At 47.5% G+C, this 144,179-nt stretch overlaps 1 protein-coding gene across 1 annotated transcript; it reads right to left on the minus strand.

Moving 5' to 3' along the window:
- Positions 1-2,705: 2,705 nt before the first annotated feature.
- LOC138294248 (membrane-spanning 4-domains subfamily A member 4A-like) lies at positions 2,706-82,537 on the minus strand. The gene is made up of 7 exons (XM_069233368.1): positions 82,416-82,537; positions 53,167-53,326; positions 46,198-46,308; positions 33,862-33,918; positions 7,008-7,151; positions 3,825-3,950; positions 2,706-3,423 (listed from the first exon to the last, which is right to left on the minus strand). The coding sequence occupies exons 2-7, from the start codon at positions 53,311-53,313 to the stop codon at positions 3,196-3,198; spliced, it is 813 nt and encodes a 270-aa protein (XP_069089469.1). The 5' UTR covers positions 53,314-53,326; positions 82,416-82,537; the 3' UTR covers positions 2,706-3,195.
- Between the last annotated feature and the right edge of the window lie 61,642 nt (positions 82,538-144,179).

Genomic DNA, 144,179 nt, shown 5'->3' on the forward strand with positions numbered 1-144,179 from the left:
GCCACTGGAAATGCTTTAAAGGGAACACTTGGTGCCCTTCTTGCATAAAGCAGTCTACACTGGTTCAGGGACCGCCAGTCCCTGCTCTGGTGCAAAACTGCCCAAAGGAAAGGGGAGTGGTCACTCCCCTGTCCTTCACCACCCCAGGGGTGGTGCTCAGAACTCCTCCAGAGGGTCCCTGGGTTTTGCCATCTTGGATTCAAGGTTGGCAGAGAACTCTGGGAGCATCTGAGTGGCCAGTGCCAGCAGGTGTCGTCAAAGCCCTCCCCTGATAGGTGCTTACCTGGTTAGGAGACCAAGCCCCCTTTCAGGGCTATTTAGGATCTCTCCTTTGGGTGGTTCCTCAGATTCGGAATGCAAGACTCCAGCAAGAATCCTCTGCACTCTCCACTTCTCACTGAAGAAGCTGCATCTGGACCCTCCAGTAACTCTACAAGCTGCAACAAAGAAGCAAGATGCCTTCTGTAACATTGTATCTCTGGCTTCTGCCAGCAACTGTTTCCTGGTTGTGCATCCTCTGGGGACAGCCTGTCTTCAGCCTGCATCAGAAGAGCAAAGGAATCTCCCTTGGGATGAAGGAGTCACTCCCCTGCTTCTGCAGGCAACAACTGCGTCGACGACCGGCTATGTGGATCCCTTCTCCTGCTGAGCTGCTTGGATCCTGCATCATGGGTGGTGGACTGAAGTGGTCCCAACGGTCCTCTTTTCTAGCTGTCCCACTTTGGTGGAGGTAAGAGCTTGCTTACCCATGCAAGACAGTACCCCCGTGCACCGTGTCTTTTCCAGCTGCCAAGGCTTGGTGGCATCCTTCCTTCAAGTCATTTGTGCATCTTGTAGCTAGGGCCTCTAACACTCCATCCTGCAATGCACAGCTTCCTGAGTGGTTCTCCAGCGGCATGGGAGCATCTGTCGTAGTGCTGCATGGTCCTCTTCTGCAACTTTCTTGTCCCCATCCTGTGGGACTCCTGGGTGCACTGCCTGGTCTTCTGAGGGCTCTCTGAGTTGCTGGGATCCCCCTCTGACTCCCTCTACTAGGAAGAGTCCACCTGGTCCTTCCTGGCTCCCGGCAGCGCCATTTTCTGCTAACCACGAGTTTTGCATGTGCCAAGGGTTGTTGGCAGACTCCGATGACGCAAACCCGACTGCAATCCTCCATCCGGCTTGGGACATCACTTGTATCCTCCAGGAACATGACTTCATCTTCTTGGGTGCAGTGCTGACTTTGTTTCTTCACCGGTGGTTTGCCTTTTGCACCTTCATCCGGGTTAGTAGGATCTCCTGCTCTTCCTGGACTCTTCTGTGCTTCTTGGACTTGTTCCCCTTCTTCCATAGGTCTTCTTGTCCAGGAATCCACTGTTGGTGCCTTGCAGTCTCTTCTGGGTTTTGCATAATTCTTCTTCTTCTTGTTTCTGTGTGTGTTCTGGGAAACTTACTGTGATTAACTCCTGTTTTCCTGGGTCCCGGGGTGGGCTGTGGTACTTACCGTTGGGTGTTTTTAGCACTCCCAGCTCCCTTCTACACACTACACTTGCCTAGGTGGGGGACTGACTTTCGCATTCCATTTTTAACTATTGTGATTTTCAATAATTGCACTATTTTCTAACAGTTTTTATGCCTATTTCTGCATACTAATGTATATAATGTGTGTACTACTTACCTCCTAAAGGAGTATAGTCTCTATGGTATTTTTGGTATTTGTGTCACCAAAATAAAGTACCTTTATTTTTATAACACTGAGTATTTTCTTTCATGTGTGTGAGTACTGTGTGACTACAGTGGTATTGCATGGGCGTTGCATGTCTACTAGATAAGCCTTGGCTGCTTATCAACAGCTACCTCTAGAGAGCCCGGCTTCTAGACACTGCCTACAATACACTAATAAGGGATAACTGGACCTGGTATAAGGTGCAGGTACCATAGGTACCCACCATGCACTAGGCCAGCCTCCTTCAAGCAGGCGTTGAAAGGAGGCTTTCATTGGTTACAATGGGCCTTTGGGTGCTTTGCAGGATTAGTGTCGACATTTTTCACGCTAATCCTCCAAAGCACCGGACTAGCGACAAAAGTTCTGACGCTAGTCCCCTAACTTCCGCCATAATGCGCTGTATTTTAAATATGGCGCACACATGGTGGCTTTAGGGGGGAGCCTAGGGGCTCTGTATGCAGGGCCACTTTTCTTAACTATGCCCCTAATTCTCTGAGATGAATTTACTGATTCTTCAGGGTAAACAAAATTCAATAGCATTTGTCTCCAGTCCTGAAGACATTTCAAGTCTGTGCAGACCCATAACATCATACTGTCCTCACCCGGTTCCCATTTATGAACCTCATTTTCCCCATTTCTCAAATATATGGCCATTTTGTATCAGTCACTGAATTGTCATATTGTTTTTGCTATGACCAAACCCAAGGCTTTAAATCTGTAAACTAATTTTCTCCTTTTACGTAAGGTATGTTGTCCAGTGATACACTGATCCAGAGAATTTTCTACCATGTTCCTACTACCTGCCGTAGGCTGTTAACCACGGTGTCCCAGCAGCGACAACACATTTCTACAGACTTGAAATTACTATAAGTACAAATAAACTCGTAATTTATGAAGATCAAACAAATAGTAAACGTACACAAAGGTGTACATTTACTTTTGTAAACCAAGCCCTTGGTGTCAAGAGAACAGTCATTGCGTGTATTAAGGATATGCTTTATAATGTTATTCAATATGTTAATGTTTATTCTGCTTTATTATAATTGCCTCCAGTTCTTGTTTTTCATTTCATTGACTTTATAAATTACTTTTGTCAAAGTGCTGTGCATGCAAAAAACGGGATAAAACTGTGAAAATAAACAAAACATTGGATGAAGAATCCTGATGGGAGGTAAGACTGAAAGGCACATTCAGCTGATCATCCTTTAGAAGAGAGCAGAATGAAGTAACACATTTTGGTTGAGTGATCAGAGAGAGATCAGTCAAAGGTTTAGGAGACAGGTTTTAAATGCACTAAAGACAGGAAGAGAAAGAGATCCAGCAAACACTTGAAAACATCACACACTGAGTACAACTGGAGACTGTGCATCACTAATGAGAAATTTGCATTGGATAAAAAATTAAAGGGTGTCTTTCTGTTTCATCACTTGTTTACTGTAGAAATTAAAATGTATCTTCTTCAACGGTGAGTCCTTAGGTGCCTCTTCCTCTTATGACCGAGAGGCATCACCAGGCACATCCTTGTAGTATAATGGAGGTGGTACAGTGGTGGATTCTGACGTCACACCCTGAGCAGCTTGCATGGTCGATAGTCCATATGGACTTGGCATTCCTTGCATCAGGGACATCCCTTGCCCTATGGCCACTGGTACTCCTGTTGCGTGTGTTGGAAGGACTCTTGGTTCTTGGGTGCCGGCATTCTGAACCACAAACAAAGGCTAGAAAAGGAGGTATATTGTTAAAAACAATCACTGATTTGGAACAGAATCAGCACTACTGTGTACACAATTCAAAATCAGACATCTTAAACCACAAAAGGTCTATAAAAATCATCATGAACATCAAGCCCCTCAAACCGCGTTAGTGTTCCTCGAACAACATTGCTCACGACTAATAATTTCATCCATCCATCCATCCACCATACTATTCAATGCCTCAAAATGTCAAAACCTCCCTAGCAATTTAGATTCTTTATGCTCAAATATTAATGGGATAAATATTGGGTGCCCTGACAAATAGAGAATCTACAGCAAGCATGTGAGCATCGCTAGAGAACCCACATTATCTACCTGCACCACAGTGTAGAGGGGACATAGTTGGATGTCAACATCTGACTTACCTGGGCCAAACGTGAATGGGATGAATTACACACAGATCTGCATCCAAAAGAGGAGACTGCAACAGAAACACAGAACTCCAGCAATGAGAACAGCAGAAGAACACCCACAATACCGTCTTGGAAAGTCTGAAAAAGGCAACGCAGAGCAAATAAACAGTTAGCAAAGTGGTGTGGTGTAACAGGTGTACACTCTTTGAGTAGTGTAATGATTCAAAGGTGAGTCCCTACAAGCACACTGCGCCACCGGAGAATCTTTTTTTTTTTTTTTTAAGCTCTGGTGGCGCAGTGTGCCAGCCCATATTTACAATGCCACGCAAAGCCACCTGGCAAGCTTTTTATGGCCTTGTGAATATAGGCTCCTTTCACACATAAAACTGCGTGAAAGGGGCGTTCCACGAGTGTTGCTGTGGGTGTTCCCATGCAGCACCCATGGAACGCTAAGGAATCTGAAGCATTCCTAGATCTACAAGTCTGGGAATACGTCAGACTCCTATGCCACCTCAGAGGTAGCATAGAAGTGAAGCAACGAGGAGAAATATCTGTTTTTCTCCCCGTTTTTATCTCTTTCTATATGTGCTGCATCCAGCAGCACACATAGAAAAAGGAAATCACCTCCCTTGATTGTTTGTGTGCAGGAAGGTATCCCTTCCTGCACAAAAACAATCATCCTCACAACTCAGGCATCTTTGCACCATGGTGCAAGGGTGCCTGAATTGGTACTAGGCAGCAATCTGTGCGCCAGTGCAGGAGGAGAAGACAGAAATGTGACGCATCTTGTAGATACAGCAGATTTCTGCCCTTTCACCGGTGGTGCAGAGTGGGCCAACAAGAGAGCTGCTGTGCTGCACTACACCACGAGACTGTACATAAGCCCCAAAGTCTTTATTTCTTTGCCCCTTTCCTCATTCTTTTAATCTTATCTTCACCCTATTTGTGATGAGTTCTCACATGGTTGTATACCTCTCAGCTTTCCAAAGATTGACTGACTCACCTTCTTCAGGAGTAGAGATTTTGGGCCTGATTTATTTTATGGCAGGCAGTCTGTTCCTTCATCAGGAGATGGAGTAAATTACTCAGTCACACTGACGAAAGTGCCACCCACCAAAAAGAAATGGCACCAAGCACGCTGTCATTTCTTAAAGCGTTGGCTTCACAGCGGTTCCTGTCAATACCTTTCAAAGTTTGGTGCACAGTACCAAACTGTTTTCTTTTTTGCTTTTAAAAGGAAAATCCCAACACAGGACTTCCTTTTTGAAAATAAAAAACAAACTAATTCCCTCAATTTAGGAGTCCTTTCCCATGGCAAGGGGAGCATTTAGCAGTTTTCACTGCCCCTTACCAGCAGGGTTTCCCCGGCTGTGATGGAGAGTGAAAACTGAGGTTTCATTTCACCCATGTAAATCCGGTGGGTGAAATGAGAGGTCTGCCTCCAGCGGCTGCGAGAGGGGTTTAATCGCGACAGATTCGGATTAGTCTCTGCAATGATTAAACGTGTGGTCCACTTGCTTTTAAATTTGCCAGTGGACCATTGTCTTGGCAGTAGGTACACTCTATCACTGCTGCTGTTGCAATGGGGTATACAATATGCTGCAATATGTTAAGTGCCACCAGTGCTTAGGGATGTGAGCGAACCACATCACCCTAGCTATGGCTGTCTTTTACTAATAATAGGTCGGCGGCCCCTTTTTCTTGCTTTCTCATGGCTCACTTGCTAAGCTATTACAGGTAAAAGACGTCTAGTGTTACCCCAGTCAAATGCACAAAGCAGAAAGTGCGGCTAAGAAATAACTAACAGGTGAAACATTAAAGTAGTGCAGAGTTAATGGTGCTCCAGAAATACATCAAGGCAGGGACATTGCTCCCATGCTGACTATGCAGCAATTATAAACAAATCTAAAAGCCACACTGCAACCATGTCAAGCAAAACTATCTAGGATTACCACAGACCACTCACAGCTAACCTCGCATAGGTCAAGGTGATCCTCCATAGTGTTCTACATTGAGAACATGGACAGAGTAACAGAAAAAGAGATCCCACCACAGCCCAACATTGGTGCACACCAAAGCAGCAGCATCAGCCTGTACTGTCACCAGCACCTCTCTGTGACACAACAAGATTCCTTAAGAGGATTCTTTAAGAGGATGTTCATTGACAGAGCCATAAGGACCTGTAGGTAAGCCATAGTAGCCTGCTTCAACCCGCATGACCCACAGTTAAACTGTAAGTTTATCAAGTTCTTGAAACACGCTATGCAAAAAAAGGGATGCTCAGGTTTTTAGCTCCAGTGGGTTGGGTAGCCGTGCACCTTGGAAGATTCATACATACCTATGACATACCTTAGGCCCAGGACAGTAATAAAGTGATGTGCTCCCATCTAAAACACTTTGAACCCCCTGCCTGTGTACCTTTTATTCTTCACTATAAGCGAGCGTAAAATGTTTTTTTTTAACTTTTTACATTTAATCACTCTGTATTAAAAAAAATCTTACTTCATACCGGAATGTTTTTATCATGTAAAATGGCAAAATTGTTATGGTTTTAATTAACTGAAACAATAAACTAAAATTACTTAAGTGTACACAACATTGTTGTACATTAAGTTATATTTCAATGTTTGATAGTTGCTGTATGCAATATAAAGCAATCTGGGTGTTGTATTTTACGACTTGTAAGCAGTCTCACAGGTTATTTTTTTTGTTTAAGATTTCAGCCTCTAGGTCTAATACATTTCTGTACTATTTGTGATGCAGCCTGTAACACCCTCGGAAAACAAGTATCAAAGAAACAAAATTGTCTCAATAATGTCTTGAGGTTTACACCGGTGCTAACATTAGTGTATGCTGTGTGAATGTTTAATACTTTCTTGTTAACTCTAAACCCCCATAAATCTAGGTGATGAATATTGTGGCATAATAACATACGGATATATGAAATTACTCTGTTAGATGTATAGCAGACAACAAAGTTTACTTCTCTGTTAAATTAATTCATGATTGAGGTGCATAGGCGTGTACTCCCTCGAATTTAACAAACCTGGCATTTCCATCTAGGACAGCCCTTTACAGAGTGAAGAGAATGTTTGTAAATTGTGGTCTGACAGTCTTTTGTGTGTACAACTACTGCTTCCTGATGTAACAGGGTATTAGCCAACCTGATAGTGTCTCAAGGTCCTGTATACTTACAAAGAAAGCATCCTGGTAACGAGTGCACTCGTAACTGTTATAACAGTAATCATAATATCTGAATCCAAGATCCACAGAGCAGAAACTGATGCTGATTCCTGCAGCGATGGAGCTGAAGATATTCATCACCAGGCTGCCTGTCACCTGAAGAGAAAAAAAATATGTCGAGTTGAAACAGTTTCTGATCGAGGGAGTGTGAGATCTGAGACAGATTTGCAGTTGACATTAAACAAGTTGTGTCTGGCGGTGCAAGAGATGTCATGGGATGTCTCTTGACGTGGATGATGAGCTAACATGAAAAGTCATGTCCACCCTTGACCCTGGAGATGGAAAGGAGCTGCAGTGGTGCTTCATGGTTGGGGGTCAACGACAGTGTCCTTCAGTTGAAGATGTGATTGCAATGAGATGCTTTTGGTGTCAGTTAGTCTAGAGTGCCCCTCGACAGAAGGTGTGATTGCAGTGGGATGATGCTCAGAGGTTTCATTGGAATGCAAATTATGCAGAAGCCAACAACTGTGTGCAGGTAGTACTAGTAGTGTATCTAAAATGTGGGCTGAGGTGGAACGGCAGGTGATGCAATGCATCTCAGATGCAGGCAGGGTAGGATATAGAGCCTAGGCAATGGACCTTAGACTGAGATGGAGTCCAAGTAGTAAGTAATACAATGGATCTCAGCTGAAGACAGGCTTCGAATAGTAAGCGATGTAATGGATCTCAGATGGGGACAGTTAGAATACTAAGGCCCTCATTACAACCTTTGTGGGCGGCGGAGGCCGCCCAGCAAGGTTTAACCACCGTGCGGCCGCCACTCCCTCCGGCCCCACTTTGACATCCCAGCTGGGCCAGCGGGTGGAAACAGAGTTTCCGCCCGCCGGCCCAGCAGGGTTGTCAGCCTTAACATGGGAGCCGGCTCCTAATGGAGCCGGCGGTGTTGCGGCCGTGCAACGGGTGCAGCTGCACCCGTCGCGCTTTTCACTGTCTGCTGTGCAGACAGTGAAAAGCAGGGTGGGGCTGTGTCTGGGGGTACCTGCACTGCCGATGCCAAGTGCATGGGCAGTGCAGGGGACCCCAGGGGCCCGCGACTTCCCTTCCCGCCAGCCTTTCCATGGCAGTCTCTACCGCCATGGACAGGCTGGCGGGAAGGGGACTCGTAATCCCCTGGGTAGCCCTGCAAGCAGCACTGCCCTGGAGGAGTAAATCCGCTGGGACAACCATGGCGGTAAACCGCCGGTCCCGGCGGTGCGACCGCGGTGCTTCAGCCGCGGTTGTAATGAGGCAGATTGTACCGCCAGCCTGTTGGCGGTACAATCGCCAAAACAACCCTGGCGGTCTTTGACCGCCACGGTTGTAATGAGGCCCTAAGTGATGCCACGTGTCTCAGATGGAGACAGAGTTAGAATAGTAAGTGATGGAGTTTATCTCAGATGGAGACAGAGTTAGAATAGTAAGTGATGCAGTGTGTCTCAGATGGAGACAGAGTTAGAATAGTAAGTCATGCAGGGTGTCTCAGATGGAGACAGAGTTAGAATAGTAACTGATGCTGGGTGTCTTAGATGGAGACAGAGTTAGAATAGTAAGTGATGGAGTTTGTCTCAGATGGAGACAGAGTTAGGATAGTAAGTGATGAAGGGTGTCTCAGATGGAGACAGTTAGAATAGTAAGTGATGCAGTGTGTCTCAGATGGAGAAAGAGTTAGAATAGTAAGTGTTGCAGGATGTCTCAGATGGAGACAGAGTTAGAATAGTAAGTGATGGAGTTTATCTCAGATGGAGACAGAGTTAGAATAGTAAGTGATGAAGGGTGTCTCAGATGGAGACAGAGTTAGAATAGTAAGTGATGAAGGGTGTCTCAGATGGAGACAGAGTTAGAATAGTAAGTGATGAAGGGTGTCTCAGATGGAGACAGAGTTAGAATAGTAAGTGATATAGTGTGTCTCAGATGGAGACAGAGTTAGAATAGTAAGTGATGAAGGGTGTCTCAGATGGAGACAGAGTTAGAATAGTAAGTGATGGAGTTTATCTCAGATGGAGACAGAGTTAGAATAGCACGTGATAGTGTTTCTCAGATGGAGACAGAGTTAGAATAGTAAGTGATGAAAGGTGTCTCAGATGGAGAGAGTTAGAATAGTGACATAGTGTGTCTCAGATGGAGACAGAGTTAGAATAGTAAGTGGAGTTTATCTCAGATGGAGACAGAGTTAGAATAGTAAGTGATGAAGGGTGTCTCAGATGGAGACAGAGTTAGAATAGTAAGTGATGAAGGGTGTCTCAGATGGAGACAGAGTTAGGATAGTAAGTGATGAAGGGTGTCTCAGATGGAGACAGAGTTAGAATAGTAAGTGATACAGTGTGTCTCAGATGGAGACAGAGTTAGAATAGTAAGTGATGGAGTTTGTCTCAGATGGAGACAGTTAGAATAGTAAGTGATGAAGGGTGTCTCAGATGGAGACAGAGTTAGAATAGTAAGTGATATAGTGTGTCTCAGATGGAGACAGAGCTAGAATAGTAAGTGATGCAGTGTGTCTCAGATGGAGACAGAGTTAGAATAGTTATTGATGCAGGGTGTCTCAGATGGAGACAGTTAGAATAGTAAGTGATGCAGTGTGTCTCAGATGGAGAAAGAGTTAGAATAGTAAGTGTTGCAGGATGTCTCAGATGGAGACAGATTTAGAATAGTAAGTGATGGAGTTTATCTCAGATGGAGACAGAGTTAGAATAGTAAGTGATGAAGGGTGTCTCAGATGGAGACAGAGTTAGAATAGTAAGTGATGAAGGGTGTCTCAGATGGAGACAGAGTTAGAATAGTAAGTGATATAGTGTGTCTCAGATGGAGACAGAGTTAGAATAGTAAGTGATGGAGTTTATCTCAGATGGAGACAGAGTTAGAATAGTAAGTGATGAAGGGTGTCTCAGATGGAGACAGTTAGAATAGTAAGTGATGGAGTTTATCTCAGATGGAGACAGAGTAAGAATAGCACGTGATAGTGTTTCTCAGATGGAGACAGAGTTAGAATAGTAAGTGATGAAAGGTGTCTCAGATGGAGACAGAGTTAGAATAGTGACATAGTGTGTCTCAGATGGAGACAGAGTTAGAATAGTAAGTGGAGTTTATCTCAGATGGAGACAGAGTTAGAATAGTAAGTGATGAAGGGTGTCTCAGATGGAGACAGAGTTAGAATAGTAAGTGATGAAGGGTGTCTCAGATGGAGACAGAGTTAGGATAGTAAGTGATGAAGGGTGTCTCAGATGGAGACAGAGTTAGAATAGTAAGTGATACAGTGTGTCTCAGATGGAGACAGAGTTAGAATAGTAAGTGATGGAGTTTGTCTCAGATGGAGACAGAGTTAGAATAGTAAGTGATGAAGGGTGTCTCAGATGGAGACAGAGTTAGAATAGTAAGTGATATAGTGTGTCTCAGATGGAGACAGAGCTAGAATAGTAAGTGATGCAGTGTGTCTCAGATGGAGACAGAGTTAGAATAGTTATTGATGCAGGGTGTCTCAGATGGAGACAGTTAGAATAGTAAGTGATGCAGTGTGTCTCAGATGGAGAAAGAGTTAGAATAGTAAGTGTTGCAGGATGTCTCAGATGGAGACAGATTTAGAATAGTAAGTGATGGAGTTTATCTCAGATGGAGACAGAGTTAGAATAGTAAGTGATGAAGGGTGTCTCAGATGGAGACAGAGTTAGAATAGTAAGTGATGAAGGGTGTCTCAGATGGAGACAGAGTTAGAATAGTAAGTGATATAGGTGGTCATTCTGACCTCGGCGGTAAAAGGCGCCTACCGCCGGTCAGAAATCCTCCATAATCCCGCCGCGGTCGAGGAAACCCGCCACGGTCATTCTGACCCGCAGAAGGCAAACCTCCGAAAATCCGACAGCCACAACAGACCGCCAGACCAGCGGTCGGCGGAAAAGTGGAGGTGACAAAACCTCCACCGTCACGCCAACAGAAATACGCCCATGCCATTACAACCCACGAATCCACGCGGCGGTCTTTCAAACGCGGTATTCCATTGGCGGGACACACCGCCGCGGTCAGAATACACACAAACGAACAAAACTCAGCCACATTGGCCGATTTGAATACCACACACCTGATACACATACACACACCACTCCCACACACACAATACAATATAAAACACACACCCACATCACCCACAAACCCCTACGACCAAAAATTCTGAAAGAAGGCCAGAGCGAGACACCACCATCCACAAACTAGCAGCCACAGCCACTCCACACCATCACCCACACACTATCCACACACAAAACAACACACACCACCACACTCAACACACTTAACTACACATACTCCACCCCACACATCATACACACCACCCCATGGCACCCCAAAGACACCCCCGCTTCTCAGACGAAGAACTCAGGGTCATGGTGGAGGAAATCGTTCGGGTAGAGCCCCAGCTGTTCGGCACACAGATCCAATACACCAGCATTGCCCGGAGGACGGAGCTATGGCAGAGGATTGTCGACAGGGTCAACGCTGTGGGACAGCATCCCAGAAATCGGGAAGACATCAGGAAGCGATGGAACGACCTACGGGGGAAGGTGCGTTCCATGGTATCCAGGCACAACATCGCCGTGCAGAAGACTGGCGGAGGACCCCCACCTCAACCCCCACAATTTACAACATGGGAGGAGGAAGTCTTGAACATCCTGCATCCTGACGGCCTCGCAGGAGTCGGCGGAGGAATGGATACTGGTAAGTTGAAGCTTCACTACTGCTTCCCCCCCACCTGCATGCCAAATCATACCCCAACCCTCACCCCCATCCTCGAACCCCACCCTCACCCCCACCCCCATCCTCACCCCCACCCTCACCCCCACCCCCATCCTCACCCCCACCACCATCCTCACCCCCACCCCCAGCACACCTATTCCCTGCCAATGTCTCACCATCACAACCCACACATCCAAAAACCTAGGCCTGCATGCGTCCACTAAGCATGGACACCCATCACCAAAGCATGCCCAATGCATATACACATCCCCCCCACAAGCCACCCTCACCAAAGCACCCACACACGAATGCCAGCACTTGGGGACACGGGAACCCACAGATACACCCATATGCCACACATTGAAACTATAACCATACCTCTATACCCCTGCAGGACCCGACCGTCAACACACTGCCGTGGAGGGCCCAGAATTCTCCACACCCCCCACCCAAGAGGCCGTCAGCGATGACAGCAGCTCTGTCGACCTGGACACCGATGACCAGCCCGGACCATCGGGGACCTCTGGACAGTCGGTTCCCCTCACACAGGCCCAGGCCACTACAGACCCAAACCCCTCTGGGAACACCAGCACAGCTCCCACCCAGCGGGCCCATGCCTCTGTCTCCAGGGCGCGTCAATCTGCGGTGTGTCTACCACTACAGGGCACCCAGGATAACCCACCACCCCAACAACAACAGGGACCTGGGGGCAGTGGTAGTGGGCACACCGGCCAGGGGGCAGAGGCCCAGGGAAACAGGGCAACTCGGAGGGCAGCTGTGCGACAGGGGGGGGACGGGCCCAGGGAACCCACTCTCCACGAGGCCCTCACCACCATCATGGGAGCATACAACCGCTCCCAGGAGACGATGGCGACGGTACTGGCCCGGTTCCAGGAGATCCAGGTACTGCAGGAGGAACACTATCGGGGGTACAGGGAGGACATCAGAGCCCTCACCTCCACCCTGGTTACCATGGTAGGGCTGCTGCAGGACCTCATCAACACCAGGACGGACACTCAACAATACCCAAGGGCCCCTGCCACTAGCCTGGACCAAGAACAGCCAACCACCTCCGCCGGCGCTAGTGGACAGGAGGCCCCCGCACAGCAGCAGCCCACCAGACCCCCACCTCCTGCAGGAGAAGAACCAACCCTCAAGAGGGCCCTGAGATCTCACAAGAAGACAGAGTAGGATGTCAAGACCCCCGCCAGCAAAGGATACCACCTGATGTCATCCCACTGTCCCACATTGTCACCCTGTCCATCCTTGAACTGCCCATGCTCCATCTCTCCACAGGCCTCTGGACAATGCACCTGTGTGACTGTTACTCTGGACTCTGCCATGGACATTCCTTCACCATAGCCCCCACCCACTTGAAACCACCCATCCCATTTTGAGCACTTAAATAAACACCTATTTTGCACAAAACTATCTGGAGTCTGGCTGTGATTTCAATATATTGTAATTGACATGACAGTGCAAATATGTCCTTGTACATAGTGAAGTCAACAAACAGCTGCCACAAAGCTGTAGTCCATGGGGAAACGAAGCACAGGACTCGTAGTGGGGACCCCAGATCTGAAATAGGGAGGGAAAAGCCACAACTCAGTCATCATACACTGGGGCAAATAGACAGGCAGCAGAGATGCAGGAGAGTAGTTCACATTTACTAAATTATCTTTGAATTGTTACCTGTGTCCTATTGGAAGTACTGTTCAATGATTCTGTCCCTGTTGTCTGTTTCAGCCTCGTCGTCTTCCTCCTCGTCACTCTCCTCAGGTTCCACCGCTGCCACAACACCACCGTCTCGACCATCCTCCTGCAGGAAAGGCACCTGGCGGCGCAAAGCCAGGTTGTGAAGCATGCAGCAGGCCACGATGATGTGACACACCTTCTTAGGTGAGTACATTAGGGATCCACCTGTCATATGCAGGCACCGAAACCTGGCCTTTAGGAGGCCAAAGGTGCGTTCGATCACCCTCCTAGTACGCCCATGGGCCTCATTGTACCGTTCCTCTGCCCTGGTCCGGGGATTCCTTACTGGGGTCAGTAGCCACGACAGGTTGGGGTACCCAGAGTCCCCCAATAGCCATACACGGTGTCTCTCTAGCTGTTCCATCACGTAAGGGATGCTGCTATTCCTCAGGATGTAGGCGTCATGCACTGACCCTGGGAATTTGGCATTTACATGCGAGATGTACTGGTCAGCCAAACACACCACCTGGATGTTCATTGAATGGTAACTTTTTCTGTTCCTGTACACCTGCTCCCTGTCTCTTGGGGGAACCAAAGCCACATGGGTCCCATCAATGGCACCAATGACGTTGGGAATATGTCCAAGGGTGTAGAAATCACCCTTCACTGCAGCCAATTCGCCCACCTCAGGGAAAATGATGTAGCTCCTCACGTATTTCATCAGGGCAGACAACACTCTGGATAACACCTTCGAAAACATGGGCTGAGACATCCCAGAAGCAATTCCCACTGTTGTCTGAAATGAACCACTTGCCAAGAAATGGAGTACTGACAGGACCTGCACCAGAGGGGGAATCCCTGTGGGTTGGCGGATGGGGGACATCAGGTCGGGCTCCAGCTGGGCACACAGTTCATGTATAGTGGCACGGTTAAGACGGTAGGTCAGGATAATGTGGCGTTCTTCCATTGTCGACAGGTCCACCAGCGGTCGGTACACGGGAGGATTCATCCGTCTCCTCGCCAAACCCAGCGGACGGTGCCTGGGAAGGACAACATGGAGCACACAGTCAAGCAACCCACAGGTACGTACTCACAGCTAGCACAGTAAACGATTCCCTATGCAGTGAATGGCGTGTCTGAGTGGCTATGCAAGGCCTAGGCCTGTGTGACGCAGTTGAAATTGAGCCATGTGGACCCTCGAAATGGCGGCTGCCTGACCTGTGAAGTGTGACAATGGGATGTGAGGTCAATGCGCTGGCGTGGCACACCGCAGCGGGCGGCGGGCGAAGACCGCGGCGCGAAGCCGCATTGGTTAACATTGAAGCCTATGGGTTTCAGGAGCCAATGGCGAAGGGCGCCGGCGGTGGCGGTACGCACCGCCGCGGTACGCACCGCCGCGGACGTGACTGCCATTTTCTATCTACTTATCCACTTGCGACTTGAACTTTCACAGGAGAGGACCTATACTGCAAGTGTTGCTGTGACCTCGGTCTGGAAGGGACAATGGCTGCTGCGCCTGGGGAAAGGGCCCCTGCCTTCACTGGAGAGGAGTTGGAGAAACTTGTGGATGGGGTCCTCCCCCAGTATGCGCTACTCTACGGTCCTCCAGACCAACAAGTGAGTTTAATTCAATCTGGATTTGGGGCCACTGGCTGGCTTGGGGGCCTGGCGGGGGGCCTGGCGGGGATGGGGGGGCATGTTGGGCCTGGTGGGGGGCCTGGCGGGGGGCCTGGCGGGGATGGGGGGCATGTTGGGGCTGGCGGGGGGCCTGGCGGGGGGCCTGGCGGGGATGGGGGGGCATGTTGGGGCTGGCGGGGGGCCTGGCGGGGATGGGGGGGCATGTTGGGCCTGGCGGGGGCCATGGCGGGGGGCCTGGCGGGGATGGGGGGCGTTGGGCCTGGCTTGGGGGCCTGGCGGGGGGCCTGGCGGGGATGGGGGGGCATGTTGGGGCTGGCGGGGGGCCTGGCGGGGATGGGGGGGCATGTTGGGCCTGGTGGGGGGCATGGCGGGGGGCCTGGCGGGGATGGGGGGGCATGTTGGGCCTGGTGGGGGGCCTGGAGGGGGGCCTGGTGGGGATGGGGGGCATGTTGGGGCTGGCGGGGGGCCTGGCGGGGGGCCTGGCGGGGATGGGGGGGGCATGTTGGGGCTGGCGGGGGCCTGGCGGGGATGGGGGGGCATGTTGGGCCTGGTGGGGGGCATGGCGGGGGGCCTGGCGGGGATGGGGGGGCATGTTGGGCCTGGTGGGGGGCCTGGCGGGGGGCCTGGCGGTGATGGGGGGCATGTTGGGGCTGGCGGGGGGCCTGGCGGGGGGCCTGGCGGGGATGGGGGGGCATGTTGGGGCTGGCGGGGGGCCTGGCGGGGATGGGGGGGCATGTTGGGCCTGGTGGGGGGCATGGCGGGGGGCCTGGCGGGGATGGGGGGCGTTGGGCCTGGCTTGGGGGCCTGGCGGGGGGCCTGGCGGGGATGGGGGGGCATGTTGGGGCTGGCGGGGGGCCTGGCGGGGATGGGGGGGCATGTTGGGCCTGGTGGGGGGCATGGCGGGGGGCCTGGCGGGGATGGGGGGCGTTGGGCCACTGGCAACGAAAATGCAGACAAACTTGAACGTGGTATTTCTCCCTCCCTGTACGTGTCACATAGGTCCGCGCCCATGAGAAGATCGGGATTTGGCGTGCCATCGCCAAGGAAGTCCGGACCCTGGGGGTCCACCATCGACGGGGCACCCACTGCCGCAAGAGGTGGGAGGACATCCGCCGCGGGACCAAGAAGACCGCCGAGTCTCTGCTGGGGATGGCCTCCCAACGTAGGCGGGGTGCCTGCCGTCAACTGACCCCCCTGATGTTCCGGATCCTGGCGGTGGCCTACCCTGATTTGGATGGGCGCGTGAGGGCAGCACAGCAGACACAAGGGGGTGAGTACAAGCATTATCTACTCTGTTGTCGCGCAGTGGAGGTGTCTGGGTGGGGGAGGAGGGCTGTGGGTCCCCCTAGGCCAGGGCGATATCTGTAGGCTGGGCACCCCCGTAAGCCCCTGTGTCCCCAGCCACCACCCTCAGTAGTTTGTCAGTACAGCCATCCCTGGGCCGTGTCATCCATGGGTGCAGTTGTCAACTCTAGGCGTGTAGGGCATGTTCCACGGAATGCGTAGCGGACCCCAAGTGCGCAACTTAGTGCAGGGGGCATCTGTGTCTGTCATGTCCGCTAACTGTACCGGAGATCCATGTACTCAATATCCCTTTATTTCTCTCTCCCCCCCCCTTTTTGTTTGTCTTTCTGTGCTTGTGTGCATCAGCATCATCAGGCGGAGGAGAAGTGGCATCGGGGCAGGAGGGAGCTGCATCTCACATGGCCCAGGAGGGCCATGCCACAGAGTCAGACTGGACCAGTGAGACGGAGGGCGAGGGGAGCTCCACAACGGGGACGACTGGACCCTGCAGCGACACGGACACGTCCTCGGAAGGGAGCTCCCTTGCGGGGGTGGCACCATCCGTGCCCCCGCCATTACAGGTACAGCCGCCACCCAGCGCACCATCTCCGCCCTCCCAGCAGCCCCTCAGCGTTCGCCCCGTGCCCGCTCTGCCAGGAAACCGGGCATCTCCTTCGCCCCAGGCACCTCAGGCCCTGCCCCTGTTACCCCCGCTGCCCTCAGTGAGGAGGTCATTGACCTCCTCCGAACGCTCATTGTTGGGCAGACTACCCTTTTGAATGCCATCCAGGGGGTGGAGAGGGAGGTTCATCGCAGCAATGCGTACCTGGACGGCATTCATTCGGGTCAGGCTGCCCATCAGCGATCGTTCCAGGCTCTGGCCTCAGCACTGACGGCAGCCATTGTCCCTGTCTCCTGCCTCCCTCTACTAACTCCCTCCTCCCAGTCTCCTGTTCCTCTGCCTGTCCCACCCACACCATCAGACCAGCCTGCACACACCTCAACACCCAAGAGAAGCTCATCCAAACATAAGCACCACAGATCACGCAGACATTCACACACGCAACATTCCGATGCAGACATGCCAACAGTCACTACCACCTCTGTGACCCCCACCTCCTCGTCTCCCTCCTCCCTCCCTGTGACGTCTACACTCACACCTCCATTCACCTCACCATCAGCCAGTGTTTCCATCACCAGCACACCCTCCACTCCAGTCCGCACACGTGCAGTCACCACCCCCACTGCCATTTACACGTCCCCTGTGTTCTCTCCCACTGTGTCTGTCACCCCCTCTTCCACACCACACAAACGCAGCCACCCACCCACCCAACAGCCATCCACCTCACGACAGCCTATCCCTCCTGCACCTGCACCCAAAGACAGCAAACGTGACTCACCTACAACCACATCCTCTCCCTCCACTCCCATTCCCACTGTACCTACCACTCTCCATTGTCCCAAGAAACTCTTCCTCGCCACTACTAACTTCTTTCCTGACCCTGAGCCCCCCCTCCTTCTCGTCGGGGTAAGAAGAGCACCTCAGCCACCACCAGCCCTGCAGCCCCCTTGACAAGGGTGCAGGGGTATTGGAGCCCACCAGCCCGCATGTCTGGATCTTCGCCCAGCAGCAAGGGGACAGCCAGCCCACCCCCTGGGAAGAGGAGCAGAAGGCGGAAGGGGCGCCGCAGGAGCCCGGCTTCTACATCCCCCCCGGACACCACCCAGAGACAGTCACCAGCCACAGCTCCAAAGGGAGGAAAGGGCCACAGACTCCCGACTAAGGAGGGCAAGGGCAGCAAGTTGGAGAGGTCAGGCAGCAGGCCTGCTGCCCAGGAGGAGCCCACCACCCCCATAGCCGCTGCCCAGGGAGGACCCAGCCCAGCTGGCCAGGAGGGCCCCACCACCCACAGCCCAGGTGGGCATTGAAGGAGCACCATCCCCGCTGCCCAGGAGGGCACCACCAGGCAATGAGCAGTTGGCCATAGACCGGCCGCCGTCTCAAGCCCCGCTGAACTGGGCCCCGCCGTCTCAAGCACCGCTCCGCTGGGCCCCGCCGGGCCCCGCCGTCTCCAGCACCGCTGAACTGGGCCCCGCCGTCTCAAGAACCGCTGAACTGGGCCCCGCCGTCTCAAGAACCGCTGAACTGGGCCCCGCCGTCTCCAGCACTGCTCCGCTGGGCCCCGCCGTCTCAAGAACCGCTGAACTGGGCCCCGCCGTCTCAAGCACCGCTCCGCTGGGCCCCGCCGTCTCAAGAACCGCTGAACTGGGCCCCGCCGTCTCAAGAACCGCTGAACTGGGCCCCGCCGTCTCCAGCACCGCTGAACTGGGCCCCGCCGTCTCAAGAACCGCTGAACTGGGCCCGCCGTCTCAAGAACCGCTGAACTGGGCCCCGCCGTCTCCAGCACCGCTCCGCTGGGCCCCGCCGTCTCAAGCACCGCTCCGCTGGGCCCCGCCGTCTCAAGAACCGCTGAACTGGGCCCCGCCGTCTCAAGAACCGCTGAACTGGGCCCCGCCGTCTCAAGAACCGCTGAACTGGGCCCTTCAAGGCAAGACCCGCTGAACTGGGCCCTTCAAGGCAAGAAGCGCTGAACTGGGCCCTTCAAGGCAAGAAGCGCGGAACTGGGCCCTTCCAGGCAAGAACCGCTGGCCCTTTGGCAGACGTGGCAGGGCAGGATCTGTCTCGGGCAGGGCTGCAGGATGTCCTCTGGCCAACATGCCTCCTCCAGTGGCAGTGGGGTCTGTTATGGACTGTTTGGACTGTGGCTTTGCACTCCCCAGGATGGCCCAGTGGGCAGGCCACCCACTGTATGGACTGTATGGACTGTGGCTTTGCACTCCCCAGGATGGCCCAGTGGGCAGGCCACCCACTGTATGGACTGTATGGACTGTGGCTTTGCACTCCCCAGGATGGCCCAGTGGGCAGGCCACCCACTGTATGGACTGTATGGACTGTGGCTTTGCACTCCCCAGGATGGCCCAGTGGTCATGGAGTCCCCTCGTGGATCTGGCGTCGTGTACTCAAGTGGCTGAGGTGCCCCCCCTTCCCTTCCCCCTGAGGTGCCTGTCCTATTTTCTTTCTGATGCCCCTGCAGTGTTCTCTCCGTGGAGTTCTTGTCGTGGGACTGGGCCTTGCCCCTTTGCACAGGACCCCTGTGGTCCACGGACAGTGGTTGGACTATATTTAGTAGCTGTATATATTTTGTACATAGTTTATTTATTTATTGGGATTACTGGTGTCCATATTTCAATATATCTGCCCGTCTTCTTTTGGTCTTTGCATTATTTCGGGGGGGGGGTTTGTGGGTTGTGACAGTGATCTGTGGGAATGCATTGATGTGTGTGTTGTAGTGGGTATGGGTGGGTGGGTGTGTGCCGGTAATCTTTTCCCTCCCCTGTGTCGTAGGTGCAGTATTCACCGATGTCTTCCGCGCCGCCGGGCGTGCTCCTGGTACATGAGCAGGTATAGGAGTGCGGGGATGACCTGCAACTCGGGTTCCATACTGCCGGAATCTCGCGTGGAGTGCGTAGAGGTGAGCGTTTTCCCGTTCGTAGTCTGTTTCCGCCGTGTTTTTATCGGCGGTGCTCCCGCCCCGGAAAAGGTGGCGGATTGGTGGGTCGTGATAGGGTGGGCGGTACATTGTCTGCCGCCTGGCTGTTGGCGGGGACCGCCGCGCTGTTTGTTTGTTCCGCCGTGGCGGGCGGAGTGTTAATGCGGCGGGCTGTGTTGGCGGTTCCCGCCAGGGTCAGAATTGCATATTTTGGACCGCCGGCCTGTTGGCGGCTTGGCCGCCGCATTATCACCGACCGCCAGGGTCAGAATGAGGGCCATAGTGTGTCTCAGATGGAGACAGAGTTAGAATAGTAAGTGATGGAGTTTATCTCAGATGGAGACAGAGTTAGAATAGTAAGTGATGAAGGGTGTCTCAGATGGAGACAGTTAGAATAGTAAGTGATGGAGTTTATCTCAGATGGAGACAGAGTTAGAATAGCACGTGATAGTGTTTCTCAGATGGAGACAGAGTTAGAATAGTAAGTGATGAAAGGTGTCTCAGATGGAGACAGAGTTAGAATAGTGATATAGGCCCTCATTCTGACCTTGGCGGTCGGCGGAGAGACGGCGGTCGGACCGCGAACAGACCGGCGGTATTAAAAATGGCATTCTGACCGCGGCGGTCACCGCCGCGACCGACCGCCACTTCCCCACTCCGACAGCCACGGCGGTCATGACCGACGGGCTGGAGTCTGCGCACTCCGGTCCGGCGGTCGACCCAAGACCGCCAACGGTATCATGACCCTGCTTACCGCCGCGGTTTCTGGCGGTCGGGAACCGCCATGCGAACCATGGCGGTAGGCACTATCGGGGCCAGGGAATTCCTTCCCTGGCACTGATAGGGGTCTCCCCCACCCCCCACAGCCCCCCCGAGCCCTCCCCCCACACCCTCCACCCCCCTGCCACCCCCCAGAGGTGGTACGAACCCCCTCCCCACCCCGACATGCACATACACGCACCCCGACATGCACACACCCCCTACATGCACATATACACACCCCCTACACACACACATACACAACGGGGACACATACCCGCACACATACATGCCGACATGCGCACCCGCCGAACTACACACATTGCCCATAGGCACAGCAGCACTCCCCGCCCGCATGCACGCACTCACACACCCCCTCTACACACTCCCACGCACACCCCCATGCACGCACACATCACACAACACCCCCCCACCCCCTCCCCTTACGGACGATCAACTTACCTTGTGCGTTGGTCCTCCGGGAGGTGACAGGAGCCATGGGGAGGTGACCGCCAACAGAAGACCGCCAACAGAAGACCGCCACACAGAAATGTGGGTCGTAATTCTGTGGGCGGTGTTCTGCTGGCGTGGCGGTGGAGGTTGACCAGTCTCCACTTTCCCGCCGACCGCCAGTGTGGCTGCTGGCGGTTTTCCGGCGGAACGCTCCCAGCGGTCAGAATGCGCACAGCGGCATACCGCCGCGGTCGGCGGGCTTCACCGCGGCGGTAACTCGGCGGTCTTGCGAAAAGACCGCCAAGGTCAGAATGAGGGCCATAGTGTGTCTCAGATGGAGACAGAGTTAGAATAGTAAGTGGAGTTTATCTCAGATGGAGACAGAGTTAGAATAGTAAGTGATGAAGGGTGTCTCAGATGGAGACAGAGTTAGAATAGTAAGTGATGAAGGGTGTCTCAGATGGAGACAGAGTTAGGATAGTAAGTGATGAAGGGTGTCTCAGATGGAGACAGAGTTAGAATAGTAAGTGATGCAGTGTGTCTCAGATGGAGACAGAGTTAGAATAGTAAGTGATGGAGTTTGTCTCAGATGGAGACAGAGTTAGAATAGTAAGTGATGAAGGGGGTCTCAGATGGAGACAGAGTTAAAATAGTAAGTGATATAGTGTGTCTCAGATGGAGACAGAGCTAGAATAGTAAGTGATGCAGTGTGTCTCAGATCGAGACAGAGTTAGAATCGTTATTGATGCAGGGTGTCTCAGATCGAGACAGAGTTAGAATAGTAAGTGATACAGTGTGTCTCAGATGGAGACAGAGTTAGAATAGTATGTGATGGAGTTGATCTCAGATGGAGACAGAGTTAGAATAGTAAGTGATGGAGTTTATCTCAGATGGAGACTACGTTGGCACAGTGACTCTCAGCTGGAGATAGAAAAAAAAATCTGCCCTAGATGTAAATTTGGAATGATATATAATGCAGTGCTCTTAATACTGAATATCACATGGCATCTTGTTTTGTGACCTAGGACCATGTGGCCGACGGGTTACTCCATCACAAGCATGATCGTAATACGGCAGACAGGATATCTGTCTTGTTTGTGACAGAGTAACCCCCTCGGCCAAACGCTAAATCAGGCCCTTAGTTATTCATACTAACACATTTTATTTTTTGGCTATTCTTATTACAAGACCCAGAACAATTGCTAGCTCCTAAAACCTCTTATAGGACATGGCAACCCACCACATTACATCATTGCTTCTAAATATTAAAGCCAGCATGACTTCAGAGCTTGAAGTTTCATGCAGTATGCATTACACCTATATCCCATAAAAGCCTAAACAAAGAAGTAATAGTGAGGTAATAAGAAATACTCCAGTAAGGTTCCATGATTTTACTGAAATGAGAAGTTTGATAACAAATGAAGGGTGGTTGATGCTGTGTACGAGCACCAGGATGCTTGACTGCATGGAAAGAACAAATCCAGACAAGAACTAATTGTGATCCTATGAATAATTGTCATAAGCAATGATTGTTGCTGTACTGACGTACATGTCGCTGTTTATAAGAGGTCACCTCCCAGGTTTTCTATACTTCTACTCTGGATTTGCGCATTGCTATCACATTGTACCTGGCTTACCTCTTCATCTAGGGCCACTCAATGTTGATGCCTAAACTAAGGGCCCAATACACAAAGATAAAGTTATACCAAAAGTCTAACTTAATTACTTTTTGGTATTCACAAAGTCAAAGTTAGACCAAAAGTTTAATTTAGACCAAAAGTCTAACTTTACTACTTTTCATTATTCAAAAAGGTAAAGTTAGACCAAAAGTACTAGTACTTGTGGTCTAATTTTACCTTTGTGAATACTGAAAATGAGTAAAGTTCGAATTTTGGTCCAAATTAGAATTTTGGTCTAGGTTAGATTTTTTGAGAATACCGAAAAGTAGTAAAGTTAGACTTTTGGTCTAACATTACCTTTGTGAATTGGGTCCCAAAGCTCTAGCTTAGTTCTATACTATAACTATATTAATTAAAGAAATAATAATGTAATAAATTTCAGTGATAATGAGAGTGGTTGTGGTATTTAAAATGGTGGTAGTGGTATTATTAATGATGGTGAATGAAATAGTGTTGATAATGGTAACTATGGTGGTTGTAACAGTGGTGGTTGTAAAGGTGATGCCAGTGGTAATGGTGGTGGAGGTAATGATACTGCCAATGGTTATGGTAGTGGTATTAAAGATGGTGGTGAAATGGTGATGGATTTGGTTGTAATGGTGGCCTTGATAGTAGTGAGCCATTAAGTTATCAGCATTATCATGCAGGGCGGCTTATGGGTGCTAAGTACGGAAAAGAAATAGGCTATGGTGTGCGGGCAGGCACCGCAGAAGTCAACACTATTTTAAGCCACATTAATGAGGACACAGGGTAGGGAAGGAGGCTGATCACTGTGAGCATCAGTGAAATGCTCACAATGAGTGTGGATTATAGGAGGAGCTGCAATCACATAAAGTTGACCCAAACGTTTTTGTAAGGCAGTGGGTGTCCCTTTCAGATGAAGAAGCAGCAAGTATGTGAAAATATGGACATCTGCACATGATAAAAGATGTGTGCAGCTACCCCACCCAGCAAGCTTCCCTCCATAACCACCTGTGCGTGGCTGAAGGAAGGTAGTTTTGGAAGTATAGAGGATATGGTGTGCTGTGCATAGTCGGAACTGGTGTCTCACATTCTTGGTGGACTCTGAAGAAATCTGGGGGCGCCTGAGCATAGCCAAACACCACAGTCAGTTGATTTCTTACTACCCAATCAGTGAGGCACAATTACAGGCTGCTTTAGGGAGTGTAACACTCTAGGCTGTCATGAATAATGCTATCAAAGGTGTCATTTGACTTGTTTCAGTGATGTCATGGTCAGCTCATAGTGAAAGCATGAGTTATGGTTTAAACAGTTTAACATAACCATGATTATGAGATGACAGATTCACCACTTACTCAAGAAGATTTTATCCAGAGCACTGGTGAGATGTATGCTAAATACAGAGGCTCAGACCAAATGCCCATAGTGAAGACTAGCCCTGAGACATAACAGAACTCACCAAGCCTTTCATAGGATAACAAGTGGCCGTTCACAGCAAACATGCTGAGGATTGGCCAGTGCTCAGGAAAAGGCACAGGATGCTGTGTTTATTTGAGGGGAGTTGGATCCAGAGAGAATGATTTACCATACAGATGTGCAGGGTAAGATTGATGTAAAGGTATACGGCCCAACTCCATTTAAAGTAGGCAGCAACTCCATTTTTTTTTTTTTAATAACCAAATTTTATTGTTTTCAGAGAATTAAGGCAACAACAGTTTAGTACAGGTACAACCGAACAATTCAATTGTGGTACATTTACTATGTACATGTTTTCCTTTTCCTTTCGGGGGAAGGCATAGATAGTTCCTTGATCACGTTCAGTGAGGAGGAGGAGGGTGGTTCGATCTAGTCTATGACAGTGTTTCGAGCCATGGGCCCCATATTTTTTCATATTTCCGGGGACATCCTCTCGATTCATATATTTGTTTCTCTTGGATTGCGCACCAGTCTACACCCTTTCTCCATTTCTGCAGGGATGGGCCGGCAGGCGAAGTCCACGCCGCGGCTATGTCTCTTTTGGCTACCAGCAGAGCCGTTCCGATGAACGCTCGATTGGTTTGTGATATTAATCTCTCCTCCATGATTCCTAGTAACACCATGGAGGCGGAGAGTTGGAGTTTCGTTCCTATTGTCTTGTTTAGTTCGTTTAGCACTTTTTCCCAGTAGATATGCACTGTCGGACAAGACCAGACCATATGGAAGAAGTCTGCGTGTTCCATGTCGCAGTGGGGGCAGCGGCTGTTCGGCCATATTCCCGCGCATAAAAATCTTTTGGGCGCCAAGTATGCTTTGTGTAGGTAGTAAAATTGTATGGTACGTAGTTTTGCTGATATGGCTAGGGTTTTTGGGGCTTATAAAGCTTCTGCCCATTCCGAGTCCTCTAAAGCCCCGGTCTAGGTCTCCCACCCCGTCCTCATCGAGCTCGCGTCTCCTGGTGTATTGTTAATCAACATTCTATATAGTTGTGATATCCCTTTCCCTCCCATGTTTCCCATTAAAGTTTTGGCTTCAAGGGGGTTAAATTCCAGTAGTGGGTTTTTGGGGAGCTGCGTTCCTATGGCATGTCTGAGTTGAAGGTATTTAAAAAATTGTGTTCAGGATAGTTGGAACTCTGTCTATAGTTCCTGAAAGGATTTAAGTGTTTCTCCCTTCCATATGTCTCCCACCAGTGAAATCCCTAGTTTATCCCATTCTGTAAATCCCTCCAGTGTGGCGGTGACGTTCATCCATTTCCCTCTCCATAGCGGGGTCTGTAGGGTGATTACTGCATTCCATTGGGTGTGTCTCAGTGCAGCCCGCCATGCCAGGAGGGCGGCTCTGGTTGTCTCGCCCATACATTGGGGAAGAGGTGTACCGTACAGTGCATCCAAGATGTGCGGGAAGCTTAGGGTGTTTAGTTCCATTTGGTATGCCGGGTCTGACCACCCTCTGTTGAACCAGTCATGTATTGTTAAGATTTGTGTCGCCAAATAGTATAGGTATGGGTCAGACATCCCCAGGCCTCCCTCGTGCGTTCCCTTCTTGCAGTGTTTTGTGGCTACCCGGTGTCTGTTCCTGCCCCAAAGGAATTGTAGTGTCGCTGTTTCTAGAGTTCGAAACCATGAATGTGGGATGGGGAGGGGGAAGTTCTGAAAGGCATATATTAGTCTGGGTAGAATCATCATTTTATATAAGGCTGTCCGCCCCATTATGTTTAATGGTAGTGTCTGCTATTTTTGTAGGTCTGTCTTGACTCGTGTTAACAGCGAGTCTACGTTCTTTGCCCAGGTTAGTTCCGGTAGAAGGGTTACCCAGACACCCAGGTATTTAAAGCTCAGTCTGCGGAGGGGTATTGTGTCCTGCCAGTCAAAGCAGTCTTGAGTATGTGCCAGAGGGACCAAAGCCGATTTGGCTGGGTTCATCTTCAGGCCTGAGGCTGCTGCAAAACTCTTAAGGAGTTGGAGACTGCGTGGGACAGATGTGCTTGGGGTGCCCATATAAAGTAATACATCGTCTGCGTATAGAGCTATTTTATCTTCTGTGGCGTGTTTCCATTTCCAGCCACACTATTCCGGGTCTGTTCGGAACATCTGGGCCAGGGGTTCTATAGTTAGGGCAAGAGAAGGGGGGATAGCGGACATCCCTGTCTTGTTCCTCTTCTGACTTCAAAGAGTGATGATAGGGTTCCATTGATTTGTACTCGGGCCGAGGGGTCCGCATATAACGCTCGGGTTAGTTGACAGAATCTTGGTCCCAATCCCGCCCTCTGTAGCACCATGAATAGGAAGTTCCAGTCTACGGAGTCAAAAGCCTTCTCAAAGTCAATAAAGAGCAGCGCTAAGTCTCGGGGTAGTTTATGTCTTTCATCGAGGGCCACATGGAGGCGGCGAATACAGTGACAGGTGTTGCAGGCTGTCATAAACCCACCTTGGTCTGCGTGGATCAGTTGCGGTAGTACTCTTTTGAGCGTGTTGCGAGTATGTTGGCTAGGATCTTGACCTCGCAGTTGATCAATGAGATCGGTCTATAGTCTGCACAGTGTGGTGATGGAGGGTTAGATTTGGGAATCACTACTATGGTGGCTTCATCTAGCCCTCTCAGGAAACGCCCCTGTTGTTCTACTTCTGTGAAAAAGGCCATTAGATGTGGCAACAGCTCCTTCTTGTATTTCTTGTAGTATTCTGCTGGGAAGTCATCAGAGCCTGGGGTTTTTTCCAGCTCTCAGTCCCGAGATGGCATTGCTTATCTCTTCTTCTTGCAAAGGTTCATCTAAGATCTGCGTTTCTGGAGGGGGCAGACTGGGCAGGGGGATTGTGTCTAGTAGTCTATCGGCCATGGGCTGGGTCGATGGAGTCTGAGGCCTTATACAATGTTTTGTAATAGCGGGCAAAGGCCTCTGCTATATCTTGGCGTTTCTCGACTTTGCCCTTTTCTCCATCCCATATTTCAGAAATAATGGCTGAGGCTCTGTGATGGGAGATCCGCCAGTGTAGTAATTTCCCTGTTTTGTCCCCCCATCCATATATTCTGGCTGTGCTTGCTCGCCAGAGAGCTTTTGCTGCTTCTAGGGACAGATCTCTGATTTCCTCTTGTATCAGGGACAGCTGTCTTGCGCCCCTTTCGTTGGGTTTCTCTTCTTGTGTTAGTTCTAGCTCTGCTGCTTGTTTCTCTAATGACTCAATATTTTGAGTTTTTTGACGTTCTATCTTTCTTATCAGGCCTCTGGCTGACCCTCTCAGGACAGCCTTGCCTGCCGCCCACAAAATGCCAGGTGAGGACACCGATCCCTCGTTCAGGCCAAAATATTCATTTTGTGCCTCTTGTAGCTGTTCTACGAATTCTTCGTCTTGTAGGTACCAAGAATTTAATCTCCACATGGGTCGGTTTGCCCGTCGGGCCTGACCCAGAGCTATGTGTATTGGTGCGTGGTCAGATATGCCTCTTGCCAGTATTTCAATATGTGATGTGGCACCGCAGTCTGCACTGGGTAGTAGTATCAAGTCTATTCGGGATTGCGAGCCGTGCGCTGCAGAGGTGTGAGTGTATTGTCTGTGTCATGGGTGTCTCAATCTCCAGATGTCACTGAGTCCCATTGCTGTCATCCAGTTCATAAGGCCCGTCGCCATTTCCCATCTGTGAGTGGTTATTGGGCCTTCCACGTCTAATTTAGGGTTTGGGACTGCATTAAAGTCGCCTCCCAAAACAGTCAGTCCTGAGGGTAGGTCTAGGAGGATTTGTGTTAGTTCCTTAATAGTTCCTCGTTGTAAGGTTGGGGGAATATATGTACTAATTATGTTGATTGTCATTCCCTCTATTGTCCCAGTAATGGCCACGAATCGGCCTTGTTTGTCCTTCCAGGTCTGTATCACCTTCAGGGGGAAGGAACGGTGTAAAAGGATCGCTACTCCTCTCAAACCCCTCATGAACCTGGCGTGATATACTCTATCAAATCCCCGTCTCGATAGGAAGGGGCAGTGTTCTCCGGCAAGGTGTGTTTCTTGCAAGAGAAGTATCTCGGGTTTGTGTCTATGTGTGAAAGTGAACACTGCCGTGCGTTTAATCTTATCTAGCAGCCCGTTTACATTCCACGAGATGGCCTGTGTTGGGTGCATCAGGGTTTGATTGTGAGATTGTCTTGGCTCTGCCTTGCGGGCGTGGTTGTTTTAGATACAGGGTGCCTCCCTCCCCGGTCTCCCCATGTGTCTTCGAGAGCTGTTTTACCTTTTCCCCATGTGTTTGTTGGTTGTCCTGTGTTTCTGCCATTTTTAAAATCAACAAGCTTGTCAACGTGACAATGAACAGTGTCTTACCCTTTGCTACTACGTGTAGCGTTTGAATCCCCCCAACTCCCTCCCCACCCCATACTTCCCCCCAGAAGCATCTGTCGCCCTTACCCCTGACCATCGCGCCTTGAACCCGGCGAGATGGTTTTTCAAACTAAACTAAACTAACTAGCTGGTTGAGCAGTGGTGGACCCCTCCATAGTGTCGGATCAGTGCATTGAAGGCGTTTGCTGGTGTTATTTGTCGGCAGTATTAGTATTTTAATTTGCTCGCCTTTCTCCCTCTCCTCTCGGGCTGCAGGATAGGTCCGTGGTTCCCGGCGAGTCGGCCCCGGCCCGGGGTGGGCTCTGTTGTTTCGAGTCTCTTCCATCTTCTTTTCCATTAGCTGTCTGTGGTGATCTTTGGCCTCTCGGGCTAGTAGGCGTGGGAGCCGCCGCCATCGACGGGGAGTGCGAGCGGGAACTCCGTCCCCCTCTGCGTCTTCTCGACCTCGTGCGGTGTCCCTTAGTGATTGTACGTTTTGGCCGATGGTTGAGTTTGTTTCCGTTCAGTGCCCAATCAGTTTGCTCTCCAGTCTGTCTGAGTGGCAGCTCTTCTGTTAGCCATGTCCATGCTGCGGTTGGCTGTTCGAAGAAGTGTGTTCTGTTGCCATAGACTACCCTCAGGGAATAGTAGTCGGTATTGGATGTTCATTGTTCTCAGTTTTTGCTTGACTTCTGGAAAGGAGCGTCTCTTTTGTTGTACATCTCGTGTGTAATCAGGGAAGAGGAGGATTTTATCTCCATTGCAGAGGATATCTCTTCTGGTGCGTGCTTCCTGTAGGATCATGTCTCTGTCTTTAAAATTGAAGAGGCGGAGAATTACCGGTCTTGGCGGGGATCCTGGTGGAGGTCTCATCTGAAGGGCTCTGTGTGCCCGCTCAATAGCGAACCATGGGGTAAGACGGTCCTTCGGAATCCAGGAGCGAAACCATTCCTCCAGATACTCGGTAAGAGACGCTGTGGCTGTGTCTTCTGGGAGCCCAACCAGTCTGAGGTTGTTCCGCCTTGATCTGTTTTCAGCGTCTTCTGCCCTTCGGTGCAGCTCTGCCGTTCGAGATATGAGTGCAGACACTTGTGTTTTAAGGGTCTTTACCTCGTCCTCCACCGTGGATATTCTGGTCTCTGCCTCTGTGATGCGGGCTGTGGCATTGCGTAGGTCTTGGCGCACTAGAGTCACTTCTTCCCTGACCTCCCCGACTCTGGCCTCCACTGCGGCCTGGGACGTGTGGATGGCCTGAAGGATTGTTTCTAGGTCTCTGGAGGTTGGTGCTTGGTTGTCTCTTTCGCCCGGGGTATGGGCCTCTGTTCGGGGCCCTGTTGTGTTTGTGGCATATTGTTCTATCTTTGTCTGGGTTGTCGATTGTCTTGATGTTTTATCTTTGCCCATGGTTTTGTTAAGTTTTTGGCCAGGATCAGAAACCGCCCTTGTTTAAGTTCTTGTTGCCTCTGTATATCTAGTTATGGCTGTTTTTTACTTCGATCTCCCTGGTTTCACACGCAGTGGGAGATTGATCGATCTTTTATGACTGGTGGTTGGCTCTGTGTCCCTTCTTCCTCGTGGCCTCAGATTGTAGTACATGAGCTGTAGATACAAGAGCCCGAGGGGCAACCCCGGTGTTGTGCGTTTTCTTCCCCTCTTCTTTCCGGGGGGAGAGGGAGATGAGGGCCTGATGATGGCAGAAGCAGTGAGGGGGCGAAGGATTGTTTATTCAGAAAAGAGGGGGCTTTTCCGTCAGAGTGTCAGTGCTCCTCCCCGGGTTTCAGTCACAATGGAGCCCCCCCCGGCCCAATACCTCTGTTTGTGGTCGTCTCAGTGATGGAACTCTTCCCTCCGATCCACCGCCGCGATCTGGGCCGATCTCCACGTCCCGGCCCTGGGCCTCGGCTTTCCGGCCAGGGAGGGGGGATGCAGGAGAGAAGACGAGGGATACGCCCCCCCCCCCAGGATCTGCTGCAGCGGGTTCTGCTTTTTTCCGGGGCTTTCGCGCCTCCGGTGCTCTCGGCTTTTCTTCGTGGCCGGCCGCAGGTCGCAAACCCTCAGGTCCGCTCGGGCCCTCTTGCGCTCGCGGCCCGGGACGCTCTCTGCCCCGCCGCGCGGGCCGACTCTGGGCCTCGTCCTCTGCGTTGGGGAGATGGGGGGACGCAGGAGAGCAGGTAGGAGGCCTCGGCCCCTCTCCCCAGGTCTGTCCCGGTGGGTCTCGCCCCCGTCCGAGGCCTCCGATGTTTCCGGTCGCTCCTCGCGGCCGCGACTCCGTGAGTCTGCCTGAGCCTCTGGATCGGGCTCGGGCCTCGCTTTTTTCTCCTGTCTCGAGGCAGGAGGTCTTGGTGTCCCCTCGACGGGAGGGAGACGTCCAGGGGAGGAGAATTCTGGGCGGATTCAGGGCGGATGACGGAGGGGTCCGGAGCACTATGAAAGTGCGTCCGCCATCTTGACGCCTTGGCCACGCCCCTGCAACTCCATTTTTAAATAGGCCTTGACTCTGCTTTGTGTGTTTAAAAAAAATCATTAACATGTCTGCCTTTGATGCAGATGTTGTCTGTCCTTAGCTTTCCAAGAACTGTGAAAGTGTCAAGTCAGTTAGATATAGACATAAAAAAAATACCTGATTCGACATCAGTCTGAAACAAGTGCCTTGTTATCTCAATGTAAAGGTCAAACAAAGAACAATAGTCAAAACTGTCTGAATTGTCATGTTTTCACCTTATACGTATAAAGAAATGGCTCTTAAATTAGCATTTTGATGCTTATTTGTTACATCAAACATTCCAAAGGTGACACTGAAAATTCCATCTTACATGTGGTACAGTATATGAGGACTGCCACTTGACTCCCTGTCAGAGGAGGTCCTGTGCCTAGATTATTACGAGCAAGATACTGCCAGTCCAGAAGATGGTCCTGCCTGCCAGAGATGCTGCCACCATATCACACTCTCTACTGAAAGCTGATATTGAGTCTGAGCCCGGGAGGAGTCGATGCTGATGATGAAAGTGTGTTTACACTTTGTTGGGAGCACAGACTCCTTGACTTCTGATAATTACAGTGTTTGTGCTGTAAATAAGGTATGCAATGTGCTCATCCTCCCTCAAAAAATCTAGATACAAATTATTCTACTTTCCATGCTCTCCTAGCGCAGCGCATAGAAGTACAATTCAAAGTGTTCATTTTAGCCATGTTTGAAATTTTCATTTTATTCTCGTTGTCCACAGCATGCATTTGTTTTGTTTTAATCATATTTTGTGTGGTTATTTTAGATGTGTTGAGCTACAGGGGCCACTGTTGAAATAAACTCACTTTTTAGTTAGTGACTTTTTCTTAGCAGATGTCCGTGTATGAATGAAGAGGACGAAAAAGGTTTTCTACTCATCACCATGGTGTCTCTGAGATTATTTCTAACTTAAAAGCACTGACCCCACTTCAACTATGTATTGGGTGGATTCTGATAGGGCTACAAAAACCTGTCTTTACCATCCAGGGTTGATGCATTGAACTAAGTTCATTCGTGTCACCTGTGGATGGGACAGCAAACCTTGTAGAGCAATCCAGAGATTTAGTTTACACAACAGGATCACAAATTTCACCAGTGCATCTCCTCAGATCCCTGGGAGATCTCCCATGCTGGTCCCTCTGGCTCAACTGTGCTAGTTACTCTTCCTCATGGTTGTGAAGTACTTGTGAGACAGTCTGGTACGTATCTATAGCCCAGGACCTTCAGGTTTTGGTTATGGGCCAGACGATCAGGGCTGCCTCCTCGTGTGATAACAAAGAATCCAAATTGAGAACAAAACAACTGTGTTCTTCATTCTCTAGAGAATTTTTATTTGAGTTCAGGGCTGTAGGTGCTGTGGAGATCATGAGCTTAAGCTATCCAGTCATCTGAAAATGTCGATGTGCCACTTTATCTGTAACTCATGGAGAAAAACATTAACTTAACATTACACAAGGATGCTTCAAGTCATAAGTCAGGGATCTCATCAGTCACCAAATTTTGGCTGGCAATGTTGGTTGAGAGGCACCTCAAAAGTAGTTTGTGCATCACAGATCTCCACCAGAAGTATTTATTTTAGAAACCGGTGCCTAACAATCCTAAATCAGACACCCTTTCGAGACCTTGGAAAAACACTGACAGAAAAACCATTTGCATTTTTTTTACTCACTTTTTTTTATACACCTAGAAAATATCATTGTGGCGCTCTATCTGATATCTTTTTTTACTGTGCGTTAACAGCTGCACTTGGGCTGGATACTGCACTTTGTACACACCAGAGGGATGACAAAATGGGTGACATGATGACCCAACCTAATATAGAGTCCAAGTAATAATTCTTTTGCCTTCCTCACAATTTTTTTTTTTATTTCTCATTCAGGGAAAAATGTTTCCTTATGTTAGTGAAAACTACTGCCATGCAAAGTACTTTAAGAAATGCTTTGAACCATTATATTTTAGATTTAGATACTAGCATTGCCAGGTGAACATAAACTGACAAGGCTTAGTACATCAAAAATATATTTTTCTATTTCTCATTACCTGTAAATAGACATAAAAAAAAGTGACTTTATTGGTGCAAATGCATGGTTTAAACTTTTGTTGATACATCTAAGCATTCCAGCTTTCCGTGTTTTACAGGCCCGTTAGCAAGTATATGACAGTCATATGACGGTATCTTATGTAGGGGCCTCATGGGTGTGCCGGAAACACAGTGGTTTTCAAACAAATCAACATTTCTAAGACAAGGGAGAGTTTGTGTGTTTTTCTCTTGGTAGGCATGTAAAGCTCCCAGATGAAATGCAACTGACAACACCTCACCATACCTGTCTGGAAGCACCTGTCCCCAACTACTTACTACAGAATACATTTTTAGGGGGGGTGTAACTCCCCAAACACCCCTCCTGGAGATACGTTGCTGCTCATTCTACGGGTCCACATTGCATGAGGCAGTCATGTGACATTCTGAATTACTGAAATATCTTGGTTTGGTTTTAACCTGGTGCAGTATTAGCTACTCAAGTTCCACAGCTTAAACCAGTAGATACATCATACCTGATTTATTACATAGCATCATACATATGCAAGCACCACTCTACGCTGAAGCTTGAGCTACTAGGCATTACTTATGCTGAACGTAAATAACTGGGTTATGTCAATATTAAATATACAGATTCTTGACTGACTATATTCAATGCATGGGAGCAGTCTTGTCCAAGAGGTCTACAGTACATAGGAGCAACAGAAGAGGGCAGAAAGAGTATGTTGCCTCTGGTAGCATTTAGGCTCATAAACTCTACTCACCAAACAGCGAGTTCCCTTTTTCTCTGCCAAGATGGACAGAAGCCCAGAGACTAAGTACTAAGGGAATAAGAAAACATACCTCGTATCAATAATCAACAATTATTAGTCAGTGGCTGCAGAGGCGTTCTTTATTTTACAATCATCTATTAAAAACATGAATATATTACTAGTTGTAGAAATGGAGACTGCCCTGAACCACCTCTTCAGCAAAGTGTCACATTACCTAGATGTTTTAGCGGTCACTCTGGTGGATTCCCTAAGCCTCAAAAGGAAACTGAGAAACTATGCACCCTACCTCTTAGTGATGCTCCTTTGGAGTAGGGAAGCTAGGAGTCAAGCCAAGCCTCTGCGGTGCTATGACAAACCCTTAGGCAAAGCCTTAGTCTGAACCCCACATTCTGTTATTTCTTAATTGATTGCATTGTATTGTATGCTTTTCTCTTATAAATCAGGTGAATAAAATATAGCACACAAATATATCACAATAATAGTAAGCATCTGAACAATCATTAATCCTATTACTGAAATTCACAATTCTAATAAATTAAGTTGATGTACAACTTGCTGATTTGAACTAAATATCATATCCGCTGAGCCATGTGAAGTTTCCCTGCATGCCTGAAAGCCAACATGCCTCAAGCCTGAGCCCTGTGTCCAGAATCTCTCAAGCTACCTCTAGCTTCCCTTCAGTCCTCAATTACAAGAGTCTTTTTCACATTTAGTCAATTGATGTTCATGGAGGAAGTGGGCTCCTAACACATTATTGTGTTTGTTGCACAAGACAGAAGACAATACAATTGTTCATTAGTTCATTTATTAGGAAGCACAGAGAAGCTATGCATTGTATGTTTCTGCTTTCGCCGGCAAAGAACTTCCACAAAGTCACACTGTAAGCAAATTCCTAGCTACCCTGAAATATTATAGAGAATGTAAACATCCTTCCCTTGATTTTAAAATGTAGGAATTAAAAATAGGTGACTATTAAGCATATGGGCCTGATGTGCGAAACATTTCTTTAGTTGTAAAAATGTATTTTCTTATGTACAAAGCTCAAACTGTGAGTCCGTAACAAGTTACTAAATTGCAATTTGGGCTGGTGACCCAGTACCGGTTGGGTATTTGGAAGGGGCATGTTTAGGGTGTCCCTTCCAAATACTGAATCATAGTGCTATGTATTAATGTGTTGCGACCGAATTCCGGCTGCAAAACAATCTTTTACCACCTCCCCAAAGGACGTCGTAAGCCATTCGCAAATAGGAAGGGGTCCCTTGGTGAATGTTGACCAAGACATTTTTCAAGAGTAGGGAGTGGTTCAATAGACCAGGGCCCACTCATAAAAAAATTAACTTCCACTTTTTATATTTTATTTTTAAACACATCCTGTTTTCCTTTAAAAAAACGGGTTGCATTTAAAAAAACAATATGTAAAAGCAAGCACAGGTATGGTGGTCTGCTGATTAAAGTAGGCCAATTATAATACTTAAGCACACTGTTCCATCATATGGGACACCACTAATCCAATTAGGTGGGAGGGTCACCTGGTCATCGAACACATTAGTGTGTTAGGAGCCAGAGCCCTCACTCACCAATAGGTGACATGCTTCATCATCGGGCGTTGCTCCTCGTTAGGCTGGCACTGCAATGCCTGATGTGCCTGCAAGAGGGCTCTTTGCTGGAGATCTTTTATTTGCAATTGCCGGAAAAAAAGATGAGGTATGAGGAGGACTGGAACAAGTGTAATTAAAAATGACTATAGGTACCAAGCTGGTAAATTGTACTATGAAAGAAAATGGGATCTATGGCAAGGTTAAAAACAGTAACGAATATACCAGATATAATGGCCTGGTATCCGTAGGAGAAATGTTTACAAAATGTTCCCTTAGCTCACAATGTGTGAGAAAAGGAAAAAAGTTCTGCGTGTGGACAATTACCTACCCTACAGAAGTCATGCTCAACATATTTCACGCCTTGTCAGTCACTACGGATCTCTTGCCGATTTGCCAGCACCTAAAGTAAACCTCGTTCTCCCTAAGAGAACATGAGTACTTTACACTAGTAAGATCAGTTGTAACTTATCAACTTATATGGGTAACTGTCCCTCTAATGGTGATGACCCTCCTAGATTCAGGCATGGGTCCCTTAGGATAACATGGATGCTACTACCTCCAAACAATGATACTTGTGCCCCTGGAAGTAGTGATCCATCCGACCTACCCGTCAACCATGAACCTGAATGATTCCAGCAGGCTTCACCATCCCTGTGAAGGCTGTGATGATTAATATTCATGAGGTGGGTCGAATTACAACCCGCTAGGAAGCGGTAATTTGATTATCAACCTATTAGAACATGTTAGTTTGCAATTTTCTACACTGATTGCAAAATTACTGGTTGCAAATAGAGAACAGTATTTTCCAACCATTTCTTTCTTACTTGTGCCTTACCCTCATGTCCATTCTGTACATGAAAAAGGGACCATGTAGAGAAGCATTAAGGTAATTGACGCATGCAACATTTTCAAACCTATAGAAAACAAATGTGCCACACAGGAGTAAAGTACATAGGTGACAACTGTTTTCCTTGTCATTAGTCCTGTCATTGTACTCAGCATTATAGGTAGGCTCTTTGGACCCCCTCATCTGCCCCTTCTGTACAGAGAGCTTCAGTATTGAGTGTGTTATGGGATTTTCCATACTGAACAGAGACTGATGCCTGATTGTCTACTTCTAACCACAGAGGGAGTCAGGTACCCAGCTCCACTAAACCACCAATCAAGCCCAAGTGGGCAAGTAGCCATTGTAAGAGTGGAGGACTATTTCCCATACATTGTGATAGATCGCTTGGTGAGGAGCAGGGCTAGGTCTTGGAATTGACTGCAGGCCTCTCAAGTGGAGGGTAAGGAAGGAGACCCAGAAGGACTCTGTGAGGTGAGTTTGTTATTGAAAGGCCAGCCATGGTGGTCATTGTTTGCAATATTTAGAACAAGTAGGTCAGAGGGAAGGGACATGCCCAAAGGGTATGAAGGAGGTCACTGTTAGTACACTAACAGTGGGGGCAGCCTGCTTCAGATCCTTGTAAAATTCTGTTGATCTGAGCAGGCATAAGATAGGCCCTAGGTAGAATATTGAATTGAATATATTTGAAACAGGACCCCATAGATACTTTATGAGGGTAGTCTAATATTTTATATTCAAGTCACTGTTGTGAAGTAGTATAGCTAAGTCTGCCTCCCAAGCAGTTCTGAGAGGTGCCTTGGACCTTTTATTCTGTTGCAAGAATTATCTGTGGAACCATCCTACGATGGCCGTGCTACATGGGGTGTTTGATAAACTTCATGTGTCAGCAGTAGCTTATGGTGATACAAAAAAGATTGCAGAGGGATTGCTTGATATGTTCGTATGAGAGAACTTGTCCAGGTGGAAATCATACTCCACCTCCAGTGTAAGAAAATACATCAATTCAGCATTACCAAATAGTTTGCCAGTTGTAAAAATTCCAACACTATGCCAGGGTCATAAGTGCTCTGATCAGAAACATCCTGTCGTGGTCAGCAAATCTACTAGGGGGATGGTGGGAGCAAGGGGGTCCTTGTGGCAGTCTGTCTGTTTATTATAGCTACACAGTACACTGCTGTGCAAAGTAGTCCTGTAGCAAGGGAATTCAAGTGAGTGGAGGTAAACAGAAGGTAATGTAATAGTTCATTCTAAAAGTTAGTCATTGAAAGCCATGTCTCGTAAAGAGAGCACCCGGAAAGCCAGCGAGCTATCCATTGGATCTGTGCAGATAGGGAGCATCATTCTAAATCCGGAAGTGCAATCCTACCCTCCTCTGCCGGGAGTTTCAGTGTGGTGAGAGCCACCTGGCGTAGTCCTGCCCTTGACAAAGAAAGTCAATCAGGAATACCTCCAGTTGTTTGAAAAAGGAGCAGGGGAAGTTAGTGCAGAAAGGAAGAAAATTAGGGAGGACCACTATTTTTATTAAGGCCACACAAACAATCAATGAGATGGGTAAAGATGACCAGAAGTTTAAATGAGGTCAGAGACCTCACATCACATTGCCAGGTTCCCTTTGGGAGAATTATAAACTTTGATTCATAAATACCTTAATGTAGCCATTTTGACCTGCAGCCTGACCTGGGATCTAACTGCAGTTGGAGGGGGAGCCTGCAAGCCTGTTGTAGATGAAAGATACGGGATTTAGCCCAGTTCACCATGAGGCCTGAAAGAGTCACAAAGTCAGAGAACACCTGTGCTACCTCATTATTGCCATGTAGGTTTTGAAATATCAAAAGTGCCAGGGTTCATATGTCCTGATATTGCCCCCAACAGTCAAATGGGTCCATGCCATTGAAGGCTATGAACAGCGAAAGTTCTTAAAGCCAGCCAGAAATGCAGGCTGCACAGAGGGTGCACAATAACAGATCAGAAAGCTCAGGACTCTGACCCCTGTGCCAGCCAGAAGCAATTAATCAGTGAGGGCGATTGGGGATTTGAAGTATGCTGCAACTGTTGTCTGGCTCCCCAGGATATTCAGCATGGACCCTTCCTCCACCACAAGCGAGGGAGTGTGGTTGAATATTCTGTGGGGGAGCCCCTCGCTTTGTATCCGGGCAGCCCGCTTTCAAAGCAGGGGTCCTCCATTAGCAAGTTGTCCCCCGGGGCCGGTGTAAGGAAACGAAAAAAGTTGGTAGGCGAGATAGACCACACAGCCCAGGCAGGCCCTGTGTCCCCTGCCACAGCCACCAAAGTTGGGGGGGGGCGAGCGTTTAAAGCCCTGGCATCTCGACAGTCCCAGAGACAAGCCCCCCCACTTTATGCACTGGTATTCAGGTCGGGGCAGGCGTCCTTTGCAGTTGGTCTCCAGAGAGAGAGCGAGGAGTGAGACGTGCCACAGCCCACAAGTGAGCTCTCCCAGGCCGAAACATCCAAGTAATGTGGCCTAACTGCCAATGCCGATCTCTGGGCTCGGGACGCCGCTCTGGCATCAAACCCCATGACCAAAAGGACCCTGGGTTGCTGTCGAGTGCAGCAATGTCAGCTGCATACAAGTGGGGGCCCCTAGAACCCAAGAATGTACCTGGATGATTGTGGGGTTTGGGAAATCCTCTAAGCCTAGTCCGCCATGTTTGGAATTCTGGCTACGCCCGTACTCCAATCTTTTTTGTAAAGCTCAAATGTGTTCTCATTAGGAGATGTCCAGGGTGGTGTCCCAGGCCCCTCTAACTAAATACAAAGTTTTCTGGTGTCTCGACGTTGTGGAGGCTGCTGTTAGTTGCTGCACCCACTCCTATCTAACTTTATACTCCAACATGGGATGGAGCAGATTAGGCTCCCCCCAGTTGAAGTAAAATAAACTTTGGGCCTGATTTCGATCTTGGCAGTAACAGGTCCGCCACCACTTTTTTGACTGAAACAGATTCCGCCGCCTTGGCGGTCTGCCCGCCCTATTTGGATGTTGGTGGTCCCATAACTCGCTCGAGTCCTGCCGACACCACCAAGGATTCCCATCCACCAGGATTGTGCCATAGGAAATAGTGGCTGACGGCGGGACTCCAGCTACGCTTAAAGTCGAGGCAGATTTGGATTTGCCTTACTGCCAAGCAAAAAGTGGCTGTCTGACCTCTACTTCTGAGTTGATGGATAGGAAGGGAAAGGGTGAAAACTCATCTTTTTTCCTGATTCCACCCTGTTTTTGACTGGAGATGACTGGACAACACCCTCCATCATTGCTCCCACTGGACTTTGGAGAAAACATGACCCCCCCGTCGCTGGACCCGCTTTGGCTATGCATGTTGGGAGGTAACTGCACCACTGCAGACATATATATGTCACAATCATTTTTTTTTATTTACTGTGACATGCATATGTCGTGGACACGAGTATGTCAGACACGGATGGGGACACGCTGGTACACAACACATATTGTACACATACAGAACTGCCATTAAGGTGGCAGTATGAAATGGCAAATTAATACTGCTACCACCATGATGGTACAGTCACATTTGTCAACTGTGTCCATGTGTGCACATTGCAAGGAGACCTGTCATGTTGTGCATCAAGTTGTTTGTGTGACTCAGTACGTTTATATGTGTGTGAGATGTGATTTGCTGATTGAGTGGGAGGGAGATGTAGTGGGTGATGTGGTTGTGTCAGTATGTGTGGCACTTACATATGGCGTGGAAGCTGCATGCAAAATTCAGGTGAGTATTGTTGTGTGTGTGTGCATGTGTTTGAAAAGATGAGTGTGTGGTTCTTTTGGTTGTGTGGTGTGTGGGTGAAACATCAATAGTGTGTGTATGTTGTGTCATGGATGTACATCAATGTGTGTTTGCGGCATGTACATGTTGTCTTTTGGTGGGATGGCAATGAATAACGGTGTGCATGTGGTGTGTTATGTGTGATGCAGAGGGACATATATGTCAAGGGTAGAATGTTTGTGTGTGACTTACATGTATTCCATGGCCACTGCCATTGTCCGATGTCCACTAGGTCCAGGGATGTCCTCTCTCCGTCAGCAAACCATCAGTAAGCAGCCTGCAGGACTGTAACATCCTAATACGGCTGGCAGGAACCCACCTACCTCACAGCTAGGAAGAGCTCTCTGTCAGACGCTCAGCCACAATACATCTAAATATGGCGGGCGGGACCACATGTTCACCCCTATTTCCTCTGACTGATTCTGGTGGTAACTTACCCTGACTGTGCCCTGAGCTCTGCTAACCAGGCCGGGGATAGTACTCTGATCAAAAGTTATATGGTAATGTAGTACAATTACAGTTGGCAATGACAGACTTCTGTAAGTCCCATCTATATAATAGGGCAAGGGCCTAAGAGATCTTTCATAAACCCCTGTGAGGGAAAAATTGCCCATTTCATTTTTCCCTCTTGTAGATACTTAGCTCCATAGGCTGAAATTAGAATATTTCATATAAGCAAGAATATTGCTAGGAAGGAACTAAGGGCCAGATGTAGGAAAGGTTTAGCGTCTCGCAAACGGCGAAAAACGCTGTTTGCGAGTCGCTAAACCCCATCTGGTATGTAGAAATGCATTTTACGAGTCGGAACCGACTCGCAAAATGCATTTCCGAGTCGCAAATAGGAAGGGGTGTTCCCTTCCTATTTGCGAGTCGCAGTGGTATGCAATTCCATTTGCGACTGCAAAAGCGGTCGCAAATGGACTCGCAGTTACCATCCACTTGAAGTGGATGGTAACCCACTCGCAAACGGGAAGGGGTCCCCATGGGACCCTTCCCCTTTGTGACTGGACCTAATAATAATTTTTCAGAGCAGGCAGTGGTCCAATGGACCACTACCTGCCCTGAAAAATACCGAAACAAAAGGTTTTGGTTTATTTTTCAAAGTGCAGCTCGTTTTCCTTTAAGGAAAACGGGTTGCACTTTGAAAAAAAAAACTGCTTTATTTAAAAGCAGTCACGGACATGGAGGTCTGCTGTTCCCAGCAGGCCTCCATCCCCGTGAGTGCCCTGAGTCGCTATGGGGTCGCAAATTGCGACCCACCTCATTAATATTAATGAGGTGGGTCTTTGCGACCCCATATCGACTCGCAGAATGTGTCTGAGACACCTTTCTGCATCCCAAATTGTGACTTGCAATTTGCGAGTCGCAGGGACTCGCAAATTGCAAGTAGCAATTTGGGAGTTTCCGACATCTGGCCCTAAATGTGTCAGGAAAAGGACTCAAAAGATTGGTAATGATTAACCCAACAACTTGCTACTGTTGAATTTATCATCACTAATATAGAAAATAGGTTATAGGACTTTCTTTTCTGTAAGCCAAATTCCAGCCTGCTAGTGGCCTCTCTTGATTGGTCAATCGGAACAGGATTACTCAGGCTGCTTTGGTGAGGTGATAAGTGGCCTGCACTGATTAGAGGTTATCTGATGGGAACAGTTCTGCAGCTGCAGAGTCCAGGCCAAGGAAGTGGGCCCGGGTAAATAAAACTGGTCTTCAAAGAGAACAGGACAGAGATGAATGCCAACCAGGCCTACCCTCTCAACCTGCACCCCACAGACAGATAGCAGGCCAAGGAATGGAATTTGCAGATGGTCTGGATGGTGAGTGTTAAAGGAGATGAGCCACACTTGTAGGTTGGTTTAGCCAGGTCTTTTTCTGCTGGAAAGAAATCATCCATCTTGGATTTTAAAGTGCAGTGCTTTGTGGGACAGGAAAATGCCACACCTTGGAGGGAGCTGGCATGCTTTTGGGTAGCACCCTGCATCTAATTGGACAGGGGTGCCCCCCTGCCTTTCCCCTCAAGATGTTTGAATAAATATCTGGGAGATGCTTAGCAACTCAGATCTGCTGCCTGAAACGACCAGAAGAAGGACTGTCCTGCTGGAACCCTAGTCTGCAACCCGAAGGACTGCACTCTGAAGGACGTCACTGGTTGCACACTGAACAGCAGCCCTAATGACTTTGCCTTACCCTTTCTTCAAAAAGGACTAAGGAGTGAACTTCTTGAAAGCAACATGTTAACATAGCTTGCCTGCACCAACTGTCACAAAAGACCCCAGCCTGAAGTGCGTCCAGTGGACTTTTGAGGATTTGGCCATGTGCATTGTGGGAGCTGTGATCCCAAAATCCAAGGTCCATCTCAGAGCTTCTAGACCCTGGTATTTGTGTTTGGGACACTCTGAACCCTCAAGAGTAACTTCAGGAAGAAGCTCCAGAAGTTTGGAGCGATTTTGGGAAAAATCGCCATAAGTGGACCGACCCAACTTCGCAAGCCAGACTACCTTCAACCAGGACCCGGCCTGAATTTCAGTGTCATCTTGCTGAAAGCACCGGAGCTCAGACTTCCAGGATTTTACCAGGGCCTCGGGAAAAAGCAATCCAACAATGTTGCATCCAAATCGGCTTGCTGGAGAGGACCTGCACAACGTCGAGAGAGAAAAGCTCCGGAAAATGTTTTAAGTACAACTGAACAGCCCTCCACCTCCGCTGCCGCTAGTGGACAGGAAGCCCTGCCACAGGACCAACAGGCCACCAGCACATCTCCCCCTGCAGAAGGAGAACCACCCTGCAAACATTCCCTGCGATCCAGGCAGAAGCCAGAGACTATTGCCAAGACCCCCGCCAGGAAATAAGACTCTCCTGATTGTCACCCTTGTGTCCCACTCTGTCACCCTGTCCATCTTGAACTGCCATTGCTCCCCTTCCTATGTCCCCTTGGACAATGCACCTGTGATACAAATAGGCTGGACTCTAACTTGGACTTTCATCACCCGAGCCCATTGCACTACCCCCTCTTCTTCAGAGCAGTGCAATAAACACACTTTGAGAAAATACAAGTATGGTGTATGTCAAATGTTTTAAAAAGGTATTCGTTTAACCATGTTCAAACATTGCAATTCAACTGTATAGTAATGTTTACATAGGAAAGACCTGTAGTTGGCTGCACTGAACACACCAGGAGCAATAGTGGGGCACCAACATCTGCAAAAAGAGATGCCAGAACCAGTGTAGAAGACATCCACTTTCCCCATCCTCCCCAGGATGAAGCTCACTGGGCATGATGTGCCCTTCAAAACCAGTGGAGAAGCCGTCCACTCACCCCATCCTCCCCAGGATGAAGCTCACTGGGCACGATGCCCCCTTCAGAACCAGTGGAGAAGCCATCCACTCACCTCATCCTCCCCAGGATGAAGCTCACTGGGCATCCAGAACCAGTAGAGAAGACATCCACTCACCCCATCCTCCCCGGGATGAAGCTCACTAGGCACAATGCCCCCTCCAGAGCATGTGGGCAAGTCGCCCACTTGAGAAACTGTGGCCTTGTACTCCCCAGGACCAAGCACAGGGCATGTTGCCCCTCCAGAGTATGTGGGCAAGTCACCCACATGAGAAACTGTGGCCTTACACTCCTCAGGGCAGAGCACAGGGCATGTTGCCCCCTCCAGAGCATGTGGGCAAGTCACCCACTTGAGAGACTGTGGCCTTGCATTCCCCAGGACAGAGCACAGGGCAAGTTGCCCCCTCCAGAGCCTGTGGGCAAATCACCAACTTGAGAGTCTGTGGCCTTGCACTCCCTAGGACAGAGCACAGGGCATGTTGTCCACTCCAGGACCAGTGGTGCTGTACCATCTCCTGGCTGAGGTGCCCCCCCATTCCCCATCCCCCTGAGGTGCCTGGCTATTTACGACATGATGCCCCTGCAGTGTTCTCTCCGTGTTATTGCAGGAGTGAGACGGGGCCTTGAACTTTGTGATGTGGCCCACCAACATTGAGGACTGGGCAGTGTCCCTTGATTTATGAATATGTATATACTTTTTTATTTGGATGCAGGTATCCCTACTATATTTATCTTATTACACTCTTTTTACTCTATTGTAGCTGTCCCTGCATTATTCCTGAGGGGTATGGGGTGAATATGTTATGTTACTGCATCTGCTTGTGTGTATGGTTTTGGGGGTGGGGGCGTTGCGTGTGTGTGTCACTCGCTTTTTCCTCCCCCCTCCCCTGTGTGCTAGGCGACAGTACTCACTGTGGTCGTGGGGAAAACATGCAACTCGGGCTCCATGCTGTCGTGGTTGTTCCCCGAGTCTCCACAGGTGAGTTGTTTCCCTTCTGTGCAGTGTATTGGCCAGGCTTTTGATGTCATTGGTACCGCCCTGGAAAAGGTGGTGGATTGGTGTCTCATAATACAGTGGGCGGGACATTGTGTTCCGCCTGGCTGTAGGCGGTTACCGCCGTGGTGCCTGTTGATTCTGCACTGGCAGTCGGTGTGTTAAAGTGGCTGTCTGTCTGTCTGAGCGGTTTCCGCCAGGGTCATAATTTCACAATTATTACCGCCGGCCTGTTGGGGGTATTACCGCCACTTTATCACTGACCGCCAGGGTTGTAATGAGGGCCTATATCTTGATCCTTGAAAGCTTTGGGGTGGGGAAGAATAGTATGAGATCACAGTATTACATTTGAGAGGATAATGAAGGAAAGACTCACAGTTCTGAATGCAGGAGAAGGGATTTGGCTTTAAGGTTAAGCAGAGGAGCATTCTCCTTCAGTGGGGCATGAAGCTGGAATGAGCAATTGCAGGCCTGTGTGTAAGGAGTGTAAGTTTAAGAGAGCACAGAGCTCAAGAGTGTGAATGGTGTCTACCGAATTTGAAGGGAGTCCATGAATCAAAAAGGAGCTTCAACAAATCACAGATAGGGGCGGAAAGGCAGCTGGCCTGTACTACGGGAACGGAGGTGGGGTGGTGCCAGGAAACACAGACATGTCAGCATCATCAGCAAGCACACATTCACAGGTGAGTACATTTATTCCATGCGAGCGAGAGGTCACAGCTGATGGTGGAGATGACAGATGGAGCTTTCGTGGCTTTGACTGGTGTACACGGCCACAACACAGTGCTTTTGAATGACAGGTAGCACTTCCAGGCCACAGAGGGCAAGGTTTTCTGCCTGGAAATATTTTGTGGTTATGACTATTTTTCATGAACCAGAGTTTGCGCCATTATCTTTCTTCCAACACTTTGTTATACATAGGCCCTCATTACAACCCTGGCGGTCAAAAACCGCCAGGGCTGTTCTGGGGTTTGTACCGCCAACAGGCTGGCGGTACAAATTCGGGTATTACGACCCACCACATTGGTCCCAGCGGTTGTAATCCCCCAGGGGATTACGAGTCCCCCTCCCGCCAACCTTTTCATGGCGGTAGGAACCACCAAGAAAAGGCTGGCGGAAAGGAGAGTCGCGGGGCCCCCTGCCACGGCCCCATGGAGCTTTTCACTGTCTGCACAGCAGACAGTGAAAAGCGCGATGGGTGCAACTGCACCCGTCGCACCACTGCAACACCGCCGGCTCCATTTGGAGCCGGCTCCCATGTTGCGGCCGACATCCCCACTGGGCCAGCGGGTGGAAACTTGGTTTCTGCCCACCGGCCCAGCGGGGATGTTGTTATGGCCACCGCTGTGGTCCGCACAGCAGATACAACTTGGCGGGCAGCCAAAGTTGTAATGAGGGCCATAGTCTTTTCAGTTCCCATGGGGTTAAAGACTTCTAGAGGACCTAGTTGTGTTCAAGAAAAAAACATTTCCTGTGACCTTGTAGCTCCGCTTCTCCAGGTTTTCCATTTGTTTTGGTTCATTTCTGCTCATTATGGACAATTTTACCCACATTCACACCAATCACAGACCAGAACGTTCCGCTATAAGGAGACAAGTAACATTCCCTTTTGATATCAGCAGTCTTTGGGAGTAAGGGTCAGTCAAAGGTTAATGTTAAAAAAGAAAGATTTAAAATTCAAGAATCGATTTCAGAAAGCTTTGCTTAAGTTCTTGTGGAAAGAGGCTTGAATTTAAGCTACAGATACTTACAAATATAGCACCCCAGAATTGAACACCGCTGTAAATCATAAACTCGCCATAAGTGGAGGACAGAATGCCACCCAAGCAGATACTGACTATTCCAATCATGATCTGCACCGCCTATGAGAGAAGACAAGGAGGCATTAAAGATACAGTAAAGTCCAAACCAAGCACCTGGTGTTGTGCATCTGCATTCTACAGGGAGTGCAGAATTATTAGGCAAATGAGTATTTTGACCACATCATCCTCTTTATGCATGTTGTCTTACTCCAAGCTGTATAGGCTCGAAAGCCTACTACCAATTAAGCATATTAGGTGATGTGCATCTCTGTAATGAGAAGGGGTGTGGTCTAATGACATCAACACCCTATATCAGGTGTGCATAATTATTAGGCAACTTACTTTCCTTTGGCAAAATGGGTCAAAAGAAGGACTTGACAGGCTCAGAAAAGTCAAAAATAGTGAGATATCTTGCAGAGGGATGCAGCACTCTTAAAATTGCAAAGCTTCTGAAGCGTGATCATCGAACAATCAAGCGTTTCATTCAAAATAGTCAACAGGGTCGCAAGAAGTGTGTGGAAAAACCAAGGCGCAAAATAACTGCCCATGAACTGAGAAAAGTCAAGCGTGCAGCTGCTACGATGCCACTTGCCACCAGTTTGGCCATATTTCAGAGCTGCAACATCACTGGAGTGCCCAAAAGCACAAGGTGTGCAATACTCAGAGACATGGCCAAGGTAAGAAAGGCTGAAAGACGACCACCACTGAACAAGACACACAAGCTGAAACGTCAAGACTGGGCCAATAAATATCTCAAGACTGATTTTTCTAAGGTTTTATGGACTGATGAAATGAGAGTGAGTCTTGATGGGCCAGATGGATGGGCCCGTGGCTGGATTGGTAAAGGGCAGAGAGCTCCAGTCCGACTCAGACGCCAGCAAGGTGGAGGTGGAGTACTGGTTTGGGCTGGTATCATCAAAGATGAGCTTGTGGGGCCTTTTCGGGTTGAGGATGGAGTCAAGCTCAACTCCCAGTCCTACTGCCAGTTCCTGGAAGACACCTTCTTCAAGCAGTGGTACAGGAAGAAGTCTGCATCCTTCAAGAAAAACATGATTTTCATGCAGGACAATGCTCCATCACACGCGTCCAAGTACTCCACAGCGTGGCTGGCAAGAAAGGGTATAAAAGAAGGAAATCTAATGACATGGCCTCCTTGTTCACCTGATCTGAACCCCATTGAGAACCTGTGGTCCATCATCAAATGTGAGATTTACAAGGAGGGAAAACAGTACACCTCTCTGAACAGTGTCTGGGAGGCTGTGGTTGCTGCTGCACGCAATGTTGATGGTGAACAGATCAAAACACTAACAGAATCCATGGATGGCAGGCTTTTGAGTGTCCTTGCAAAGAAAGGTGGCTATATTGGTCACTGATTTGTTTTTGTTTTGTTTTTGAATGTCAGAAATGTATATTTGTGAATGTTGAGATTTTATATTGGTTTCACTGGTAATAATAAATAATTGAAATGGGTATATATTATTTTTTTGTTAAGTTGCCTAATAATTATGCACAGTAATAGTCACCTGCACACACAGATATCCCCCTAACATAGCTAAAACTAAAAACAAACTAAAAACTACTTCCAAAAATATTCAGCTTTGATATTAATGAGTTTTTTGGGTTCATTGAGAACATGGTTGTTGTTCAATAATAAAATTAATCCTCAAAAATACAACTTGCCTAATAATTCTGCACTCCCTGTATAGCACACATTGTTTTGGGAACTACAGCACTGCAATGCATACAGCAAGCACATCTGTGAACACTACGAAATGAGAACGTTTGGTAATTTTGCAAGGCAATTTCCTTGGCAGCCAGAGAGTCTCTATGAAAAGAAATGTAGCGATAAAGGATCTGCTTTGCACACAATGACCAGAAATGGCCCGGAACCAAAACACACATGTGCCTTCTTTCTACATCACTATAGCACTGTGGTATTATAGAAGGGCCTACAGATGCTTGTACGTCCCCTTCTCTAGAAAGGGTGTCTCTCTAAAGGTTGATAAAGAGGAGCAATCTGTCATTGTATGGTTCACCAGCATTTAACACATCCTGCAGATTCTGCAATATATGTCAATTCCGGGACAAGATCCAGTGATCTCTAGAAATGGCAGAATACCCAGCCTAAACGTCATGTAAATATGATATGCTTTGTGGAACAGGCTGATATCGATGACTTGCAGTATTGTCAATTCTGAGGCGATGCAAACTGAAAGTACGTTGACGGGCTATTTCTGTGTACATCCTCTACCCATTCAGGTGTGTGCCTACAGCAACATTTAGTTGTCATTGAGATACTGTTCATCTATTAAATTCCTCCTTCAGACTGGATGACTGCATTATTTAGTTTAGTTCGTTTTAACTTTTTAACCACTTAGCTGCTGAGGATGAGACATCGATATTCTGAGCATTACCAATGCAAAGCTGAAATTGCGAACATCTCGTTCACCACACAAGCAACAAAATCCTTTTGCTCTCCTCTCAGATTATATTCAACATCCTGGGGGATTGTTTTTTGTGTAGTTGTTTCTTAAATCTAATGAGATTTTTGTATTGCTGCTTTGCCAAACGTGTCAGTATCTATCAGAATCACTGTACTATACTTCCGCTGAAGCTTCCTGACCTGATAAGTTCTGAAAAAAAGCTTCCAATGGGTAACCCCACTTCATTACCGAAGCAATGAGCATTTAGCTTTGCTTCATGACCCCCAGGTCTACTTATCAAAGCCTGTGTCAGTCTGCCAATGAAAGTGGAAGATGTTTCTGCAGAATAGCTACATGTACTTTGCATTGTCTACTGAAGAGTTGGTTACTCCTGCTTTCAGAGTTCTGATTCAAATCTTGACCAAGGGAACAGGGGTGCATTCCACTTCATACCTGCAGCCACCAAAAAGGCTAGACCACAAGCTGTCTTTAAAGGAACTCTAGGTACATCCACCAGAAATGTACTGCTAGACCTCAGTTCATGGAGAGGACATTTCCAGTGATGGATCAAAGGGAATTGATTAGGAGTAATCAAAGCCTTTTGTCCCAGGCACATAGACTTAAAAAAACAATATATTCATTGTCAGGAAGCCAACAAAGAGATGTCAGGGCAGGGGTTGCTTGATCCCGTAGGCATAAACTGCAATTTATGGATCAAATATTTAGGTAGATTGAGGTAGATGGTGTTCCAGTAGTCAGTGCTGACCCATTTAGAAGGTGTATCTTATAAGGAAAAGAAAAAATATAAATGGTAAAAAAGATACATAATTCACTTCACTCAGTAAAGATGGAAGAAACATGCCCTGAGAACTGCTGTAATTGGATCCCTCATTGCAACAGCTGAGTCAATTGTTATGCCTAATTATTTTGCCAACCAGGACCGGTATAGGCTTCGAGCCTAGGGATGTAGGCCAACATTTAAGCAAGGGTTCCAGAGGGCAGAAAATGTTGTTGCTGTCACTGTTTAGGTAGTTATGACTCACCAAGCACTCCACTTCATAGAGGCCCTTAATTGTTCAACGTTGTGGCCAGCATCCCCAGTGATCTTAACAATTATTTGGGTATCATCAGCATAGAAAAAAATGGGAAACCCAACATATTGGATTAAGTCAGCCAGTAGGATCACACAGAGATTGTACAGCAGTAAAGACATGATGGAACTTAGTAGGACACCCCACGGGGAGGGTCTGGCAGCTGAAATATGGGGTGTGTAGTTAGATTTGGAAATATCTGTTGGACATACAGTCTGAAAGCCACGACAGTGCCAGTCCATTCACCCCAAGATAGAACAGTCTTTCTAGCAAAATGGTAAAAGCAGAAGAAAGATCCAATAGAATCGAGACAGCTGAGATATTGGCATTAGCACAATAGTGCAAATAGTCTAAGGCTGATTCAAGTTTAACCCTTTACTGTGCTTAAGGAAAAAGCCCATTTGGGCAGGATACAAAAGCTGACTAAATTCAATAAAGAATGGCAGTGGGTGGAAAAGACAGCTTTTCCCAGAAATGTAACCACATATGGCCATTGAGAAGTTGTCTGACACTGGCCAAGTTGTTGGTTTCTTTATAAGGGGAATAATATAGGCCAGTTTCCGGGGTCTGCAGACTTGCACGGACAAAAAGGAAGCATTTATCATGGCCCTGGACCATGATAAATGCTTCCTTATTGATCTGGGAGTAAGAAGGTTCTCTGATGTTTGGTTGGCAGGGATTCAGATTAGAGAGACAAAAATTCCTAGTGTGAATTAATTTAGGAGAATCCACCAAATGGAGAGGATAAAGATAAGTTAATGGGCCACCTCAACTTGTGATAGCAACTTCACGTGCAGAGCCTACGGAGATACACCAGTCTCAAAGTGAAGTCTGAATAGCAGCAATTTTATTGTAAACAAACAGCAATACGGTTACATCTTTCCATTAAAAAAGAGGGATTCACAGATAAAGGAGGAATCAATAATGCATCAGTAACCATCAGTAACCAAGAAAATAGCGGCAGTCAGATTTGGGGGCATTAAAATGTTATTAGGAAAAAAGCACAGTTGCTCTTTCTGACTGCATGTTTGTAAATATAGTTTGTTTGTTGCAATTCCAGTTTAATGGCAGGACCAGTTTTTCTGTGCCGACTGTATTCAATTGCTTGCAAGGTGCACTGAACCTTGATTAAATGCTTAGGAAACTAGCCACAGGATGGTCAAGCCTAATAGTGTTCTGTAATTTGTAGAGACCTTTTAGGAGTACCTGTGACTCAGTGTTTAAAGGACACCTGCTGTCCAATGTTAGAGAAGTTAGGGGATCTCCAGAAATGCAATTCCTCCCTCTAAATTCCATGAAGGATGGAAGAATTACTGAACACAGACGTTCAGACCTGTCAACTTCAACAATCTCACAGTGTGAGGAGGGGGCGGGGCCTTGAGGGGGTGTGGTCTCATACCAAGAAGCACCTAAGAGGCACTTTTGCCCCCACCTTATCCCCAAACCCCCTCCTCTTAAAAAGCAAAAAAGGTTGCTGAGGCTCCTGCCTTTGTCCTGGGGTGTTTATACAAACATTAATGGACATCAGCAGTGAAAAGACTCCCAAAAGAAGCTGAAAAACACTGTTTACAGTAGTTTTCAGCTAATTGTCTCTGCCACCATGTGATATTGGCTCCTCACCAGGTGAGCATGCGATGGAAGACAATATTGTGTGTCACAGAATGGCACCATGTGAGCTGGCAGGTCTGGTTGTAATATCTACAAGAAAAAAGAGAGGATCTGACCAGGGAGCAAAAATCGGGAGAAAAGCCTGGCATACCAAAACATTTGAACAGATAACATCAAAAGCATGTCCATTAACATGAGTGGGAAAAGGCAGGTTAGATTTTAGATCAAAAAGGGAAAATGAAAACTGAATTTTACAAGGGAAAGTTGTGGTTGGTATCGTGGGCAATGACAGAGGCTAGAAGATTGGTCCTGCTTGGAGGAGGGTGGTTTTGTAAGTCAAGATAAAAACCAACTATGAAACATAGGAATCTCTAATTATAAAAGTTAATGTTTTGGGTGGAATCAACTTTTGTGCATTTGTCACCATGACAGGTTTGAGACAACATTTTGAAATGCCCCATGACAGGTTTGGGAGCAGTGCTCTTCAAGCAAAATAAATCCTGGAGGTGTAATATCACTAAACGCCTCGCCTAGCTGTATGTTCATTAAACCAAGTTTCAGTAATACCAATCAAATCAAACTAAAGAGAGATGGTAGCAGGTTTATAGAAATTAGACTCACAAGCATTGGCAATGCCAATAGGCCTGGCTTTAAAGAAATGTTGTATAGTAATGTCAAGCATTACAAATAAATAGCATGGGAATGGATATGTATTTGTGTGGATGTAAAGAATTGGAGGAACATACTGGTAGATGTTAAAGGCCAGGTGACAGTTGCCCTCCTCCCATCTGTACTGCTGCCAGAGAAAACAACATAAATTACCTAATTATCTAAGAAACTTTAATAGCACTCTAATGGCATGTATGTGCCCCTGAAAATTCAAGCTTAGGAAGCCGGATAAATAAACAAAGTGATGACAGCTGCATGGAGGGAAAGCACTTTTTCATGGAACCACACAAGTTCTGCCCAATCAAAACATGTACTCCTCACTCCCAATATGTGGGTGGAGCCAAAGCCCCTCTCCAGTGATGCTCACACCATTGTTTGGTGATAACAGCACTGTCAAGCCAGACCATAAAAAAGGTGTATCCGTTGTAAGTAGAAGAATATAACTTACCAGATAGCTTGGAAAAATGACAGCATGAGTGGGTTCTGTTCGTGCAGTGACAGAGACAGACTTGGATGGGTTTCCTGTCCGCCATATTACAAGTGCCATTGGACATGATCCATCATGTTGTGATAATGTAAGTCGGTCTGCCAAACTCTAAATCAGGCCCTTAGTCGGCACAGGATATAAAAAATGAAGCCAATACCCCCCCAAGAGACAAGCGATTCACTAATTAATGATATCATTCCGTAAATAACTCCCTTCTCAATATCTCACAGAACTTGCCTATCTCACAGAACTTGCAGAGCTCACTCACCTTGTAATACAGCCCCTTGAGTGAATAACGCTAGTGCTTTTATGTCTGTACTTCGGAAGAGGGGAGGGAGAGAGAGAGAGCGCATACGGTAAGACATTACCATGGCCAGAGGTTGTAAGTTTCAGCACAGTAGGCCATGGTTTCTAAGGGAAAGCTTCAAAGACATATTTAAAACAGTGATATTAAGGAAGTTATGTGTCACAGAAATATGCATAATTGAACTATCAGAAGTTGTGATAGGGGTCAAACTATGTATACCTTAGAAAATGCCTCAAACAAACTCCCATCTCCCAAGTAGTGTACATTGTAAATAATGTAAATTAGTTAGTAGTGCTAAACATGAATGAGCTATGATTGTCATAAATAAATTACTCCCAAAGCTTCTGGTTTTCCTTTAATGAACTTCTGCAGAAAGCCTGGTGTCTGGCAAGTCATTGACCCCTGGTGGATGGGGCTCGGACTGGCAGCAGGGATGTACTGCGTCAACACAAACACTCCATTGCCCGATGGTGCTGCCATCTTGTTGAAGATCCTATTGAAAGGGAAAAAACATTACAAGAAAACATGTTTAATTATATGCTTCATCACAAAGAAGGAATTAGGATAATAACAAAGAATAGATGTGAAAAGAGCGAAGTGCACACACTTATGTGGACACACAGGGCTGCCACATTTTCCAGTCTGCTTATGTCTCACATTACTATGTAGTGTGCTAATGAGTGATGTTAGACCTTGCATCCTTGGCGTGGTCTCCCTTAACTTTTTGCCTCTGCTTCTCAGATTGTTGCTGTGTGCTGGACTCTGTTTTTGCTGTTTTTGTTACTATGGGCACTTTACCACTGCTGACCAGTGCTCAAGTGCAAGTGCTCCCTATGTGAAATTGTATGTGTATTTGGCTTTTCCATGATTGGCATATTTGATGTACTAGTAAGTCCCTAGTAAAGTGCAGTGGAGGTGCCCAGGGCCTGGAAATCAAATGCTATCGATGGGCCTGCAACACTGATAGTGCTACCCACCTGAGTATCCCTGTAAACATGTCTCCTGCAGTGTCTGGGTGTGCAGTCTTGCACTGCCTAATTGATTTGGCAAGTGTACCCACTTGCCAAGTCCAAACCTTCCTTTTTTATACAATTAAGGCACCCTTAAGGTAGGCCCTAGGTAGCCCCATGGGCAGGGAGCAGTGTATGTAAAAGGTGGGACATGTACTGATGTGTTTTACATGTCCTAACAGTGAAATACTGCCAAATTTGTTTTTCACTGTTGCAAGGCCTATCTCTTTCATAAGTTAACATGGGGGTAGCCTTTAAATATTCTTAAAGTGAGAGTCCCTTTGAGAGCAGATAGAACTATGGAGTTTGGGGTATCTAAACTCACAATTTAAAAATACATATTTTAGTGAATGTGGTTTTTAGATTGTTAGTTTGAAAATGCCACTTTTAGAAGGTAGGCAATTTCTTGCTTAAACCATTCTGTGACTCTGCCTGTTTGTGGATTCCCTGTCTGGGTCAAACTGGCAGTTGGGCTGTTTATGCATCCCCTCTAAACAGTGACACAAAGGAAGCTGGGGTGTAGCCTGCATATCCCGATGAGCCATCTGTACTAGAGTGGAGGGAGGAGTGGTCACTTATAGCTGAATGGGCTATGCCTGCCCTCACACAATGTAGTCTCCAAACTCTAGTGTATGTCTGGGGCCTGGCCTGGGTAAGGCAGGACCCGGTAAACAACAGAGACTTTTCTTTGAAGTTGGGCAACTTCAAAGGCAGAAAGGGGTAGAAGTATTGGACCCAAACCCCCAGACTTTAGATCACCTCAAGACTACTTCAGAGATTTAAGCAGAATCTCTACCAGGAGAAGAGTTGAAGAGATGAGGAGAAGTGATGCCCCTGCCTGTGACTGTGCTTTGTTGGGCTATCCTGCAGTTGCTGCTTCTGCATTTGAAAGGGGACAAAGAATGGACTTTGTTGTGCATTCCTGCTTGAGAGGTATCTCCAAGGGCTTGGACTGAGCTTGCCTGCTGTTTTTGAAGCCTCAGGGACAGCAAAGGCTTCACCAACCAGTCTCTGAGTCTGCATGCTGTGGACTCTAGATTGTCAGAGAGCGCCATTCCAGTTCCTGGGCCCCTGAGAGTGAATTTCTGGAAAAATCCTGTGAAACGACGCCATGTGACTTCACAAAGACGATGCTGCATGGAACCCGTGACGGCACCTGCACCTGGACCTTGCAGAAGCACGACGACCCCACTGAAATCGCAGGCCCGCGTCACCGATGCCGCTGATATCCCAAGAACTCGCAAGATTGGAGTGTGGTAGCATGAGACCCGACTCCGTGACAGCTCTTGTGAATCTGTGCATGATTGCGACACCACGAGGTTGCCCCACAGTGTCTTGACTTTGCCGGACTTCAACTTTGCTGGAGGTGCCCAGGGACTGACTCCTCGCAAGCGATGCTGCCTCATCTCCACCGCTCTGCAGCAAGGATCCCTCTTCATGACGCCTCCTTTCCTTTGCCCCACAGCACCGGAACCGACGCCGCATCGGATCCAGCGACGCCTCGCTCCCCGACTCCATGCACCGGCCTGTTTCTTCACTTTTGCCTAACGTACTGTACCTGGGGTCCGTGTGACTACGTAAACGGTACCAGTGGCATTGCATTGTGGGAATCGACTCTGTCACAATGCCACTTAACATCAAATTGCAGCATTGCTGCTTCTAGGCACTATTTATGTGTTTTTAATTGCTAAAGTCATATTTTTAATTCTGTATTGTGGATTTTTATCGTATTTGGTCTAGCTCTACTTAGATAAATACTTATTATTTTTCTAAACCTGTGTGGTGTCCATTTTGTAGCTTTTCACTGTATTGCTCTGTGTGTTTGTACAAATAATTTACATATTGTCTCTGGGTTAAGCCTTTCTTCTAGTGCCAAGCTAACAACAGTGTGAGCGGGCGTTAACCAGGTTTGTTTCTCATTTGCCCTGACTAGAGTGAGGGTCCTTGCTTGGACAGGGGGTAACCTGATTGCCAACCAAAGATCCCATTTCTAACAAGTGACATTTCACAGTCTGAGGTGTGATACTTTGAGTGACACTATATCGCAAATGTAATTAATGACTCAAGCAGTGAAACTTTGTCCACTAGTAGCAGGATCTTTCCCATAGTAGAGATGCCTTAACAGCTGCAAGAATGTCTTTTTGTCCTCTTTCTTGTAGTGAAAAAATCAGATTGCGTTGTTAATTAACAATGTTAAGCAGACAAGTGATACAAAAAAGTGATGGGTGGGATGCTAGAATTAATCTCAGCCACTGGTAATTATTCAGGCTGCATCCCAGTCCATTGTTTCCTTGCCCACCATACCACCTGAGACTAGACCACACCATATGCAAATCAGGAGTGTAACACAAGGACCGCAGCCGCTGCTGTGTGTATGGGGAGGCAAGTACGGTGGCCTCCTAGGACCTCTGCTAGTGCATTTAGTATTTCAGATGCACGACAATTATCAGCTGCCGATCTTTGGACCCAGCCAAACTCATATGTATGACCCAGTAGGCATCGGTCTTGCACCACGCAACTTAGTGGAACAGGAACGCAAACCTTAAGTCAGATTTTTGAAGCCATGAAAATCCACTGTGCATCTGAAGTAATGCGACGCAGTGCAAATCGCTGTGTTGCATTACTCTGCACCAGGGAGGCTTTCCATGGGCATTGCATGGGTGTTCCCACATAACTCCCATGGTTTTTTATGCATTTTCCTATTTACTAAACCTGGTAAACATGAGAATGTGCCAAAAAGAGAGGCCTCCCCAGGTAAGGTGTAACAAGGAGAAATATCTTAATTTCTTTGAGATTTTCCTCTTTCTATGTGTGCTGCATTCTGAAGCAAACATAGAAAGAGGAAAATGCCTCTCAGGATTATTTTTGTGCGTGTAGGTGCCTCTTCCTGCACAAAAACAAACCTGGCTACAACTCTGGCACCCTTGCAACTCTCCTTCTACACCCCGAGCCGGCATCCCCACTTCGCCGCCCTTGCAACCGTCCCACGCGTCCGCAGAACTACAACCGGCGGTAGATCATTCTCGTACCTCGCCCCCAAAACGTGGAACACTCTTCCCACCCACCTGCGCCAGACCAAAGACCTCCTTACCTTCAGGAAACTTCTCAAGACCAGGCGGTTCGAGCAGCAGCAGCACCTCCCCCCCTTTTCCTTCGCCCTCCTCAGCGCCTTGAGCCCCTTATGGGTGAGTAGTGCACTTTACAAATCCCTGATTGATTGATTCATTGCACCATGGTACAAGGGGGTCTGCATTGGCGCTAGGCTGCCAAAACAGCGTCAACACAAGGGTTGCATTACACCACTGTGCCTCACTCAGGGCCGGCTTTAGGGCGCTGACCTTGAGAGGGGGGGGACTGACCTCAGAGGGGGTGCTATGTTTAACAATAACTTATGATTTTAACACACCTGATTCAGGGTTCCTTGCGCGTCCAGCATTCAGGCAGCAATAAAAATGTCAAGCTAACTGTTGTGATTAATGTTCCTGCAAGAGGGAGCTATGAGAGTTTTGTCAAGTGGCAGTTTTGACTCACCATAAAGTTGCGTAGAAGGTTAATATGCCTGCTGCAAAGAACAGATCTGTATTTTATGTGGCTAGCTGAGTGGGTTAGTAAAGCCAGATGTTACCAGGGCTTTAAAACAAATGAAATGTAAGTGAGGGAGGGGCTTTGGAAATATGAGGGGCACTTTTGCTTTGTGGTAGGGAGGGATATTGAGAAGGAGGTCATGGGAGGGGGCACCAAAAAGATTTTCCCACCAGACGCCACCAGAGCTAAAGCCAGCCCTGGCCTCATTTGAGGGCAACTTAATCATTTTGCAAGTTGTAAAACAGACTTTCTCTTCTGGGAGTGAGTGGACTCACCTTCATTAAGGTTTCATGAGAAAGTTGCACGTGCCCCGCATTGGAAGTTAGGAGCCCCCACTCACCCAGTTATCGTCACACTTCCCTATTACTTTCAATCGCTCATATTTATGCCAGCTGCTCCAACCTTGGAAGGGTTCCCTCTTTCTGCTAGGATCTCGCCATCGCACCTCCCATATTGTTGTGATGGTGAGAGCAGCTGCGTAGTTTCCATCAGCGGGGCAGATGCAGTGGCACTGAGGCTTGGAGGCCCCACTGAACCCTACATATTTCTGTATTTCACTATACAAAAGGGGTTGATTTCTTTCCATGCACAAGGAGTGAATACACACTGGCTACACCACTGGGTTAACGGGAGATGATGCCAGCAATGCATCATGCTTGAACTGTCCTCACACATGAACTTTTGAAGAACTAATTCCCAGTTAATAGCTGATTTCATGCAAGCACTTTCCTGTGCCTTATTTTGTGTGGCAGCACATTAGTGTGTGGGAGGTTGCTTCTCTGCAGTGAATCCTCAATTCCCCAGTGCCCATGACCTGCAGTAGAGTCCTATCAGCAGTGAGTGAGTAGAGGTGGGCGAGCCACTGAAAGCTCAAGCCAGATGCTTGGCTCTGACTCAAATCGAGGTCCTTCTCTTGCACCCTCTAACCCAAAATGAGCCAAGCTTTCATGGGGTTTCTGCCTGCCACCCATGCTCTCCTGGGACATGAAGGGTGAAAACCTTGAAATTAGCAGGAGAATGGTCCAGCAATCTGCTAATATGAACAATTTATTATGAAAAAAGTAAAGTTATCCTGAAGATCTCACAGTTTCTAGAATATCTATTGCATTGTTGTACCGTGGAGAATTTTTTGCCCTAGCTTCGATGGACTATATATTTATCCTCCTTTTAGGACTCCTTTTCGGGAGCTGTACATATCTGAGCTGTTCTAACTTCCATTCCTCCGCTTGCATCCCTGATTATCCTTTTAAACTATTTTGTAAGACTATTTGAAAACAATGGACCTCGGCTATTATGAAGGCCCTACTATTAACCCAGTAAGATTCTTCAATATACAGTGCGATTTCAGGAATTATAGATGCTTATGAGATTGATTAAACTTAATTGTTCAAGAGATCATCACTTCATCCGGTAGTCCTGAGAAAGGACAAATGTTATCAATCTCTTATCCACCGAAACAGCTATTGACGCTTTTCATTGTCCACTTCTGCTGGCATATGAGAGTGGAATTATATTTGGTTAATTTTCCCTTTGGTAGAACTTCGGCCATGCAACATGAAGCGTGATTTTAATTTTCTTGGACTGATGATTGCTGGAACCTTTTCTGTGTGGTGGGGTCACTGTCTAAAGTAGGCAACTTTTGTTGTTATATAATGTGTTTTGCGGAAAAAAATGTGTGCAGTTTTTGACTAATAATGTGTATATTCAAAGGATCATGGTTAAAATATATTCAAATGTATTATTTGAGGTTTATTCTGAATATATTACAGTATTAATACAGAAGAATTGATTGTTTGCTACCTCATGTGTTGAGTTTGAGTAATCGATGTGGATATAGAAGCGTTATGTTGTTGTTGTTGTAGTCTCCCCATTTCTGTCTATTATAATTTTGAAGTAATCCAAGTTGGAATTCAGGGCAGATTGCCTTCACCTTTGTGAAAATCCATTTGGCACTCGAAGAGTAAGATGCCTCCTCCAAATCAACTCAATGGTCTGATTTAAGGCAATTCTTTCTATGAATGGACGATTGAAGGTCGTGGGTAGCTGTCTCGATCTGATGCAGAGCCACCTTTAGAGCTGGTAGCTACCGGGGCGACAGTCTTTTTTGGTGCCCCACCATGGCCTCCTCCTCGGATTCCCTCACTACCACCCAACAAAAGTGTCCCTCTGCATTTCATAGCTCCTCTCTCACATACATTTCATTTGTTTTAAAGTGCGGGTATAGGCTGACTTTACCAATCAACTCATCTATCCACAAAAATACAGATATAGTAACTGTGTGCACTACTTACAGTGAATCAAAACTGCCACTAGACAAAACTGCACTCTTTCTTGCAGGAACATTAATCACAAGAGCTATCTTGACATTTTTATTGCTGCGCGAAAACTCAACCTACAAGGGACTATCCAGCAGGTGCTTTTAAATTGTAAGTTATTGCTAAACACAGTGCTCCCACCGAGGTCAACGCCACCCTCCCCAGGTCAGCTCCCAGTGTGACCGCACCAGTCACACAGCCCTAAAGCCCGCCCTGATTGGTTCTTCTCCTTGATGAGCCGTCTAATGTAGCAGGTCTTGAGGGTGGAGGGGAAGGTTCCTGAAACTAGTGAGTTGTTGAATGCATTTCTCTGTGAGGGTTGAGTCAAGCAGAGCCATCTTTAGGGCAGTGCGCGCTGGTGCAGCTGCCCCTGGTCCTGACTTGTGGGGGGCGCAGTACTTAAAGATGAACTTTGGGTTTAAGAGCACATGAACTACCTTGTGCGCCATCAGTTTTCAAGCAACTATAAAAATGTCAACATGGCTCTGGTGATTAATAATAGTCAACATAGTACTGCTGAGATATCAAAAATATGTTCAGTGGCAGTTTTGGCTCATCATGAAGTAGCGCAGAGGGTTAATGTGTGGGCATGCCAGTGTGGGTGCACTGCTGGCACGAACAAGCCCATCTGCTGGTTTTAGTCCCAAAACTGACCTAAATCAGGCACATTGTTGGTCACGTAAGCAGCTCCTGGACCAGCAAGCTGCAAATTCCCAGGTAGTCTGTCCTTAGACTTTGAATGTCTCTAATCCCCCTATAAAGCATTGACCTAACTGTGACTTCTGCTTTATGTCTAATATGGAATTATTGGTGCCCTATAATAAAGCCAACTCAGGCTTCTCTGAGGCCAATATTCTATGTGCAACAGTGTTTGACTCTGGAAAGTTGCATTGTGGCCTGTGCAAATCTCTTGGTGGTACGCTGGAGTATATACTTTTTAACAGTATAGATGGCACAGAGGCAGCCTCTTTTAGACTTAAGCTCTTAGAGAAGGACTTTTTTTCAGGGATCATAGGGGCATACTTACAAGCCCCTAGAGCTACCTTGTGCCGCTCTTGTGTCATTTTTTTTTACGCTAAGGCGGCCTTAAGGAGGCCTTTTTCCCATGCCGTATTTACAATGTGGTGAAATGTTTCCATTGAGCCACTATGTAAACCCTTGCGCCACATTATGCCAACGCTGGGAATAATGTATGCAAGGGGGGCTTTCCCACACAGGGAGGCCTGAAAAAATGTCACAGTGTAATTTACAAAATTTCACTGAGCCATTTTTTTCCATCATTTTTAATGCCTGCTCAGAGCAGGCGTTAAAATGACGGACCAATTCTAATCAATGGGCCTCCCTGTGCTTTGCTGCACTAGCATAAAAAAATGTTATGCTAGTGCAGCAAAGCGCCACAATAGCATTAAAAACGTTGACGCAATTGTCCTAACGATCGCCATGGAGCGTTGTATCGTAAATATAGTACAACCATGCTGTCGTCAGGTGCGGGTAGGGGGACAAAAGAAAAGTGGTGTACAAGGACTGATCTGCCACTTTTTTGTAAATATGACCCTTAGTTTGCAGACCACTTGAATTAAGGGCCAATTTCTTAGAAGCTTGGGGTCAATCTATTGAACCCTATCTAAATTATAGATTCACCACTATTTTAGAGGATTTTAATTTTAATTTTGATAATCCATCTAATAAGGATACTGCCTCTATGCTTGAGGTAATGCTCACTTTTGAATTGTCCCAGAAAGTTAAGAGTCCTACTCACTCCTCGGGACACACTCTTGACGCATCCTGATCTCAGCATAAATTAAAGTTGTCCTCTGAATTGGACATATCATTACACTATTCTATTTAGTATCCCCTTGGCCTATTCTTATGTAAATCAAAACCCTGTAAAGCACAGTACGTGGAAAAATGTAAGCAAGATTACCCCAGCCAATTTTGGATGAGCTCTTTGTGCTTCTAAACATAACTCAGGCCCCCACTGAGCTGCTTGGCAGAACGTTTTGATATTTGGGTCTCATCTTCTCTAGACTCCATCGCCTGTTTAAGGACTAAAACTACGACCAGAACCAAACCTTCTGCCCCCTGGTTCTTGGCTGAACTTAAATGTCATCAACTGGAGTGCTAGTGGTTGTTTACCATCTCCTCTGAGGGTAAACGTTTGGAAAAAGCCAAGCGTAAGTCCTTACTGGCTCAGTACAAATCAGCTGTTAAGGCTGCAAAAACAGCTTTCTTTTCTGACAAAATCAGTATGGCAGGTAATTCTTCTGAGCTGCTGTTTAAAACTATTAAAGATCTGACCTCCCCTCCCTCTCAAACCAGGCTTTCACCTCCCAAACCTTCTGTGATGGTATGGCACTTTTTCTTTAAAAACAAGATCTTAGACATGTACTCCACATTTGATCTTTCTTTCAACGGTAACTCCCTGTCTGTGCACTCCTCTAAACATAACTGTTGAAGTTTCTGACCATCTCTCTCCAGCACCTTTTGAGCACTAAATTTGGGTCCCCTTTGGATCCCTGCTCGGCCAGAATATTCCATCTGGCTCCCGATTCTATTACCGACTTCCTGCATAATACTCCTAGGAGTATTACTCAATCTGGTACCTTTCCTGTGCCTTGGAAAAGAGCTGTAGTCACTCCATTACTGATGAAACGCTGATCTGGACGATTTTAAGAACTATCACCTGATCTCCCTGCTCCCTTGTCCAGCTGAACGTTTGGAAAAATGTTTAAATCTGGAACTGGGCAACTATATAGAAACTCATGACTGCCTAGACCCTTCATAAAATGGTTTTAGGGATGGACATAACACAGAGACTGCACTTATGGCAGTGACTGATAACATCTACTGCCATGTTGACTAGAGGGGTGTGGCCATGCTTCTAATGCTCGTCTTGTCTGCAGCATTTGATACAATATGGCCAACACGTATGATTCAAAGGTTGGAGGAGATAGGGGTTGGTGGTGCTGTCCTTTGGCTACTTTCCTCCTTCCTCTTGGACAGCGTTCAGGTGGTCAGCTTTGGTGACTTTAAAGTGCATGCCTTTACTCTTCTTTGCAGTATCCCCCAAGGCTCCCCATTGAGTTCAACCATCTGACCACTACAAACAAGAAACAGGATCGAACACACGACTGTTGGACTTATCATGGTCCTGGTACAAACCTTGATTCATTACCAAGGTGTACCGTTAAATGTATATTGATATATCCACACATGTGATAAGCAACTTCTACACCGAATATTACAAGACGACCATATTGTGACACAGATCAAATAACTTACAGTCTTTAATGAGCCTTGAAAAAGTTGTTTTCACGACGAAACACGTGTCGGCTGTATATACATGGATTGGTACAACGTTTGCTGTTTTCATTGAATACCCAAGAAGAATAAAGGACTTACATTTGGAATGCTTGGATGTGCCGTGGTTCTTTCAACTTAATTCACTCATTGTGGTCCTTCGGGATCACAATCTACACACCTTGTGGCTGGGTGTGGAGCCACTCTGGCACTCCGTATATTATATGTGTCTAACTGTCAATAATATGTATTTTTTTAGATTTTAATACCAGCAAAGAAGAAAAACAAATTTGGAAGTGCGCACCATCTTAGTACACAGCCACTGGCTATCTCTATATCTTTAACATCTGTGTACCTTTGCCGGCCCCGGTGCAGTCCTTTGGCTTTGGAATCAAGTCATACGCCAATGACACCCAAATTATCGTGTCAATTTCCAACAATGTGATCGAAGTTGCTGAATCTTTTAGGCATTGTATGTCCGGTATTGAGACATGGATGAACAACAATACGTTAAAACTCAATACCAGCAAGACAGAGGTCTTGGTTTTCGGTGCCAAAGATGCTGGTCCAAGATCTGGTGGCCTGAGGAGTGTGGGTTTCTTTCTAGTCCTGTGAAATCTGCTAAGAATTTGGGTATTTTGTTGGATAATTCCTTGAGCTTTGACACCCAGGCTAGCCGTACGGCAAGCACTTGCTTTCATATCATTAACATTTTGAGGAAGATTTTTCCTTTTATTCCTTCGGAGTTGCACCAGGTGGTTGTCATCGCGCTCATTACTTCTTGATTGGACTACTGCAATACTTTATTTCTGAACGCAAGCACGTCATTCAGATAGCAGCTGCTCACCTCACCCTGAATATCCCTAGACAGGCATCGGTGAGAGAGGGGCTGCGTGCTCTTCATTGGTGCCTATCAGAAAGAGGATTGTTTTCAAAGCTCTCTGCATGGTGCATAAGGCCCTCTACTTCCAGAACACGGAACAAATGAATGCAATGTTTAGGTGGTATACCTCATCCAGACCTCTTAGGTCCTCTCTGCCCAAACTAGTAGTTGTTCCTAGATTTCACAAAGCTAGATGGGGTGGAAGGACTTTCTATATAGGGATGGCTAAGTTATGGAATACCTTGCCATTCCACATCGTGGACATAGAATTTTTTTCTACCTTAAAAAAACATTTAAAAGCTTGACTTTTTATTTTGCACAGTCTTGAGTGAATGCTTCCGCCGTCTGCTGGGTCTCTGTTAGCGATTTGATGCCATTGGATTAAATGCGCTCTATAAATGTGTTTAACATAACATAATAGGTCCAAGCCTGTGTAAGGTCCGAGCCTGTACGGTTTGTGTTAATGTGATTTGGCCCTCTGTCTAACAGCAATTGCATGTAATAGCCATATAACCGTAAATATATCTCTGCTGTGTCAGGTCTGCTGAGCCTTTACGTATTGGATACAACTATGCTGTATAAAAAAAAGCACAGGTAAGAGCTGTATAAATTGAAGAATAGCTCTCTGTACAATGGCTACCTATTAGACCTATCATCCTTAGGGTGGTCTTCCCCCAAACCTTTTCCCTTTTACCCCCTTTTTTTGCTGATTCTTCCTGTTGGCCTTAGGACTCTGAGCACTTTACCACTGCTGACCAGTGCTAAAGTGCATGTGCTTCTCCCCTAAATATGGTAACATTGATGTATGCACAACTGGCACATTTAATGTACTTGTAGGTCCCTTATAAAGTGGTATACCATATACCCAGGGCCTGTAGATTAAATGCTACTAGTGGGCCTACAGCACTGCTTTTGCCACCCACACAAGTAGCCCTATAAACATGTCTCAGGCCTGCCACTACAGAGCCTGTGTGTGCATTTTTATTGCCACTTTGACTTGGCATTTAAAACCACTTGCCAAGCCCTAAACACCCCTTTTATTATACAAAGGCCACCCCAACAGTAGGCCCTAGGTAGCCCATAGGGCAGAGTGCTGTGTAAGCAAAAGGTAGGTGATGCAGCTTTAAGTTTTACATGTCCTGGTAGTGACAAACAGCCAAATCCGGTTTTCACTACTTTGAGGACCACTCCTCTCATAGGGTAACATTGGGAACTCCTTAATACACTTTTTAGCTGTAATTCCGGATTAGGAAGAAGTAGCTGATCATGTTTCATATCATTGGAATGGTAATAATAAATCATTGTTACTGGTAAAACTGACTTTAACAATACTATTTTAGAAATATCAGTTTTAGAAAGTGGGATTTTTCTGCTCTTACAGCTGTGTGCCTGCCACCTGTCTCCAATACACATCTGGGGTGGGTGACAGTTACCTTTTGTGCATTCCAACTAGTAAGCCACAAGCACAAGAAGGGTTGTGTGTCTGGGTGCTTATCTCTATTCATCTGCATTTTGAGGGCTCTTCCTGGGCAGGAAGGGAGGGGCTGACACACACATCTGAATAGGTAGTTGCCTGACCCCATCCCTATTGATTACACTCCACAGATAGTTTGGAGCCAGGGCTGAAGAAAAAAGGATACAAGTGCACAGCCAAGACCTGTTAGAAAGGGGGTCTCTATTTGGCAGCCTTGCACCTTGTCCAAGTAGGGACATTACTCTAGTCAGGGTAAGTGAATCACACACCTAGGATAACCCCTGCTCATTCCCAGGGTAGCTTGGTATGAGCAGTCAGCCCTATCCCAGAGGCAATGTGTTAAGTATTTGTACCCACACACAGTAACACAGTGAAAACACCACAGTGGAGGTGAAGCGGCGTCAGCAGCGAGACGTTGGTTCCTTACAACCCAGCGGGGTCCATAAGTCCAGTGTGTCAAGATGTAATGAAGCAACCTGTATGGGTGTCAGTCGCACCATGGGGCCAAGGGCGCCGCGGCGGTGTCGGGTGTCCCGGACATCGGTGTCACAGCATCCGGGACTCACACTGTTGCAGGACTTCTGAGGAGCTGCTGCGTTGAGTGGGGTTGTTGCACTTCAGTGGGGACCACAGCGTCGGTTTGCATGTAGTGGTACAGAGTCGGGCAGCAGCGCCTGTTCTGGAGTCATCTGGAGTTATGTTCCTGGTTCTCCTTGTTTTTAGGCCAGCTTTTACTCCCAAGGGCCCAGGTACTAGACTGGGCACCACTTGGCAATTCATGGGCCTCAGCAAGCTTACCCAAGTGCTGGCAGGTGAAGACTTTGCTGTCCCTGAGACTTCTTAACATCAAAGCCTTTGGAGAAACTTCACAAGCAAGTTACACAGCAAAGTCTATTCTTTGTCCTCTCCAAACCAGAAGCAGAAACTGCAGGCCAAACCTGCAAAGGGGCAATGCTCCTCCTCACAGCTCTTCAGGTGTTCTCCTTGGCAGATGTTCCTCTTGATCCAGAAGTGTTCTAAAAGTCTGGGGGTATTTATCCACTACTTATACTCATTTCTGATTTTGAAGTAGGCACATTTCAAAGGAAAGTCTCTTTCATTCACAAGATCCTGCTCTGCCTAGGCCTGGCTCCAGACAACTCCCTAGGGGGAGGAGACAGCATTGTGACAGAACAGGTAGATCCCTAATCAGGTATCAGTGACAAATCCCCCCACCACCAGCCCAGGAAGACCCATCAGCCAGTTGATGGGTCATCAGCATAAGCAGGGCACACCTCAGCTCCCTTTGTGTCACTATCTTGATTGTATGAATGACCAGTCCCTGTCAGTCTAAAACAGACATTGATTCCACAGGCAGGCAGAGGCACAAAATGATTATGAAAGAAAATGCCTACTTTCTAAAAGTGGCATTTTCAAACTGAAAATCTAAGAACACACTTGACTAAAAGATATATTTTTAAATTGTGAGTTCAGAGACCCCAAACTCCAAATTCCTATCTGCTCCCAATGGGAAGTTGCAATTAAGAGATATTTTAAGGCAATCCATATGTTATCCTATGGGACAGACAGGCCTTACAATAGTGAAAAATGAATTGAGCAGAATTTTACTGTCAGGACATGTAAAACACACTAGTATACATGTCCTACCTTTTAAACACACTGCACCCTGCCCATGGGGCTATCTAGGGTCTACCTTAGGGATGCCTTACATGTACTTAAAGGGAAGGTTTGGGCCTGGGAAGTGAGTGCACTTGCGAGGTTGACATGGCAGTTTAAAACTGCATACACAGACACTCCAATGGCAGGTCTGAGGCATGTTTACAGGGCTACTCCTGTGGGTGGCACAATCAGTGCTGCAGGCCCCCTAGTAGCATGTGATGTACAGGCCCTGGGCACCTCTAATGCACTTTTACTAGTAAATCAAATATGCCAATCATGGAAAAGCCAATTACAAATACAATTTATATAGAGAGCACTTGCACTTTAACACTGATCAGCAGTGGTAAAGTGGCCAGAGTAATAAAAATCAGCAAAAACAGAAATCCAGCAAATAGTCAAAAATACAGAAAGCAGAGGCAAAAAGACAGGGGAAACCATTCTAAAGATGCCAGGTCTAACAAGACCCTTCTGTGAAGTCACCCCCACTTCAAAGGCACTTTTGGGTATAATTAGTGGGTCTCTGAATCTACCAAATCAGACACTACTAGACCTGTGAATGAACTATGTCAGAAGAACTGCTATGCTGCTTAAATGACTCATCTGCTGGACTGCTAGACCTGGAAGGCCTGCTTTTCTCTTGTGTTGCCCTGCTGCCGGCTAGACTCTGCTGATGGGGAACTAGACTATGCCTTTTACATTAAGTGTGTGCTCTAAGGGCTTGTTGGTTTGCCTCCTGCTCCTTGAGACTCTGGGATATCAAAGTTTCTACCCCTGCTCCTGTGCATGATTCACTGGAAGTGTACCCAGATACCTGCATGCATGTAGCAGAACTAGTGCACCACATTTTGAAATAGAGCATCACGGCCACAGCAGTCTACAGGGATTGACACATTGCTCGACACATCCCTCAACTGGGTGGTGAAACCCGGTGCATTGTTCTTTGGAACCAACGAACCTCAGCTCCAGCCCTTGTCTTCTGAACCAACACATCACCATCACTGCATGGGACAGATCGACGCATCGACGTCCCAGGGAGGACAAAATCAATGCATGTTTCTGTGCATCTTGCTGTTGCGTTAACAAAAGGTATTTTGTTCACCAGGGCCTGCGTGGATGCTGTAGCCAGCCCAAGCACCATCATGGTTGGCATCTCTCGACTTATTGGATTTTTGTCATTTTGGTCTCGTTCTGTTCAAAATATAATAATATATTGTCCTAATTCATGTGTGGAGTCTTTTTGTGGAGTTTTTATTGTGTTACTGTGTGTGCATGCTGCACAAATACTTTACACATTGCCTCTGTAGATAAGCCTGACTGATGTGTGCCAAGCTACCAGATGGTGAGCACAGGTAATCTTTTATTGTGGATCTGATTTACCTTGACCAGGATTGTGGTTCCTGCTTGCACATGGTACACACTCTGACAACCAGAAACTCAATTTCTACCACTGAATGTGCAAACTCTGTGAATAGGTTTGAAATCTAAGCACGGCAGAAGCCTTGCTTGGGCCGAATCCCTGTCTTGGTCCCACCCTTTGCAACATGGACTAGGAAACTAAAAGAGCAGGGCCCATTCACTTGATCACTAAATAATGTACATTTTTCTAGAAAGACCCCTCTTATAGTGTCAGCTTGATTCAACATATCATACTTTTATTTTTTTAAGTTAGCATTACAGAACACAGAGTCCTAGTTTACTCTAGGAAGAAAATTAACCGCAAATTATTTAGTGTGCCCACATTGTACTTGACTATCCAATTTAAGGGCATTATAAAGTAATTCAGTTTAGAATTCCTAATTTAGAAACATTTCATATGGGCTAGTCTATAATGCTGATCAACCATGTTGATCAAATATAAAGTACACATGACTCACTTGCTCTTGCTTGATTCATGGCAACGTCGTTAGGGCACAAGGATGGAGGTTCTTGAATGTTTCTAATTTCATATCTAGAAACTATTACTTTCAAATACAACTCACTCAAAATCATGATACAATGTAATGTGCTAACCTGAAAATGCAAAATAATATTCAGGTATTTTTTACATTTTCAAGAGCTGTTATTTGTTTGTAGATTTTTTGTGCAATTTATATAGCAAATGTTTCTATCACAAGTAAGTGTATCTCCTCGTGAATAACTGTACTGTCTAATGCTAAAGCCTCTGGCTTTGAATACCCTGTGTAACGCTTCTGGAGGCCAGAGGTGGTGAAACAGTGTACGGCACAGGTTTGTGGGGGCCCATCATGGTTCCTTGCAGACCTCTCCCCCTAAAGTTTCATTACAACACTGATGTAAATCAGCCTAGGTCCCGCATGACTGAAACCAAGCTACACCTGACTGAATAGCAGCAATCAACCAGTCTTGAGTTTCTTGAGTTCTGGTTAAAGGAGAACCTGACCTGGCAGTTCAGGCTGAACTGTCCCAATTGGATTAGGAGGTGGCATTGTGTGCAAAATAACAATGGACTGAGATGAGCCCTGCGTAATTGCCAGTGGCTGAAATTAATTCAGGCATTTCATCCATCACTTTTTTGTATACATCAGTTACTATGTATGACACCTCTTGTCAGTTCTGGCTGTTCAATCCACAGTCATTGCATTCTGAAACTTGCAGTCTGATTTTTCCAGGGTTGAATTTGAGTTTAAATATCCAAAGCACAAAGTGATGCCAGCTAAAACCCTTGCATGGACTAGGTAAATGGGTCAAACACAACACATGCACTGGGTGAAGGTAGCAAACACAACAACAAAACCCAGGAGAGGCAGAGACGGACAATGGTCTGGCACACATCCTCTCTACATAATATAAATCAAAAACAAAAAAGTGTGCCGTTCCAAATTAAACTCAGGAAACCAGGCTATATTAAGGTACTGGAGCCATTCTGGTCATCAAGGTTAGCTCCATTTGGGAGCACAAGCTCTCACCCACCGACTGTGGCATACTTCATCATTGAGCTGTGCTCCTCATTGGTCAGGGCTTAAATGCCCAGCAGGCCCCCTAAGGGAGCACTTAGCTGGTGATCTTTTTAGCATCTTACCTCTTAGTAAAGTGACCCAATTGTAGTGACTTGTGTACATCTGAGTAAGTTGATATTAGTAATTAATTACTGCTAAAATTGACAGGAGATCCCCTGTACATAATTTTTATTCACGGGGTCTCTGTCAAGGATTAAAAACACAAGGTGTGGACCTCAGGAAAAATCATGGTTCCTAGATTGCTAAATCGAGTGGTCAACATGTTTCACACCTAATCTGTCCCTTAGTGGATCAATGGCATTTCATCAGGACCTGCTTAACCTTATCTACCCCATGTGAGTTTGTCCTACCTAATGGGAAAAATATAACTAGTGTGTGGGAACTTGCACCCAAAATTTGGATGCGTAGCTTATTGCATTATGATGATGACCCTACATATATAGTATCAGAGTTCCTTAGGGATGACAGGAAATTGGTCTGCCCACTGGCTATTTGATCATCTAGCAGGGGTTGCCTTTTAGCCTACCCACCTCCACCTTCCAAAACGGGCTGTCCATGCTGATGTACCTCCTGTTCTAAAATGAGCACTTCTGTCTGCAAGCTGGCAAGGGGAGTGGCAGATATTAGGGATTGGTTTGCTGAGCCAGGCGAAGACATTTGTAGTTCTGGAGCACGATTCACAAAAGAAAACGTACACCAAAAGTCTAAGCTTAGACCACAATTCTAATTTACCATTAGTAAAGTTAGACTTTTGGTTCAAGTTTACACCAGTGCTTTTCTATGGGAGAGTCAGCCTTGTATCCAGGAAAAATGACTTTGGATATTTTGCACTGTCAAGACATTTAAAACATAAGATCATGTCTTACGTTTTAGATACCATGCACCTTGCCCTATGGGCATTTAGAGCCAACATTAGAGGTGACTTATAAGTATTAAAAAGGAAGGTTTAGGCAAAAGGTTTATTTAGGCAGTTTGAATTTACAGTTTTAAAACTGAACTTAGGCTGCAGGGGCCAGCCTGAAGACACCATTTGCATTGCCACTTTACCGGTGGCACAATATGTGCTGCAGTCCACTACTGACAGTTAACTTACAAGCCATGATTACAGGCAGTACCATATACTGGGGATTTATAGGTAAAATAATAGGCCAATCTGGGAGTAGTACTTTCTGCATATTTGTAGCGCCCAGCATACTTGATTTCTAGCTAGAAGTGCAGAATCCAAATTAAGATTTATCAAGGAGCTGATGTAGTCTGAAATTACATGAATTCTGTTCCCCCTCTTTATCTTCTTCCTGATTCTCCCTCTAGTTCTCCTCCACCTATTTGTCTCATTCCTGGTCCCCCTGATCATACTCGTTTTGGATCCTTCAAACCTCATCCTCCCAGTGGCCCTAACTTGAACATCCTGAAAGTTCTGAGCCTGGTGTCCTAGTCCTTCTTGTCGTGCTGGTACTCCTACTGCACTTGGTCCCCCTACTAATCCTTGTCCTTCTAGTTTTTCCTCTCCCTCATCTACTAGTTCTCCTCAGTCTCCTGGTTCTTTTTGTTGTGGTCCTACCCCCCTGAACCTTCTTATCGCACTCATTCAGGTCCTCCTGGAGGCCCTGGTCCTGTTTTAGTCCTGATGGTCATGTTCTTCCTAGTGATGCTTCCACAGATGGTTCTATTCTTCCTCTTCTACCTCCTTCTTCCTCCCTGTCAATCTGTCCTCTAGCTGGGCCACACCCTATTCCTCTTTCTGCCCTCCTGATTGTAGGTATTGTAGTCCTTCTGCGCTGTTTGTCTTGAACATGCTTCTCTACCCTTGTTCTCTGATGTTGAATATCCCCTCCTTATCGTTCTAGTCCTCCTCTTCTTCCTGTTGCTCTACTCCACTCGGTCCTTCACTTCCATTTGCCACTCTTGCTCAGCTTCCTGGTTCTCTCTCTACTGCCATTGTCCTCTTCTTCATTCTCATTGCCCTCTTCCTTCTCCCCACCCCTGAATGAAGTCAACTAAGTCCCATATCCAAGGAGGGGCTTGCAAGCCTTGAGTGACCTGTTCTATCTCACCTAGTCTCTCAGTAGACTGGTACACTGAAAATACTGCACCATATATGGAAAAAGGAATATGCCTCTAAGGACTGTTTTTGTGCAGGAATGTGTCCCATTCCGCAACAAAAACAATCTGCCCCTAATGCAGACATGCTTTCACTAGAACACATGGGTACCTGATTTGGTGCTAGGCAGCATAGAGTGCATAAGAGAAAGAAGAGAGCAGAAGTGTTCCATGCTTGTAAATATGGAGCATTTTTGCTCTCTCCCCTTCACGCAATACAGTGCAGTGAATTTCCCTGCTGCTCCACGTTATGTAGAAACAATAGAATATGTGCCCCATACTATAGAGCAAAAGTATTAAACAAAGGGAGTACATTACAACTTCATCACTAATGAAAGTGAAAGACGACCGAAAAGTATATGTCAAATACTGGCCACATGCCACAAAGTTTTGTTATTGCTAGTGGTTTACGTTCATCTCTCTGAAGCTTCATCTCTGATGGTTGTAAGTTGTCTTGCAAGCAAACACAAACAATAGAGGACCACAATCCAAGAGGAAGCAGAGTGGAAGAAGACAAATCAAGAAATCAGACAGTACTTGGTCCATGCTGCGAGGAAGAAAACAAAAACACATATACAAAGTGAGGCTAACATATGCAGACATGCGCTCACCAATGAAAAAGATTAAAATAAGAGTGACAAAGAAGCCAACTAAGTAATTAGGGAGTGGGCAAAAAGAGTCTTTTTTCATTCTTTTTTTTATTTTTTAGAAATGATTGATTGTCACACCTGACAGCGGATTGTGCGCTGTCTCAGACGAGACCTAAAGAGAAGGGATATAGAAAAACTCTAACATAATACTGAAAGAGGTTGTAGACTGACCGATTGAGAAGGTAATATAGGTGGTCATTTTGACCCCGACGGTCCATGGTAATGTGGCGGTGGTAACGACAACAGGCTGTAGCAGCCGGCAGGCTGGAGATAAGAATCTCTGCTGCTATTGACCACCTCAGGCATTTTAACCCTGCCTACCGCCATGGTTTTCGTGGTGTTTGTAACGCCACAGAAAACCACGGCGGTAGGCCCTATCAGTGACAAAGAATTCCTTCCCTGTCACTGATAGGAGGCCCCCTCTCCACCAAACGCTCCCCAGACGCTCCCAATCCCTCCATCCACGCTCCTCCCTTCCAATCCCCCACCCCTATACACACACACACGCAGACACGCACCAGGCATACACACACTCACACAAGCATACATACATTCATACATGCATGCATCCATTCATTCATGCACACATCCGTACCACATTCACACTGACACGCAGACACGCATTCACAGATCCAGTCATACACGCATTCTCATGCATGCATACACGCATGCAAACGACACTACACATACATTCCCATTCACGCACACACTCACACATTCATGCACACACACACCCACCTCCCCTGTTGGAAACCAACTTACCTGGGTCCAGGGTGTCTTCCGGCAGGGGACGGGACGGGGCGCTGCTACCGCCAGCAGCGCCCTCCAGCAGAATACTGCCAGGCCGTATTATTTTCAGAATATGGCTGGCGACGTTCTACTGCCGTGGCGCTGCTGGTGGTAGCAGCACCACCTTAACGCCATCCACAAGCATGGCCACAGATAGATTTCCGCCCTTCTTGTTGCGGAAATCCGGCTGTGGTCATTATTTGGTGGATGGCTGTTAACCGTGGCAACGGTCTTTTGGCAGCCGTCGCCGCGGCGGTAGGCGGCATTCACCACCATTGTCAAAATTAGGGCCCTAGAGTGCAGTAAGAGTGGGATGGCATAGTTTAGGAAAAGTGACTAACAAAGTGAAGATAGAGTCAAGGAAAAAAAATATAAGTATAAGTTTGAAGACATTAGATAGAAGAGGAATTTGGGATGCTTTTGTGAGATTACCATCTTTGGGCTCTACCAACCACTCGGTTTATCCCTCATGCTTTTCATTGTTGGCACCCTTCTGTGTCCTACTATGTATGACCTGGACCGTTACAATGTTGCCTACCAAATCTATGAAAATGACAGGTAGAAACACGTATTTCATTGATTAAAGTCTTTCCAACTTTGTATCAACTAAAGTTTTTCTGCCTCACTGAAGCAAAAACAAAGATTGTGATCAACCTGGATCCCATGAGGCGGCCCCAAGACCTATAACTATGGAGAGTTCTGGTGCAAACAAATACTCCTATGAACACATGAGAGCTAAGAGGAGAAAGGTAACAAAGAAACATTTAACTATGTTGAGGTGACCATCAACTTCTGGAAATGTTAGTAAGCCAAAAATACTGAGACCCCAATATGAGAATCCAAGAAAGGAGAAGCCTTGTCTTGATGCTGGTGATCATTCGACATTGCACCAACTATGATGAACGGAAGGTAAAGAAGCTTTAGAAAGGCATGCATGAGGAGGGGGTGGAAATGCGTCCTGAGTGAGATTGAACTGGGTGCACGTGAGCAGCCTTTTCCCTGCATGCCAAAAATTATGTACCACGGCTGCTAAGTGCAGGTGGAAAGGGTGCGAGTCTTACATAAGCAAAGGATGCAAATTCAGTAACGTGAATAGACAGAGCAATATGGAGTGATTGGAGTTATGACATATGGAAATATACATATGGAGATTATTTGCTGCTGAATATCAGTTCAGCAAAGCAGAGCAGAATTGCTGCAAATGGTCAAGAGGTTGCTGGCAGATGGGAGCTCCGCACGCTGGATCACTAAGGCGCTCTCGGGTAGGCTTTTAGGGTTAGGTATGGAATCTGGCATCAGGATCTTCCCATTTACAAGTAGCATGTTCCAATTTAGGAAATGAACAGAGTAGTGATCAAGGAAAAGATTAGGAACCAGCTCCCTGATTGCAGCGCTGTGAACGAGCTGCATCCTGAACAAAATTTGAGATTACTAGATCTTAATCCACAGGTCAGAGTGTGGTGAAGGGAAAACACTTTTCAGGGAGCCTTGTTAACCCAAATCCCAGACAATGCATAAAATAGTATTGTGCTGTGATCTACATTTTTGTTTTCCCGAATTTGGAAACATTTTCTTTTGCTGTTTGTTTTTCCCTTGTCCTGATCAGTAAATTAGAGAGTGTGAGTGATTAGGAATCAATAAAACGTTTACTGTGAGAGCATGGTGCAGGTGTAAGCTACTTTGTACTGTTGTGACTGCATTAATGGTGTGACGGAATGCAAGAAAGGTTTGTCTTTCGGATAGTCTAGAGACCCATATGATCTGTTCAGAAGTGCCCAAGTCATGGAACATAATGGTTTTGAGGTTCTGGTTCAGATGCCTTACACATTGTGAGAAAATCACCAATGAAGCTGCTGTGGAACTCAAGTCCGATAACTTGTGCCATATGTCACTTGGTAAATTCCATAAGGTTCCTTCTCATAAAAATGTTTTTAGTGAGATTTGAGAGCTGGTGTCTGAACTCAGTGGAACAGCGCTCATGGGCACTGTGCATGATGCAGCGACAGGAGCCCTCTGCACTGCCATCTTGGGTATCAGCTGCACATATCATCCCTGAAGGAGTGGCCAAGACATTCCAAAGCCCCCAACCTGATAAGAAGGGCTGGACTCAAAGTGATAGAAGTATTGGATTATTATTGTGAGGCCTTATCCCTTCACTGTTAGGCACATTCTACAAGGCTCTCTGGGTTAAAGAGCCACCACTTGTGAGGTGCATCAAATATGAAAGATGGAGAGGAGTTCTCACACTCAAAGTTCCTTTATGGGTCTTATGTAGGCAATGTGCATCTAGTTATCACTAGTGGCCTCCAGCCATGGTGGTGTTACTGGGCATGGATAGAAGCTAAGATTATCAAGGTGGTTGTTTCCTGCACATATTGGCCCACATCTACTGCCACATGCTTCCCATTCAGGGATTACAGGATGAGCCAGATACTTTGGTTGTCCCAAGAAAGACAATGGAGTGAGTGAACCTGCATCTCTGCGCAGCAATAGCTGTTCTTATTGATGTTCTACTACTCAGAGACTTCTGAGACTTCTAATGAAATATAGAAATAGAATCAAGAGATGCTTCGGGCAAGGAATGTGAAGAAGAGATGTCATCAGTACAGTCAAGAGCATGAGGGTCAGAATGAAGGCATATGTGTACTCCAAATATATGATGTATACAGCTTTCCAGAGAGTTGCATTTGTTTCTTATAGTTGTCACACTCCTCCATCAGGCTCTCTCTGGTCTTTCAGCAAAATATGATGTGCCCGCATAGTACACTTCACAGGTGGAATAGGAGCTCCTTTATGCTACTCCACCTAAATATTGACTCAAACATATCGTCTGACCATAATATTATAAACAAAAAGAAATAAAATATCATGAACTACAATATTGAGGGTAAGAATATTGTTTTTTACTGTATTACTATAAGATTGACATTTTAACTATTGTTCACTTTAAAATCGTTATTATAATACCTTAATATACTGTATTATTGTTATGTTTTATATATGATTTAAAAATGTATTTTATTTAAACAATGATAGTAATGTATATATTTTTTGGGCTCATTGCTGGTTGGGTGGGTAGTGTTTTTAATAGTATGCTAACTACAGTTAGTTGATTGTGTTAAATATTTTTCAAACTTTAATTATTATTTATTTGTTTAAAAGTTAAATATATATTTAAGTATGTATTACATTTAACTCTGAGTTGTGGGGGTTGTTGGGGTTTGGGTGAGTAGTATGTTCTAATTATATAATTATATATTCATTGAATTGAATAATGTAGTCATAATACAAGTTAATTGAATAATATAGTCATTATGTTACATATTTTAATTGTTATTTATTATTTTAATGATATGTTTTAAATTGTGGGTTGCATTTTGGTTTTTAAGGGTTTGCTGAGGGATTGGGGAGTTTATGAACATACATACAGATATAAAATGTATTAATGATGTCGTTTTTAAATTGATAATTAATTAATGTTATTTTCTATTAACAGTTGAAAGTATAATTATTTGATTGTATGTTTTAGCTGGTTTTGGGAATGGGTGAGTAGTTTTTAAAATACTTATTTATTTGACTGAAGTTAGAATAATAAATCCATCCCAGTGCAAATATATACAATTTCCCAGGATTTGTTAGATGTTAGACTGATGTTTGAGGCATGAGAGTTAGATAAGTAAATGTGCCCTGCCACCCAATGTAACCACATTCCCCAATGCTTATTAAAATGGAGATAGAACAGTAAAGGTGCCTGCCTTTCCCACGCATAATATATATGTTATGTGTATATATTTTTTACATTATTTTTATTTTTGGGTATGTGATTTAGAGTTTACAAATATTTTTGTTACCTACTTCCTTAAACAATGCTTTTAGTAATATAAAATATGTTAGATGTTTTGAACACTGTATTGATCATCATACATGTTTTTATAATTTACTGTTTAATTATAAATTAAATTAAATATGAGCTAATATGTTATATGCTATGCTTAATATTATGGGGGTCATTATGACCCTGGCGGAAGGCGGAGAACTGGCCGTAAGACCGCCAACAGGCTGGCGGTCTTACTTTGTGGAATTATGACCATGGCGGTTACCACCATGGTCATCCGCCGGTTCTCCGTTCCGCCCGCTAGGGCGGAGACGACCGCTGGGCTGGAGACCTGGGTCTCCAGTCCGGCGGCCGTCACTAGACCGCCGGCGGTATTTGGACCCGGCTTACCGCAGTGGATTTCCAGCGGTCTATACCCAGATGAGTGTCAGCCAACAACGGGGTATAGTGCAATGGTAGGGACACTAGACGTACAGCAGTAATACCCCGGCACCTTGTCAGATTGTCAATGTATCTGTCATCCCATCTATAGGGCGCTCGCCCGCTACCTGAGTATCTGGTCATCAATGTGCCAGAGCAAAACCAATAGAAGCATTTCACCAGTTTCAGCTGGGTGGAGGATGTGACCTCACATGCGTTGTGGATACCTACTGATGTGACAGTAGTTATTGGTCCTGATGAAACAACAGAAAGCAGATAACGAGAACTCTATATTAAAAGTAAGATCAATAAATCTTTTCTAATTATCACAAAAAAAAACTTAATGAAGTCCAAGGAGGGCCTCCTAGATTGCAAGTAATGTCACCTCTGAATAGGGTCAGATTGGCAGGACAGGCAGTCGGATAGTGCCCGAAGGGCCAGAGGCAGAGGCTAGCTAATGGGCCATTTTTTCCATCTGTGGATAAAACAGCTCCATATACCAAGGCTAATTTTTCTAACAAATTGATTGTTGCAGCTGAAGGTGAGATTTAGTCTGAGTAAGCCACATATTAGGCCTATTAATTGTCATTTACAGAATGACAATTGGGAGGCTGGAGAACGCACTTTATGGGTGCACCTCGTTCCAGGCCTGAGCTCAGAAGGTGACAGCGAGCCTTTGAGGAGGTGTGTCTTTTGAGCAGCACAATTAACAAGTCTTCCGTGCGTTGAGGAGGCTTTTGTCTCCCACAACCGGTCACAATGACCAGACAGACAAGCTACAGATCCCTGCTTACAGTTTTCTCTGCTTGAGATTGGGGGTTTCATTCAAATACTGTGCAATGAAATGAGAAAAAAAAAACAAGAACTGCAAAAGTTTAAAATAACTTTGCAATTTAAAAACAATCAGACTAGAAACAGATAAAAAGAAGCACCTCTTTGGCAGTGTTGCTGTAAAAAAACAAACTTGTTCACCCTCCATCAAAAAAGGAAAGTGGCGAAAAATAAAATTAAAAAAGACAAAAGGAAACGAGAGACAGGGAGAGGAGCAGAGGAAGAGTGCGGGGAGGAAAAATTGAGTGAAGAGAAGGGTTGAATGATAGATTGGTATAGAGAAGAAGAGTGAAGAATGGGAAACAAAAGTGAAAAGAAAGGGAGGGGGCAAAGGGAGAAAAAGAGTGCAGAGCAAATGATGGAACAAAGGGTGGATGGAGAAGAGGATATCAGATGTTTCCTGGTCAGTGAGAATAAGGAACAGGTGGATTAGTATCTCATACACACTTCTTAATTCTCTGATGGTCCAGTAGTCTATGGCTTGATTTAGAAGTTGACGAGCACCTAGAGAATTGGTGAATCCGCAGCAGCACCTACCAATGTAGTTTTTTGTTCACAAATGGATAGTATGGTAAAGGAAACACCACCAGTGGATTCTCCTCTGGTTTTATCACTTCCTTAAGAAATAGGTGGCAATTCTATTAATACCCAACTCGAAATCAGGCTCTTGGTTTGTCCACTATCAGCCAGTACAAGGTCCCTCCATTTCCTCGAATTGCCTTTGGAAGACTGCAGAACTCAAAATACTCACAAGGACTGAAATCCATTGAATTTATATAGGGAATGGTGGTCTTCTGAACATGCTGAGGTTTGCTAAAGCAGATAGCTACTGACTTCAGCAAGCTAACATATAGAACACAGCAAAATATAACATTAGGTGTAGTACAGGGCACATTATAGTTCAAGGGAGTGGACAAAACCGAGTGTGATTGACACAAAAAAGCACAGCATTAGAAAGGGAGAATTTGCAAGATGGAAAATAGAACTGAGATAAACTCAAAGTGGAGACAGAAATTTTGTAAGGTGGGAATGAGGACATTGGAGTTGGAAAAAGAATGAAAGAAGGTGTAGATGGCAGACAGAGGATTGAGAGAGAGTAGCCATTGCCAGAGAAAGAAAGCTAAAGACAGAAAGAGATTGGGTGAGGGAAATTGGGAAATGACTGAGCAGAAGGAGAGAGAGACAAGGAAAAAGAGAAAAAAAGAGAGATAGGGAAGAGTGGGAGGGAGAATGATAAAAGGGGAGAGTAAAATGGATAGATGGGAATGAGAGCAAGGCTGAGGCAAGGGGATAGAGAATGAAAAGTTGGTATTACAGCTGGAGAGACAGAGAGACAGAAAATCCAATAGATGCACATGGTGAGAATGAGAGAGTGGAGGTGAAGTCAGGGAGTAAAGACAGGGAAGAGAGGAATGATTGCCAGAAGAAGGAGAGAAAGCCTGTTCATATGCGTAGGTCAGCGAAGATGAGCAAGGCTACAGATAATACACAGAAAATTAAATAAAGGCTCCAGTTGGAATAAATTCCTGTAGCAGACAGTACGCATTACGATGGTGCTGGGGAGGGGGCCCTCTGTACTGTCAACGACAATGTCGTGAGCAGTGAAGGGGCCCCTCTGTGTCCCCCTGCACTTGTTCTCAACCAGCGGGTTGAACCACCATGAAAAGGCTGGCGGAGAACATGGGTGTAATCAGCACAGCGGTGCTGACTTCAGCGTTGCCGTGGCCGATTATAACCACAACCTCCATCATCCTGTCAGGATTAGAGATCATGGTGGAGAAAGCGGTCTTCTGGCGGCATCAACTGCCACAGCTGCAGCGGTCCGATCTCCACCGCGAGTCTGCCAGTCTTTGGACCGCCAGACTCGTAATCGGGCCCTATGTGCCAGGCAGCAAGGAACTACCTGGAAATACTCAGGTATATACATTCTGAAGCTTTTTGGTATGAGTGAGCAACAGGTACTGAGCCAGAGGGCAAACTGAAGATGAGCAGGAATCCAAAGGCACCTGCCAGAGATCTGGAGGCTCGGAGATCTGTGCCTGAGCGATATCCTCAGGAGAAAGAAGAGAGGAAATGAGCTTAAGAGTTGTGTTGGTGAGTGGGTAGTTCAGGGACTGACTGATAGGGAGTAAGAGACCCAAGGCCTTAGGATGCGGAGGACCCAGGCGTCCTTGAGGTAAGCAGATGCCTACAGACTTGAGGATGAGAGTAAACGTCTGAGGCCATGTTGATTAGAAGTGGCTAAGAATCCCTAAGGATGACCAGAAGTTTTAGGTCCTGACAGGGGACCAGAGATCCGAGGGTGAGCCAGGGATTGGGGATCTAAGAGAGAGCACCGCATTCAGGAACCTGATGGTGAGAGCTTTATTGATCTGAAGGTACTGTGGGTGATCTGTAATGGAATAACAGTCTTTGGTGATGCTAATGGCCTTTGAAACTTTCAAAAGCATCATTTATTACACATTTTTCCCCTAAATAAGTTCATGATGTTAACCACACAATGATTCATGAAAGGTTGCAAATCCACAAATGTGGGTCACTTTCTTTTGGGATCCCGGGCCATTTTTTTCATCCTAATCCAACCCTTCCCCCTGAACAATGCCCCTGCCATCAGCAGGGACATCTTAAGGTTTTTGGTCCCCTGTTCGGAACAGTTTTGAATTTATGATCCAATTTCAGCAGTTTAATGCCCTCTTTGGCGAGTTCACTGATAGAGCACATGCACACTTGCCAAATTATAAATGTGTTACAGATAATATTCATGCATAGTGATGTGTGTTTTTAATATTTTAATGCAGCAGCTCCTCACTGATATTACTGAAAACAATCACTGTGACACCCCCCCAAGTGCTTAATTTGTAAATAAAAATGTGCTGGTGCCCAAAGTCACCTCAATTAAATGTGCGAACATGGAATACTAAGGTAGAGTTATCCTGAAGCCATCTCAAACCTCTTTAATCCATTTACAGCCCCTCCCTGCCCCTTCAGTTCACTCTTGCAGCTTTCTGCCCTCTCCCTTTGTGAAGCTTTTTCGTTTTTCTCTTCCTCCGTCTTTCCCAAATGTGTCTTTTGCTCGCAGTAAATACTTGAGGCAGAAAATTAAGCACCGGCCCTCAGTAATAAGTGGCGGTGCTCCGCTCCGGAAACAACAAGCACAAATTAAGCACTGACCCTCCCATTTCTCATATGTGAGGTCCTGTTTTGAGCTAAAAGAAACTTTTTTATGGGTGGTGCATGTAACATAACCACAACATTACGCTGCAAAATTTCTATAATAGACTCTCACACATCACCCACATTAAAAATAAATTAAAGCAAAACGGTATTTGAAACAATATGTTTAGGAATTATTCAAGGTCATCAGGGCAAGACTCTCCACAGAAAAGCTGTCTGTTTCAGGGCCGCCCTGAAAGGCTGGGACCCTGGGCAAGGGCCCTCTTTGCCCACGCCTTAAAATGACTCTGGTCATCGGCCCTGTGACACGGAATGCCTGCCCATCAGTCTGCTGCAGGTGTGTCCCCGGGCCCCTGGGCCCTGAGCCCCAGGAGATCAGTCACCTGACGTCAGAGCGCCCCAGGAGCCCGAGAACTCCTAAAGAAACTATTGACGCTGCCACCGTGCCCGCTCGCGACCACTTACTGGCATCTCTTGACATAGCTACATAACCTCATACATATATAAAATGAATGATTCCAAACATAGGAACGATCAAAACTATTCGAAGTGTTCTAAAGAGAGGTCGCATCGCATCCTCACCTGTCGGCCGCTTCTCTCGGTCTTTGCTCTCTCTCCACGCTTCCTCCCTGGCACTGTCCCTTGCAGCTGCGTCAGAGAGAGCAAACACACTCCCAGGCCATAAAAACAGAAGCCAAGTGAACCTTCAACGTGGTAATTAAAAACTCAGTGAAAGATAACGGATTGAACAGCAATTTAACTAATCTGCGCTTTACCCCATCACACAGAGGTGATCTGGGGTTGGAGGGCTGACGTCACCACGTAGCTGACCAGAGAACGTGATTTTGGCTTGTCTTTGTATATCTGCCCCCGACTGCAGCTAATTTACATCAAGGATGTACAGAAAAAGGTGAAGTTTGACCTCAAGCGGAGGTCGAATAACCAAAAGTCAGGGGTTTCGGAAGTGAAATTATACAGGGGCACCTTAAGGATTTTGGTGGCCCTGGGCCAACCGGATTTTAGGGGCCCCTGTTCGGAATACCTTTAAGTTTATGATCCAGTTTCATCTTTTTCATGCCCTCTTTCACCAGGTCGCTGACAGCGCGCGTGCCCACTCCTCCATTCTCTCAGAACCTGACTGTACACAGCACTAGATGTTAATCTTGTAGACACCTGTTGCAAAAAACATCCCTGGTCTGTGTAGAGGAACTAGCTCCCCAGTTATTGGGTTCTTAGAGCATTGTACAAGTTTTCAGCCTCCTCTTTATCTTTGGTAGTGACTCACCTGTACTGTAGTTCAGCCCTGGGTCAGATATTATAGGTGATGAGGGGGTGTCTAATTCATTTCTTACCTGCCCTACAGGCTCCAAAGGCTCAGGGTGCTGCATGATTAATGTATCCACCGCTGGGGTATTAGCTGTCTCAACCGCTGGTGAGGTTGAGCGTGGAATAACGACACCAATATTATCCCCCATCTCAAGCGACAGGCGTCTTCTGCCAGGTCTATCTCCTTCGATACAACAACAGCCCGTGCTAAGCAGGAGCCCAGGGAGGGACATTCTTTGGAGGAATTAACAGCAAGGGCTTTGCCTTCGGCCATCTTCTGTTTGCCAATGGCCTTGATCTAAACCCCAAACTACCCCCAAGATACAAACATATAAACCTACTTTGACCAATTTCAGCAGAAAAACGTGTCACCAAAGGGGGTGGCCCAGCCCAGCCTTTTCTGGTCCCTGAAGGCATGGGCGGGGCCGCCCTTGTCCCAGGCACGTCCCACTCTGTGGGGGGCAGCATCCCCGGCTGGCGCGGTCGCAAACGGCACGTGGCTCCTGGCACAATGCCGCAAAGCAGTGTGGGGCCTGCAGTGCTTGGCCCTGTCGTGGCATCCAAATTCTAAATGTGTTAACATCTAATATGGAGGAAGAGTGGTGTGTGTTCAGTACTGTAACACGGCAGCAGCTCACTAATAGTACTTTTTTATGGGTGTTGCATTAAACATAAACACAACATTTCTCTGCAAAATGTCTGTAATAGTATCTCACTCATCATCCATATTAAAAATACATTTTTTGAAAACAGTACTTGAAATAATCTGTTTAGGAATAATTCAAGCTCATCCCGGCAAAACACTGTATAACAGAGATGACTCTATCAGGAGGCTCCCTGAATGGCTAGAGCCGTGGGCCAGAGCTCACTTTGTCTATGCCTTAAAACGTCTCTGTAATTATGTGTCCTTTCTCCCTCGGTTGCATAGCAGCAGATAGCATCACTGACATGGGGGCTGGTGGCAGGCTGTTGGTGCTTGGCAGGATGCTGCTTCTCATGGTACAGTGCCCTTGGCACATGCCACCCTCAAGCATGCATTGAAGAATCTGATACAGTGCACTCACTCAAGCAATGGTGATGGACGTCTACCCTTACAAACTGCATAGTTCTCCCTTCCCCCACAAAGGCAACGGACTTGACTTCTTTGGTTAAGATGTAGCAAATTTAAATCACATTAAAAAAGGTGGCATAACAACCGCTGCAAACATTAACATTGCACGATACACAAAATAGCAAAGTGAACAGCAACCTGAACATGAAATTGCAGATTTCCTATTTGCATCCACCTTTTGGGCAGCATTGTATATAAAGAACAGATGACAGAAGTTACACATCAAACATCCCCAACAACTCCAGAAACCGCATAGGGCTTTGGTCCCTGATGAGGCTTCCCATGACTCCTGGTCATGCCTCATATAATCTCTAGAGTACCCAAGGAAAAGCTAGAAGTGTAGGGCCATCAGCACATCACCCTCCTCTTCCAACAAGCCACACCCATGACAGGCTTCTCTTGAAGGAGGCGGACAACTGGGCAACCTCAGGAATCAGTGCCATTATTCACCTACAATAGGCCACAGGGCAGACAGGTCACTGGAGAATCCACCCTTCACCACCTATAAATTCCTTTTTTTCTTCAACCGCCCCAAAGCTTGTTTGTAGGAAAGCCTGAAGCCCAGCCTCTGACAGGTGAATGCCTTCTTCGTAAAATAATTCTAAATTACCCAGGTGTAATAGTAGAGACTAATTAATGATGGTACAGGGCGTTTGGACAAACAATGGGGGGATTCCACTATAGCCCTCCCATACATCCACCCTGAGACAGGATGCTCTTCCCCTATCCAAGATCAAGTATACATCCTTCCATGCCCATTGTCAGCGGTGGGCCACCATATTGTACCCGCCCCCTCATCACCCAAACGTTATCACTCATATAAACTTTGAGCCCAGGTAACCCATAGTAGGACTCTTATCCTGGCTTTTACAAGCCAGATATCTTACCTTAGGAAGGGAACCTGGTACCTCTGCATGAGTTAATTAGTCATTAAATGTTGTAACTAAAATGCAACGATGAACAGTTACCAGCGTGTAAGCAATTATTGCAGCGTCTGATAAGATGAACAACCTCACCCCTCTTCTCAGCCCGGCCCTATTTTGAAAGCCGGTGTTGTGTAATAGATTCCAAGGGGATACCAGATATTACACAACAATGGAACACAGGCTACTTACTCCACAGCAAGCAAGCCACTACTAACCCAATAGGATTGTGCATTGTTAATCAGGGCCACTACATGGCGCCAACGCTCTATTTACTATTGCAAATTCAACAGACAATCATAAATGTAGACAAGAATACTGACCAGTATCAGCACACAATGCAACCAGGCAATATAACATGCAGGCACTTTAAAGTTTAGCAGCACTGCCTTAATGATCTATGATTGATAAGTGAACAAATGTACCACTTGCGTTGCCAATTAGGCAGATGATTTTATATGAGGCTCTATTTAAAGATCACTTCTGGGATTAAAACAAAGAAATTGATTAATTTGCTCATTTTTAGGTTTCCCCTGCACAGTGCTTGTGCTGTGCTTGTGAAGTCTATTGAATTTAATATAAATCTTAAAAAGGACTTACATCACACCCTCACTTTTCATTGGCTCCCGTCCTTCCCACTTACTTTTCCTCCATTTCTATTGGCTGGAACATACTATTTCCTTTTGTTCCTCGTGCGATTCTCTTATCAATCACCCAGGGCCCAAGAACTGTTTTCATCCGCTTTGGTGGAACTTCTTTTAAGCATGATAGCACCGCTGCCTTGCACTTTGCTCCACTAGCGTCAACATTTTTGATGCTGGTGGAGCACCAACATTTTTGATGCTAGTGGAGCAAAGCTATTGGCCTAACGACCACCATGGTCCTCCGTATTGTGAATACAGTGCACACATGGTGCCATTAGGTGGGGCAGGGGTGATGTAAGAAAACTTTGTGCATCAGTGCTGAAGCACCGGTTTCTTGTAAATCTGCCCTTATGTGTTTATTTACCTATCTCCGTGGTACAAGTTGTATTGACTTCAGAAGGATGAGAGATTGAGCGACCTTTATCTTAGCCACAGATTTCTGCAATTGATGCCCACTATCAGCGGGCTCTTTTGAAAGCTAGAAGGTAACCTTATGGCTGGAGCTTAGATTCTTATGGCACCAGAAGAAATTATATGTGTTGTCACCCATCTGCCACTATGCATAGTACTACCCCAGTTAACTAATCTCCCCACTTTATAATACCACTGTAACAGCACAGTACACTGACTTTCTTAAAAAAGGAGTCATAACACTTCAACAGAGTTTCAGTAACTTATATTGCACAACTATTCACCACGCTACAATTTACAACAAAATTAATTATTAATAACGCAAGCTAAACCTAATGCATTTATGTAGGAAAGTACCATCTTGCCTGGCATGTTACCCCATATTTCACTGTATATATGTTGTTTTAGTTGTATGTGTCACTGGGACCCTGCCAGTCAGGGCCCCAGTGCTCATAAGTGTGCCCTATATGTGTTACCTGTGTTATGACTAACTGTCTCACTGAGGCTCTGCTAATCAGAACCCCAGTGGTTATGCTCTCTCATTTCTTTCCAAATTGTCACTAACAGGCTAGTGACCATTTTCACCAATTTACATTGGCATACTGGAACACCCTTATAATTCCCTAGTATATGGTACTGAGGTACCCATGGTATTGGGGTTCCAGGAGATCCCTATGGGCTGCAGCATTTCTTTTGCCACCCATAGGGAGCTCTGACAATTCTTACACAGGCCTGCCACTGCAGCCTGAGTGAAATAACGTCCACGATATTTCACAGCCATTTACCACTGCACTTAACTAACTTATAAGTCACCTATATGTCTAACCTTTACCTGGTAAAGGTTGGGTGCTAGGTTACTTAGTGTGTGGGCACCCTGGCACTAGCCAAGGTGCCCCCAGATTGTTCAGGGCAAATTCCCCGGACTTTGTGAGTGCGGGGACACCATTACACGCGTGCACTACATATAGGTCACTACCTATGTGTAGCTTCACAATGGTAACTCCGAACATGGCCATGTAACATGTCTAAGATCATGGAATTGCCCCCCCAATGCCATCCTGGTACTGGGGAGACAATCCCATGATTCCCCGGGTCTCTAGCACAGACCCGGGTACTGCCAAACTGCCTTTTCTGGGGTTTCACTGCAGCTGCTGCTGCTGCCAACCCCTCGGACTGGTTTCTGCCCTCCTGGGGTCAATCCAGGCTTGGCCCAGGAAGGCAGAACAAAGGACTTCCTCATAGAGAGGGTGTTACACCCTCTCCCTTTGGAAAAAGGTGACAGGGCTGGGGAGGAGTAGCCTCCCCCAGCCTCTGGAAATGCTTTCATGGGCACAGATGGTGCCCATTTCTGCATAAGCCAGTCTACACCGGTTCAGGGATCCCCCAGCCCTGTTCTGTCGCAAAACTGGACAAAGGAAAGGGGAGTGACCACTCCCCTGACCTGCACCTCCCCTGGGAGGTGCCCAGAGCTCCTCCAGTGTGCTCCAGATCTCTGCCATCTTGGAAACAGAGGTGCTGCTGGCACACTGGACTGCTCTGAGTGGCCAGGGCCAGCAGGTGATATCAGAGACTCCTTCTGATAGGCTCCTTCAGGTGTTGCTAGCCTATCCTCTCTACTAGGTAGCCAAACCTCCTTTTCTGGCTATTTAGGGTCTCTGCTTTGGGGAATTCTTTAGATAATGAATGCAAGAGCTCATCAGAGTTCCTCTGCATCTCTCTCTTCACCTTCTGCCAAGGAATCGACTGCTGACCGCGCTGGAAGCCTGCAACACTGTAACAAAGTAGCAAAGACGACTACTGCGACCTTGTAACGCTGATCCTGCCGCCTTCTCAACTGTTTTCCTGGTGGTGCATGCTGTGGGGGTAGTCTGCCTCCTCTCTGCACTAGAAGCTCCGAAGAAATCTCCCGTGGGTCGACGGAATCTTCCCCCTGCAACCGCAGGCACCAAAGAACTGCATCACCGGTCCTCTGGGTCTCCTCTCAGCACGACGAGCGAGGTCCCTTGAACTCAGCAACTCTGTCCAAGTGACTTCCACAGTCCAGTGACTCTTCAGTCCAAGTTTGGTGGAGGTAAGTCGTTGCCTCCCCACGCTAGACTGCATTGCTGGGAACCGCATGTTTTGCAGCTACTCCGGCTCCTGTGCACTCTTCCAGGATTTCCTTTGTGCACAGCCAAGCCTGGGTCCCTGGCACTCTAACCTGCATTGCACGACCTCCTGAGTTGTCCTCCGGCGTCATGGGACCCTCTTGTACAACTTCGGGTGAGCTCCAGTTCACTCCACTTTGTAGTGACTGTTCCGGCACTTCTGCGGCTGCTGCCTGCTTCTGAGTGGGCTTTTTGTCTTGCTGGACGCCCCCTCTGTCTCCTCACACAATTGGCGACATACTGGTCCCTCCTGGGCCACAGCAGCATCCAAAAACCCTAACCGCGACCCTTGCAGCTAGCAAGGCTTGTTTGCGGTCTTTCTGCATGGGAACACCTCTGCAAGCTTCTTCACGACGTGAGACTTTCATCCTCCAAAGGGGAAGTTTCTAGCCCTTGTCGTTCTTACAGAATCCACAGCTTCTACCATCCGGTGGCAGCTTCTTTGCACCCACAGCTGTCATTTCCTGGGCATCTGCCCACTCCCGACTTGATCGTGACTCTTGGACTTGGTCCCCTTGTTCCACAGGTACCCTCGTCTGGAAATCCATCATTGTTGCATTGCTGGTGTTGGTCTTTCTTGCAGAATTCCCCTATCATGACTTCTGTGCTCTCTGGGGAACTTAGGTGCACTTTGCACCCACTTTTCAGGGTCTTGGGGTGGGCTATTTTTCTAACCCTCACTGTTTTCTTACAGTCCCAGTGACCCTCTACAAGCTCACATAGGTTTGGGGTCCATTCGTTATTCGCATTCCACTTTTGGAGTATATGGTTTGGGTTGCCCCTATACCTATGTGCTCCTATTGCAACCTATTGTAACTATGCAATGCTTGCACTGTTTTCTATTGCTATTACTGCATATTTTTGGTATTGTGTACATATATCTTGTGTATATTTGCTATCCTCATACTGAGGGTACTCACTGAGATACTTTGGCATATTGTCATAAAAATAAAGTACCTTTATTTTTAGTATATCTGTGTATTGTGTTTTCTTATGATATTGTGCACGACACTAGTGGTACTGTAGGAGCTTCACTCGTCCCCTAGTTCAGCCTAAGCTGCTCTGCTAAGCTACCTTTTCTATCAGCCTAAGCTGCTAGACACCCCTCTACACTAATAAGGGATAACTGGACCTGGTGCAAGGTGTAAGTACCCCTTGGTACCCACTGCAAGCCAGGCCAGCCTCCTACATTGGTTGTGCAGCGGAGGGATAAGTACTTGCAACTACTTACCACTTTGTCATATTGTACTTTTCATAAGAGAAAAATATACAAAACAAGTTCAGTGTATGTACACCTAAACAAAAAGTTTTGCTTTTCTCTTCTTACTCTATTGCTAAGTGCTGAAAAGTAACTCTAAAACTTTCAAAAAGTTCTTTAAAAAGTTTAAAAAGTTTTTTTTCTGTTCCTTAAAAAGTTCTGAAAACGTTTTTCTTTCTTTTTCTGTCCCTTAAACTTTTTCTATCATGTCTGGTACAGGCCAAACTCTTGATCTGGCCAGCATAGCTTATGACAACCTTAGCTGGAAGGAAGCAAGGAGTCTCTGCATAGATAGAGGTTTAGGGGTAGGGAAGAATCCCTCAAGACAACTGTTAGTTAATATGCTCATTGAACAAGATAAGACCTTAGTTGGCACTTCTGGTGAGAAATTAGCTGATGGTTCCCACTCTGATTCTGGGGCACCCCCAGGAAAAGGGTTAGAAGGAAACCTTCCCAACCTACCCCTTAGCAGGCCACCTAGCATAGCTGATACTTATGTGAGTTCCCATCACAGTAGGAGTGTTACTTCTGTAGGCCAGAATGTTAGAGTGCCATCTGTTAGGGACAGGTCTCCCTCTGTCCATTCACACCATTCTTCTGTGTCAAGGCATGCCCAACCCACCCTCTCTGAAGACAGATTGTTAGAAAGGGAACTCAATAGATTGAGAGTGGAAGAGTCCAGGCTGAGGCTTAAACAGCAACATCTGGCTCTAGACAGGGAATCTCTAGACTTAGAAAAAGAAAGACAGAGGTTGGGGTTAGGACCCCATGGTGGCAGCAGCAGTATTCCAAATAGTCATCCTGTAAAAGAGCATGATTCTAGGAATCTGCACAAGATAGTTCCCCCTTACAAGGAGGGGGATGACATTAACAAGTGGTTTGCTGCACTTGAGAGGGCCTGTGTTGTACAGGAGGTCCCTCAAAGGCAGTGGGCTGCTATCCTATGGTTATCTTTCAGTGGAAAGGGTAGGGATAGGCTCCTTACTGTAAAGGAAAGTGATGCCAATACTTTTTCAGTTCTTAAGAATGCACTCCTAGATGGTTATGGCTTAACCACTGAACAGTACAGGATCAAGTTCAGAGAAACCAAAAAGGAGTCTTCACAAGACTGGGTAGACTTTGTTGACCATTCAGTGAAGGCCTTGGAGGGGTGGTTACATGGCAGTAAAGTTTCTGACTATGAAAGCCTGTATAACTTAATCCTGAGAGAGCATATACTTAATAATTGTTTGTCTGATTTGTTGCACCAGTACTTAGTTGACTCTGATCTGACCTCTCCCCAAGAATTGGGAAAGAAGGCAGACAAATGGGTCAGAACAAGGGTGAACAGAAAAGTTCATACAGGGGGTGACAAGGATGGCAAGAAGAAGGATGGTAAGTCTTCTGACAAGGGTGGGGACAAATCTAAAAATGAGTCTTCACCAGGCCCACAAAAACACTCTGGTAGGGGTGGTGGGTCCAAATCCTCTTCAAATCAAAACAAAGAAAAGAAACCATGGTGCTATTTATGTAAAATAAAAGGCCATTGGACAACAGATCCCAGTTGTCCAAAGAAAAGCACCAATCCTCCTACCACTACAACCCCTACTGCTACACCTAGTGCCCCTAGTAATAGCAGTGGTGGTGGGAGCAAACCTACTAATAGCCAATCCAAGGGAGTAGCTGGGCTCACGTTTGTTAACTTAGTTGGGGTTGGTCTTGTTAGGGAGACCACAGAGGCTGTGTTAGTCTCTGAAGGTGCCATTGATTTGGCCACCTTGGTTGCTTGTCCCCTTAATATGGATAAGTACAAGCAACTGCCCCTAATAAATGGTGTTGAGGTTCAGGCCTACAGGGACACAGGTGCCAGTGTTACCATGGTAATAGAGAAACTGGTCCACCCTGAACAACACCTACTTGGTCACCAGTACCAAGTAACTGATGCTCATAACAACACACTTAGCCACCCCATGGCTGTTGTAAATCTCAACTGGGGGGGGGGGGTTACTGGTCCAAAGAAAGTTGTGGTTGCCTCAGATTTACCTGTAGACTGTCTACTAGGGAACGATTTAGAGACATCAGCTTGGTCAGATGTGGAGTTGGAGGCTCATGCAGCAATGCTGGGCATTCCATAGCATATTTCTGCTTTAACCAGGGCTCAGGCCAAAAAGCAAAAAGGACAGGGTGACTTGGATCCTGGAAGAATGGACCAAGTGCTCCCTAAAGCTAGGGTTAGTAAAGGTAAAACACTATCTACTATCCCTCCCTCTACAGTGGATTCAACTTCTGAGGAAGAAGAATTTCCACCCTGTGCAGAACCTACACCAGAGGAGCTGGAAGCAGACACTGCTGAGCTTTTGGGTGGAGGGGGGCCTGCCAGGGAGGAGCTGAGTGTGGCACAGCAAACCTGTCCCACACTAGAGGGTCTAAGACAGCAAGCTGTCAAACAAGCAAATGGGGATGTCAGTGACTCTCACAGAGTTTACTGGGAGGACAACCTCTTGTATACTGAAGCAGGGGATCCAAAACCTGGAGCTGCCAGGAGATTGGTGATTCCTCAGCAATACAGAGAGTTCCTCCTAACTCTAGCCCACGACATTCCCTTAGCTGGACATTTAGGGCAAATGAAAACTTGGGACAGGCTTGTCCCCTTGTTTCATTGGCCTAGAATGTCAGAGGACACAAAGGAAGTTTGTAAGTCCTGTGAAACCTGTCAAGCCAGTGGCAAAACAGGTGGCACCCCAAACGCACCCCTTATTCCACTGCCTCTGGTTGGGGTTCCCTTTGAAAGGGTAGGGGTTGACATAGTTGGCCCCCTTGACCCTCCTACTGCTTCAGGCAATAGGTTTATTTTGGTGGTAGTGGACCATGCCACCAGATATCCTGAAGCAATTCCTCTAAGGACCACTACAGCTCCTGCAGTGGCAAAGGCCCTCCTGGGAATCTTTTCCAGGGTGGGCTTCCCTAAAGAGGTGGTATCAGACAGGGGAAGCTTACTGTCTGCTTACTTAAAGGCCATGTGGAAGGAATGTTGTGTGACATACAAGTTCACTACACCCTATCATCCACAAACAAATGGACTGGTTGAGAGGTTTAATAAAACTCTCAAAGGAATGATAATGGGACTCCCTGAAAAACTCCGCAGGAGATGGGATATCCTGTTACCTTGCCTCCTTTTTGCTTAAAGGGAGGTACCCCAAAAAGGAGTGGGCTTCAGCCCCTTTGAACTCCTATTTGGACACCCTGTGAGAGGTCCTCTAACACTTGTTAAGGAGGGTTGGGAACAACCTTTAAAAGCTCCTAAGCAAGACATAGTGGACTATGTACTTGGCCTAAGATCTAGGATGGCTGAGTACATGAAAAAGGCCAGTAAAAACCTTCAGGCCAGCCAAGAGCTCCAAAAGCAATGGCATGACCAGAAGGCTGTTTTGGTTCAGTACCAACCAGGGCAGAAAGTGTGGGTCTTGGAGCCTGTGGCCCCAAGAGCACTCCAAGACAAATGGAGTGGACCCCACATTATTGTTGAGAAAAAGGGTGAAGTCACCTACTTAGTTGACTTAGGCACTGCCAGGAGTCCCCTTAGGGTGCTCCATGTCAATCGCCTGAAACCCTACTATGACAGGGCTGATCTCACCCTGCTCATAGCAACAGATGAGGGACAGGAAGAAGAGAGTGACCCTCTCCCTGATCTCTTCTCTTCCACAGAACAAGATGCTCTTGTGGAAGGTGTAGTTTTGGCAGATTGTCTTACTGCTGAGCAGAAAGACCACTGCATAAATCTCCTGGGTATGTTTTCTGAACTCTTCTCTACTGTGCCAGGCACCACTTCTTGGTGTGAGCACACTATAGATACTGGACACAGCTTGACCATGTCAGAGACTGCATAAAACAAGAAGTGCAGAAAATGCTTGAACTGGGAGTGGTTGAGCACTCTGAAAGTCCATGGGCCTCTCCTGTGGTACTTGTACCAAAACCTCATTCCAAAGATGGAAAGAAGGAAATGCGGTTTTGTGTAGACTATAGAGGTCTCAACCAGGTAACCAAAACTGATGCTCACCCTATACCCAGGGCAGATGAGCTCATAGATACACTGGCTTCTGCCAAGTATCTAAGCACCTTTGATTTGACTGCAGGGTATTGGCAGATCAAGTTATCAGAGGATGCAAAAGCAAAAACTGCATTTTCAACCATTGGAGGGCACTACCAATTCACAGTAATGCCTTTCGGGTTGAAAAATGCACCTGCCACTTTTCAGAGGTTGGTGAATACAGTCCTGCAAGGGTTGGAGGCTTTTAGTGCAGCATATCTAGATGATATAGCTGTCTTTAGCTCCACCTGGGATGATCACCTGGTCCACCTGTGGAAAGTTTTGGAGGCCCTGCAAAAGGCAGGCCTCACAATTAAGGCTTCAAAGTGCCAGATAGGGCAGGGCAAAGTGGTTTATCTGGGACACCTGGTAGGTGGAGAACAGATTGCACCACTTCAGGGGAAAATCCAAACTATTATAGATTGGGTTCCCCCTACAACTCAGACCCAGGTGAGAGCCTTCTTAGGCCTCACTGGGTACTACAGGTGGTTCATAAAGAACTATGGCTCCATTGCAGCCCCTCTTAATGACCTCACATCTAAGAAAATGCCTAAAAAGGTATTGTGGACAGCTAGCTGTCAGAAAGCTTTTGAGGAGCTGAAGCAGGCCATGTGCTCTGCACCTGTCCTGAAAAGCCCCTGTTACTCCAAAAAATTCATTGTCCAAACTGATGCATCTGAATTAGGGGTAGGGGCAGTCTTATCACAACTTAATTCTAAGGGCCAGGATCAACCTGTTGCTTTTATCAGCAGGAGGTTGACCCCTAGAGAAAAGCGTTGGTCTGCCATAGAGAGGGAGGCCTTTGCTGTGGTCTGGGCACTGAAGAAGTTGAGGCCATACCTGTTTGGCACTCACTTCAATGTTCAAACAGACCACAAACCTCTACTTTGGCTAAAACAAATGAAAGGTGAAAATCCTAAATTGTTGAGGTGGTCCATATCCCTACAGGGAATGGACTATACAGTGGAACATAGACCTGGGAGTACCCACTCCAATTCAGATGGACTCTCCAGATATTTCCACTTAGACAATGAAGACTCATCAGGTCATGGCTAGTCTTATTGTCCTTCGTTTGGGGGGGGGGGGTTGTGTAGGAAAGTACCATCTTGCCTGGCATGTTACCCCATATTTCACTGTATATATGTTGTTTTACTTGTATGTGTCACTGGGACCCTGCCAGCCAGGGCCCAGTGCTCATAAGTGTGCCCTATATGTGTTACCTGTGTTATGACTAACTGTCTCACTGAGGCTCTGCTAATCAGAACCTCAGTGGTTATGCTCTCTCATTTCTTTCCAAATTGTCACTAACAGGCTAGTGACCATTTTCACCAATTTACATTGGCATACTGGAACACCCTCATAATTCCCTAGTATATGGTACTGAGGTACCCATGGTATTGGGGTTCCAGGATATCCCTATGGGCTGCAGCATTTCTTTTGCCACCCATAGGGAGCTCTGACAATTCTTACACAGGCCTGCCACTGCAGCCTGAGTGAAATAACGTCCACGTTATTTCACAGCCATTTACCACTGTACTTAAGTAACTTATAAGTCACCTATATGTCTAACCTTTACCTGGTAAAGGTTGGATGCTAAGTTACTTAGTGTGTGGGCACCCTGGCACTAGCCAAGGTGCCCCCACATTGTTCAGGGCAAATTCCCCGGACTTTGTGAGTGCGGGGACACCATTACACGCGTGCACTACATATAGGTCACTACCTATGTGTAGCTTCACAATGGTAACTCCGAACATGGCCATGTAACATGTCTAAGATCATGGAATTGCCCCCCCAATGCCATCCTGGTATTGAGGAGACAATCCCATGATTCCCCGGGTCTCTAGCACAGACCCGGGTACTGCCAAACTGCCTTTTCTGGGGTTCCACTGCAGCTGCTGCCAACCCCTCAGACAGGTTTCTGCCCTCCTGGGGTCAAACCAGGCTTGGCCCAGGAAGGCAGAACAAAGGACTTCCTCAGAGAGAGGGTGTTACACCCTCTCCCTTTGGAAAAAGGTGTCAGGGCTGGGGAGGAGTAGCCTCCACCAGCCTCTGGAAATGCTTTCATGGGCACAGATGGTGCCCATTTCTGCATAAGCCAGTCTACACCGGTTCAGGGATCCCCCAGCCCTGCTCTGGCGCGAAACTGGACAAAGGAAAGGGGAGTGACCACTCCCCTGACCTGCACCTCCCCTGGGAGGTGCCCAGAGCTCCTCCAGTGTGCTCCAGACCTCTGCCATCTTGGAAACAGAGGTGCTGTTGGCACACTGGACTGCTCTGAGTGGCCGGTCCTTTGTGTCTCCTCTCAGCACGACGAGCGAGGTCTCTTGAACTCAGCAACTCTGTCCAAGTGACTTCCACAGTCCAGTGACTCTTCAGTCCAAGTTTGGTGGAGGTAAGTCCTTGCCTCCCCACGCTAGACTGCATTGCTGGGAACCGCGTGTTTTGCAGCTACTCCCGCTCCTGTGCACTCTTCCAGGATTTCCTTTGTGCACTCTAACCTGCATTGCACGACCTCCTGAGTTGTCCTCCGGCTTCGTGGGACCCTCTTGTGCAACTTCGGGTGAGCTCCGGTTTACTCCACTTCGTAGTGCCTGTTCTGGCACTTCTGCGGGTGCTGCCTGCTTCTGAGTGGGCTCTTTGTCTTGATGGTCGCCCCCTCTGTCTCCTCACACAATTGGCGACATCCTGGTCCCTCCTGGGCCACAGCAGCATCCAAAAACCCTAACCACGACCCTTGCAGCTAGCAAGGCTTGTTTGCGGTCTTTCTGCACGAAAACACCTCTGCACGACTCTTCACGATGTGGGACATCAATCCTCCAAAGGGGAAGTTTCTAGCCCTTGTCGTTCTTGCAGAATCTACAGCTTCTACCATCCAGTGGCAGCTTCTTTGCACCCACAGCTGGCATTTCCCTGGCATCTGCCCACTCCCGACTTGATCGTGACTCTTGGACTTGGTCCCCTTGTTCCACAGGTACCCTCGTCTGGAAATCCATCGTTGTTGCATTGCTGGTGTTGGTCTTTCTTGCAGAATTCCCCTATCACGACTTCTGTGCTCTCTGGGGAACTTAGGTGCACTTTGCACCCACTTTTCAGGGTCTTGGGGTGGGCTATTTTTCTAACCCTCACTGTTTTCTTACAGTCCCAGTGACCCTCTACAAGCTCACATAGGTTTGGGGTCCATTCGTTATTTGCATTCCACTTTTGGAGTATATGGTTTGTGTTGCCCCTATCCCTATGTGCTCCCATTGCAACCTATTGTAACTTTACATTGTTGGCACTGTTTTCTAATACTATAACTGCATATTTTGGTATTGTGTACATATATCTTGTGTATATTTGCTATCCTCATACTGAGGGTACTCACTGAGATACTTTTGGCATATTGTCATAAAAATAAAGTACCTTTATTTTTAGTATATCTGTGTATTGTGTTTTCTTATGATATTGTGCATATGACACTAGTGGTACTGTAGGAGCTTCACTCGTCTCCTAGTTCAGCCTAAGCTGCTCTGCTAAGCTACCATTATCTATCAGCCTATGCTGCTAGACACCCTATACACTAATAAGGGATAACTGGGCCTGGTGCAAGGTGTAAGTACCCCTTGGTACCCACTACAAGCCAGTCCAGCCTCCTACAATTTACCAGTGCTTGTTTTTACCCTCTTTGCCTTGGCCTCTCCCCTGCGTCGAATACCCCATGACTGCTTCCCGCCATGACCCACTTCCTTCGGCCCTCCACAGTGGAGCAACTTATGCCCAACCGTAAATAGCAATGGGCTCTTTGCCATTAGTATGAGGGTCACATATAAGTGACTTTGATGTCAAATGCATCAGACAAGCACCTTCTCAATGTCGCATGCTTGCCAACATTCTGTGACCAGAAAGAGGTAGGATTTTTTAGGATTCCGAACTACCAATTAGCATATTAATTACATTGTGTGAAATTATGGCAAATGACGATCCACCCACTGGTGACATTGCAAGAAGTTACATTACAAGACATAGAGCTCGCATATACCCACTAACATTTTGCACCAGTAAAGTGGGAAGATTTTGAAAAAAAAAAATGGGTAAATGTGTTTTCTCCAAGGGCTTTGATTTAACCAGATGCAACTCCAGCCCAGGCGGGAGACAACTAAAATAAAGCCATTTTTAGTTTGAAAAAAACAGGAGTCTCCCACCTGAAATGGGTCTGTTGGCATATATGTTCTCGGATCTTTGTTATAAAACATGAGTACTTTATTCAGCCTTGGTATTTTTTGCATGCTTGCTATCAAAATCTCCAGCTGTCAGGGAGACAGCATTGTGTACTACACTGCATAGAGCCAATTCCTTGTTCTAGATTTGATGGCTTGAGGAGGACCCCCTGCAAGCAGGTAAGTCGGGTTCTCCGACAGGAGAGGGGGTGGGGGATGTTGTGTGTATGTGGGGGGTGTGTGTATGTTTTGGAATGCGTGCATGCGGGTGTGAGTCGCGTTGAATGTGTGCATGAATGAGTGATTGTGAGTGTTGTGTGTTGTGAATGTGTGTCACAAGGTATGTTGGAGTGTGTTGCGGTGTGTTGATATGTATGTGTGCATGTGTGGGTGGTGGTGGGTAGGCTTGTGTGCATTTGTGTATATGGGTGTGCATGCGGGAGTGTATATGTGCGGTGGGCAGGAGAGGGAGGGAGAGAGTAGGGGAGGACTCTGGGGAGAGGGATGGGGGCGGGGGAGACCCCTATCAGTGCCAGGGAAGGTATTCCCTGGCACTGATGGTGCCTACCGCCATGGTTCTCGTGGCGGTAAGATTGGCACGAAAACCATGGCGGTAGGCCGGGTCGTAATCCCGAGGGTGGGATTGTGACGGCCGCCGGGCTGGAGACAGAAGTCTCCAGCCCAGCGACCAATACCACCCTGGCGGTCGCTGTGTTAAAGTGGTGGTCTTAGATGGCGGTTACCGCCAGGGACAGAATCTAATTTGGTTTACCGCGGCCTGTTGGCGGTATTAACGCCACTTTAACAACGATCGCCAGGGTTGTAATGAGGGCCTATATGTAAAAGGGTAAAGTTAGATACTTGACAATTGGGACTGAAATGAGTGATAACGTGTGGCAAGCACAGACATATTAAAATATACTATTTGAAAAACGTGATTTTCACCAAACATTGCTACCAAAATTCTGCATTTTAGGGCCCTCGATGCTACAAAGAGCTACACATATTTCTTGATAGATAAGACTCTCCTAAACTGATTCATCTCGGACTCAATAACCACCATGCATCAAAACCCCAAAGAAAGCACTGCTTTTTGCCCGTCCTGATACTGAGAATACAAAATGCATCAGCCCTATCTGCTTCCAGGGCCAGACTGGGAACCCAAAGCAGCCCTGGGAAATCTTGTCAGACCAGCCCCTATAGGGTGCAGTGCTGATGAGCCTGACGCCTACATTAGGGCTTTGGGTGGGTCTCCCCCCCGAAAGAAAATGTGGTAAAAAATTGCAAAAACAGTGTGTTATGCAACACATTTTTCATTATGTATTCAATTATATTTATTTTTAAAGCATAGTCAATGATGGCCTTACAGTGCACCAGGATACAGCAATCTTTATTGGAGTTCTTCAATGATTTCCTCACCATCATCCTCTAACAGTGTCTCTCATCTCTCCATAACCCCTCTCTCACATGCAATTCATTTGTTTTAAAGTGCCTCTCTTACCAGAGTAGGGGGCTGGGGAACTCTACATCACACACACATACAGAGACAATGATTTATACGTATGTAAATCAGCTTAAAGAAAATGTTACATAAGGGAAAGGCAACTACAAGGTGATGGATTCACGTGTTATCCATACTGCTAGCCACTTTTAAAAGTGCTTGGCCTGGGAAAGTGTAAACTCAGTATTCATAACAGTGGTTAGGGTTTACTTTGCTGATAGCAATTTATTTCTACCCAAATAAACTCTTTTTAGCAAAATTAGGACAATCAAAGACTGAGAAAAACATAGTTTTCTAAGCTGTGCCGTGCAGTTTGCCTGGAGCTCCTTGGTGGCATTTCATAGCTCACTGTGCTAGATCATGATTGTAACTTATGAACTGCACAGTAAAAAGGCTCTCTTGACACAATCAGTATCCCACTGAGCATTGCCTGTTCTTTGCAGTAGGCTTATGAACCCTCTGTGCTACCATAAATGAGTCAAAACTGCCACTAGATAAAACTCTGATCCCTCTCCAGCAGATACAATAATCATCAAAATTATCTTGGCACTTTCATTGTTGCCTGAAAAGTGTTGTGTTAGACCTGACTGCCTTAGGGTGGTCACCCCTAACTTTTTGCCTACCTCCCTCCATTTTTTAGATACTGTTTTTGCTGTTTTTAAGACTCTGCGCACTTTACCACTGCTAACCAGTGCTAAAGTGCATATGCTCTCTCCCTTTAAACATGGTAACATTGGATCATACCCAAATGGACTATTTAATTTACCTATATGTCCCTAGTAGAGTGCACTATATGTGCCCAGGGCCTGTAGATTAAACGCTACTAGTGGGCCTACAGCACTGATTGTGCCACCCACTTAAGTAGCCCCTTAACGTTGTCCCAGGCCTGCCATTGCAAGGCTTGTGTGTGCAGTTTCACTGCCAATTCGACTTGGGATTTAAAAGTACTTGACAAGCCTAAACCCCCCCTTTTTCTACATCTAGGACACCTCTAAGGTAACCCATAGGGCAGGGTGCTGTGTAGGCAAAAGGCAGGACATGTACCTGTGTAGTTTACATGTCCTGGTAGTGTAAAACTCCTAAATTCGTTTTTACACTGCTGTGAGGCATGCTCTCTTCATAGGCTAACATTGGGGCTGCCCTCATACATTGTTTGAGTAGTAGCTGCTGATCTGAAAGGAGTAGGAAGGTAATATTTAAGTATGGCCAGAATGGTGATATAAAATCCTGCTGACTGGTGAAGTTGGATTTAATATTACTATTTTTGAAATGCCACTTTTAGAAAGTGAGCATTTCTCTGCACTTAAATCTTTTTGTGCCTTACAATCCACGTCTGGCTGGGTTTAGTTGACAGCTCCATTCACTCAAACCGCCAGGAATAGGATGGCGGGAACGGGTGTCGTGAAGCCCCTGGGGGCCCCTGCACTGCCCATGCCACAGGCATGGGCAGTGCAGGGGCCCCCTAACAGGGCCCCATAATGATTTTCAGTGTCTGCCACTGCACCCGTCGCACACCAGCAACTCCGCCGGCTCCATTCGGAGCCGGCTTCATCGTTGCTGGGGCTTTTCCGCTGGGCGGGCGGGCGGCCTTTTGGCGGTCGCCCGCCCGCCCAGCGGGAAAGTCAGAATGACCGCTGCGGTCTTCTTGCGGTCTCCGCCCAGCGGGCAGCGCCCGCCGCCCGCCGGGGTCAGAATGACCCCCTTCATCTCTTCAAGAAGGAATTCTTGTGCAGCGAAATTTGACGCACAGCCTGCCAGAAACGATGCACAGCCTGTACCGCGGTGAAAATTTCACTGCACGCCGAACCGGAATGACGCAGCCCGACTTCGCAACGAGAAGATCGACGCAGCACCAGCGTAGCGACCGGAACTTTGACACACGGCCCACTGGATCGACAAAAATTTCACCGCACGCCGAACCGGCATGACGCATCCCGACTTCCAGAGAGGAATCAACGCAGTGCCTGCTGTGTGGTAGAAAATTTGACGCAAGGCCCACCGGATCGACGCAGCTCCTATGACTTTGTCCTGCCAGTGCAGGAAATCCACGCACTGTCCCCGGGGGCATCTGAAAACCCTGCAACCCGAAGAGGATCCACGGGCGAGCGCCAGAAATCGACGCACAGCCGTCCCTGCGTGGAAACTAAACAACGCATCGCCGTGTGCGACCTGAGAAATCAACGCACACCCCCTTTGTTTCCACGATTCTCCTCCTCTGCGGTTCTTTACGGAGGTTTTTCACGCAAACCAGGTTCTTTGTGCTTGAAAGAGACTTTGGCCCTCATTACAACATTGGCAGTAAATCCTGTTTACCGTTGTGCAGAAGACCGCCAACACACTGCCGCGGCTGTGGAATTCCACTGCAGCTATTACGACCCACAGCTCAGAATCCACCAAAATCCAGACACCCACACAAGTCCGCCACACCAAAGGTCAGTGATAAACTGGTGAAAACAAAACCTCCACCGTCACACCAACAAGAATACGCCCACACTATCACGACCCACAAATCAACGCAGCAGTCTTTCAACCGCGGTAAACCATTGGCGGTACACACCGCCACGCTCATAATACACACATATCTCCAAAACACCACCACATTGGACAATTCGAAATACACACACCTGATACAGATACACACACCACTCCCACACACCCAATACAATATAAAACACACCCCCACATCACCCACAAACCCTTACTACCAAAAAAACGAAAGAAGGCCAGAGAGAGACACCACCAGAAACTACACTACCATCCACAGGAACACAACACCATCACCCACACAACATCCGCGCACCTCAGACAACACAAACAAACACATCCCCTCACACATCACAACACACACCTCCGCACACATCACCCACACCACATTATGGCACCTCAACGACACCCCAGGTTCTCGGAGGAGGAGCTCAGGGTCATGGTGGAGGAAATTGTCCGGGTAGAGCCACAGCTATTCGGAGCACAGGTGCAGCAGACCTCCATTGCAAGGAAGATGGAGCTATGGCGCAGAATCGTCGACAGGGTCAACGCAGTGGGACAGCACCCAAGAACTAGGGATGAGATCCGGAAGAGGTGGAACGACCTACGGGGGAAGATGCGTTCCGTGGTCTCCAGACACCAGATCGCAGTACAGAGGACTGGCGGTGGACCCCACCTCCTCCCCCACAACTATCAACATGGGAGGAGCAGGTCTTGGCAATACTGCATCCTGCGGGCCTCGCAGGAGTAGCAGGAGGACTGGACTCTGGTAAGTCAAATCTTAACTATTACATCCCCCACCCTACCTGCATGCTATCACATACCCCCACCCTCACCCTCACCCCAATCACTCCAACACCTCACAAATGTCCCACTATCACAACCCACCCATCCCAACACCAAGCCCTGCATGTAACACCAAAGCATGGCCACCCATCACCAAAGGATGGCCACTACATACACCCACACAGACCCCAAACCAATTCTCATACAAGGACCTAGACAAGAATGCATGCACTGGAGTACAGGGTCACTCACACATTGCACACCATGGCACACACAGATGCAATAATCATGCCTTTACACCCCTGCAGGACCCCTACTGAACGTCACAGGACAGGAGGTTCCAGACATATCCAGTCCCCCCACAGAAGAGGCCCACAGTGATAACAGCAGCTCTGTCCAACTGGATCAAGATGACCAGCCCGGCCCATCTGGGACCTCGGGACAGTCGGTTTCCCTGACACTGGCCCAAGTCACCACAGAGCCTCCCCCCTCAGGAAATACCAGCACAGCACCCACCCAGCGGGCCCATACCTCTGACCCCAGGACATGTCAATCAGCAGTGTGTCCACCACTACAGGGAACCCAGGCCATCCCACCACCCCAAGAACAGCAGGGACCTGGGGCCAGTGGCAGTGGGCACACAGTTAGGGGACAGAGGAACTGGAAAACAGGGGAACTGGGAGGACTGCTATGCGACAGGGGGAGGACAGGCCCAGGGAACCCACTCTCCACAAGGCTCTCTCCAACATCATGGGAGCGTACCATCATTCCCAGGAGACGATGGCAACGGTACTGGCCAAGTTTCAGGAGACCCAGCGACTGCAGGAAGAACAGTACCTTGGGATCAGGGAGGAACTCAAGTCCATTAACACCACCCTGGTCACCATTGCAGGGGTGCTGCAGGACCTTGTGAACACCAGGAGGGGCACTGTGGCACAACAAGGGGCCCCTGACACTAGCCTGGATAATGAATAGCCCACCACCTCCGCCGGCGCTAGTGGACAGGAGGCACCGCCACAGGACCACGACACCAGCACCCCACCCCCTGCAGATGGAGAACCACCCCGCAAACGGTCCCCGAGATCCAGGAATAAGACAGAGAAGAATGCCAAGTCCCCACCAGGAAATGAGACCCCCCTGAATGTCATCCTTCTGTCGCACTTTGTCACCCTGTCCATCCTTCAACTGCCCCGGCTCCACTTCCTATGCCCCTTTGGACAATGCACCTGTGAAACCACTAGACTGGACTCTGCCATGGACATTCCTCCACCACCCCCCCTGCCCATTTCACAACCCCCTCACTTATTTCAACATAAATAAACACCCTTGAATCACAAAACAATCTGGAGTCAGTCTGTGCTTTCACAAATGTGTATTAGCAAAAACTATGGAATATAGCAATGTCAATTTTATTGTCAACATACCGATGTAACACGGCTCTAGTCTGTGGAAAAATAGTTTTTCACCCTTCGTGCAACCACTGTTCATTTGACATCAGGACAACCATATTGAATATGGCATCCATTTTGTGAGTGTTTTAAACACCCCGTCGCAGAGGAAATAGGCAGAAAAAGATGCAGCTTGAAAGCAGCTACATCGTGTAATATGCCTAAGGCCGAATACCAGACCGGCCACATACCTGCGGTTAAGCCAATTTTGAGAAAAACTAATTTCCACGGAATAACCTGCAATTGGAACAAGGTCATACCTGCCATTTACTACACACTATTATACGCTTCAGCTGTTTGCACATTTTTGTTTGTAAGCAATCTCCCACTCCTCTCCCCTGAGGCATACAAATGTTTTTATACCTAACTAGTGGAAAATGATTGAACCTCTGCCATTTGTTTGCATGTAGTAGAAAAATGTATAAAAGCTCTATGCTGCGCGAAGTAAGACAGACTACTCCCTAACCCGCTTGGTGAAGGAGCTCTCCCTTAACTCGAGTTATTGAATAAATCCCGATTATTCTCTACGTCTCGAACCCCGTCTCTTTCCTTTTTTTATTATTTATTTAACTTACAAGGAAAATTCAGAGGTATTTTAAATTATTTACCACATTTTGGCACCTGAACAGGGACTTTCCCTTCTCTACACGCGCCGGTTTTGCCGGTCCCGGGATTTTCCCCTACTCTCTCTTGCGACGGACTTTAGGTGCACCCGGTGGGGATTTCCCGCCGAACTCCCTCGGAGACCCAGGGGCGGACCAGCGCCCGGCATAAACATGAGGCGGTGAGAGACGCGGAAAGTCCATACCCGAGTGCGACAACGAGGAGAAGAGGAGTCCGAGACGTCCGAGATCCCTCAAAACGTGCAGCGTCTGGATTCGATCGAAGAATAACGAGTTTGCTTTTCGGTGAGTACTGCTGAAAAGTATCAAGACGTTTTCTGTTTAAACAGAAACGGTACAGATATATATTAAGAATGTCATTATTTACTAAATTCAAGTATCGGGCAAAAGAGAAAAAATTGTTAGAGAAGGCGATTGCACTCCCACCCAAGGACACTCCAGCCAGGTTCATGTATAACAAACATGGTATGCCCGCCATTGTATTCTTGGACCTATGGGTAGAATATACTAGTCAATTAGCGGAACGATTCAAATGGCCAAGTACGGGGATTTTTGATATAGAGAATGTCCTCAAAGTAGAGGAACAGTTGTTCAAGAGAAAAGCAAGACAGGGCCAGTTAGAGGCCATAGAATGGTGGAGGAAAGAAGCCCAACGGAGGCAAGAGAAAGCTCAAGGAAAAGTTGAGAAAGCCCAGAGAATGTCAGGAAAAAATAGACAGGAGGAACTACAAGAGAAAGGAAAGGAGGTAGTTCTCGAGCAGATGATAAGGGAAAGTCAAGGAAATGTTACAGGTTTATACCCCGTGCTGCCAAGTTGTGAAAATTCCTTCCCCGATAAATCAAAAAAGAATCCTCTCCTTCCCAGTGCACCTATGCCCCCTGATGATTCGGCGCTTATAGACTTATTAGATGTGTCACCCCCATATTCTACCAATACACGACCACTCTTACCTGTACATAATCTACCACCATTGGTTTCTCCTGAAACTGTCGAGGATCTCTCCGAAGCCGCAAGATTTCTCTCTATAGCAGAAGAGGATAAGAAGGACGAAGCGGGAGGGGGAGAACCAGAAGGACAGTGTCCACACGATCCCTTATCCACGATATACCCCGCCTTAGGGGACGAGGGAAAAAGACTAGTTGCCATTTGGAAAAAAATAGAAAAGATCCCCGCTGTACAAAATAATATCAATGGTATGCTAGAATTCATGTTAAGAGGGGGCGACTCTACTCCCTACCAAGATGTTCTGAAAGGAAGAAACAGAAAACAACAAATGTATATATAAACCTTCATGTTATATCTATTTGCTCGATACTTCCAATTTAAGAGATTAAGAAATCCGGCGAAATTAGAAGATTTAATGGAAGAGGTAGCGGAGGAAGAGGAAGGGGGGGATAAGGGAGAAGGAGTGGATTCCAAATTAAACAAATTATTAGATCTCATGAGGGAACATAGACATAAATTTAAAGAAGGAACGGTAACTCCAGAGAGGAAAATCAGTAAACAGCACCCTGTACGATGCGTACCACCCCTAGGGGATAGGTTTGCTCCCCTACTTGCGTTCCCAGAACCTCCCAGTAGCGAAGAATTATATGAGGAAACTGAGGAAGCTCTCGACTGGTTCTTTGAACAAGAACCGCCATTGACAGCCGAAGAACAAGAAATGGTCCGTACTGCTACCCTATGGACTTCACAACCGAAGATTTATAATTCGGACATTATAGCCCAGTTATACTCTAGTTTACCCCTCATCCAGCGTAGGTTAGCAAGTCTGTACATGACACAACACTTGATGACACTGAATAGAGTTTTCAGACCCCATCAATCAGCCCTTGAAGACTTGATATCCAAATGTACCTCCTTGGCCTTCTTGCAAGATCCTGCACACTTCCTTAACATATTTTTAGATGCTAGACAGGAATATCATGATGAAGTGGCTAGGACACTCCTTCGAGCCCGCAATACTGATTATCGGGAGAAAGAAATGTATCGACAATACCCTCTCAGAGAGGTCCATCCTAGAGTAAACGCCGCAAATGAATTGCAGAAAGTTTTTGTGTATACACCTCTTACTAAATTAGAAATAATGAAAATGAAAGAAATGGTACCACTGCATTCTAAGGATCCTGTTGGGTTTTTTAAGGAACTCACAGACGTCCTTACTATGGGAATATATACCTTAACGGATCTAACAATTATACAAAAAAATTTGCTGCCCCCAGGTATATATGAGAAATTAAGGGGACAAGACTGGTTAGTGGATAACGCTAATTTGAATTGGGCCGCCTTAGAGACAAATGACAACGCCAGGACAGCTGGAGCTGACATACCAGATGATGTGAAATTAGCACCAACCCTCATTCTTAAAGTGTTGCCCCAACTTCTTACCACAAGGAAAGAGGATTGGGACGCTATCTCCGCCTGTAAACAAAAGCCAGGTGAAGATATAGGGGATTATTATACAAGATTAGAGAAATATTTCACTGCCAATAGTGGTCTTAAATTAGAAAGTGATTCATATGCACATCTTTTTGTATCCAAATTGGTGGAAAACAGCCTCCCGAAGTTAAGGGAAAGAGTTCAGAAGGTAGAGAGCTCCTGGCAAGCACAAAGTCCCTCCCAAGTTCTACGAATACTACAATACCACCAAAATAGGATAAGGGGGGAAGAAGAAAGCGAAAAAGTTAGGGTAAAGGAGACTAAGTTAAGAGCACTAGTGGCACAAACAGTGATGCCCAAATCAGGGCCACAACCTCAGGTACAAAGAAAGGTTAATAATTCTAAAGGTGTTTGTAACTATTGTAAAAAAACAGGACATTATGTTAAAGATTTACAAGGGAATGTTACGTGCCCAGTTCTAAAACATAATGTGGCTACTGGGAAAACTACACCCAGAATACATGTTCCTCGAGATCAGTACAGACCTCAAGAAGGAACGCCCCAAGAACAGAATCAGGGAATACCAAACACAATGCAAATGTACATATCTGATGAAAATACTGGATATGCCGATTTTCCCAGTTTTTTATGAGGCTGCCCAGGGGGGGTTGAGGATAAATTGCCCCTTATCCCTATACCTGTGGACCAAACTGGTCCATATGTAGACGTTCACCTCCTGGGACAAGACAATAAATTCCTATTGGATACAAGGGCAAGTAAGACAACGATAGATCATAACGAGCTTCCGCAAGCTCCACTCTCTGGGAATAAAAATATTTCACTGGGTTTCTCTGGTCAACCCATTACAAGTAATACATCAGAGCCACTACCCTTACAAATTGGCCCCCTTACCACTACGACAGATCTTCTCTTAACTGATGCTTGCCCCGAGAATCTATTAGGAATAAAACAATTGAAAGAATTAGGAGCCATAACAGTGTGCTCCCCCCAGGATGTGCGGCTGTTCCTCCGAGACTTCAAGGGCCATTATACAGTCAGAGATTTTGATCCTCGATTGGCCCCCCTCCCAGCCGAGTTGTGGGCCACCAGTCCCACATCGGTCGGGCGGATGGTCATTACGCCCCACAAGATCATTTTAAAGGAGGGAGCCATACTACCACGACTCCGTCAATATAAAATGCCTCCACAAGCTGAGAAAGACCTTACCTCCATTATAGAGGACCTCATCACTAGTGGAGTGGTGATCGAAGTACCATCAAATACCGTGAATTCACCCGTATTACCTGTGGCAAAGAAAGTACAACAAGGAGAAAATACCAACTATAGACTTGTGGTAGACTTACGGGAATTAAATAAATGTGTTGTGGCACGACATCCTGTCGTACCAGACATATCTACCCTTTTAACAACAATTGATTGTGAAGCCACACATTTTACCGTTATCGATCTCAAAAACGCGTTTTTCAGTGTACCAATACATGAAGACAGTCAATATTTGTTTGGGTTCTCATTGTCCGGAAGGAGTTTCCGGTTTACCCGAGCTGCTCAAGGATTTACTGACAGCCCGAGCATTTATAGCCAAGCACTAAAAAGACAGCTAGACACCATACAAATGCCTGATCAAACAGCTCTTCTGCAGTATGTCGATGATATACTCATTACGGCCAGATCTGAGCAGTCATGTGTCGAAGCTTCATTATTGGTATTGACATTCTTGGCTGAAAATGGCCACAAAGTGTCACCAAAGAAATTGCAATTCTGTCAACAGCAAGTGACCTACTTAGGGCACTTACTGTCAAAGGAGGGAAGGCAGCTAACAAAGGAGAGAATACAATTGATACAAAATATACCACAGCCAAAAACACAGAGACAGGTACGCGAATTCATAGGACTAACGTCCTACTGCAGACAATGGATACCCCAATTTGCACTAGTATCAAAACCACTTGTAAAATTGACGACATCAGAAGCCAGCACGTCACCCCAGCTTCCCTGGACAGAGGAACACACGCTCGCTTTCAAAACATTGAAAGAGGCGATGTGTCAGGCCCCGGTGTTGGCCACCCCTGATAATCATAATGATTTTACACTATTCGTCACTGAAAAGAATGGGACCGCTCTATCGGTTCTGACACAAGAGCAAGCTGGAAAACAAAGACCATGTGGATATTTTTCATCCACCTTAGATCCAGTAGCACAAGCTCTTCCCGCATGCCTGAAGGCTGTAGCAGCAACAGCTCAAGCTATTAGACAAAGCGATGCTATAGTATTGGGACACCCTTTGATAGTACGAGTCCCCCATGCAGTAGAACTATTACTTAACAGAACACAGACACAACATCTAACAATAGCAAGACTGTCAGGGTATGAACTGACACTTTTTCAACCTCACATACAGATCTTAAGATGCAATACCCTGAACCCTGCCACACTCTTACCCATTCACGAGAACATAGATGAGGTACATGATCGTATGGAAGTGATTGAACAAGTGACGAAACCACAAACAGATTTAAAAGACACTCCATTACCAGATGCAGAAGAAAATATTTACGTGGATGGTTCTTGTAAAAGAACAGAAAAGGGGGAGATAAGGGCCGCCTATGCTGTTACCACAAATACTCAAATTTTAGAAAGCAAACAGATACCCATTCTCTCAGCACAAGCAGCTGAGTTGATAGCATTGAGCAGGGCCTGTCGATTGGGTAAAGGAAAAAAAAAAAATGTTTATACTGATTCACAGTACGCCTTTGGAGTAGTACACAATTTTGGAACATTATGGAGAGAAAGAGGATTCATGACATCGCATGGATCAAAAATACAACATGCAGACTTGATAACACAATTGTTAGATGATATACATCTACCAGAACAAATAGCTATAATAAAATGCAAAGCACACACAAAGGGGACAGATCATGTTATATTAGGAAATGCATTAGCAGATCAAACAGCTCAAGACATGACACAGAAAGACGTAGAGAGTACGCTGCATCACGGTCCCGAATTTATGCATATGCAGGTCACACGAGATATAACTATGGACATCCAAGACATACAGAGTCACGCCACAAATGAGGAAAAAGAAAAATGGAAAGAGGAAGGAGGGATACTAACTGATCAAGGATGGATGACATCACATAAAGCAGTATGGTATCTTCCCGATGCCATGGTGCAGATTATTATAGATACAATACATGGACCAGCCCACCTTGGGGAAAAAGCTATGCTAGACGCAATACAACATATATGGGACAATAAACATCTTAGGGCAGCAGCCAAACAAAGAGTCCAAACATGTATGATATGTTGTCAGTATAATATTGGAAAAGGCACAACAGTAGGGGCAGGAGGATTTCATCCTCCTGAACACCCTTTTGAAGTTATACAGATGGACTATATACAAATGGAAAGGTGCAGAGGACCGAAGTATGTACTCATAGTAGTATGTGCATTAACACGATGGACCGAAGCTTATCCTGTACCTGACTATACTGCCAGCACTACAGCTAAACAATTGATTAAGGAGTATTTCCCTAGGTTCGGTCTGCCCCGAGTTATATATTCTGATAATGGTCAACCATTCTCGTCTGAATTAATGAAAAAGATATCGTTACTGTTGGGATACCAGTGGAAATTTCACTGTGTGCGTCATCCACAGGCAGCAGGCCTGGTTGAGCGACATAACCAGACTTTAAAAAACAAGATGGCAAAGATATGTGCTGAAAAAGGAGTTGATTGGATTACTGCCTTACCAGTAGCTGTTTTACATGCGTATGATTCCTCATTCCAGAACGGGGCTCGCGCCCTACGAGATAGTTTTTGGTAGGCCTCCTAACATATGGGGAATACCTCGAGCTAAGTCTATAACAGATATTGAAATACCTGTACTGACTGATTACCTGGCTTCCTTGATGTCTGCACTTCAATCTTGTCGTTCACAGGTTGCAGCCGCATTTCCTGATAATACTGAGCCCAAAGAGCACCAGATCAAACCAGGCGATTGGGTTTATATTCGTAATTTTGATCGAACAACACCTCTTGAGCCTCGATGGAAGGAACCGAATCTCGTTCTACTGGTTACCAGGATAGCTGTAAAAGTCGAAGGTCGTAAGGGATGGCTCCATGCCAGTCACTGTAAGAAACATTTTCCCAAGGAAAAACGCGGACAGACACCGCCACTTCAGACACAACAGAACGCAGAACAATTGACATTACCCACAGAAGAAAGTCTCCAGCAGACTTATAGATCTAAACTCAGGTCATCTACTCGAGCCCAGGTCAATTAAGTCCAAACAAGCTCTACTTGTTGGTGAAACGGCAGGGGCTCTGAGAAGTGTACCTGACAAAAATGACGACGGATACAGTGAAGCAGAAGATGTTGAGAGACAAATACAGAAAGAAAATGTGTGCGAAAAGCAATTTTTGTATAATGATGTTAATGTTGTTTCTGGCAGCAGCAATGTGTTTAGGTTGGGTTTTACATTTAATTTTTCCATCTAGTCAATTCCCTATATTCTCACCCAACAGTACACAAGAACATACCTATTATGATCTTACACCTCATGAACGGGCCCACAGATTAGCTATGCAAAATAACTCCTTTGTACGGATGTTGCACTATACTCACCAGGTTGCCAATACTACCGATTGCTGGATATGCGGACAGATTCCCCCTCATCAGAATGACGGAGGGATGCCATTGGTACCTTTTCCATTTTCATATAATGGTACCTGTGAGGCTTGGTTTGCCTTAATAACAGCGTACAATACCTCCAATTCCGCATGCCCTGAAGTAGATGCTCGGATATGTAAGAATGGGTGGCCATGGGGGGATCTGAATACCGTCCTTAATCAAGTCTGTTATTCCGACGATAATGGAATACCACAGGCTAAGGGGACTATATTCGAAAGTGAAGAGTATAAACAGGAGTATTGGTCTTCCAAATTAGTAAATACCAAGCCTAAAAAGAAAGGCGGACCAACCTCCATATCTGTTTCTAAAATGAAAGGACAGCTGTGTGTCCAGAAGACTGCTATAATCCATGTAGGACACAGTGAATGTAATATTACTGTGAGTTTCAAGGATAAAGGCCAATCAACGTTTCCAGCGTCTAGACATACATATTTTGTCTGTGGAGAGATAGCCTATATACGTCTTCCCCTCGGATGGGGAGGAAGATGCTATATATCTTTCCTATTGCCTCCCGTTTTGCTTGCCCCGCCAATGTATCATAAGGATCGCCTACTCCCTAATGAGAGACATAAGAGATCTATAGATACTTCGGGGATAGACCAAACAGAGACTACCCTGGAACAGTATACAGACTTCAATAGAGGTTTCTTCTTCTTTATTGGACCGATTCAGAATAGTAAGCTTATCCGTAGGCTTACTCGAACAGTAGAAGCAGTTGTAAATCAGACTATAGCCGCTCTGGGAAATTTGACACAGGAACAATCCGCTATCAGAATGGTAGCGCTTCAAAATCGTCTTGTTCTTGATGTCATACTAGCAGAGAAGGGCGGAGCGTGTAAAATTATCGGGTCGAGCTGCTGTGTTTTCATACCTGATAATGCCCCCTCTGTCTATGAGGCTATTTCTAGATTGCACAAAATTGCGTCCAGCTTACACCAGGATCCTGGCAACTGGACCTGGTTAGGATGGTTTTGGGGACTAGTCTCCACATGGGGCTGGAAATTGATTTCTGCTATTGGCATAGCATTGTTTACATTAATGAGATGCTGCCTGTGCATCCAGTGCGGCCCGCCACTCTGTGGATTGTGTGCTACCATGTGCATTCCTAAACCACACATCCAGAAAAAAGAAAATGTTAAGATTATGCTCCAAGATCATATTGATGATCTTATGGCCATCGAGATAGATGACAATGGTTGCACTCTGGTGCAAGGAGGGAATGTGGAAAAATAGTTTCTCACCCTTCGTGCAACCACTGTTCATTTGACATCAGGACAACCATATTGAATATGGCATCCATTTTGTGAGTGTTTTAAACACCCCGTCGCAGAGGAAATAGGCAGAAAAAGATGCAGCTTGAAAGCAGCTACATCGTGTAATATGCCTAAGGCCGAATACCAGACCGGCCACATACCTGCGGTTAAGCCAATTTTGAGAAAAACTAATTTCCACGGAATAACCTGCAATTGGAACAAGGTCATACCTGCCATTTACTACACACTATTATACGCTTCAGCTGTTTGCACATTTTTGTTTGTAAGCAATCTCCCACTCCTCTCCCCTGAGGCATACAAATGTTTTTATACCTAACTAGTGGAAAATGATTGAACCTCTGCCATTTGTTTGCATGTAGTAGAAAAATGTATAAAAGCTCTATGCTGCGCGAAGTAAGACAGACTACTCCCTAACCCGCTTGGTGAAGGAGCTCTCCCTTAACTCGAGTTATTGAATAAATCCCGATTATTCTCTACGTCTCGGACCCCGTCTCTTTCCTTTTTTTATTATTTATTTAACTTACAAGGAAAATTCAGAGGTATTTTAAATTATTTACCACAAGTCCATGAGGTAATATAGCAGAGGTCACACAGTGGGGCCCACATTTGTGAAATGGAAAGGCAAAGTGACAAGTCAGGGTCCATACACTGGGTGAAAGTGACAGACTAATGACAGGTCAAACAATAGTATGAGATGTGTGAGGCAATGTTATCTTCTTACCTGTGTCTCACTGGAAGTATTGCTGCATAACGTTGTTTCTGTTGTCGATATCCTCTTCTTCTGCCTCCTCTTCTTCACTCTCCACAGGCTCCACAGCTGCCACAAGACCTCCAGCTGGACCATCCTCCTGCAGAAAAGGCACTTTTCGTCGCAAAGCCAGGTAGTGCAGCATACAGCAGGCCATGATGATCTGGCCCACCTTCTTTGGTGAGTAGTAGAGAGAACCACCTGTCATATGGAGGCACCCGAACCTGGCCTTCAGGCGGCCGAAGGTCCTTTCGATCACTCTCCTAGTTCGCCAATGTGCCTCATTGTAGCGTTCCTCTGCCCTTGTCCTAGGATTTCTCACTGAGGTCAGTAGCCATGACAGGTTGGGGTACCCAGAGTCACCTGCAAGCGTCGAGGGACAACTGTTAGACACACACTAACCGTTAGGGACAACCCCATACCCAGACAACTATTCACATGGTATAGGGTCCTTGTCCTCACCTATTAACCACACACGGTGCCTCTGGAGTTGCCCCATCACATAAGGGATGCTGCTATTTCTCAAAATGTAAGCGTCATGCACTGAGCCTGGAAACTTGGCATTCACATGGGAAATGTACTGGTCCGCCAAACACACCATATGCACATTCATAGAATGGTAGCTCTTCTGGTTTCTGTGCACCTGTTCACTCCTGCGGGGGGACCAAGGCCACAAGTGTCCCATCAATGGCACCTATGATGTTGGGGATATGTCCCAGGGCATAGAAGTCACCTTTTACTGTGGGCAAATCCTCCACCTAAGGGAAAATGATGTAGCTGCGCATGTGTTTCAGCAGGGCCGACAACACTCTGGACAACACGTTTGAGAACATTGGCTGGGACATCCCTGATGCAATGGCCACTGTTGTTTGAAAAGACCCACTTGCCAGGAAATGGAGTACTGACAGGACCTGCACCAGAGGGGGGATTCCTGTGGGATGGCGGATTGCTGACATCAGGTCGGGCTCCAACTGGGCACACAGTTCCTGGATTGTGGCACGATCAAGTCTGTAAGTGATAATGATGTGTCTGTCTTCCATTGTCGACAGGTCCACCAGCGATGTGTACACCGGAGAATGCCGCCATCTCCACACCTGCCCCAGCAGACGTACCCTATGGATGAGAACAGCAAGCAGAGTGTCAGCCAACTCTGAGGTATTAACATAAATATTCATGGCACACATTTGTCAATCCGCAATGTGCCTGGCCTAAATAGGTGTGACGCATTTAAAAATAATGCCATGTGGCCCCCTGAAATGGCGGCTGTCTGACCTGTAAGGTGGGACAAGGGGATATGAGGTAACTGCGCTCGCGTTGTACACCGTCGCGTTAGGCAGTCGCAGACCGCGGCGCAATCCTGCATTGGTTAACATTGGACCCTATGGGTCCCAGGAGCCAATGACGATGTACGCCAGCGGTGGCGGTAGGCACCGCCGCGGATGTGACCGCCATTTTCTGTCTGTTCACTCCCTTGATACCTGACCTTCAACAGGAGAGGACCTACACTGCAACTGCTGCTGTGACCTGTGTCTGGAAGCGACAATGGCTCATGTGTCTGGGGAAAGGGCCCCTGCCTTCACTTCGGAGGAGTTGGAGAAGTTAGTGGATGGGGTCCTCCCTCAGTACATGCTACTTTACGGTCCTCCAGACAAACAGGTGAGTACACTGTGAGCATGCTGTATGGGCAATGCCTGTTTGGAGTGGTGTGGATAGAAGATACGGTGGGGACTGAGGCCTGCATGAGCGGACGGTGAGTGTATGTGCGTCAGGGCAAGGGTGGTAACGTGGGTCAATGACTGTGATGGCCCGGACGGTTAAAGATTACCCTTTTCCCCTGTACTATTCCTCTAGGTCAGCACCCACCAGAAGAAGGATATTTGGCGTGCTATCGCCAAGGACGTCCGGACCCTGGGGGTCCATCACAGACGGAGCAACCACTGCCGTAAAAGATGGGAGAACATTCGCCGCTGGAGCAAGAAGACGGAGGAGGCCCAGCTGGGGATGGCCTCCCAACTCGGAGGGGTGCCCATCGCACCATGACCCCCCTGATGTTCCGGATCCTGGCGGTGGCGTATTCGTAGTTGGATGGGCGCTTGAGGGCATCACAGCAGCCACAAGGGGATGAGTACACTCTCATTCAGCTGACTCTGCACGCATTATGAGGTGTCTGGGTGGGGGAGGTGGGCTGTGGGTTCCCCTAGGCCAGGGCGAGTTTTGTAGGCAAGGTCCCTTCATGAGGCAGGCTATGTGGCACCCCAACCCCACCAGTGGTAAGAGCCAACTACACCTAGTCAGGCTCCTGTGACTTCCATAGGCAATAATAACCAGGAAGATAGTCATAGGATTACGGCGCTCACAGTAAGTCCATACAGTAACATTACAACTCATTCATGGCACGGTGCTCCTGGCAAGAGGATCTTCCTTAATCCTCCAATGTTTCAAGGGAAACTCACAGTGAAAAAAACAAATGTCAGGGCACTAATGAATCCCGCGGCGTTCCCCAAAATACTATTTAAGCCGTCCCCGCGTGTACGTAAAATAGTATTTTCCCGAGCCGCTCGTCTCCGACGCTGAATTCGATATGGGGAACGCCGCGGGATAACTTGACCGTGGCGTTTTATCCAACTGCAGATACTATTCATTATTAAATAGATACGAATTGTAACTACTTCAGATTTTATTTACGGCGTTGGACATTTATATGCTTTTAAAGCCCTGATGAAGTCCTTACGAGAACATTTTCTCATAGGATGAAACACATGTTGGCTGTGGTTGCTACAAGATTATTGGCCGTGATCTCTACAGTAATTTTGTCTTCAAGGACTGCCTTTTTTGTTATGCTGAACTGTATACTGTACAATTAAATGGACTCGATGTCTACAAGAAACTATTGTCATTCTCAATGAAGATTGGATACACTACTTTGGAGTCATGAGTGCCCTGACATTTGTTTTTTTCCTGTGACTTCCATGTGTGCAGCAATGGGGCATAGGCCTTGTACCCCATTTCCCTGTGATTAATTAGGGAACTCTAAGTGCATGGCGTAGTGCAGAGGGCTGCTGTGTCTGTAGTGTCCGCCACGGTAGCGGTATGGCATGCACTGAACATGTCTTTCTTCTGTCTCCCCCCCCTTTTTGTGGTCTCCCTGTTCTTGTGTGCATTAGCATCATCAGGCGGAGGAGCAGTGCCACCGGAGCAGGAGGGAGCTGCATCCCACATGGCCCTGGAGGACGAGACAACAGAGTCTGAGGCCACCATTGGGACGGAGGACGAGGGGAGCTCCACAGCGGGGACAGGAGGTGACATCAGCGACTCCTCCTCGGATGGGAGCTCCCTTGCGATGGCGGGCCCTTCTGTGCCCCCCACATCAACAGGTACAGCCGCCACCCCCCCTACCAGCACCGCCCTCCCAGCAGCCCCTCCACGTGTGTCCCGTGTCCGCCAGGAGGGTGGGTATCTCCTTCGCCCCAGGCACCTCAGGCCGTACCCCAGTCAGCCCTGCTGCCCTCAGTGAGGAGGCTATTGACCTCCTGAGATCCCTCACTGTTGGGCAGTCTGCCATTCTGAATGCCATCCATGGTGTCTAGAGGCATTTGCAACAAACAAATGCATACCTGGAGGGCATTCATTCTGGCCAGGCAGCCCAACAGAGAGCATTTCAGGCTCTGGCATCAGCACTGATGGCAGCCATTGTCCCTGTGTCCAGCCTACCCCCTCCAACTTCCTCCACCCGGACCCAATCCCCTGTACCTCAGCCTATCCCAAGCACACCATCAGACCAGCATGTACACACCTCAACACACAAGGGTGGCTCTGGCAAACATAAGCACCACACATCTCACAGGCACTCACACAAGCATCATACCCATGCAGACATACCAACATCCACTACCTCCACTGTGTCCCCCTCCTCCATGTCTCCCTCCTCCCTCCCTGTCTCGTCTCCACTCACACCTGCATGCACTACATCCTCAGCCACTACCTCCATCACCAGCACACCCATCACCACACACCGCTCACGTGCACTCACCACCCACACTACCATTCACACATCCCCTGTGTCCTCTACCAGTGTGTCTGTGAGCCCTCCTCCCAAAGTACACAAACGCAGCCACACACCCACCCAACAGCCATCCACCTCACAACAGCCTCCAGCCCATGCACCTTCACCCAAAGTCAGCAAACGTACACCTCCTACAACCACTACCTCTTCCTCCATTCCCAAACCCCCTCCATCTACCCGTCCCAGTGTGTTTAAAAAGCTTTTCCTATCTCATGGTGACCTCTTCCCGACACCTCCCCCCCCAGTCCGTCCCCGAGGGGCCTCCTTTCCAGGTCCCAACCCAGCACCTCAGCCACCACATCACCGGGCACAGTGGTGCCAGCAACTGCGGGCTTTTGGAGTGCACCAAGCAACAGGGCTGCAAGTGTTCCACGGAGCGAGGGCAAGGACATTCTGCCACCTCCAAAAGTCAAAAAATTGCCAACATCCCAGAGGGAGAAGGCGAAAACCCCTGCCACCAAGGGCTCACACATACACGCAACACCCCCACCCCCACCCTCACTCACAACACCATACACACAAATACATGCTGCAACATTACATATACACCCCCACAACCCCCCTGGAAGAACGCAAGTCAAAAGGAAATGAGTAGAACGAATATAATCAATATAAATCCAGTAGTAAAAATGCAATTTACAGTATATACAATTATGTACACCAACTACACAAGTCAGGATAGTGCACCAATCATTGTCCCTGGACCACTGGGCCTAAAATGCATGGGCGAGGCCCACACAGATACCTGACTCCAAACGGAGAGAACACTGCTGGGGCATCAGATCGAAAATACACAGGCACCTCAGGGGGAGGGGGCGGGGGGCACCTCAGCCTGATGAATGCACGACGCCACTGCTCCACGAGGGGGCTCCATGCCTACTGCTGAATCCTGGGGAGTGCAAAGCCACAGTCTCTCAAGTCTCTCCAGTGGGTGGTTTGCCCACTGTTCTATCCTGGGGAGTGCAAAGCCACAGTCTCAAGTCCCTCCAGTGGGTGGTTTGCCCACTGCTTTATCCTGGGGAGTGCAAAGCCACAGTCTCTCAAGTCTCTCCAGTGGGTTGTTTGCCCACTGCTTTATCCTGGGGAGTGCAAAGCCACAGTCTCACAAGTGGATAACAGTCTCCACATGTTCTGGAGGGAGCTTTGTGCCCAGAGTGCTTCATCCTGCCAAGGACTGGGGTAGTGGATGCCTTTCTCCACTGGTTCTGGAGGGGGCTTTGTGCCCAGAGTGCTTCATCCTGCCAAGGACTGGGGTAGTGGATGCCTTTCGCCACTGGTTCTGGAGGGGGCTTTGTGCCCAGAATGCTTCATCCTGCCAAGGACTGGGTGAGTGGATGCCTTTCTCCACTGACAATAATGCATCATGGAAGCTGGCCAGGCTCCTGGAACTCACCACCAGCCTCGGACGACTGACCACTGGGGATGGCAGCCATGTCTGCGGTGGTGCCACGGGCTCAGGATGTCGCGGGGCCGCTGGCGTTGCTTGCAGCGGTGTCTGTCGCAGCGGTTCTGGTGGTGGCCTCTGTGGGAGCGGTGCTGGCGGCGGGCTCTGTGGCAGCGGTGCTGGCGGCGGGATCTGTGGCAGCGGTGCTGGTGGCGGGCTCTGTGCCAGCGGTGCTGCCGGCGGGCTCTGTGGCAGCGGTGCTGGTGGCGGGCTCTCTGGCAGCGGTGCTGGCGGTGGGCTCTGTGGCAACGGTGCTGGTGGTAGCCTCTGTGGCTGCGGTGCTGGTGGCGGGCTCTGTGGCGGCGGTGCTGGAGGCGGCCTCAATGACATCGGTGCTGGTGGCGGCCTCAATGACAGCGGTGCTGGTGGCGGGCTCTGTGGCGGTGCAGATGGCGGTACAGGTTTAGCGTTAACTTGGACAGAAGGTGTGACACTGGTCCCTCCGTCGGGGCCATCATGCCCTCTCCTGACCTGCCCTTCATTTTCTGGCCCTTCCCCACCTTTGATTTTGGCGCAGCAGGCTTGCTACTATACCCTTTTGTTTTCCCTGAGCCTTTGGTGGCAGGGGTTTTCTGCTTCTCCCTCTGGGATGTGGACAACCTTTTAAGTTTTGCAGGTGGCGGAATGTCCTTGCCCTCGCTCCGTGGCACACTGGCACCCCTGATGGTTGGCGCACTCCAATAGCCCGCAGTTGCAGGCACCACAGTGCCTGGGGATGTGGAGGCTGAGGTGCTGGGTTGGGACCTGGAAAGCCTGGCCCTAGGGGACGGAAGGGGGGGGGAGGTGTAGGGAAGAGGTCAATATTAGCCAGGAAATGTTTTTTTGACACACTGGGACGGGTAGATGGAGGGTGTTTGGGAGAGGAGGAAGAGGTAGTGGTTGTAGGAGGTGTACGTCTGCTGAATTTGGGTGAAGGTGTATGGGCTGGAGGCTGTTGTGAGGTGGATGGCTGTTGGGTGGGTGTGTGCCTGCGTTTGTGTAGTTTTGGAGGAGGGCTCACAGACACACTGGGAGAGGACACGGGATGTGTGAATGGTAGTGGGGGTGGTGAGTGCACGGGAGCGGTATGTGGTGATGGGCGTGCTGGTGATGGAGGTAGTGGCTGAGGATGTAGTGCATGCAGGTGTGAGTGGAGACGAGATTGGGAGGGAGGAGGGAGACATGGAGGAGGGGGACACAGTGGAGGCAGTAGATGTTGGTATGTGTGCATGGGTATGATGCTTGTGTGAGTGCCTGTGGGATGTGTGGTGCTTCTGTTTGCCTGAGACAGTTTTGTCTGTTGATGTGTGTGCATGCTGATCTGATGGTGTGCTTGGGATAGGCTGAGGTACAGGGGATTGGGTCTGGGTGGAGAAGGTTGGAGGGGGGAGGCTGGACACAGGGACAATGTCTCCCATCAGTGCTGAGGCCAGAGCCTAAAATGCTCTCTGTTGGGCTGCCTGGCCAGAATGAATGCCCTCCAGGTATGCATTTGTTTGTTGCAAGTGCCTCTCAACACCCTGGATGACATGCACAATGGTAGACTGCCCAACAGTGAGGGATCTCAGGAGGACAATAGCCTCCTCACTGAGGGCAGCAGGGCTGACTGGGGCAGGGCCTGAGGTGCCTGGGGCGAAGGAGATGCCCACCCTCCTGGGTGAGCGGACACGGGACACACGTGGAGGGGCTGCTGGGAGGGCGGTGCTGGTAGGGGGGTGGCGGCTGTACCTGTTGATGCGGGGGGCACAGAGGGGCCCACCACCGCAAGGGAGCTCCCATCAGAGGAGGAGTCGCTGTCGGTGGTGTCTGTTCCTGTCCCCGCCGTGGAGCTCCCCTCGCCCTCCGTCCCACTGGTGGCTTCAGACTCTGTTGTTTCGCCCTCCAGGGCCAAGTGGGATGCAGCTCCCTTCTGCTCCGGGGCCACTGCTCCTCCACCTGATGATGCTATTGCACACAAGAACAGGGAGACCACAAAAAGGGGGGGGGAGACAGAAGAAAGACATGTTCAGTGCATGCAATACCACTACCGTTGGTGAACACTACAGACACAGCAGACGTCTGCACTACGCCATGCACTATGCCATGCACTTATAGTTCCTAGATTATTTACAGGGCCATGTGGTACAAGGCCTATGCCCGATTGCTGCACACATGGAAGTCGCAGGAGCCTGACTAGGTGTAAATGGCACTAACCACTAGTGGGGTTGGGGTGTCACTGAGCCTGCCTCCCAAGGGACCTTGCCTACAGAAGTCACCCTGGCCTAGGGGAACCCACTGCCCACCTCCCCCACCCAGACACCTTGTAATGCGCGCAGAGTCAGATGAATGTGACTGTACCCACCCCCTTGTGGCTGCTGTGATGCCCTCAAGCGCCCATCCAACTCCGGATACGCCACCGCCAGGATCCGGAACATCAGGAGGGTCATGGTGCGATGGGCACCCCTCCCACGTTGGGAGGCCATCCCCAGCTGGGCCTCCGCCGTCTTCTTGCTCCAGCGGCGAATGTCCTCCCATCTTTTCCGGTAGTGGGTGCTCCGTCTATGGTGGACCCCCAGGGTACGAACGTCCTTGGCGATGGCACGCCAAATATCCTTCTTCTGGTGGGCGCTGACCTAGAGGAATAGTACAGGGGAAAAGGAAAATCTTTAACCGTCCGGACCGTCATAGTCATTGGCCCACGTTACCACCCTTGCCCTGATGCACATACACTCACCATTCGCTCATGCAGGGCTCATACCCCCCCATGTATCTTACATCCACACCACTCCATACATTCATGTGCCATGCAGCATGCTCGCAGTGTACTCATCTGTTTGTCTGGAGGACCGTAGAGTAGCGTGTACTGGGGGAGGACCCCATCCACTAACTTCTCCAACTTCTCCGAAGTGAAGGCAGGGGCCCTTTCCCCAGACATTCGAGCCATCGTCGCTTCCAGACACAGGTCACAGCAGCACTTGCAGTGTAGGTCCTCTCCTGTTGAAGGTCAGGTATCAAGTGAGTGAACAGACAGAAAATGGCGGTCACGTCCGCGGCGGTGCCTACCGCCACCACTGGCATACATCTTCATTGGCTCCTGGGACCCATAGGGTCCAATGTTAACCAATGGAGGATTGCGCCGCGGTCCTCGACCGCCTACCGCGATGGTGTAGAACGCCAGCGCAGTTACCTCATATCCCGTGTCCCTCCTTACAGGTCAGGCAGCCGCCATTTCAGGGGGCCTCATGGCAATAATAATAACTGCATCACACCTATCGAGGCCTTGCATACACACAGTAACAGGCACATTGGGGATTAATAATTTATCTGCAGATAACATATTGTGATACCTCAGTGTTGGGTGTCTCTCTGCTTGCTGTTCTCGTCCATAGGCCACGTCCGCTGGGGCAGGTGATGAGATGGCAGCATCCTCCGGTGTACAGACCGCTGGTGGACCTGTCGACAATAGAAGAGAGACACGTAATAGTCACCTACAGACTTGATCGTGCAACAATCTGTGAACTGTGTGCCCAGTTGGAGCCGACCTGTTGTCAGCTATCCGCCATCCCACAGGGATACCCCCTCTAGTGCAGGTCCTGTCAGTACTCCATTTCCTGGCAAGTCGGTCCTTTCAAACAACAGTGGCCATTGCATCAGGGATGTCCCAGCCAGTGTTCTCTAACGTGTTGTCCAGAGTGTTGTCTGCCCTGATGAAACACATGCGCAGCTACACCGTGTTCCCTCAGGTGGAGGATTTGCCTACAGTGAAAGGTGACTTCTATGCCCTGGGACATATCCCCAACATCATTGGTGCCATTGATGGGACACATGTGGCCACGGTACCCCCGCAGGAGTGAACAGGTGTACAGAAACAGGAAGAGCTACCATTCCATGAATGTGCAGATGGTGTGTCTGGCCGACCAGTACATCTCCCATGTGAATGTCAAGTTTCCTGGCTCAGTGCATGACGCTTACATTCTGAGGAATAGCAGCATCCCTTATGTGATGGGGCAACTCCAGAGGCACCGTGTGTGGCTAATAGGTGAGGACAAGGGCCCTATACCCTGTGAATAGTTGTCTGGGGTTGTCCCTACGGGTTAGTGTGTGTCTAACAGTTGTCCCTCGACATTTGCAGGTGACTCTGGGTACCCCAACCTGTCATGGCTACTGACCCCAGTGAGGAATCCCAGGACAAGGGCAGAGGAAAGCTACAATGAGGCACATGGCTGAACTAGGAGGATTATAGAAAGAACCTTTGGCCTCCTGAAAGCCATGTTCCGGTGCCTCCATATGACAGGTGGTTCTCTCTACTACTCACCAAAGAGGATAATTTGGATTGTGTGACTTCCCCTGACTAGAGTGAGGGTCCTTGCTTGGACAGGGGGTAACCTGACTGCCAACCACAGACCCAATTTCTAACATGTTGGATATACAAGGAACTCTGCAGTGCTTTTAAAACTGCTGTACTCATACAAAACCAGCCCTCCAGTAACAAATGCGTCCCCACCCTTCCAGCCTCCCGGGTAAATGCCTGATGCCCATTATGGCCAGTCCAGCCTTGACTGCTTCAGCTTCCACCTCTACCTGGTACACACACCCTACTTTATACCCCTCGATTTTCCTCTCCCTGTTTGCTCCCTTTTAATCTCCTCCCCCCACCCTCCTCTCCCTTCACTCAAAATGTCAGGTTGTTTTATTTCACATGTATGTCATTGATGCAGTACGTATTGTCATTTTGTTTTGCTGTGTGGTATGCTGATGGTACTTAATTTATAAATTAAATAAAACCTACACCCTCCAGAGTGGCTGCCCCTTATAATGGGAAAGTTGCCCATCATTCATCTAGTTTATGCAGGTGACCTGATGACGCTTTCAATGACCTCCAAAGGTTTACAACATCAATTAACGAGATTACATACTTATAAGTCACTAAACTGCCTCTCAATCAACAGTTTAGAAACTTAAGTAATGTGTTTTGGAAAGCGCTGAAGGCAAAAGACATGGATGCCTGAGAACCAAGTAATTGGGAAGGTAAACAGCCACGACTCTCTGGGAGTGAACATTGAGAAATCCCTAAGCTTGGTCTCATCATATCGCCTTAAAGAAGGAAAAATAAGTTATGGTCGCTAAAGCTGTTAAATGGTTCGCCAAGACTTACAGAGGAGGAGCGATAGGGCAATCATTAAGAGTAATAAACATCAAAACTATCTCCTCATTTCTGTTTGCAGCATTAATTTTTAGTGACAAAATAAAATCAGAACCGAATACAATTTACGTGAAAATATTCGCTCAATGCTCGACCTAAGAGGCTGAACTCCTCAATGAAAATTGCGCTTAGAGCTTAATTTGACGTCATTATTTATTTATCATCTAACAGCAATTATATTACCATGTATAACAATGCAAACCTGAACACACTCAAGAGTTTAATACTTTCAAGTTCAAGTTTAGCTTTATTTCGATACAAAACACCATAAAAGCACATTTTACAAAAGACTTTGGTAAATATAAGGATAAAAAGGGACAAGAATAAATCCACTGGATAATAATATCAGACATGCAAGTTACCATAATCAGAATCTAAGATAAGGGTAAGAATACAAAAATAAAAATAAAATACAGGATATAAAAGTTCAATTTAAAACCAAATATTAAGAACAAAGCCTCATGAAGGAGACAAGTATCTTATCATCAGTTTGATACTTCACATTCAGAAGTTTATCTATAAAAAGGCTATACTATTGGGCTTTAATACTTAAAGAAGTGAGATCGAGACCTTTCAGGAGAATGAGAATGGACTTGTAAACACTAAATAAAATGATAATACTACTAAAAGTTACCACAGTTGGGTGAATTAGTAGCAATACCAAAAATCAGCTCAGGACTCTGATTAAAAGAACTTTACAGAGGGACAGCCGTGAAGAAGACCTGCCTTTGATTTTGTCCTACAAACACTGAATTGTTCTTTGACTCTTATTTCATTCCACAGCAACCACAGATCAATTTCAACCTTGAAGCTGCAACAGTGAGGAAATAAGGGGCATATTTATGGGGATTTGGCGCAGGGCAGCAAGTCACCCTGATGCGCTGCCCTGCATCGCAGTGAAAGGGCAGGAATGCGCTGTATCTATAGCAACTAGAGCATTTCGGCCCTCTCCCCCTGCACTAGCACACACTGAACTACCTAGCACCAATGCATGCACCCTTGCACTGTAGTGCAGGGTGCCTTTGTTGCATGCAGGATTGTTTTTGTGCAGGAAGGGACACATAGAAAGAGGAAAATACGAGTGGAAATGAAGACATTTCTCCTCGATGTGCCTCCCCTGGGGAGCCGTAAGGTTTTGGCGCATCCCCAGGTTTACTAGTTACAAGTTACAAGGACTGAGGATGCGTCAAAATCCATGGGTGTTCCTAGGAACAATCTCTGCAGCACCCATGAAACACACACCTTGCTCAGAGTAAGTCAATGCAGCAATTTGCACTGCCTTGCCTTACTCCATGTTTATGAGGCCATTCAAAGCCACGCAAAGTAGCTGTGCGATGCCTCACAGGTATGATGCAGTGGTTTGCGCCCTCCCCCTTGAGTCTCAAAAGGTAATACTACGGCAGCGCAAGGGGCTTGTAAATATGCCCCAATTACATTTTAGACTGCTGTATAATCCTCTGCAACAATTCGAAGGATGGTGGAATTTGCCCTTACCGGGTGGACATAGATCTTTAACATTTGATCACATTATCTGCCTCTGCCCTAAGTTACTACACTTTCGGAAAAAATACCTGCAGCCGGCATTAGGAGAAGACAAAATACAGAATATTTCAGAGGGAGTAAAATTTTGTTTCAGTTCACAATCTAATGACTTTATTTGTAAATGATTGACATTTTTATATCATGCCTAGAATTATCTCAAGCAAAACCTATAAGCATCTGTGTCAGAGGGAGCAAACACACGCCCAGGTTATAAAAACAAAAGTCAAGTAAACCTTCATCATGGTAATTATACACCATAGAAAGTTAGAGACTGAACAGCAATATAAATGAAACACGCTTTACCCTATTACACAGAGATGATCTGGGGCCGGGGGGCTTACGTCACAATGTTGATGTCCAAAGTATATATTTTCTCTTGTCTTTGCATACCTGTCTCAGACTGCAGCTAATTCGCATCACGGTGTACATAAAAAAGGCAAATGTATATTTCTTTCTTCTTTATTTCTTCCTAAAATTAACAAGAATGGCAAGACATGACAAGAAATTGGGTCTCAAGTGGAGGTCGATTAACTAAATGCCAGTGATTAGGGAAGTGAAATTATGGCCCTCATTATGACATTGGCGGTAAGTACCGCTTACTGCCATGCTGACTGCCGCCAACATACCGCCGTGGCAGATCACCGCTACCCATATTATGACACACACATAGCAATCCGTCACTATACAGCCACACACACAAGTCCGCCAGCCCAAAGGTCTGTGATAAACTGGCGGTAGCAAAACCCACACCATTATGCCAACAGAACTACATCCGCAACATTCTGACCCACGAATCACTATGGCGGACATTCAATGACGGTAAACCATTGGCGGTACATACTGCCGCGCTCAAAATACACACACACATACAAAACAACACCACATTGGACAATTCAAACTACACACACCTGACACCAATTCACACATCACACCCACACACCCACACCACTATAAAACACACACCCACATTACCCACAACCCCTTACCATTACAAACAAGTGCCACAAGAGAGATAGCAAGACCACAGAAAAGACCACAGCCACACACCACCATCACCTAAACACCATGCACGCACCTTACATCACACAACCCAACACATCACCCTACACATCCTCATCCACACCACTCACACTACACCCATGGCACCACTACGACACCCCAGGTTCTCAGAGGAGGAGCTAAGGTTCATGGTAGAGGAAATCAGCAGGGTAGAGCCACAGCTATTCGGATCACAGGTGCAGCAGACATCCATTGCAAGGAAGATTGAGCTATGGAGCAGAATCATGGACAGGGTCAATGCCGCGGGACAGAACCCCAGAACAAGGGATGACATCAGGAAGAGGTGGAACGACCTATGGGGGAAGGTGCGTTCCACAGCAGCAAGACACCAACTAGCTGTATAGAGGACTGGCGGTGGCCCCCTTCCTCCTCACCCACAACTAACAACATGAGAGGAGCAAGTCTTGGCAATCATGCATCCTGAGAGCCTGGCAGGAGTAGGAGGACTGGACTCTGGTAAGTCAAAGCTCTATTACTATCACCCCCCCTACCTGCATGCCATCACATACCCCTACCCTTACCCTCACTCCCATCACTCCACCACCTCCCACACACCCCATCATCACAACCCACCCATCTCAATACCAAGCCCTGCATGCAACACCAATGCATGGACACCCATCACAGACCTGCATAGACACCTATCACTAAAGCATGCACACTACAGGGAAACAGCTAGCCCACCAAATACCAACTCGCACAAGGCAAAGCTGCCAGGGCAAAAACAACTTTAGAGGGCAACACACCCATGCACAAGATGTCACACGCAGAAACAATAACACTTCATTTACATCCCCACAGGTCCCCCAGCCAACATCGCCGGAGAGGAGGTGCCAGCAACATCCAGTCCCTCCCCAGAAGAGGCCCAAAGTGATGACAGCAGCTCTTGATGTCTGGATCTGGAGGACCAACCTGGCCCATCAGGGACCTCCGGACAGTCGGTTACCCAGGCACAGTCCCATACCACCACAGAGCCTCACCCCTCAGAAAACACCAGCACAGTACCTACCCAGGGGGCCCATACCTCTGTCCCCAGGACATGTCAATCAGCAGTGTGTCCACCACTACAGGGACCCAGGCCACCCCATAAACACAGGACGATCAAGGACCTGGGGTCTGTGGCAGTGAGCACACGGTTCAGGGGACAGAGGCACAGGACAACAGGGAAGCTGGGAGGACTGCTGTGAGACAGGGGGAGGACAGGCCCAGGGAACCGACTCTCCAGGAGACACTCACCAAGATCCTGGGAGCATACCAACATTCCCAGGAGACGCTGGGCCAGATACTGGACAAAATGCAGGAGAACCAGCGGCTGCAGGAGGGATAGTACCTGGGGGTCAGGGAGGACATGAAGGACATAAACACCACCCTGGTCACCATTGCAGGGGTGCTGGCAGACATGGCCAACACCACCGGGCCCCTACCCACTAGCCAAACCGGTGAACAGCCCTCCATCTCCGCTGCCGCTAGTGGACAGGAGGCCCTGCTGCAGGACCAACAGGCCACCAGCACTCCTCCCCCTGCAGAAGGAGAACCACCCCGCAAACGTTCCCTGCAATGCAGGCAGAAGCCAGAGACTACTGCCAAGACTACCGCCAGGAAATAAGACTCTCCTGAATGTCACCCCTGTGTCCCACTCTGTCACCCTGTCCACCTTGAACTGCCATTGCACCCCTTCCTATGCCCCCTTGGACAATGCACCTGTGATCCACATAGACTGGACTCTATCCTGGACTTTCCTCCACCATCAACCCAGCCCATTGCACATCCCCCTCTACTTATTAGCACTTAAATAAACACCCTTTGAAAAAAATACAAGTATGGAGTATGTCAAATGATTTAACTATGTATTTGTTTAACAAGGTATAAACACTGCAATACAACTGTACAATAATGTATACATAGGAATGACCTGTAGTTGGCTGCAGTCAACACACGAGGAGCGATAGTGGGGCCCAAATATCTGCAAATAGAGATGCCAAAGGGTACAGTGAGTGGCCATAGAAGTGGGAAAATCAGCCTGCCAGTGACAATGTCAAACACAAAACTGTCAAATATAAGTTACACTGTCTTACGTGTGTGTCATTGGAAGTATTGACGAATTATTGCACTTCTGTTGTCCTCATCCCTATCCTCTGCCTCCTCATCTTCACTGTCCACAGGGTCCACTGCTTCCACACGGCCATCTCCAGCCTCATCCTCCTGCAGAAAAGGCATCTGGCGACGTAAGGCAAGGTTGTGCAACATACAGCATGCCATGATGATCTTACAGACCTTCTTGGGTGAGTAGTACAGGGAACCACCTGTAATATTGAGGCAACGAAACCTAGCCTCAAATGTCCTCTCTATACTTCTTCTTGTTCGCCCATGTACCTCATTGTAACGTTCCTCTCCCCTTGTCCTGGGATTCCTAACAAGGGTCAGTAGCCATGAGAGCCTGCGGTAACCAGAGTCACCTGCAAATATCTAGGGACAACTGTTAGCCACACACCAACCCTTAGAGCCCACACCATACCCATACACCAAAAAATCCACTGGCTGAGAACCAGAGCTCACCTATTAGCCACACCCGGTACCTCTAGAGTTGAGCAATCACATATGGGATGCTGCTATTCCTCAGGATAAAGGCATTATGCACAGACCCAGGATACTTTGCATTGACATGGGAGATGTACTGGTCTGCCAGGCACACTATCTGCACATTCATTGAGTGAAAGCTCTTTTGATTTCTGAACACCTGTTCATTTCTCCGGGGGGGGGGGGCAAATGTAATATGTGTACCATCAATTTCCCCAATAATGTTGGGGATATGTCCCATTGCATAGAAATCAGCTTTCACTGTGGTCAGATCCTCCACCTGGGGGAAAACGATGTAGCTGCGCATGGGTTTAATCAGGGCAAACAACACTCTGGGCATCACTATTGCGAACATTAGCTGTGACTTTCCTGCTGCCAAGCCCACTGTCACTTGGAAGGAGCCAGTTGCCAGGAAATGGAGCACTGATAGCACTTGCACAAGAGGGGGGAATCCCGGTGGGGGGACGGATAGCAGATATCAGGTCAGGCTCCAGTTGGGCACACAGCTTTGTGATTGTGGCCCTGTCCAGTCTATCGGTGAGGATAATGTGCCTGTCCTCCACTGTTGCCAAGTTCACCAGGGGTCTGTACACAGGGGGATGTGTCCATCTCGTATTCATCCGCAGTGGTTGCAATCTATGGGGCAAAACGGTGAGCAGCTCGTCAGTATCTCATATTTCCAAACACTACACTTCATTGCATGCTGTGATTGTAACAGTATATTGTTGGATATGTCCAAATGGTGCTTATATGTACTATGACGCAGTTAGGTGCCATGGCCTGCCCCCCCCCCAAAAAAAGGCGACCGCCTGTCCTGTATGGAGGGACATGTGGCTATTAGGTCATTCCCCTGACGTTGTGCGCCGTTGTCGGAGGCGGAAGCTAACCGCTGTGCAACTACTCATTGGTTATTATTGGGCCCTATGGGTTACCGTGGCCAACTGTGATGTATGCCGGCAGTGATGGCACGCACTGCTGCGGACGTGACCACCATTTTATATCTGTTCACTCACTTGGTACCTGACCTTCAACAGGAGAGGACCTACACTGCATGTCCTGCTGTGACCTACATCTGAAATCGACCATGGCTTGTGTCACTGGGGAAAGGGCCCCTGCCTTCACTGCAGTGGAGTTGGAGGGACTGGTGGATGGGGTCCTACCCCAGTACCGAATGCTGTATGGGTCTCCAGACCAACAGGTGAGTACACTGTGAGCACGATGCATGGGGCATGAATACATAGAGTGCTGTATGTGAAGGCCTCGTGTGGGGGGGTTGGTGGAAGGGCCCTTGGCAGCGTGGTGCATGTATGTGTGGCCATGTCTGTGCGTAAGGGGATGTGAAGGGCTATGGTAAGCTATGAGTGTAACAGGCAGGACGGTCAGACTAATACCTTTCCCTGTGTCTATTTCCCTGCAAGTCAGCGCCCATCAAAAGAAGGGATATGTCATGCCATCGCAAGGACATGCGGACCCTGGGGGTCTACGGCAGGCAGAGCACCGACTGTCGGAAATAGTGGGAGGACCTGAGACGCCGGGCACGGAAGATGGCGGAGGCCCAGCTGGGGATGGCCTCCCAACGAGGAAGGGGTGCCCGTTGAACCCTGACCTCTCTGATGGCCCGCATACTGGCGGTGGCCTATCTGGAGCTAGATGGGCGCTAGGGGGCATCACAGCAGCTACAAAGGGGGTGAGTACAGTGTCCTAATATACAACTTACACCTGGTGGGGTGGTATCCGTGTTGGGTTGTGGGTCCTGTGGGTCCCCCTAGGCCAGGCTTGGCATTGCAGAGTAGGTCCCATGTTGTGCAGGATTCTGAAGTGAAAGTCCTTCAACCAAGCTAGTTGGCATTCACTACTGGGCAGGGGTCCGTGGGTCTCCGGTATGCTGCAATTGGCGTTAGTTGTCCATGTCCCTGGGCTGGTGACAGGCATTGTGACTGGAAGTGCATTGCCTAGGGCGTAGGACTGTTCCCTGTGTGTGTGTGTGTGTCGTGTACGCCAACGGTAGTGTTGTTGGTGCCATTGACCAAGTGTACCCTTTGTCTCTTCCCCTCATTTTTGTTTTGTCACCTTACATCCCACAGGGCCTAGGAGGCCGAATCCACCGATGGTGTGGGCACCAGTGGGATGGAGGGCGAGGGGAGCACCACGGCAGAGATTGGAGTGGACAGTTCAGACAGTGATACCTCCTCCGATGGAAACTCCCTGGTGTTGGCGGACACCTCTGTGCCTACTCCAACTACAGGTACAGCCACCAGCCCGTACCAGCACCGCCTTCCCAGCAGCCCCTCAGCGAGTTTCTCATGCCCGCTCACCCAGGAGGGTGGGCATCTCCTTCACCCCAGGCTCCTCAGGCACTTTCCCAGTTATCCCAGCTACCCTTAGTGAGGAGGCTATTGACCTCCTGCGATCCATCTCTGTTGGGCAGTCAGTCACTGTGAATCCAGGGGCTGGCAGCCCAAATGCAACAGACCAATGCGTTCCTGGAGGGCATTCACACTGGCAGGGCGGCCCAACAGAGATCAATCCAGGCTCTGGCCTCCTCTCTGATGGCAGCCATTGTCCCTGTTTCTAGCCTCCCCCCTTCAACTTCCTCTACCCAGTCCCATTCCCCTCACCCCAACCTATCCCAAGCACACAGGCAGACCAGCCTGCACACAAGACAACACACAGGAGTGGTTCAGGCAAAGACACGCATCACACATCATCCCACAGGCACTCACAGAAACACTATCCAGATGCAGACATGCCAACATCCACTGCCTCCACTATGTCCCCGCCTCCTTGTCGTCCACCTCCATCCCAGTTGCGTCTCCACTCACAGCTGCATGCACTACATCTTCATTCTCTCCCACTATCACCATCATGTCCTCTCCCACTGTGTCTGTGCCCCCTCCTCCCAAAGTACACAAACGCAAGCACTCAGATACCCAACAGCCATCCACCTCACAACAGCATCCAGCCCATGTACCTGCACCCAAACACAGCAGACTGACACCTCCTACAACCACTTCTTCTTCCTCCACTCCCAAACCTTCACCCTCTTCCCGCCCCAATGTCCCTAAGAAGCTTTTTCTCTCCACCGTTGACCTCTTCCCTACCACTCTCCCCTCCCATCCTTCACGGCGGGCCAGGGTGGTCAGAACCCAGGCGAGCACCTCAGCCACCCAGTCTACGGCCACAGTAGTGTCGACAGCTACTCCAGGTGGGAGAGGATACGGGGCACTAGGCAGCCACACTGAAAGGGTGCCTGCACCAGATGCTGCAAGGAAGGCTAAGGAGGAACCACCAGCTGTGTCAAGGAAGGACAAGGAGGCACCCCCAGCTGCTTCAAGGAAGGGCAAGAAGACACCCCAGCTGCTTCAAGGAAGGGCAAGGAGGCACCCCCAGCTGATACAGGGAAGGGCAAGGAGGCACCCCAGCTGCTACAGGGAAGGGCAAGGAGCAATCCCCGGCTGCTGCCAGGAAGGACAGGAGGCCTGGTGCTGGAACTCATTCGGAGCTCCACCACCAACCATGGTGGTTCTGCTGTACAAGGCTGCTGGGAAAGGGCTGGAGCCTCTCCCACCACTGCCAGCACTGCCACTGGTACCACTGCCAGCAGCAGCAGCCCGAGTGGGCAGCCGTCCGAGGCTGCAGGGGAAGGGCTGGAGCCTCCCCCCACCAGTGCCAGCACCTCCACCAGCACCGCCACCAGCATCACTGCCAGCAGCAGCAGCCCCAGTGGGCAGCCGCACCACTGCCACCACTGAGCAGCTGTCAGCGCCGGCGGACAGTGTGTAGTCCTGCATCCATGGGCTGTTGTGCGGCCTGGCTCCTGCAAATCCTGTGGGTCTGACACCCAGGTGAGAGACTGTGACCGTGCACTCCTCCAAGATCTGCATCACACACACAATGCCCCCTCCAGAACCAGTGGAAGAAGCCATCCACTCACCCCATCCTCCCCAGGATGAAGCTTACTGGGGACAATACCCCCTCCAGAACCACTGGAAGAAGCCATCCTCTCACCCCATCCTCCACAGGATGAAGCTCACTGGGCACTATGCCCCCTCCAGAACCAGTGGAAGTAGCCATCCACTCACCCCGTCCTCCACAGGATGAAGCTCTCTGGGCACAATGCCCCCTACAGAACTAGTGGAGAAGCCATCCACTCACCCCATCCTTCCCAGGATGAAGCTGACTGGGCACAATGCCCCTCTAGAACCAGTGGCAGTAGCCATCCACTAGAGAGAGTATGGCCGTAGCCATTCACTAGAGAGAGTATGGCCTTGCACCCCCCAGGACCAAGCAGTGGGCAAACTACCCGCTACAGAGACTGTGGCCTTGCACTCCCCAGGACCAAGCAGTGTGCAAATCACCCACTTGAGAGACTGTGGCCTTGCACTCCTCAGGACCAAGCAGTCGGCAAACCACCCATTTGAGAGACTGTGGCCTTGCACTCCCCAGGACCAAGCAAAGTACAAACCACCCACTTGAGAGACTGTGGCCTTGCACTCCCCAGGGCCAAGCAGTGGGCAAACCACCCACTAGAGAGACTGTGGCCTTGCACTCCCCAGGACAGTGCACAGGGTATGTTGGCCCCTCCAGGACCAGTGGTGTTATACCATCTTCCAGCTGAGGTGCCCCCCCATTCCCAGCCCCCTGAGGTGCCTGTGTATTTTCGACCTGATGCCCCTGCAGTGTTCTCTCTGTGTTGTTGCAGGGGTGGGGTGGGGCCTGGGCCTGTGTGTTGTGGCCCTGTGGCCACGGATATTTACATTTGTAATATGTATATACATTTGGATTTTGATGCACTTATTCATAGTATTTTATCGTATTACACTCACTTTCTTCAAATCATTTTGTCCTTGCATTATTCCTTGGGGAACGGGATAGATATGTTATGTTGCTGCTTCTGGTTGTGTGTATAGTGTTGGGGGTGTTGGGGTGTGTGTTGCGTGTGTGTTTCTCTCTTTTTCCTCCCCCCTCCCCTGTTTGCTAGGCTGAAGTACTCACTGTGGCCATCTTCGCCAGCATTGGTGTTCATAATGTAGCGGAAGGTAGACCAGCATGGGAAAAGTTTGCAACTCGGGCTCCATGGCATTGTGGTTGTTCCCTGAGTCTCCACAGGTGAGTCCTTTGACTTCTGAGTTCTGTTTCCCCCTGGCTTTTGATGTCGTTGGTACCACCCCGGAAAAGGTGGCACGTAAGCCGGTCATAATAAAGTGTGCAGTACATTGTCTTCTGCCTGGCTGTTGGCTGTTACTGCTGTAGTGCTTGTTGATTCCGCCCTGGCGGTGAGTGTGTTAAAGTGGCTGTCTGTCTGAGCGGTTTCTGCCGTGGTCATGATTCCATTTTTGTTACCGCCAGCCTGTTGGCGGTATTACCGCCGCTTAATCTCCGACCGCCAGGGTTGTAATGAGGGCCTATGTGCCCTTTGTACCTCAGTTGCATCGCATGTTGGTTTGTTCAAATACAAAAGACTGCGTTTTTGAATATCTTCATCTGCTGAGATATTTCAGGATTTCATTCACCAAATAATTCAACCTGTTACACATTCTTTTAATTACAATGATAACATATTAGTATTTGGGAGAACATAAAAGGAGCACGATAAACCTCTTACACAAGTATGTCAATTGCTGAATGAAGCAAAGGGTGTGTTTCAGAAAACCAAATCAAATTCTTTTGTCACATTTCTTCTGATAGGGGAATGACTCCTGGATAAAGTGCAAACACTGTCATCAACTTGCCCTCACAAGATGTAACTATGCTATGATCCTTCTAAGGCATGGCCAGTTATTGCACAATGTACATTTGTTACTTTGCTACAGTGAGTGCCCCATTGGTAGACTTAACAAAATAAAAAGTCCCATTCTACTGGTCTTCTGAATGTGACTAAAGTTTCAGACAAATTAAACATGCAATTGAAATGCAACCAAAATGACCTATTTTTAACTAAAGTTACATACTGAGATCATAGTTGATGCGAGGCTATGGGGTTATATGTGGGACTTGGGGCAATCCTTCCTCAACACAATGGCCATCCAAATGCTCGGAGACACATTGTAGTTTATGCCAGTGGAAGCCAGTGAAAGCCTCTCTGAAACAGAATGTGCCTATTCTCATCCCGAAGAGGAGAGTCTAGCTGTAGTATGGGCCTGCAAACATTTTCACGTGCTCTTATATGGGAAATGTTTTACGAGTATCACAAACCTTCAAACATTGCTCACCATCTTTAAAAATCCAAAAGCTAAGATGTCTCCTTGCACTGAGAGGTAGGAGGAGCAACTGAAACAGTATGACCATGTCATTGTACGCAAGTCAGGAAGGGTCAAAACCCTGTGGTTTACTTTTCGCGAGTGCTGCTATATCACCACAGCTCAACATTCAAAGTGGCTGAAGAGTACATCAACTTCATTGTGAGGAATAGCACACCAACATCTCTGCTCATTTAATTTACTTGTAAGCCCCTAATAAAATGGTACTATATATCCCAGGGCCTGTAGATTAAATGCTACTTGTGGTCCTTCAGCACTGATTGTGCCACACACTCAAGTAGCCTTTCAAGCCTGTCTCAGGCCTGCCACTGCAGAGGGCAGGGTGCAGTGTATTAAAAAGGTAGGACATGTCATTTTATGTTTTTCATGTCCTGGTAGTGAAAAACTCTAAGAAACTCTTAAATTAATTTTTCACTACTGTAAGGACTACCTCTCCCTTAGGATAACATTGGAGTTTCCTTATTACATATAATAAGCTGTAATTTCCAAATGGGAGAAGGTTATCAGTTTGTTTTTGGTGTCTTTTAAATTGTAATGTAAAATCCTCTTTCATGGTTAAGACAGATTTTAAATTAAAATTTTGAAAATGCTGTGGGAAAGTGTCATTTTGTTCTGGCCACCTCCCCACGTTCTGCTCCAAGGCTGAAGGTTATAACTGTGAGAGTGCACTTGGCCTGCTGCGCAGGCCCCAGTACCAGAGCTGTCTCCCTAAAACTGTTATATGCACATTGGCAATCCCAAATGACAAGGACTTTACCCCCTTATAAGTCCCTAGTATGTGGTACCACTGGTACTCAGGACATGGGTGGTAAAGAGATCCCCAGGGCTTGCAGCACTGTTTGTGCCACCCTGAGTGACCCAAATAAATTACTGACAGCAGACCTGCCATTGCAGACTTCAGGAGCAGTGCAAACTCCTCGAACTTGACTTTCCTTTCACCATGTGTGGCAAAGTCAATTCCTTTGGCAAAGTCTTTGATATACAGGAGTCACCACTAAGGAAGGCTTCCTAAAGCCGAGGAGGCAGGGTGCATTATATCAAAGGTGTGGATGTGTAAGTGCCAGTTTATATGACCTTATAGTGCCCTTTAACACTAAAGGACACTATAAGTGATAAACGGTCCATAGGATAACATGGGATGGCATCCGGGCAAAGCCAAAGGTTGGCAGCTCCCTTATGGTACTGCTTAAATATGCCATTTTTGGTATCAAACAAAGTGCATTCTCACTCTGGACACGAATCTTGTGTTGAGGGTGATGTGGCATGCATCCAGGTGGCTACCTTAGAGTTTGCCCACCTGTTTGCCCCAGCTTCTGTGTGCTCTGGCTGGCAGGCCTGCACTTCCTGCACTTGCTGTCACCAAGGCAGTATTCTGACTTCCTGTCAGGCAGTGTGGTCCCATGAGTCAGGAACAAAAGCCTGGGCATGAAGAAGGACATACCTCCTCCCTCCCAGGCAGGCAATTGAAGTGACACATGAAGCGGTGAGCTTCAAAGGCTGCAGTGCCTCAGATATGCATCAGGACTGACTCCCAGAGGAGGAAGCAGCCCTCCTCTGCCCCAGGTATGTTTGCACCTGGGCAGGTGGGGAATTAGATAGTCAAGCAGGTGTGCACCCTCAGAAGGCTAGCCACACCTCCAGGGTGGGCAACACGGTCTGCACACTGGAAGAAGGGTTCTGCCATTTTTAGAAGTGGCAGAATAGTGATTTCTAACCTGCATCAAAGAGGACAGAAAAAGAGTCCTGTGTCTGCAGCAACAAGACTTTCAAATAGCAAAAGAGGGGCACCTATGGGGCACCTGTGGCAATGCTACTGGAACTGCCTAATCGAGACTTGTCCCTGGCTATCTCTCAGTTTCCCCAGACTGAGGGACCCCTGTGAATGCCAGAAGCACTCTCAGACTCCCCTGGACTAGTGGCACTAGTCACCTGCAAACTGCAGGTAAAACAACGCTCCAGATCCAAAGAATTGCTGGCTATCTGGCCCTTCAAGGGATTGCCAGATGGTCTAATGCATTGTAGAGACTGTAGTCCTGACTTCCACAAAGTCACAGGCATCTACCGCATTCACCAGGACCACCGGACATCAAAGTAACTTTCTGCTCAACTTACCACTGCCAAGGCCTGTAGGTCGCCAGTCCGGCAACCAACCCCTGCATTTCGACTCTGCACCTAGGGGGGGACTCCATCTGACGTTCAACCCACATCAGCAGCAGCCCCATCATTGTGTTTTAACATCTTTTTCCTCTGCAGCACTGTTCAGGGGTAAAAGCAGGTCTCCTGTGGCTCTCATTCAGCACCAGAGACAGCTAGGACAATTCTGCACCCGGGCTCCAACGACGAGGTAAAATTGAACTTCGTGCTTGATCCTGTGACTCGCATCACCTTCACCCTGCAAGGGTTCAACACAACTTGACTTGTAAATGACCGATTGTCACTAGTGGCTTTTCCCAATGACTGCAAACTCAAATTTTCACTGTATTATTTTGCACCAATTTTATATTGCTTCAAAAATCTATATGTCAGGTTATATGTATGTTATTCCATTCATTTTGGTGCCTACATTAAGATAAAAGTACACTTTGTTTTTATAAATTGGTGCTGGATTTCTCTCAAGTCGTGTCAATTACTTATAGGCCAAGCTGGTTCTCTAAAATTCTTAGCACATGTTCTTCTAGTAAAGCCTGACTGCTCTTTGCCACACTACCAGGACTGGGCTAAGGATTTATTAGTGTGAATCAAAGGACCATCTTTGAGGTTTGTGACAGTATTGCATGGTGAAGCTTAACAATCATCACCACTTAATATTCCACGTTCCTATACATGCCTCTTTTAAAAAGTTATTATTTCCTGCCTTAGCCATTTAGTGCCTGCAGCCTGCCCCTGGCTCACTTGACTGTGTTTAGCTGACAACTGGGCTTTGTGTATTCCTCCTAGACCGCCACATACAATAAAGAGCTTAGCTATGTTTGGATGGGCCATCACTTGCAGGATGGGGGTCTGAGCTTGGCACAGCCCTTGTAACAGTTGAATAGGTTGTGTCCATGATCCAAACAAAGGGCTGCATGCCACCTGTATTTAGTTTGGAGCCAGAATAGGGAAGGCAGGATGCTAGGGGACTTCAAAGGGAAACATCTAGAAGCTTCTCCCATGTTCTAGATGAAGGGCACAACAGACACCAAATCTTCAGTACACGTCTGGACCTGTGGATACCCTACCAGTAAGAAGGACCCCAGAGCTGCTGAAAGGACTGCCACTCTGCTGGACTGCTGCACCGAAGGACTGCTACCCTGCTGTACTTTTCTGCTGCCTGCTGCCCTCTTGCCTGGGTGAGAAGGACTGGACCTGCATCTGTCGAACTAAGGACCCCAAAGTGACTTAGGGCTAGTTGGCTGCCTCTTGACTCGAACCTCAGGACAGAAGGCTCCAACAACCTTGAACTTAGCACCTGGACTCTGCCATCTGTGAGTCTAACCTGCCACGTGGTGCCACCCTAGTCCTGGTCCCTTGGAAGTGGCCTAAGATGCTCTGCCAGGCTCTATGGATCCAGCAGAACCAATGCACCTCCTCTGCAGCACATCTCCAGCAGAACCGGCACATTACCTTTGCTGTTCGATACGCCGCCTTCGGAACTGGCACATCGCTTCTGATGTAAGGGTTCTTATGATGCAAAGGACTCCAAATCTCTAGTTGATGGCAACCTCTATAACAATGCAGGTTCTTGCACACCAGACTCACATTTCCTCAGAACTGACGTATCGCACCGACTGCTCAATGCATCCTCGACAATGCACTCACTCGCAAACCCTCATAGATGGAATCCTCAGTGAAGATGCAGGACCTCGCTTTGCAGCTTCGCATTACTTCAGAACCGACGCATCGACTTGGCTGCACAAAGCATCATCAGTGCTGAACTGCTCAACGTTTCGCAAACCATGATTTAAGGTACTTTGTACAGAGGGCCTAACTGGGTCCCTGTAGCCTGTCCACACTTCACTGCAGTTGCCCTGAACTTTGTCTCGGTTCAGCGCAACCAGATATCGACAGTAGGCGCTTTCTGCTTTTTGACACTACTTTTACTGAAATCTCAATACCTGCATATCTACGGTACTGCTGACTGAATTTTTGTTGTTTTGGTCATGTTTATCCTATTTTTCTAAACTGGTGTGGGATCCTTGTGTGATGTGTTTTCACTGTGTTATTATTTGAAGTGTTGCACAAATGCTTTAAACATTGTCTCTGAGTTAAGCCTGACTGCTTTGTGCCAAGCTATCCGAGGGGTGAGCACAGATTAATTTAGGGTTTTCTTGTGACTTCACCCTGACAAGGATTGTGGTTCTCCTTGAGAAGGGGTTCACCCCCTCAACCAGTAACCCAATTTCTTACATGCACCAAGATGCCAGTGCTGCTCACTAGCTTGGCAAGATGGAAAGTTCAGTCAGTGGCTTCTGTGTTGCACTACATCTGGGGAAAAAGAGGGGGCTGCCTGGTGCCATCTCACGTTTAAAGCGCCTTGCCCATGCACTCTCCTCTGCATCCCATACCCCCTGACCACTTCCGGTCATGGCTCACTTCCTCCGACCCCCACCCCTATCCGGTGGAGCGACAGACACCTACATGTAAGCGTCAATAGGCTCTTTGCCATTTGCATTTGTGTCACATGTAAATGGTCATGATATTGTATGCTTCAGACATGCACTTTCTCAACTTTGAAAGCTTGCCAACATTCTGTGACCAAAAAGAAGTAGGATTTTTTTAGGGTTCAAAACTAACAATTAGCATAATAATGACACAACAAGAAAATATGTCACATGACCTTTCACCAAATGGCGACAACACATGAAGTTATATTACAAGACATAGGCGGTCATTGTGACCGCGGCGGGCGGCGGTCGCCGCCCGCCATGCGGTTACCGCCGAATGACCGCCCTGCGGTCAAAAGACCGCGGCAGCCATTCCAACTTTCCCGCGGGGCCGGCGGGCGACCGCCAAAAGGCCGCCCGTCGGCCCAGCGGGAAAGCCCCTGCAACGAGGAAGCCGGCTCCGAATGGAGCCGGCGGAGTTGCAGGGGTGCGACGGGTGCAGTGGCACCCGTCACGATTTTCACTGTCTGCAAAGCAGACAGTGAAAATCTGTATGGGGCCCTGTGAGGGGGCCCCTGCACTGCCCATGCCAGTGGCATGGGCAGTGCAGGGGCCCCCAGGGGCCCCACGACACCCGTTCCCGCCATCCTGGTTCTGGCGGTGAAAACCGCCAGAATCAGGCTGGCGGGAAGGGGGTCGGAATCCCCATGGCGGCGCTGCAAGCAGCGCCACCATGGAGGATTCCCTGGGCCAGTGGAAAACCGGCGGGAAACCGCCGGTTCCCCTTTTCTGACCGCGGCTTTACCGCCGCGGTCAGAATGGCCCAGGAAGCACCGCCAGCCTGTTGGCGGTGCTTCCGTGGTCCATGACCGCCAGGGTCGGAATGACCCCCATAGGGTTCACATATAAATGCCAGCATTTTGCAAAAGTAAGCTGGGAGATTTTGAAAAAAAATATCCGGGAAAGTGTTTTCCCCAAGTACTTCGATTCAACCAGAGGCAATTTGAGGCAGGAGACAGCCAAAATAGAGTCATTGAGGGTTTATGAATTTTAACAGACTGCCAACATGGGTAGTTTGCTCAGCCTTGGTGTTTTTTGTTGCAGTTTTGAAACCCACAGCTCCAGCTATCTGTCAGGGAGACAGCATTGTATACCACGCTGCATAGAACCAATCCTTGCTCAAGACTGGATGGCTTTAATGTCAATCTCAGAAGCCTCTTCTACCTTTCTATGTCTGATCCATTTATCTGTCCAAGTTTTACATCGGTAGATCAGTCACCTATCCAGTTTAAAGGCAGTAAGGCAAACAGAGCCATGTTTACTGCCTTTCAGTGCCACCTACTGGTCGGTAGACAAATTACAACAGAAATGTGGAAGATACATCGATCTTGACAGGCTTTGAAGGCTACTTTTCTGTCAAATCTAGTTTTGCTTTTGCCACTACAAAAACTTGAGTACAAATCTCAGCATGCAGAGACAAACTAGATTAAATACTAAATGGATTACACCTGGCATGTAACAACTGACATATATCAGATCAGAGGATATGACTGTATGGCTTATTGTCACTGTGAGACATAAATAACTTTATGTAAAAGGGTGAAGCTGGAATTCTAACAATTACAACTGAAATGACTGATAAAGTGCATCAAGCAGGGGCACTACTGGACTCAAACTTTGGGGCTAGTACTAAACAGTGGTGGTGAGGCTACCATACTGCACATTGGTGGGCAACAGTATTAGAATATACGATTCTAAAGAACAACAGCCGACACATGTTTCATCATCAAGACTTTCTCAAGGCAGAAATCATAACGACCATAAAATATCTCTTTGTGCTACACCACATCAATGTTCCATGGCTTATCATGGCCATGTTTGTACGAAATCCAAATGACCCTTCTGTATTTGGTAAGGCAGCCTACCATAATACATAGTAATGGTAACATGAATTTCACCTTACTTTTGGATACTGCCTTGAGAAAGTCTTGATGGTGAAACACGTGTCACCTGTTGTTCTGTGGAATCATTTCACCTGGAATAAATAGATTCTAACTAATCACACAGACGTGTTCAGAACTTTGATTGACATACTCCACTACGATATGGACATTATGGACTATTTTGGTGTGCGTTGATAATTCAGTATTATATCTTCTAGTGATGATTGGATCTCCAATCGGTACAACCGCACCTGAGGTGGTTTGGTGCAATACCAGAAGGGCACCCTAAAAGTACTATCTGCAACCTGGAAACATTACTTCCCCTTAACTTCGGCCCTTCTCAATCGTGGGTTTGGCAAGCTTCAGCTCTGAGTGGGCATCGGTGAAGACGTGTGATTTGCCGTAGACGGAAACTAGAAGCTTGGAGGGGTAGAGTAGGGCATATGGAAGTTTTGCCAGGTATAAAGTCACAGTGGATGGCCTGCACACTTTTAGTGAAGTCAGGGAAAAACAACATGATGTTACCGCTATGGTGCACTGGGCATTTTTCGCGGGCTATCTGCAGAACCGCAACCGTGTCCCAGTAGTTTAGGAGGCTGGAGATTATCAGCCTGGCCGGCACACCCGGGGGCAGCTGGGGGTCGAGCGAGTGGTGGACTCGTTCCTCGCTGAGTACTAGGGACAGATTGTTGCAAAATAGGCTGCACAACATCTTCTTTTCAATATTGGTGTAGACCCTGGGACACCCGTAATGTGGAGGTTGTTTCGCCGGGATCTGGCTTTTAGGTCCTCTTTCTTAACCTTTTTTATGTCCAGGATCTTATCCATTTTGAGAAGCTGTTCCCTAGATTCAGATTGCTGATCGACAATGCCAGAAATGTGGTTTTCCAGGTGATCCAATTTGGACTTATGACTGTCTACACGCTGCTTGACCCAATCGTGGTAGATAGTAAAGAGGTCCAATTTGCCATCAATGGTCTTTAAACTGGTTTTTACATTCAAGGTAAAGCCCACCAGAGTCCTCATCATCCTGGGAATTTCTCATGGCTCCTGAGCTCAACCCCTCATCTGCATGACGGGCATGTCTTTTGCTCTTGAATGCGAGTTTTGATTGTTTGGCTTGTGGCTTGCCCATGATCCAGGTTTATAAGTATAGTCAGAGAACAGTCTGGGATGCCACGTGCACACACAATCAGCAAGGGTTCAGGGCGCTAGGCAGGAGTTCGTCAACACTGGTTCAGAGGTCTAAGGAGAGCCCTGCCACACCCTGTTGCAATCTACTCTGCAGGGGGCACAGGCAGGTGCCCACTGAGATGCCCGATGACTTCTCGAGCCGCTGTCTCCAAAGATAGGGAGTACATGTTGGCATGGTGGGGGGCACTGCATAAAATTCTGTCCCACATGGCCCAGAGCAGCACACACCTGCCTCGTGGGTGTGTCCCCCTCGATGTGCAAGGGAGCAGCTGCAGGCCCGGCAGGGAGGGCCACAACTCGATCAAACTTGTCGCTGCCCCACAGCAGCAGAGTCCCCCAGACCTCCGTTCCGCCTAGAGCGACCGCTGATATCTGGGGGGCACCCCTGTTAGTCCAAAAGGGGGGAGGTGCCACTGATTGTCCGGTAAGTGCAGCACCCTCCAAGGGGTCCCAGGGATGGCGCAATGAGAGTACCTG

Source organism: Pleurodeles waltl, chromosome 4_2 (genome assembly GCF_031143425.1).
Source record: "Pleurodeles waltl isolate 20211129_DDA chromosome 4_2, aPleWal1.hap1.20221129, whole genome shotgun sequence".
Lineage (NCBI taxonomy): Eukaryota > Metazoa > Chordata > Amphibia > Caudata > Salamandridae > Pleurodeles > Pleurodeles waltl.

Excerpts from the sequence above, each read along its gene's own strand:
- LOC138294248 (XM_069233368.1), bottom strand. The coding sequence starts at position 53,313 with ATGGCAGCACCATCGGGCAATGGAGTGTTTGTGTTGACGCAGTACATC. Across the intron at positions 33,919-46,197 it reads AATTCTGGGGTGCTATATTT|TACTTAGTCTCTGGGCTTCT; the intron begins GTAAGTATCTGT and ends TTATTCCCTTAG. Across the intron at positions 7,152-33,861 it reads AAAAGGGAACTCGCTGTTTG|GTGACAGGCAGCCTGGTGAT; the intron begins GTGAGTAGAGTT and ends TTTTCTCTTCAG.